Source organism: Amborella trichopoda, chromosome 2 (assembly GCF_054954075.1).
Source record: "Amborella trichopoda isolate Santa Cruz 75 chromosome 2, AtrichopodaSantaCruz75HAP2 v2.0, whole genome shotgun sequence".
Classification (NCBI taxonomy): domain Eukaryota; kingdom Viridiplantae; phylum Streptophyta; class Magnoliopsida; order Amborellales; family Amborellaceae; genus Amborella; species Amborella trichopoda.
Window position 1 is genome coordinate 54,340,515 of NC_142337.1, and position 121,896 is coordinate 54,462,410.

General features: G+C 37.7%; 4 protein-coding genes across 53 annotated transcripts; 1 reads left to right on the forward strand and 3 right to left on the reverse strand.

Moving 5' to 3' along the window:
• The first annotated feature begins 3,697 nt into the window (after nucleotides 1–3,697).
• Nucleotides 3,698–5,434, forward strand: LOC18431443 (uncharacterized). The gene has a single exon (XM_006841568.4). It carries the CDS (start codon nucleotides 3,788–3,790, stop codon nucleotides 4,997–4,999), a length of 1,212 nt encoding a protein of 403 aa, XP_006841631.1. The 5' UTR covers nucleotides 3,698–3,787; the 3' UTR covers nucleotides 5,000–5,434.
• Nucleotides 5,435–10,706: 5,272 nt separating this feature from the next.
• Nucleotides 10,707–41,337, reverse strand: LOC18431442 (uncharacterized). Of its 50 annotated transcripts, none has more exons than XR_016049625.1 (11): nucleotides 41,063–41,337; nucleotides 40,899–40,947; nucleotides 37,432–37,483; nucleotides 22,580–22,665; nucleotides 21,431–22,491; nucleotides 21,114–21,298; nucleotides 15,529–15,698; nucleotides 15,181–15,316; nucleotides 11,933–12,024; nucleotides 11,728–11,851; nucleotides 10,707–11,121 (listed from the first exon to the last, which is right to left on the reverse strand). XR_016049625.1 is itself a non-coding variant. In XM_088858598.1 (11 exons), the coding sequence occupies exons 1-11, from the start codon at nucleotides 41,140–41,142 to the stop codon at nucleotides 11,053–11,055; spliced, it is 2,103 nt and encodes a 700-aa protein (XP_088714724.1). In that variant the 5' UTR covers nucleotides 41,143–41,337; the 3' UTR covers nucleotides 10,707–11,052. The 50 variants fall into 50 exon arrangements, 26 of the variants coding, with proteins under 26 accessions (XP_088714724.1, XP_088714722.1, XP_088714720.1 ...); XR_016049632.1 differs by having other exon boundaries at nucleotides 21,114–21,309; XR_016049631.1 differs by having other exon boundaries at nucleotides 15,529–15,745; nucleotides 21,114–21,309.
• Nucleotides 41,338–53,923: 12,586 nt separating this feature from the next.
• Nucleotides 53,924–57,065, reverse strand: LOC18431441 (putative WRKY transcription factor 48). The gene is made up of 3 exons (XM_006841566.4): nucleotides 56,382–57,065; nucleotides 56,044–56,187; nucleotides 53,924–54,716 (listed from the first exon to the last, which is right to left on the reverse strand). The coding sequence occupies exons 1-3, from the start codon at nucleotides 56,705–56,707 to the stop codon at nucleotides 54,251–54,253; spliced, it is 936 nt and encodes a 311-aa protein (XP_006841629.2). The 5' UTR covers nucleotides 56,708–57,065; the 3' UTR covers nucleotides 53,924–54,250.
• A 16,366-nt stretch (nucleotides 57,066–73,431) lies between these two features.
• PFD3 (prefoldin 3) lies at nucleotides 73,432–104,617 on the reverse strand. The gene is made up of 6 exons (XM_020665397.2): nucleotides 104,466–104,617; nucleotides 98,178–98,235; nucleotides 97,815–97,886; nucleotides 78,359–78,478; nucleotides 78,137–78,238; nucleotides 73,432–73,791 (listed from the first exon to the last, which is right to left on the reverse strand). The coding sequence occupies exons 1-6, from the start codon at nucleotides 104,600–104,602 to the stop codon at nucleotides 73,720–73,722; spliced, it is 561 nt and encodes a 186-aa protein (XP_020521056.1). The 5' UTR covers nucleotides 104,603–104,617; the 3' UTR covers nucleotides 73,432–73,719.
• Nucleotides 104,618–121,896: the final 17,279 nt, after the last annotated feature.

Genomic DNA, 121,896 nt, shown 5'->3' on the forward strand with positions numbered 1-121,896 from the left:
CTTGTATTTTATTTATTACTTTATTTACATTATAAATTATATAATGTATTATTTTTCTCATAGTTGTAAATAAATTTTTTAAATTAGATGATATTATAAGGCATTTTAGATTTGTTCTTATTTGTATAATAAAATAATTATGAAATATAAACCACCAATTTCAATTTCATTATATAATATTATAGTTGTTAGGTTGTGATAATTTTGGATGAGTAAAGAAAATTAATAAATATTTAATACTTTGATATGATTCTAACATCACTTTATATGAAAAATTATTATTTTTTACAATATTATAATACTATATTATAATTATTAATTATACAGACATCCAGACAAAAAAATATATTAGTATTCCCTATTTTTACAAAGTAATGAAAGTACATAATGCATCACTCTTAATTACGTTTAGAAACTAAAATAACATTATTTTTAGAGATTTATACTTAATCTATGATAATTTTATGCTTAACCTTTTAAGTGATAATTTAATGGTTAATAATAGTTCATACAGAGAAAGAACATCCTCATATTCGCATATTGATGCAAAAAAATGAAAGTTCTTAATGGAGTACCTCCATTTCTTATTAGATTCCTAAAAAACAACACTTATAATAAATTTTAATAATTTTTTTGAATTTTTTTAAGGCTAAATCCAATCGATTCAGCTGATTTTCGATCCGAATCGCTAATTCATCAATCCGGATGGGTTTTTAAGATACCCAATCCAGATCTGTTTTTTAAACCACTGGGTTCATGTCACAAAAATCAGAGCCGTGCTTGAAATGCTTATTAGTTGAACCATGGTGACTTGTTGAGCAAGGCTCTCTCACCTATGTACCATCAGTACCTCTCTTTTTCTCTTAGAAAATTGCTGCGGCCTAGACCGCATTACCACTCCAAGATATCAAGCATCCATCTCCAATAAGTGAGGGTGCAGTTTGTATAGAGCCTAGGCTTTAAACAATCAAATTAGAGCCTACCTTAAAATAGTGTCGAGAAATGTGGTTTCAACACTGAAAATCTTTGTGATAGTCTTAAAATATATTTTCATCTTTATTTATAAAGTTTTAAGCTTAAAAAATAGTGCAGATCGACAGATCTATGAAAAGTTGAAAACCTTGAAAATTGATGGTAAAAAAATGCATTACAAAATACATTATTTTCAAAACTTCAAATCCATCCATGCATCTTGATGTCGAGATTATCAATTTGAGGATATTTGGGCATCAAAACAACCTCCTCTAGTGAAATTTTTGAGGTTATATGCTATGAGACCATTTACCATTTTTTGAGATTATATAAACTTTTTACTATGAAACGATCTAGTGAAATTGTTTAGAGCCTTTGCTCTATATAAACTTTTTTTGAGATTATATACTATGAGACCATTACCTTTAGTACAAGGAAGGTACAATCAGTTTTGGCCATTGGATGTGAAATCCAATACGTTGAAATGTGTCACAAACTTTGGCCATTGCATAATCAATTTATATTTTTCATGCTTATGGACATAACTTCTTTGGGGTGAATCACTCTATAATGTGTGATCTTTTGGTGTATACTCTATTTTTCATGCTTGTTTATATTTTATGGTATGTTTGGATGATAATTAACTTTATCAGAAATAGACTATCTTATTTAAATTAATATATTTTGGAAATATTATTTTGTTACCTATTTATTATGTACCTTATATTATATACAATTGATTGCCAACTTAGCCATTTCTGGCTAAAAAAGCACAATTTCCGCAAATTACTTTGAATAGAATAAAAAATTTATGTAATAAAAGATAAAATTATGTGAAAAATTGCATACAAGTTTTAGATAAAGAAAAATATTTGATAGGACTACATCCCTATCAAAATAAATAAAGCCTCATTTTATAAATCATCAAAATTTGCTATTCAAGAATTAGAAAACATTTATATTGATCATCTTGGCTTAAACATTGTGGTTGTGAAAAAAAAAAAAAAAGGATTTCAAGCTCTAAAAATATAGTTATTGTAAGAAATTATCTGGATCACACATTTCGCCCTAAAAATAAGTGTTCGTAGATCCGTAAGATCTGTACCTTTTTTTAAGTTTTGAATTTCATTGTCAGTGTTGGAATTTGATTTTAGAACCATCATAGATATTTCTTTTGTCGAAAGTTCTTTTTGGACAAGGATTTGATGTAAGGCTTTATTTTGATTTCATAAAGCCTAAGCCTTATAGAAACCACATCCTTTCAATAATTTTATGTTGGACACTATCTAACATATAATTCATTATCACTTTTAACAAGTACATCCAAACAACTCTATATTCACTTATTTCTTTTTTGAAAAAGTTTAAATAAAGCTGAGGCTCTAAACAATAAAATTAGAGCCCAACTAAAAAGTTTCATTAGAAGAGGTGGTTTTGATGCCTAAATATCCTCAAATTGATCATCTTGACATCAAGATGCATAGAAATAAGGAAAAAATGGATTTCAAGTTTTGGAAATATTGCATCTTGTAATGTAGTTTTGGAGCGCATTAAAACAACCTCTTCTAGTGACATTTTTGAGGTGGGCTCTAATTTTTGAGGTGGGCTCTAATTTGATTGTCTAGAGCCTCGGCTCTATATAAACTTTTTCCTTATCAAAATATTAAAAAAGTTTATATAAGGTTGCAACATTAAAATGTAGAATTAAAGGTGCATTTCAAAAATCCAATATAGAAGGTTGTTTTGGTGTTGGAAAAACCTCTAACTGATCATTTAAACATTGAGATGTATGAATATAGAAGAAAAAAAAAAAAAAAAATTGAGTTCTAAAAATAATGTATCTTGCAACAAATTATCTAGACCGTTCATTTTCAAGATTATCAAGTGTTTATAGATCTAATTGATTTGAACCACATTTAGAGGCTTATGAATTTTTGACACCAAAATTATATTTATGATAAAATTTGGAGGCGAGCCGGGTTGTTTAAGGTTGCAGCACCCTTATAGAAACCACACCCTTTTAATAATTACATTAAAGAGGATCCTGAATTGTAAAGAAACTTTAGTCGCTTCCAAGTTCCTTCCTCGGGAAGTCGAAATGTGAATATTAGGACAATTCCAAATGAAATATCAACTTATCGATGTGACCCCTGCAACCATTTTAATTTAAATATTAGTATAATGGGTGTGAAATCGTGTCTATCTAGGAACCACAATGCATGCTATGATATATGCTCCTCAAACAGCATAAAACCATAATATATATACATTATCATCATGTAGCAATAAAATTGTTGTTGTTCTTTAAAAAAGAAAAAGAGATTATAAAAAGTAAACTTAACAGTAAAGCAATGAGAGAGGGTTAATGAGGTTATGCCTGAGTTTTCAGACCTTTATTAAAGGGGCGTGGTTTGTAAACAGATGAGGGCCTAAACAATCAATATAAGGTGCACGTCCAAGGATGTTGTTTTAATGCTGGAAATTAATGTGCCTCAAAAACTCAAAATCTTGAAAGTTGATAAATAAATAAAAAAAACTGCAAGATCCATTATTTTGAAGACTTATATCCAATTGTTTTTTCTCTTTTTGCGCATCAAAACAAAACAGTGAATAATATTTTGATCGTTTAGAGGCTCACCCTTATGTAAAAGTTTCTTGCTTTTCTTGATGTTCACAGGGTACACCACTTTACATATAACAAATAAAAAAAATAGAGATTGAACCAATTCCCAAATCTCCATCTCACCAAACCCTCTCTCTTCCCTTCCCTTGCCTTCCCTTTTCTCTGCAACTGTGAGCGCACAACATACCAGAAATGTCGTCTCTGAAGGAAAAGAACGGCGTGTGGGTGCCTCGTACTACCACCCAACAACCTCCTACTCGCCAAACCAGGCACCCCAAAAACCCTAAACCCAACTCCATACCCAAACAAAACCCTAATAATAGTCCCCCTAAACCCCATCACAACAACCCTGCTCCATCCAATCGCCATCAAATTCCTAATCCATCTTCGAATCACCTCAAATCCAAAAACCCACAGAAACCCAGTCGCTCTAAGCACTATCAAAACCCTAATGCATCTGCTAATCACAATTACCCACGAAACCCTAGTCCATCTTCTAACCAGCCAAACTCCAGCAACTCACAAAACCCTAATCCATGGTTTGACCAGCTCGATCCCAACAGCTCAAAAAACCCTAACCCATGGTTTAACCAGCTCGATTCCAACAGCTCACAAAACCCTAATCCATGGTTTGACCAGCTCGATTCCAACAGCTCAAAAAACCCTAATCCATGGTTTGACCACCTTGATTCCAACAGCTCAGAAAACCCTGATACAACTAACCACCATCAAAACCCCAATCCATGGCCTAACCAGCTCGATTCAGGCAACGCACAAAACCCTAATCCCTTTCTATCCAATGAACCCACCATGTTCACTGTGACTTTTGCCGGCCAATCGGTTGAGACCACCATCACAAGCGAGTCTTCAATTGCAGACGAATGGGTTCAGAAAGTCATAGGAAAAAGGAAGAACGATAATGGCTTTTTGGTGGGTTTGGACATAGAATGGAAACCCAACTACGGTAGAGGCCAGGACAACGAGGCTGCATTGCTTCAAATTTGTGTAGAGAGAGAATGCCTCGTACTCCAGCTTCTCTATCTAGACAGCCTGCCTCGTGGCGTGATGAAGTTTCTCTCTCATGCCAATAATTGCTTTGTGGGCGTCGGAATTGCGAATGATTTGGAGAAACTCGAGGATGATTATGGCATGAAGTGTAGAAATCACCTGGAGCTGAGAAAAGTGGCTAGTGAGAAGATGCAGAAGAAAGATGTTTTGAACTGTGGATTGAAGGATCTGGTAAAACAGGTTTTGGGGGTGGAGCTGAACAAATCGAAGAGGATCACGATGAGCGATTGGTCGAGGACGTGCTTGACAGGGTCGCAGATAGAGTATGCTTGCTTGGATGCTTATGTTTGTGGAGAGATGGGCAGGGTTTTGGTGGGTGGGTATCAGTATGAGTGATGGTGGTGGTAAAGGTTAGAGAGAGAGAGTGGGGGAGGTTATGAGAGAGAGGGTCGATTTGTTACCTGGAGTGTGGGAGAAAGGGGATATGGTGTTTGGGTTTACAAATGGAGCTGGAGGGTGTTCTGTTTTCTGTGCTATGAGGTGAAGCCATGGGCGTTTTGTTTCCTGGTTTTAGAGAGAGAGAGATGGTGTGTTTGATTGATGGGGTGGTGACAAATCAGGGAAGTGTCTGATTCAGCATTGTGTTTGTCCATTTCACCCGTTTTTAACTGTTTTTTTGGGATTTTTATTTGAAGCTCTGCTAAACTTGGGTTTCTTTCTTCCTTGTACATTTGCTTGCTTATCTGCGTTTGCTTCTTACATTACCTGCGTTTGCTTCTTGGATTATTGTATGTCTCGTGATCCGCATTTCCAAAGAAAATGAGGTTCCTATATTGCGTTGTGCACATTGGGGTGTTTGATTTCATGGAGTTTTGCAAAGTAGGAGTTGAACATCTCAGTTCCATGTTTATATAAGGTTGCAATGTGAACATAAAAAATCCATCTGAAAAGGTTATTTGATGTTAGAAAACCCTTTAAACATTGAGATGTTATGGATTTAAAAGAAATATTTTGAATTTCAAAATAATGCATCTTGCAACACATTGTTTGGACATATTATTTTCATGTATTTGTAGATCTACTTGATTTGAACCATTTTTTAAATTTAAAATTTTATAATTAGATATAAAAATAGATTCTCATATCTTCCTAAGAACTTTTGAAATCAAAATTACATCATATGATATAATTTGAAGGTACGTCTCGCTTCAATTGTTTGAGGTTGCAGCCTTATACGAACTACACCCCTTCCGATTTGATTTCACCCGAGAAGAGAACCCGCAAGGTGGAAATGCGGCCCTTGAGTGGAAACCTGTCCGCACATCATAAATGATGGAAGGATCCCTTCCGTACCATGGCCAAAGTATCCAGCCGTAAAAAACGTCCTTAGAGGTTTTGGTTTTTTTTTTTTTTTTTTTGGGTAATTCAGTGTTAGTTTGTTTGAGGCACCTCCTAAGGGGTTTTGGTTTTTTTTTTTTTTTTTTTTGGGTAATTCAGTGTTAGTTTGTTTGAGGCACCGATTTAAAAAACGGCGAGTCGAATCGAATTCGTCCGGTTTGACTCGAAATCAAGCGTGCCCGTGCTGGTTCCAACCGAAAATCGGGAACCGCCCGGTTCTAGAGTGGAACCGTCGGTTTCCATCCGGTTCAGCCCGGTTCTAGAGTAGAACCGTCGGTTCCCATCCGATAACCACCGATGGGAAATGCGGCCCTTGAGTGGAAACCTGTCCGTACATCAGAAATGATGGAAGGATGCCTTCAGTACCATGGCCAAAGTATCCGGCCGTAAAAAAAGCCCTAAGGGGTTTTGGGTTTTTTTTTTTTTTTTTGGGTAATTCAGTGTTAGTTTGTTTGAGGCAGTGTTTTAAAAAACGGCGAGTCGAACCGAACTTGCCCGATTCGACTCGAAAACACGCGTGCCCGTGCCTGTTCCAACCTAAAATCGGGAACCCCCCGGTTCTAGAGTGGAACCGTCGGTTCCCATCCGGTTCAGCCCGATTCTAGAGTGGAACCGTCGGTTCCCATACGGTTTAGCCCGGTTCACACATGACACGCACGTGCGAGCATGCCCCACACACACTCACACGTGCATACGGGTATCCGAGCGCACGTGCGAGCGTGCCCCAAACAAGCGCACACGGGTGTCCGAGCGCACGTGCGAGCGTGCCCTATGCACACTCACACGTGCACACGAGTGTTCGAGCGCATGTTCGAACGTGCCCCATGCACACTCATACGCACACACGTGTGTTCGAGCGCACGTGCAAGCGTGCCCCACGCACACTCACACGCTCACACGTGTGTCCACATGCACATGCAAGGTTGCCCTAATATTTTTATACACATTTTATAATTCATATTGCATAAGTATTTATATACCAAATTTGAATACCCATCTTTCGATGTATTATAATTCCCAAACATCATTAAATGAAAACGAAATGTAAATATACTCTATTAATCAGCAGTTTGTAATCACATGTAGTTAGATGGTTTGATGGTTATGATTTTGAATTTTTTACTTAAGGTCCCAAGGTTGAACCCCCTTAGGCATGTGTTGCATTTTTGTTGTGTATATAGTGGTTGGTATAAATATTTTTGTTGTTTTCGAATCCCTTGGGCATGTGTTGCATTTTTGTTTTATATATAGTGGTTGGTATAAATATAAATATTTTTGTTGTGTATATAGTGGTTGGTATAAAAATAAATATTTTTGTAAATAATATAAAAGACATAAAAAAATGAAAAATAAAAAAATTAATTTTTTATATAACCATTAATTTTTGTTGTATATAGTGGTATAATTATTTTTGTAAATAATATGAAAGGTATAAAAAAAATAAAAATAAAAAGTTTATTCTATTTGAAATCTCCATCTTTCTACTAACAATCTCTTTTACTAAATTTATTATAGAAACCTAAAAAAATAAATTTTTCGATAAATTGAAGTATTATTTCCAAAATTTGTACGCATTTTATTAAGTTTTACATTGATAACCAAATCTTTTATTTTATTTATGAATTTCTACATTATAAATCATGTAATGTACTATTTTTCTTACAGTTGTCAATAATACATTTTAAATTAGATAATATTACAAAATATTTTTAATTTGTTATTATTTGTCTAATAAAATAATTATAAAATGTAAACTAATAATTATAATTTCAGTATATAATATTATAATTAGTGAGGTTGTAATAATTTTGGATTATAGTTAGTTAGGCTGTAATAGTTTGGGTTTTTTTAGCGGGTTAGGGTTTTTCACCAAAACGAGATTTTAATGGCCATTCTTTCATTGATTAGTCTACTCTTTATAATAGTCCATATATAATTATATATTTTATCCATGATAATTCTATGATTTTTCTTTTATGTGATGCAAATTTAATAGTTAAAATAAATTTATACAGGGCAAAAACATCTCAATATTCACAAATTGATAAAAAAATGAAAGTTAATAATGTAGTGCCCTCATTTTTTATTGGATTCCTAAAAAACAACATTAATAATAAATTTTAATAATTTTTTCGGATTTTTTTGAAGCTTTAATCCGACCGATTCAACCGATTCCCGATCCGGATCGCCGATTCGCCGATCCGGATCTGGGTCACCGATCCATTTTTTAAATCATTGGTTTGAGGTGATAGTAATGGGAACGGAAACTAGAATGCGGTAACTAGGGTGTGGAGATATTACCATCACCATCCCAGTCCCTTTTTTAAAAAACCGCCCTTGAGGTTTGCATGCAAGATCCATATATTTTTTTATTTTGATCTAGTAACAACTATTTAATTATAATTAAAAAATTGTGTGGAAATGCTTGTGTATGATGCTTACAAAAATTGAGTCATTTTGCCTTCTACAAACTTGTGTTGATATGTATTAATAATTTAAGAAAAAATTTTATATAATGTTGACACCTTAAAATTTAGAAGAACTAATGTGCACCTATAAAATCCTATGAAAAAGGTTGTTTCGATATTAGAAAAATGTCTAATTAATTATCTAGATATCAAGATGTATAGATATGACGAAAAAAAAAAGAGAAGCGATTTCAAGTCCTAACCATAATTCATCTTGCAACACATTATCTAGGCAATCCATTTTCAAGATTTTTATGCATTTGTCGATCAGCTTGATTTGAACCATTTTTATATCTTAAAATTTTATAATTAGAGGTAACAATAAATTCTTACAAATTTCCAACATCAAAATTGGATAGTTTGTAGGTGTACCTTTGAATCTTTAAGGTGCACTTCATGCAATTCACATCTAAAAACTATTCCTGGAAATGCACATGGCCATGGTCCCGAAACTCAAAACTCTTGCGCTTTGTTCCATGAGGTGGTGGTTGTGGCCAGTAGATTGGATTAGATGGTGATGACTAGCACTATCATGTTTTCATAGTCTTAAAGGTTATTTGAGCATTCTAATGTTTCTTTATCGAAATGTGTTCCGAGTGTTATCAAGATAAGAGCGTGCATCAAATTAATGAGAAGTCTGGCCCAATCAAAATTGGTCCTATTGTAGGTCAATGGTTCAATCGGATTTTAAAAAATATTTTTCTTTTTTTAAAAAATAACATTTTAAAATTATATATTATATCTTAACAAAGTTTCCCACTTTGTTTTGGCCGGTCTATCCAGTCGACCAAACTAGTAAAAATCCATAGAAATTGATTTTGACCAGCTTTTTATTAAACTCCATTTTTAATCTTGGACTACACCGGCAAAGCACCAATAAGCAATCGCACTGCCGATTTAATCCAGTCTTGATAACTATAACACATCCAACGAGAATATAGGAGCATGCTTCCTATAGTACCTTCATATCACAGTAATATCAGCATGGGCTAGGTTATGCTCATTCTCTCCCAATGTACGTCAAAATCCTTTTAGATGTCAACAAGAGGTGGTTAGGGTTCATTATTCATCAGCTAGCTCAAAATCCATTGATTCATAAAATATGAGCACACCCAAATCGTCCCTCGTTCGTTGGCATAAGATGGATAGGGTGATGAGTTGATGTGAAGACATTTACGAGGCCTGCCTTTGTTATTTTGGGGAATTTACAGTTCTTTTTTATGTGGGAAAGCATGTGGCGTGTTCAAATTTTCGTTTTTACCTGTCCAACTCGCTTGTTACGACGACCAGGACTGGCCAAATAAAATGGACAACTTTGTTTTTAGATATAGTACATAATTTTAAAATATTACACACATTTTTTTCTTAGCATTTAACAATCTGATTTTTATTAAATCAAATCCCTCACATATGGTAACATGTTTGATATTGATAACACTAATACAACCTCGCCACCTACTAAAAAAAAACAGCCTAACTTCTCCTATTTATAGTTCTCCTATTTATAGTTTGGAAATTTCGACCGAGTTACATGTAAGTACCCCAATATGTTCCAAATTTAGAAACACGCTTTTTCCATTAAAATCTGTAGTTCAAGTTTGGCACACTTCAAACAAGGAGGGGCACTTTCATTTGCCAAAAGATTTCATGCTACCAAGGGAGCATCCCATACATTTACTTGCTCACTCAATCTAGAAGTATTTTTAAAATTCCAATTTTTGAGATGTAACATCTTCGACCCACATGCGAAAAAAAAAATTTCCAAATTGAATTCTCTATGGGCTTAAAAAAAAAAATATCAAGATTGAATGGAAACCATCTCATTTTTTTAAGAGCGAGATCTAATTATTGGAAAACTAAAATTTCTTTTCCTTTATTCTTTATTCTTTTTTCTTTGAATATAATCTATCTAAAGATTTTTTGGTGGTTCCCATCGGACTAAATAAATTTTCCCAAATTAGTCTTCTACCCGAGTGGAGTTAAAGTGTACAATATATGCTCCTATAGGAGCATAGCATATGCGCTCCTTTTATTTTGTGTCAAACTGGTTTGAGACCAATGACAAAACCAACCCCACATTCTGTGGGTATAACCCTAAAAGATTTTTCACTAAAATCCTTTTGCCCCATGTTCTGGGAAGGAATAAGTAGGGGCATTTACATCATCTGAAACAGCCTAAAGGAGCACAATTACCATGACGACCCCACATGTTCTCGGTTCCAAACACAAAACAAGGGTAATTTAAGCTTATTAATATAATACTAGCTGAGAGTACGGGTACTCAAAGTCAAGAATTTTTACAAAGTATACTCTTGTTGGTAAATTACTTAATTAACAGTAAGTTTTTGAGATGGTTAACATTTTCATTAACCAACATTTTCCTAAAGAAGAGAAGCCAAATATACACCATAATTTAGATAGCATACAAAAACTTTCTACAAAAAGAAAAATCTTACAAAACATTTTAGCAGCTACTAGAACCTTAAACGTGACCTTGTAGTGCCAAAAATAGGTTCAATACCTCTCTATTTGAACTTGTTTTCAGGGGCCATGGATAGATGATACATGACGAATATGACTTTTCTATAAGGATGTATCATGGAAGTAGGCTGTGATTCCTTTTAGTTTTCCCTTCACATAGTTCTTCTCCACCTAAAAAACCAAATCAATCAAAAAGTGATCAGGCACAACAATATGATAATGTGAAGTTTGCTACTAGGACTTGTAAAATAAAGCAAGATCCAAAATTAGGCAGTTGATTTCGAGTCTGTAATCTCTCTCACTAGGTTGAGGTTTGACCATTTGAGGCTTTGAACCCATTCTTAACCAATCAAATTGGATAAAAATAATGATCACGATCAGTAAAACCGAAATAGGATCAACTGGCCAATCTAAAACAATCTGCAGTGTGGTCCTCATTCTTGACAGTGTGAGTGCTTCATAAAGTCATGGTTATTCTAGTGAACTAGCATTCAGCACTAGTGCGAAATGTATGGCTGGACAACATGCCATTCTTGTTAGTTAACCTTCTCTCAAAAATACATGGCATTCTTGTTATCACGAAGAATAAGTAAAACTTTTTCATTAAGGAGTAATGGAACCAGCTCACCAATGGGCCATCTGACAAATTATTTGTCACTGCATAGTTAAAAAGTTAATATCCAATAACCAATTAAATACTTCAGCACCCATAATTTCTACCAAGTTTCTGGAATATGTAAATAGATAATATGTCCAGAACAATTAAAGAAAGAATACCTCAACCATCCAGGGAGGGCTGGCTAGCAAGGAGAGCTCTGCCACTTGATTTAGGTCCACATTTCGGGGCAGGAACATGACAACCGTTGACGCAACCACCCTCGCAGTATCAAATAGGAAAGTTCTGTTATGTAATAAAGTTGATTAGAGAGAGGAACTTCAACCGTTAGTTCCAATTCACTGAAAATATTAAAATAAGGCATACCCTCCATAGGGCCTAAGCATGTTGATATCATATTTCTGAACCTTGGCATAGTCTGGACCTCCCCAAGGAGGAGACATGAAAACAACATCTGCCTGCATGTAAAACAAAATACAAATGATTCAGATGTAGTGTCATGAGCAGATTTTACGGTTTCCTCTGTGTGGCAAGCAGAACAAAATAGCAACTTTAGACCTTAGAAGCCAGATTCTTGCTAGGCTAGCACTCCCGATTCCATGTTTGATGATTGCCAGGCAATTCCTATTCCAAATTCAATTCCATTGGAGCTTAAGCCCAAAAATCTGGCTCCTAATAATGTTCATACTATACAGAGAAATCTAAAATCCAAAGCAATATATGAATGAAAGAAAGGGTGGACAATTTATTTCAAACTACACCAATACCACAATTGTTTTTTTTTTTTTTAATAGAGTAGAATTAATGTAGACCAATATATCTCATGAATGTATTCTTATGCTGTAAAGAGCTCCCGGCTTGTAGGAAGACATTTTTTGCGATTCTTATACATATTTTCCTTTACTCTTATACAAACGTTAACATTTTCAAAAAAAAAAAAGGCATATAGGAAACAAATAGTGAAATATTGCCATAGTTATAAATATGATGGAATGGATCCAGCATGAATCAAGAAAGAATAAAAGAGCATCAATGTTACAAAGAAGATCCAAATGCATCAACCACCATTAGTTAAAACATGACTTGTTAAAAGCAGAACAATGCCCCTATAAAATAATATCAGGTTCCAGAATCTGGGACAAAAGATTGAGTGCAGGTGTTTTTACATAAACAGGCACCATATGACAATAAAAGTTGATTGTAGCATCATCAAGTGGTTGTGACACAGGCATATTTAAGAAATATGGAGGTGAGAATAGCATGCAGAAAAGCCTATGACGAAAGGAAAAAAGACCGTAATATCATCATTTAGAGTAACAGCTCCAAACTATGGGTATCCATACCAGATTAGCCACCTAAATTTTTGGATACATGATATTGGGTTCATCGAATCCCCTAGAGCTCAAAATCAAAGATGGTAATCAATAACAAAAGTATCCTTGACGGAGTTGATACACAAAATATTGTAACTGATAAAACCGAAAAATTTCACATTGGCAGTAAATATCTCTACTCTAGTTCCTGTATTTTTGTGGGATCAAGAGGTGTCCATTTAAAGAATTAATGTGCAGCAGTGGCATTGAACTCCCAATTGATTCAACTCAACAAACTATTGATTGGTTACAAGAGAAATCACAGTTCCATCAAATTTTCCAACAAATTTCTATTAAGTGAACAATTTCTTTGTCATTGGAGCCCAAGGTTGACAAAGATCAAATAAGCTTCAAGAGAGCAATCATTAAGGTATTGGCCATATCCTATTGTTGTGAATTTATGTTCATTTCGGGAATGATTGAGAAGTTCCACATAATAACATGAAGATCTGGTTTCTGCACAAAATTCCTTCAGAAACATTCCTGCAAGTATGGGATTAGCCTCAAACTTCATGTATGAGCTTGACATAGTTATGCTTTAGGATAACCTGTCAAGGATATAGAATGCAGACCCTATATGCGTGTAGGATTGCAAGGACATCATCATGTATGAACACCACAAATAGATCACAACACGATGCTAGGATCTGATGAGATTTATGCGAATTAGGAGAGATTCTGATTTGTCTCAAGATTTCCATTGATTCCATAAAACCCTCGAACCCACAACGAGACATCTAATGAGGAAAACCCAGTAAGACCAACAGCGAACTTCTAATGAGGAAAATTCTGAGTTGGAGACTTTCAGCCAAACACCAGATTTTGGTAAACATTAAACCAAGAAAAAAAATTCAAGGTATGCTCCCCTGTTGGATTTTTATTTTTTTTAAATACAAACAACAATGCTATATCTCCAGGTGATCATTCCTAAATTGTACGCCTTCAATCTCTTAAGTTTCTTCCGAAACCCTGATTCATTCCATTTTTTATCAATTTTTTGGCTTGTCATAGAATACAGTCATCCATTAACATCCACGACCAAAACCTATGATGCATTGATACGTTACGGGTAAACTGGATCAAGAGTAATAACAGGATCTTCCACGGAGAGAAGGCCACTGCCAAGGCCTTGCAAGATAAAGTACGAGCTTTGGTAATCTTCTAGGCTAGAAAACACAACTCCTTCAGGCACTTCTCAGACTTGCACCAGGATTGGCAAACTTTGCAGTCATTAAGGCCCACTCGCATCCCTCGGTCATCACTTTAGTGCCCACCTGAACCCGGCCGATCCAAACTCAACTTTGATGGTTGCTCTCTGGGCAACCCAGAACCAGCGGGCAGAGGAGGCATCATCAGAGACAAGGATGCTCAAACTCTTTATTCCTTTTCCAAGTCAATTGGGCATGCGGACTCCAACACAGTAGAGTCGCTTGCATTACTCAAAGGTCTAAGAAATTTCAGCCTTAGCTGGAGCCCAGTTTGGCCATAGAGGGGGCGTACAAAAATGTGATTGCTTGGGTCTTGGGATCCTCTTCCCTTGGTGATTAGCACATACTTTTGACAAAATATCTCACATTTGCAGAACTATGCTTATCCCATGGAGACATATATGGCATGAGGCCAACTCAACCACCGACACCCTCGCCAAGGAAGGAGCAACCAGCACTGAAGGATAGGGAACCTTACAGCAACCTTTTGAGCTTCGCTTCCATTTTTTTTTGTGTATGGTGGTCCTGTATTATTTGGATGTTAGCATTTTTAGGGAGCTAACAGTGCTCTTTGTATCAAGCACCCAGCCCGTGGTTGCATTTTTTTGTACCTGACACCATCTATACTCCTTCCTCTTAATTCAAAAGTTACCAGTTTCCCCAACCAATAAAAAAAACAAACACTATGATGCGCTGATACTTGAACACAATGCATATACATAATGGACAGCAAAGAAAGACGTATGCATTTTAACAAAAAGAAAATATATACAAGGACATATAGTGCACAGTTTGTAGGTGATGCCTTTTAAAACAATAAGTATCTGAACCCCAAAAGCAGTCCACAAAGCCCCAAAGAACCAATTCAATTCTTATTAAGGATCGTTTATAAAACAGCATTCGTGAAATCTAAGCAACAAAACATAAAGATAGGGACGATTCTGTCACATGTTCTCTCACTATTTTTAGTTGCATTAAGTTATTGAGCTGTTAGTTGTTACAGTCAAGGGATTTAAGTCAAAGGATCCAATACCTTCAATGTAGGTGCCAGATGGAAGAAATTTCCCTTTACAAAATCAATATGATCAGCAACACCATAGACCCTTGCATTGTGTTGTGCATAATTAATCTTCTGCGGGTCTATATCTATCCCAATAACATGATTGCCCCTAAAAATAGTACGAGGAAGACAGTTACTTCCAACATAATCTACATATAATAGATTATAAACTATGCTGAAACTTAGAAGTATAAATAAGAGCAGAGTATGGATTCCGCAAAGCATAAGGGACTGCACCACCAAGCTTGAAAAATCTATGCTCGGATAAGAAAATTCAATAATTAAAGCAAAACTAGCGCTCTGATTTGAGGTGACCCTTACTTCCTAGCAAATTGGATCGCATTGCCACCAACTCCAGTAAAACAATCAATTATAGTGCCATGTCCACAGCGTGTGGCATGATGCTTGGCAAGCAGTTCAGGAGTCACCGAAAACCATCCTTCTTTATCTAGTTTCACACCTTCATCAAATCTAGAAAAGAGCTGGTAGCGCTGAAACCAATACTTTTCCACGTTAAGGGCTTGTCCTTTCCCTGTTCCTAGCAATGGTAATTCTGAATCGAGTAGTTTAGTAAGGGTTTCCCAAAGTAGACTCTCCATATATTTGTCAAACATCGAAAAAGAAAACAGACAGCAGAGTAACACAAAAAGGATAACAGAATACCAACCATAAATCAACAGATATCTAAGAACATTGATTCATGTACATGAAGTCCATGCAATGTTGCTTTGACTACTTTAATGAAAATTTCAAAATGGAGGGTGTAGGGGCAACAACTAGTAAACATTCAAAAGAACCGCATAGTTTCCAATGAAATGGTCCACAGCAAATGTTCGAAGACTCCTCAAAGTTGAAGGGAGTCAATTAAACTGATGAGCCAAACAGATGATTTTCCATTCTTGCAAACAACATATACTACATTCCAAGTACACATCGGAAAGTCAAACGGCTTAATTTATTTCTCTCAAAAAAAAAAAAAAAACTCCTTAACTTATTTGTATATCTCACAGGCATTCCTTGCTCTAGTACAAAACAAACTAAGAAAGGGTCATTAGGGCAGGAAGAAGACCCACCAAACAATCGTGTTTTATTATTTACAATACCTACCAACCTACTTCTTAGGCTCAATAGGTCAGATATAAGGGTAAAACAAGGAAAATTTTCTTTTAAAATAGTTTAGCAGTAGTTTAACGACTTCATGCCAGAAGGTTGCACCTAAGTCAAGGGCCAGCCATCACATAAGAGAAGATTATAAACCTCAACCAAGATGACCCAAGGCTTGTTAGAACATACTAAGCTTTGAAATGCAACCCCAAGCCATAAAGTGTATAACTTAGAAACCATGGGTGACATGCTTGCTGCCATTTTGCTAGGGAGACCCATGGATTAGAAATTTCATGGTGATAAACCAGGAGCTTTGCAGGAATTCGATGTCGACAATAGGCAAAGAACCCAAGGGCAGGAACTTATGAAGGGTTCCTTTTTTTTTTTTTTTTTTTTTGAGAATGTTAACTTTTGTATTAAGTAAGAGAAAAGAGTACAGAGAATAACAGCGGGAAGCCCTAACACAAGTGGGGCCCTATACAAAAACCTCACGGGTCCAAAAAATGTGTCCCTCTGAAGGGGCTACCAAAAAATGTTTCTTATGTACAATATAGGAAAATAAGAGCAAAGTAAATGAAATGCAGCTGGGAGAGAACATCAAGCTCAGGTGGGCAAAAGAGAGGGTGAGGAAGCTCCACCTGCTGCAAGTGTGTCTGCATCGGAGTTGGCTTCCAGTTGTATGTGCACACAGAGGGAGGAGATCTCATTAAAAAAGTACTGTAGTCTCCAGCGGCTAAGGCCGGCTCCTGAAGCCCGCACTCAATTACGTTCCTGTTGTCCCCTTCTATGATGAGCGAAGGTTTCCTTCCAGGCTGGGTTGCAAGCTCTAAGGCCTTCAAGGAGTGCAATGACCTCAGCTGCAGTCGAGTCCGTGACAACAATGTGCTTGGACCAGGAGTGCACTGTGTGCCCCATGGAATCTCTAAATAGGCCTCCAACCCCCGACTGTCCTAGGTTGCCTAGAGAGCAGCCCTTGAAGTTCAGTTTGATTTGGTCAGGATTGGGGGATGCCAAAAGGAGGAGCGAGGAACTCTAATGGGGCAGCAAGAGATGAGGGTCTGCCAGAGGTTCCAAGGATATGGATGAGGGAGTCAAGGGTTGTTATCTTGCCTCGGAAGATTCTACAATTTCTATATTTCCATAAGGTCCACAAAAGGGCAGATTGCAGTTCTCTAGAGGAGTAGCCCTGGTTTGGGCCGGGGGGGGGGGAAGCTGCTGAAAAGCATGAGGGATGGATGGAGGGCTGACCCACTGCCAACCAAAAAGGCTCAAGATATCTGTCCAAAGGGCCTGAGCAATGGAAAAGACGAGGGTTAGACTCCTCATTGAGACACATGATGCATCTGTTTGGTAGCTGGAAGCCTCTCTGTTGTAATTGATCCACCATTGGGGCTCTTTCTGAGCACGCTATCCATGTAAACCAAAACCATCTAACTTTAGGAGGGGAGAGGTTTGACCAGGCATGGGCTGAGAGGGAAGGGGACAGAGAGATGGCTTGGGCCTTTATCACCCTGCAGAAAGATGAGACTGTGAAAGTCCCCAAGGGTGTGGGGGCGGCCCTAACTAGAGCGACTTGGCCCTGGCTAGGGACGAAAGGAGAGTGGAAGAAAGACGAGAGGGCAAGGAAGTCGGCTCCCTCATTTTCCATCAACATTCTTCTAAACCTGGGGCTCCATACTCTAGTACCCCTATCGTGTCGAAGTACTCCGCAACTATCGCCCTGTCGGACGCTAGGAGATAAAGATTATGAAACCTTTCCTTAAGTAGGGAATGGCCTATCCATAAGTCCGACCAAAACTGGATCCTGGTGCCATCTTTAGCTCAAAATCGAGAGTGGGCCCTGAAGAGCGCAAGGGTCCAGTTTATAGCTTTCCAAATCCCAGAGGAGTTGTTGAGCCCACCTTCTCAGGAGAGCCAAGCAGAGGCTGGAATGTGATATTTTGACGAAAGCACATCTCTCCAAAGGTGGTTATGGTGGGTGGCGAAGCACAACCACGATTGTCCTAACAGGGCCAAGTTGCAGAGCTTGAGCCTACGGATGCCCAAGCCACCAGCCCAAATGGGCCTATAGACTTTGTCCCAGGAGATGAGGTGGAACTTCTGACCTCCCTCCTCAGACCAGAGGAATTGTTTCATGAGTTGTTCTAAACAGGCACGAACCGATGCAGGCATAAGGAAAAGGGACACTTGGAAAACAAGAATATTTGAAAGAGTACCCTTGATTAGGGTCATGCGGGCCCATAGGAGAGAGAAACCTGCCCTTCCAGACAGCAAGTCGCCGATCGAATTTATCTATCAGATGGCTCCAGAGGCCATGCTTTGACTTTCCCTAGACAGAGGGGGAGACCTAGTTAGGTGGAGGGCATTCGATCAACTTTGTAACCCCAATAGGCTCCCAAAGGTTCCATACATTGGCTATTCAAAGCGACACCCATCATAGAGGATTTATCCATATTAATTAGGAAGCCCATTGCTATTTCAAAACACTTCAAGAAAACCTTCAAGATGTCAACCTGTTGGGTCGAGGCTTCACAGAAAAAGAGTGTCATCCGCATATTGCAGATGTGAAATCACATGCTCGTGGGGCTCCAGAATTAAGCCATTTAATAGGCCAGCATCGTAGAGGCCAGAAATGAACCACTTAAAACACCTCGACCACAATAGCAAACAATTAGGAGGAGGGGGTCTCCCTGCCTCAGTCCCCGAGAAGAGCTGAAGAAGCCTTTGGGGGAGCCATTAAGGAGAATGGAGGAGGCGGAGGATACACACCCTCGATTTGAGAGTCGAAAGATCCCACTAGGAGAGAATAAGAGAAAGGAGGCTCAGCTTTTCTAGCCAGCTTAATTCAAAACGGAAGGGTTTGGGGCCCTGAGGGGGCCGGATGGGTGTTGAGGAAAATAGACCGATGATCGAAAGTAGGTTTAGGTAGCGCTAGGGCATTGGTACCAGGAAAATGGTCATGTCAATCCAAAGAGATAAGGTACCAAACTAGTTTAGAGAGAGAAGGGTTAAGGGAGTGGTTCTACCAAGTGAAGGCCGCCCCTTGAAGAGGAATATCTAGAAGTCGATTCCTAGCCATAAACTCAGAGAAGGAGACCATGACGGGGGAGAAGCTGTGGTTGTTGTTGCGCTCAAATGATCACCTAGTAACATTAAAATCCCCTCCTAGGCACCAAAGAGGGTGTAGGAGAAAGGAGGCCAGATCCAATTCTTGCCAGAAGAGGTCACGACGAGAATTTGCATTTGGTTGTAAACAGCAATGAACTTCCAGTTGAGGCCGTCAAACACTCTGGAGAAAAGGGTCGTTACAAAGAAGGCCCCAATGTTAGAGGAGGAAAGAGCATGGAGGGTTGGGTCCCATACAACCCATATGCCCCTGATGCGCCCACCCTGGCAAGGCAAGCCAACTGCACAGTCTGGAACCCTAGATTTGTTAGATTACGGGAAGTGAGGGTTCGTATAGTTTAGTCTCGACCAACGCTAGAACCACTGGGAGAAAAGAGCGACAAAAGTTGTGGGTGGACCTTCTTTTAAGGGGATCACCCAAGCCCCTCACGTTCCATGTGAGGAGCTTCATGATGCAAAGGGTAAGGACCCTCCTAGAAGGGCGTCTGGGGCTAGTGCTTGAGAGTGCAGCATTGAGGGCCCGAGAGAGGGAGGGGGGGGGAGTCGGTTGTCATAGTTGATGTTGCAAGCCAAGTTTGCGAGCTCCCACTTTCCTTTAGTTCATGTGGTTGGGGCATCACCGAAAACGAAGTTTACTAGAGCTTTCTTTGGACCCTTATACTTGAAGCCCATAACATCCATCACATTGTCAAGATTCCTTGAGCCAGCCCAACTCTTTGACAAATTGGGAGCCCACACAAGAGGGGGAGGTCGAAGAGGAGCTCTCCTCCGGAGGCAAGGATGACAAGGTTAGGTTAGGGGCATCCAGGTTCGCCGTAACAGGGTCTGCGAATGCTGGAGAGCATTGTTGCTGCTAGGTGTGGAGGGGTTCAGCAAGGCTTTATGTTTACCTGACCCAGTCGAGGGGCTGAATTGGGAAGAGGGAGGTGGCGCCCTGGGGGGATGCGGGATGGGGCGATTGGGGGAGGGGAGAAGAACCTGGGATAAGGGTATGGGTGCTGAGGAGGTTGCGGGACCAATCCAACTGGTGAGGGGATAGTAAGGGGCGAATGAGGGGAAGGGGCATTCAAGAAAGGGGGCCTAGGGCTGAAAAGAAGGGGTAGAAAAGAGGGATGATGAGAGGCCATGTAGAAACGATGGTGCTCGCGTCTTATGAAGGGGTATTTTAAAATGGAAGAGTGAATTTATCCAATGTGCAAAAAAAAATTGATCTTAAGTTTCACAACTCTCAGTGGTAATCCCTTTTTGTGGAGCAAAGTAAGATGTTCAAGGAAATAGAAGGGAAATAACGGGGAAGCAAGCTTCTCAGTGGCTTGCAAAGTTCACTACAGCTTCCTTAAGAGGCGATTGGTGCATTACAAATGAAATGGCATAATGTATAAATCGTACTTTTAGAAAAGCCACATGCCAATCTCAAGCCATAAGCACAAGTAGCAAGAGCGTCATGTGGTTCATTATGATCACAGCATGTAATTATGGATGATCAGATAATGGAGAGCTAGAGAAGGCTCAAACAATAGAGGATCAGGTCAAGTTTTGGCTCTGTAAGTTATAACTACAATTGAAAATTCACATTTTCGGCCATCATACAACAGAAAAGTATAATATTAATATTCCAAAGACTAAAGATGGGAAAAAATGTCAGACATGAGGCCTGGCAATAAGACTCCACAAACCTCTGATGGAGTCAATAGAAAAAGATTCTGTTAGAAACCCTGCACCCTTCTTCGTTTTCTTTTTCTTTTTATGAGAAAGCTCCTTCGGCATGTCCAGTTCATCCTCTGGAAGGCTCAGAGATTGCAACTGCAAATCACTGATCCACAAATCTTCAGAACAGGCATCAGAAGGTGTTGCTTGTGAACTGCCATCAAACTGATCATAAGATATAAGTTGTAGAAAGCTTCCCAAGCAAAGACAAACTGACCCTCAGTGGTCAAATCAAAAAAAGAAAAAATAAAAGGAAAAGCATGCATTGTTCTCAAGAGAGAATTACCTGTCAAGCAAAGCAGACAGAGGAACTGGATGCAGGTCTTCCTTGCAAGAATTATTGACCTCCTGGCACATGGAAGAATCCTCAAACATTTTCTTTGGGTCCTGCACTTCCCCATCTGTGCAATCACAAGCATCTTGCAAACTACTTTTCTCAAACCCTTGGTTATCCTTGCAAAAGTTTTCCAAGCCAAAGTTTCTGTCATCTCGATCAACAATCATCTCACTTATATCACATGTGACGCCACAAGATGCCAAATGCTCCACGCCCAGAGGAGGGTACCAAGTTGTCTCGTATGTTTCTATGTTGTAGAAATAATTTCTGTCATAGTAACTGTCCCAAACTGCTCTCCATACACCCAGATCATTAAAATGATCCATACTACAAGTAACATCACCATCTTGGCAGTCATGTTCAATTGATACTGAAGGATCAAGGCAGTCAACAGACTGAGAATTCCACAGCTGTTCGGCCTCTCTTTTGGCATCAATATCATCTACTTCAGCAATGCCATTTACAAAATAGACATCTCCATCCTGTTTATCTTTCTTTTGAAGAAATCCATCCTGTTTACCTTCCACATGTTCTTTGTCTTTTCCATGACAAATGAGCCCATTAGTTCCTAGAATTCTCGTTCCTGATGAAATTTGAATGTGGCATTGAGAAGAGGAATGTGCAACTTGCCCAATATCCTCTGAACTACATGCCAGGGTTGTGTCATGATCCATACCATTACTAGCAATCACCCCATTTATCCCTTTACAAGAAAACTTCTGATCCTCCCCACCATTAACTGATAAGCTCTCACAGATTCCTTCACCATGGAAATTGTGTAAGTTACAACAAATTTCTGCACTATCATACTCATTTCCAGCTATCTTGTCCAGAGACATTGTCGGGAACTCTTCAATGCCATCACTGAAAGAGAGAGGAGAGGCAGTTCCCCCTTCACGACTCATTCTGGAAACTTCCTGCGCATCTTTATGATTGGTATCATCTGATAGTACCTGCCGATGCTTCCTTCTTCCTTTACCTGCTACAGTTTTCTGCTGCAATGCTATAGTCTGGAGGCCATATATAAAAGAAAGATGAGGAAAGAGAGAAACATATGCAAGTAGAATGAAGGAATATGTATAATAAATCCATACTTGCCTCTCTTCTTGCGCTGAATGATAATGGAAGACCTAATGCAATCATCTCTTCAGCAAGTTGTGTATCCTCGGATGAAGCAGTAAAATCTGTTCAGTTCAAGTAAGAACTCAGATACGAATAAACGTACAATGATTCAGTGACCGAACAAGTCCATGACAGAAACAGCAAGAAGGTACTACTCAAGAAAAGGATTGAATTTCAAAGCACGAATTACCAAAAGAAGGTATAATTATTAACCAAAGTCAAAATATTTATTTCTATGTTAAATAATGTGGCTTTCAAAACTACAGCTAATGCTAGCAACTACAAGATCAGAACACCTATATTCACAAATCTCCGTCAAAGTAATATCATGGCTATTTATTCGAGAAAACAACAGATTACACCAAATGTACCTTTGACATCATGTTCCAACATTCTTGAAATGATAGGGAGTTCAAGTAAAAAATATAATATGTGCATATGATGGATTACATTGAGGTATCAACCTCTAGCGATGGAAATTCAGAGATTGAGCCAGTTGATACCCAAGAAGCTATGCTAGCAAACTCATGTTGACTAATCAGGAACTGTTTCACATTGTATAGGTTAACTAGAACCTGAAGTGTTTATTTTAGGATATAGTGAAAAAGGGAAACACGAATAAAAGGGTCTGAACAATAACTTACACAAAGGGACAAAAGGAAACGACACTTCTTAGTATGAGTATACATTGCAGCATCATCATCATCGAATCCTCATCCCAACTATTTGGGATCAGCTACATAAATTTTATTCTGCCATTCTGCTCTAACAAGGGCCATATTGTCAGTAAGACCATATGTCACAATATCTTTTCCCATAAGTTATGCATCTCCTGTTGACATTGTGGGATCTCTCTCTCTCTCTCTCTCTCTCTCTCTCTCTCTCTCTCTCTGCGCAAATCCCTTCCTCTCTTCATACCTGAGACTCTACTCAGCATTTCTCTCCCGTATCTACCCATTTGTTGCCCCTATTCTGATGTAATTTAAAGAATAAGATGGAAAGGAACAGTTGGAAAAAAAAAATATGAAAATAGGAAGGAGGCACAAATGGGAGAGGTCTGGAGAGAGTGAGAGAGAGAAGGTGGGTGCCAACTAGGCCATGGCATGGTCAGGGGGTGATGGGAAGGGTCCCCCACTATCCTATGTGTATATCCTACGTTCTCTTGTTGGGCCTCAGAACCCTAGGAGATCTTTGATAGCTGTTAGTGATAATGCAGTAGCTGAACTGAAAAAGCATCTAGGGTCTACTATAGTTATCTCTTTCGCTAGACCAATCACAGACATTGAGGCCTTCCAGTCCTGGGTGTACAAGACTTGGACGACTACTCCTAGCCTGTTCAGAGCTTTACTGTGTACTAAAATCATTTGCTTCCTTGGAACAAATGATGAAGCCAAAAAAGTTTTGAATCAAAGGTTTTGCAGGTTTGATGTGATTGCTGAAAAAATGGGTTCCTGGCAAGGGATACCTTCTCTCATTAAACCTAGATCTGCTTGGTTTGTGGTGAAAGGGATACTAGTCATCACTTGGTCAATAACAGTATTCAAAGACATTGCTAGTCTATGTGAAAGACTGATAAAGATTGACTGCACATCTACCACATACGCTTCACTTATTCTTCAGGTTGAGAAAAAAGTGATGGATGTTTCATCTCGTGTTCTGAAGGTTGGTAGTTTTGATTTTTATTGACTTTTAAAGAGATTCAGAAGGCTGATGGCAAGGTCTGTCAGATAAACAAGGTATATTCCTCTGTTGATCAGCCTGATAGCGATGGATTATGAAAGGAAGAAAGGCTTTGTGGGCAGCAATGGCCATCCCGAGGAGCAGTACTGCTCTTCTCACAGCATATCAATAAGCAGGGTAAAATCTAGCCGCCATCCTCATCAGGAAACAGATTTCGCGGAAAATTATCACCCAAAAGTGGGTTGTCAAGTATGACGGAAATAAGGTGGTGGCTTCAAATTTCAAAAAGGCTCAACTAGGCCCACAGAAGATCGTACCCCATCATGCGACCCAAATCACGAAAACCAGTCTATATGTAATCAAGACATGTAGAAGGAAAATGTGCTCGCGCCGCTTTCTAAGCCGTGGACATGAACGGCAACCTTGGGGAGAGGGACAAGCGCAATGGTGAAAATAAACAGCCCTACCTTAGTGAAAGCTTCGCCTCCTAATTTTTACAGGAAGAACGTAGAGGAGAAGTGGACGGTGGGCATCGGACGCTCCCAAGGCAGTCGACCACGAAGCTAAGAGAGACACCAAGGGTTGGTCCACGGTTCCACTTCTAGTTTACAATGTAGAAGATGAGAAAGACGAGGGTTTTCCAATACCAAATGTTGTGGGTAATGAGGTATGGGAACTGGGGGACTATCAAGTGGAGCTGCCATCACCGGTGGGCCAGCAAGAGGTTCAAGAAGAGGAGAGTGGTGATGTAGGTGAACAAGAGCTTCTAACTGTCCTGCCTCTTTCCGTTAGTTTTCCAAATGAGCCCTTTTATGGAAGACATGGCGAAGGGGATGAAGATGGGAGCACAAATGGCCTCTGATCATTCATCCGACAGAGGTTGGTCAAGTTATGGATGCAATGAACATCAACTATGGTGATTCGCTGGATATTATTACCGATGCATTACAGAAAGCACATACGGAAGACGTTGCTGCTAAGGCGGGTTGTAGCAGATCAAACAAAGCCAAGAAAAAGGGCCGAGTTCAGAGGGAGCTGGACAACTTGGTAAGCACTATCAACTATGACAAAGAAGATAAGGGTGATCATTATCATAGGGTTATTTGTGAGCCTTATCTCCCTGTGTCTGCTGGTTCTTTCAACGCCACCAAACATAATAAGGGTTATCTTTTTTAATGAAAGTTCTATGTTGGAATGTTAGGGGTCTCAATAGCATTAGGCGTAAGAATGATGTCTTCTTCTTTGTAAAAATGAGAGACCTGATGTTCTAATTTTGCAAGAAACAAAAATGGAGGCCCCGACATTGAACACAGTTAAGGCTATCACGGGTAATAGACCGATGCAATGTGTGGGTTCAGATGCTAATGGTTTGTCTAGGGATTTATGAACTAGTTGGGAAAAACCTTTTTGCATGGTCATGATTTTTTGACAAATGATAGACATGTCTTTGTACGCTTTACTGGCCCTATGGATAATTTTCATTAGTGTCTTACTAATCTGTATAGCCCAAAGAAAGCATATGAGAGGGATCTGTTCCTTGATGATTTGTATGATATCTCTTGTTACTACAATGTTCCTTGGTGCATTGGAGATGATTTTAATATCATTAGATGTCTGAATGAGTCTTCAAAGCCAACCATTTTACTCTTTGCATGAAAAAATTTGATAATTTTATTCACCAGTTTGAGCTTATTGATGCTTTATCAATGGGGGCCAAGTTCACTTAATCAAATACTTCTCCCACTGCTCATGTATTGACCCATTTGGACAAATTCCTTGTGTCCCCCTTGTTTTTTGAATGTTTTCCTAACCTTTCTTCCAAAGCCTTGCCTAGGATTTCTTCAAATCATGTCCCTTTCTGTTTAATGGGTTACCTTTGGGGCCTGCTCCATTTCGGTTTAAATTGGTGTGGTTATCAAATAGAGGCTTGATCAATCTGATTGAGAGTGTTTGGAAAAATTCCGAAGTTGCGGGATGGAAAGGATATCAGTTAACCACTAAGTTGAAAATGATGAAAGAGAAGATTATCCAGTGGAAACATGAATCTCAAGGAATTTTGGATGTGAAAATTCAAGAAAATAAGAGAAGGATGAAGAGATTGACAATATTCAATCCATGAGAGGAGTTCTCACTAGTGCTCCGAGTCTAGAACGTAGCAATCTGTTACATGAGTTGTTTAGGTTGCAAGAAATCCACTGGAGGCAAAGATCTAGAGTGAAGTGGTTAAAGGCGGGGGATAAGAATACCAAATTTTTCCATGCTAAATAGCAGGTATTGACTGTAGCAATCAAAAGGACGTAGAATTGGCCTTGGTTGAACATTTTAAACGATCTTTTGTGGATTTTGTTGTAACGAGATCGTCTTTAAGTAATGTCCCTTTTAAAAGACTACCTCTTGATAATGCAGTATGGTTAGAAAGAGAATTCAAATTGGAGGAAGCCAGGGATGTTGTCTTTGGTCTGGGAGAGATGAGGCACCAGGACGAGATGACTTCCCCATGGCCTTTTTCCAAACATTCTAGGATCTATTGAAGAATGACCTACATAAGATGCTCAAGGAATTCCATTCTAGGCAAAGGATTAATGTCACTATGAATGCCACTTTTATTACATTGATTCCTAAGAAATCAATTATTGAAGAGATTAAAGATATCAGACCTATTAGTCTATTCGGAGGCTCGTATAAAATTATTGCCAAGGTCTTGTCCAATAGATTGCGCCAAAATCATGCACCTAGTTGTTTTGGGACCCCTATCAGTGTTTTTGAAGGATAGGTAGATTATGGATAGTATCTTGGTAGCGCAAGAGTGCAGTCATAGTAGGTTAAAGGATCAAATTCCAAGTATGCTTTGTGAACTTATTTCGAGAAGGCTTATAACAGAGTTGATTGGAGTGTGCTGCATGATAAATTGGGAAGGATGGGTTTCATATCTAAATGGAGGGCATGGATACAAGACTGCCTGTCTTCAACACATTCTTCTCTCCTTACAAATGGTAAATCTTCGTCAATGCTTCAAGAGGTCTAAGGCAAGGTAACCCCCTATCCCCTTTTCTGTATACGATTGTTGCTGAAACCTTTAGTGTTAAGGACTTGAAGTTGGTAATAGGGGCTAATAGTGTCACATATGCAATATGCAAATGACACTACTATTTTTTGTGTCCCTACAAAGAGAGAGGTTAAGAACTTACGGATCTTTCTCAACTGTATGAAAGTAGTAACTGATTTTAAAGTTAACTTGGGGTAAACTAAACTTATTGGTATTGGATTTTCAGAGGATAGAGTATTGAATCTTGCTGGAATATTGCGGTGTGGTGTCGATCAGCTGCCTTGTAAGTACCTAGGGATCCCATTAGTGGCCAGCCACCCTCCAAGATACATCTGGGAACCAGTTATTGAGAGAGTGAACAAAAAACTCGATTGTGGAAATCAAAGACTCTCTCCATGGGGGGTAGGGTGACTTTGATCAAGTCAACTCTATCTAACCTATCGGTGTATTATATGTCTCTTTTTCGTATGCCAAATCAAGTGGCTTGGCAATTGGAGAAAACTACGAGGGATTTCTTGTGGGGTTCTTATGGGAATGATAAAAAACTCCCTCTTGTCAAATGGGATAGTATGTGTGATACTATAAAGAAGGAAGGCTTTTCAAAAATTTAAAGATGATTTATACTAGTCTTTTTATGAAGTGGTGAAGGTACCAATCTCAACATAATGGACTTTGGTGTGATGTGCTCAGAGAAAAGTATGGGGAAGATACTATTATTGGACTGATTAAAAGGCATCGGTCTAAAATCAACTTGTCGATCTAAAACTATGAGGGATTTCTGTAGGCCCAGTCGTAAGCATGTGGGTAAAGGAGATTACACTTCCCTTTGGTGGGATAGATGGATTGGAGAAGTGGCAGTCAGATATGCTTTTCCGAAGGTCTTTTCTAAGGTCTCAAACCCCCCTTGCCTCTGTTCTGGAGGCTGGGGGGGGGGGAAATAGTAACCCTGAATGGTCTTTGAGTTACAAGTGTAGGAGAATGTCAATTATGGGATGAGGTATCATGGTGTAATGTGTCTTTTTAAGGTAAGCCTAAGCGAGGGTTTGAATGTCAAGTGATGCCTCTGCGCCGTCTCCCCCGTCCCCCCCCCTCCTCGTCCTCTCCCTCATCCCCCTCCTCGTTGTTGGAAAGATACCTATGATCTTTACCCCAAACCCTCTCCTCCACCTCTCAGGTCAGTGGCGGCTCGACCTCTATCTTCCTCCCCCTCTCTTTCCAGGGCTTCTTACTCTCAGATTGCAACCTCTCAAAAGCCGGTCACCACCCCCCCCCGCAAACCTTCCCCTGCATTCGCCCAAGATACCTTGTCTTGCAAACATATCTCCCTTCCTTCCCTTTTGTGTTTTTGTCCCTTTTGAGGAATTGGAGAAGTCTAAGCCTAAGCTTCTCGCGTCATTTATAGGAGCCTTCCGACCCGCTCACCAAGACATTAGAGGTATTGAAAAGGCCACGCAGAAACACTGGGGGGAGCCAAACCTCAATTGCAGACCCATTTCCAGTGGTGACATCCTTTTCTCTTTCCCCTTTTATAATAGTGCTCTTCTCGCGCTTCAGGGAACCAACACTTTCTCCTTCCACGGAGCTCGATGTTTTCTTCGGGCCTGGTCACCCTCTGAAGGGTCTTTCAAGAAACAAAGGGTGTAGCTCATCTTTAACCACATCACACTTCATGCGTGAGCGTCTCGCTTTAGGATGCGGGTCTCTCATCTCGATACACTGGATTTCGATTGAATCCCTCCCCCTGGGTTCAATTCGAGTTCTGATGGAATTGTTGGACCTCAGCATCCTTCCCAAAGTTTTGTGGCTTGAGGTTGGTGATCTTTACTACCCCATTTCGATTTCTTGGTCACCGGCATCCCCCCCTTCCCCTCATTTCCTCCATAATGCAGCCCTTGTTGTAGCTTCGGTAGCCCAGCCAGTTCCTTGGACCCTGCTCGCTAAGAAAGCCTGTCTACGCAAGAGGAGACGACAGCCTCCTGATCTGGCCATTGCCAAAAGTCGCCACCTCAACTCCAAGCTCCCGCACTTTTCGACCTCGCCACCCCCTCCCGACAACCCATGTCCAGAGCTGGACCCTTTTGCCCCGGCTACTGAAGCTTCCCCCCCCCCCTTCAGCCGTCGACCCGATAAGGAAACCCGGTGCGTGTCTCCGCCCGTTTAGGGCCTCTCCTCGGACCCGGACCCTTCTTTTTTGAATTTCCCTCCCTCTCTGCCTTTCCCTTCTCTGCAACCGACCTCCCTCCACCCTCTCTCACCTAACGCGTGTCCCCCCCCTGCATTCCCCTCTGCTCCGCTCTCGCCATCTCCTGCCCCTTCAGGCCTCATGTCAGCAGTGGCTCCCTTTAGCCAACCGACACCTCCTAACTCCTCCCTGTTGACGCCGCCTTGCCCTCCTTTTCGGTCCCCTTCACTGCCTCTCTACGTTCAACGGCTATCTCCAGCCCACCTACCCTGTCCTCCTGATGCCCTCTGCCACTTGTCACCTTCTCTTTCCCCCTCCGTCTATGCTTCTCCTTCTCCACTATCATCTCCCCTCCCTTCTAGTGATGTGGCTACACCGCGAACCCTTGATCCCAACCCTTATCTTTGCCTGACAGCGTTGTCTCTCTCTCCTCTTCTGTCAACTGTACCAAGCCTCTTCCTTGTACCCGACCCTACCTCTACTACTGTCTCTTCGTCTTCCCTTGCCTCTCACACGTATCCACCTTCAGCTGCCCCTTCGGTTTCTTGTTGCTCTTGCCTATCTGTCTTTTCGACGCCTCTTGCCATGTCTTCGTTCGTGTACGCCACTCACCTTCAACTGTTCCCCTGTTGACTAAAGTGTTACCGTCTGACGCTCTCCTTTCATTGGTGTCGGCAACGCCCGCCGTTCCCATCCCTTCTAATTTAAACCTCCCTATCCCTTTTATACCTTGGTTGCCGTTGCGTGCCGTCATCGCTGGCCTTGAGCCTCCCAACCTTTCCCCCTCTCTTCTCTTGAGCGTCGCGTGGCTCACTTCTGATGACAACCGAATGCCTTCTTCTATCCTTCCGTCCTTTTCTCCTTTCCCTACCCCCTTCTCTGACTACTGTTCCCTCCAGTTTCCTGGTCGGTCTTCCTATGTTCCTCCCCTCTTCTCCTATGTCCCTCCCCCTTCCTCCTCCTCCCTCCTCTCTTCTAAGCCTCTGCTTTGTGACCCTCCTCCCTCTCTCCTCTTGTCCTCCATGAATTCCTCTCCCCTCAGCTGGGACTTACAGCTTACTCTTCCCTCTCTGGACGACTATCCCTCCCCGGGTTTTGCTCCCCATGTTGTTAAAGTTCAAAGGGTGCACTCCTCCCATCATTGTCTTGTGCCCTTTTACCTTTCTTACCACTCAGTTTCGATTTCCCACTTCCTAGCCTTTCTTCCCCCCCCCCCCCCCCCCCCCCCCCCCCCCCCCCCCCCCCCCCCCCCCCCCCGCCCTCCTCACCCCCCCTGAGCCTTCTCCTCTCCCCCTTTGCCCCCTTCTCTTGGTTTCCCTCCCCTTCTAGGTCTCTTCCGCAATCGGTCTTCCCCCATCTGCCTGAGGTCCCTCTCCTACCCTCTCCTTCTCTTTCATTCTCTTCTTTCTGAGATCCTCCTCTCCTCCCCCCAACCCCTCCCCCCCCCCCAATGATATGCTCCCACCTCTTCCCTCCGATCTTTACCCCCCTCTCTCCCTCCACCCTCCACCCTTTTGCAGGAGGATGACTAGAGTGTTGCTCAACCAGAGGACCTCATCTCTCCTCCCTCGTCATTGGCCGGAGATGGGGGGGTTTGACGTTGATGGGCTCTTTATCCCAGCAGTTGCACCCACAGCGCCCCTCTCTCCCCCCCTCCCCCGGTGGCTTCTGCTCATGAGGGGATCAAAGGGGAAGGGCCTGACCGAGACTTGGAAAGAATGAAGGAGTCGTACCGCATGATGGGGTTCCAATATGATGGCCCTGAAGGTCCATCACACCGTTTCATGCTAGCCGATCCCCAGAGTCGTATGGAGGTGGGTTTCAAAGGAAAGAAGGAGCTTTTGAACCTCTTTTCTTCCTTAGCTGACTAAGGTCCCTCCTCCATTGAAGGGTCCCATCCTTCCCCACTAGACCGCTCTTTAAGGCGTTCACCCGGAATTGCCTCTCTTCTCCACTCTTCCGCTTCCTCATGAAGTTAGTCTCATGGAATATCAAAGGCCTGAGTCATCCTTCGAAAAGGAAGGTCATCAAGGACCTGTCCTCCAAACACTATCCTTCCATCTTAACCATCACTGAAACAAAGAGCCCAGAGCCTTCCCTACTCCAAGTTCGTCAGGTTTGGGGTAGGCGACCTTGCCAGTGGGTAGCTCTACCCGAGGAAGGTGCTTCAGGGGGTATCTAGGTTATTTGGGAACTCGCCGATCATACCCTAAAATCCTCGCATGTAAGGGATTTCTCTGTAACCCTTCTACTATCCAGAATGTCTGATGGCCTGGAATGGAAATTCTCGGCCATTTATGGTCCCTGCTCCTCGGCCTGTAGACCATGGTTTTGGTCCGAGTTCGATTTAGTCGCTTCTCTCGCTCATCCTATCTGGTGTTTGGGTGGGGATTGTAATATCACACGGTGGTCCCACAAACGAAACTCCACCTCCCAAATCTCTCAAGGTATGGTAGAGTTTTCTGATTTTATAACTAGAAACAACCTGCTATATATCCCTCTCCAAGGAAACAGATTTACCTGGTCCAATCCCTCTTCCCAACCTTCACTCTCCAAATTGGATCGGTTTCTGTTTTCCACTGATTGGGAAGAAAAGTTCCCAAGTTCTCACTTTGTGGCCCTGCCTATACCTGTCTCTGACCAATGTCCCATCCTCTTATCTACCTTAGCTGTTAATAGGGGCCCTAAACCATTCAAATTCGAATTGGCCTGGATGGAAGAGAAGTCTCTTTCCTCTCTGATACCTACCTGGTGGAATTCCTTCTCTGCCCAGGTCAATGGTAGAGCAGGATTCAGACTTCAATCGAAAATTCGACTCCTCAAAGCCTCTCTTAAATCCTGGTGATCGTCTGTTTCGAGGAACTTTTCTCATATCAAGTCTGACCTACTTCAGACTGTTCAAGAACTGGATAGCCTTGAAGAATCCCATCCCCTGTCCTCTTCTGAAGCTGAGCTCAAAACCCAAACAAAGCTTAATTATCTCTCCACTCTGAAGAAAGAAGAGATATATTCGCATCAAAGGTCAAGGGTCAACTAGCTAAAAACGAGGGACCACAATACCCGGTTCTTCCACAAGATTGCTAATTGCCGCAGGAGAGACAATACAATCTCAACCACCACAGTTAACAACGTTTATCTTGAACAGCCGGCTGAGATTGAATCAGCAATCATCAACTTCTTCCAGAACCTTTACACTGCCCCTTCCGGACCTAGACCTTTGTTTAGAACGACCTTTCTTCGAAGAGGAAATTCTTATAGCTTTGGATGATCTGGTTAAAGATAAAGCTCTTGGGCCTGATGGGTTCCCTGTGGCCCCTTTTAAGACCTTTTGGGAAACTTTTCGATTGGATTTCTTAAATTTCTTCGTTGAGTTCTTTCAGAGGGGTATTCTCGACAAATCTATCAATGCTACGTTCATTGCTCTGGTTCCTAAGGTCGAAGGGGCTGAGGAACTTAAGGACTTCAGTCCCATAAGTTTGCTCAACTCTACTTATAAAATTCTCTCTAAGGTTCTGGCCTCTAGACTCCAACAAGTTCTTCCATCGGTAATCTCCCCCTCGCATTCGGCTTTTATTAAAAGTAGACAAATCCTTGATGGGGCATTGATAGCTAATGAATGCATTCATTCGAGACACTTGGCGAAAAAAACCTGGTCTCATTTTCAAAATTGACTGGGAAAAGGCCAATGACCATGTCAACTGGTCAGTTCTGAATGAGACTATGGTTCGTATGGGCTTTCGAGACCGGTGGCGAAAATGGATGAGGGGGTGCTTTTCTCACCCTTGCTTCTCAATCCTTATCAATGGTACACCCAAAGGGTACTTCCAGTCTTCAAGAGGCCTGCGACAAGGGGACCCTCTATCCCTTTTCCTTTTCGCTATTTCGGCTGAGGTCTTTAGCTGATCCATAGGTCGGATTTACCAAACTGGCCTACTCTCTGGCTTTACATCCTCAAGAAGAGGGCCCACTGTGTCGCATCTGCAATCTGCAGACGATACCTTGGTTTTCCTCGATGCCTCCCCCTCTAAGGTGGAAAATCTCGGAATTTACCTTAAATGTTTTCAAATGGGCACTGGTTTTAAAGTGAATATGGAGCAATAAAAAATGATGGGTATTGCTCTCACCACCAACCTTATCAGAGACCTCATTCCGGAGTAGGAATGTAAAGTGGAGGACCTACCAACTTCTTACTTGGGCCTTCCCCTAAGCCTCGGAAAACCTAAAAAGAGAAACTGGTCCCATGCCATAGATAAGGTGGACATGTCATAGATAAGGTGGACAGAAGGTTGGCTGGTTGGAAAGGGAGGTACCTATCACAAGCAGGTAGAACCACTCTTATCAAAGCTACCCTAACCAATGCACACAGTATATATGATGTCGCTTTTCAAATGCTGGCCTCGGTGGCCAACCGCCTCGACCATCTCATGAGGAACTTCCTCTGGTCGGGACAAGCAGATAAAACTAAGTTTCATCTTATCTCCTGAGATAAGGTTCTATTACCCAAAAACCAAGGGGGGCTGGGAATTAGAAACTTGAGAAAACATAACCTCACTCTCTTAAGGAAATGGTGGTGGTGTTTGGCCACCCATTTTGAATCCGTTTGGGCTCAGGTACTACGGAATAAGTATAATATTCTAGTGCACTCTTGGATCCCGGAGACCAAACCTTGGTCTAAGGCTTCAGGGGTGTGGAGGTCCTTAACAGCCACACTCGAGCTTTTCAGGAAAAACATTAGGCTTTACCCAAAATTAGGCGCTAGAGTGCAATTCTGGACCGACCTATGGATAGGTCATGCCCCTTTAAGGGAATGCTATCCATCTATGTTCTCAATCGTGGTGAATAGAGAGGCTACTGTAGAGGATGAGTTTAGATTGGAAGAAGGAAGAAGACGATGGCAACCCTCTTTTAGAAGGAACCTTTCAGCGGGGGAATCCAATCAATTCCTCTCACTCTCGTCACTGCTCTACAAAACCTTTATCCCTATCCAGGGAAGGACAAGTTGGTGTGGTCCATGGTTCCCTAAGGGGATTTCACGGTGGCTTCCTTCTACAAAAAGCTCATTCAACCCCCTACTTTCCCTCTCAACCCAACCTCGATTCTTTCTCAGGTTTGACAAACAATTGCGCCTCCTAAGGTGGAAACCTTCAATTGGATCGCAGGTCCAAGCAAGGCTCTCACTGTGGATCACCTACAAAGGAAAGGTATCCTTATTCCTAATAGGTGCATCATGTGCTTGTGCCAAGAGGAATCAAATAACCATTTGTTCCTGCATTGTAATGTGGCCCATGGTTTATGGAGTCTACTTTTACAACTGTTCGGGGTGCAGTGGGTTCTACCTCCAACTGTTAAAGACCTCTTTGCTTTGAACTTGGCCACGCACTGACCGAAGGCGGGCAGAATACTATGGAAAGCAACAGTGGCAGCAACAATTTGGACCATTTGGAAAGAAGGGAATGCCCATATTTTTTATGGACAGGCTTATCCTAGCCCTTCACTCTTTTTTAAGGTTACATCCTTAGTAACCTTTTGGGCGTCTAACCATCTCTGGTTCCACGGTATCCCTAGGGACTCCTTCCTCTCGAATTGGGAGCTTATTCTCCTCCACAATCCGAAGAAAAACAAAGTTAAAGCTGCATGGAAACCCCCTCCCCAAGGAGCAATCAAATTAAATTTTGACAGCTGTTCTTTAGGCAACCCAGGCCACGAAGGGGCAGGAAGGGTTTTCAGAGACCACCTTCAAAACATTCTCTTCTCCTACTCCGAGTATCTCGGCATCTAAGACTCGCAGTTTGCTGAATCTATGGCCCTTCTTAGAGGCTTACAATGTTTTGATCGGTCTTGGGGACAGTCTGTTTCAGTGGAGGGTGACGCTAGAAACATTATCTCTTGGGCTTCCAAGACTGCGTCTCCTCCTTGGTATCTAGTGCCTATTTTTATGAGAATGAGGATCTTTGCAGGGATACGCCAATCTTATGGGCGCATATCTCGAGGACGTCAAACGGGTTCGCCGATCTGCTAGCCAAAGAAGGGGCCATGGCCCATACTGAAGAATAGGCACCACCGCAGTTCGTTTTGGGTCGGGCACCATGCACGCACTCTACTCGATCTACTCTTGGCTCGTTCTACTCGTTCTCCTCTCGGATGGGATCCATTTTTGCTCTACTCGTTTGTTCGTTTTTGGCTTCTTTTTTGTACATCTTCAGATTATTGTGTAAGGGGGTAATTTTATAACCCCATTTTGTATAGGGTCGGATGATCTATGCTTTTTTACCAGAAGTACAGGTTTTAAGGTACTCTTGGTTTAACCTTCATTTCTTGTATCTATCCTTTTAATCAATACAATTGTTAACAGTTATAAAAAAAAAGTATAGGAGAATGTTGAATACTTTTATTAATGAATTTGAGCGACTGATGATGTTGCTTCAATCTGCTCATTGGTGTCCTACCAAAGACGACACTCTCATATGGGACCTCACCAATTTGGGGGATTTTTCAGTGAAATCAATCTACATGATGCTTGATGAGCAACGCGGTAGAGTGGATGAGCCGAATTTGAATAATATGTGGAGGCTGCATATTCCGTTGAAAGTACAAGTCTTTCTTTGGATTGCTTGTCAAGAAAAGTTAGCTACAGTTGACAATCTTCATAAGAGAGGCTTTCTTATTGTGAATGTTTGCATTTCTGCAAAAATAATAATGAATTTGTTGGCCACTTATTTTTTCATTGTCCTTTTATTATTGATGCTATGGGGATCGGAGTAGGCAATTGATATATTTATTTACCCATCTTCATTCTATCTATCTTGGGTGTTCTTCCTCTCCAATGGAGTTCACCGGGCGTCCCAAAGCTTGATACTATACTTTAGAGATCTTTGTGGCCAAGCATCATGTGGAACGTATGGAAGGAGAGGAATAGAAGGATCTTTAAAGGTGTCTCTTTCGAAGCTACTACTCTAAAATCCAACATTTTGGTGTTGGCAGCTGAGTGGATGAAGATTCATAAATATGGAGGGTTGGTGTCTTTCGACCAAGTAATTCTTAACCTTTGGAGGAGTCTAAGATTTCAGTGGCTCCAATTAGAAGGCAAGCTATTTGGCATCCTCCACCGCCAAATTGTATTAAACTAAATTTCAATGGAAGTTCCTTTGGGAACCCAGGTTTGGCTGGTTTTGGTGGACTTATTAGAGATTCCCTTGGAAGGATCTTAACTACCCATTTAGATCCCTGTGGTGTGACCACTGTTAATGAGGCGGAGGCACAGGCAATGCTTCAAGGTGTTATGTTACTTTCAAGAATGGAGGGTCATAAAATTATCGAGGGAGATTCTGCAAACATCATTGCATGGAGTAAAGGAGAAGCTGTGCCTCCTTGGAGGCTACGGCCTCTACTGGACAAAATCAAAGTTTTGTTCTCATTTCTCGGTTGATATTTGTCATTGTTTTCGTGAGCATATGGAGGCATATTCACTTGCAAAAGGGGGTGTCCACCAACAATCTTTAGTGGTCACCGACCTTAGTTAAAAATCACCTTTTCTGTAGTATCTTTTGTCATGGTAAAGTTAAAAAAAAAAATACTAACAGAAGGGAAAAAACAAAGCATCCAATCAGTTTGCATGCACTATCTAAGTAGAACTTGATGTACACCACCACTATTCTGTATCTTTTTCTTCTTTCTTTTTTTGAGAGTGCAATGTCTCTTTTCTGATACAAGATTATTGATAAAAAATAAAGAAAAATAAAAGAAAAACTCAGAAAGCATTCAATCGACTTATTTCGGCATTCAAAGGATAGGAAGAAAGTTCAAACTGTATTTCATTCCTCATTCCAATAATGAAGAGACAAGTGCTTACTGAATATGATTCACAATGAAATAGTAATAAATCATCAACAGGCAAGAGAAAAATGAGGAAGAAGAACTTGCCATTAACAAGATGCTCGACATTCAGCTTAGTAGAAGTTTGTTTGTCTGGAAGCTGCAAGGAGACAAAAGATTGACTAAGGAGGTCACAAAGCATAAGCATGCATGTAATGCATATGCAAAGCAGCTCTACTACAGAAATTCAAAGTACCGAATGGTTAAAATTTTGAGCAGTTCAGGATTTCTTGGGCCCGTTGAGACAAATATGTGAAATTTATGAGACAGGGCCCACCATTACATTTAGCTTTATGCATCCCATAACATTCAAGAACCAAACCAGAGGAAAGATAAAAATTCTGGGGTAACCTACATGTGGAAACATCCCCCTCCAGAAGTGCACATAACATCATCCAACGCTTGATCTTTGTCTTATGTGTGTATTCCATCCAATTCAATTTTTTGTAATTTTAGAATTTTCTGGATCAGTCAAAACAAATTAGTGAATTTTCTGAGTCTGACAGCCCCTCTTATATATTTAACTTTTTCTGCGCCAGACATCCTTCATGTGAGTTTTGTGGCACAAGTTCCATGAAAGCAAGGTTGAAAAGACTCCCAAAGTTTGAATGTGTTTGTGCCACGGATGAGATAGATTTAAAAAATTATTACTGCACTATTTAGTACTTATCCGAATTTGTATACCTTCACAAAATTTGATAGAATAAAATAACAAAAACAAATTAACAGCTCCAAACAGCATAAAATTTTAAGAATCCCTCTTATCATTGGACTGTTTTCCAGAGCAAATCATGGATGACAATGCTCAAATGGCATGTGCAATTCCCAATCGGAAGATCCATATCACTGGTTGTCTACTATGAGGAAGCATCACAATTGTAGATATCGACAGAAATACGGAGAGGATATAATTGTTGAACTGAATCCTACATATCTAGATTTTCAGAACCATAAATAATAGTTAAAAACAATGGGAAAATTCCGGCAAACCTTGCAAGGACAGTTGGTGACCCCATTGGCATAGCTTTGACAACCAGTTCACCAGTATGCCCAGGGTCTCTTGAAGAAAGTTACAAACAGTCAACACTGCCGATTTTTTTCTCTTTTTGATGTTCAACATTTGGTAAAGGATTTTAAGTAAGAGTTATAAGTGACTCCTTGTTTTCAAGAAGAGGGCGACAACTAGATCCTTGTCTAGCAGAAATCCAGCAGTGGAGTCAACTACAAGGCAATGTCCTCCAGAAAAGATGAGAATATAGGTTCAATGACTTTTGGATTGGGTGTTCAACTAACTGGCCTATACCTCTCCAACAGATAATAGAGTGCTATTCATACTGTCTACTGACGGTATGCTTCAAGGGTACAATAAATACATCAATATTAGTTTCCATTTTTATTAGGCGTGGTGGATAGCAATTCAATTTCCTACACCTGTCCCCTACCATGTAAATTGCCTACTTCACCAAGTGCCATTAATCTTGACAACATAAAATCTTGATCATTTTTTTCCTTGAAAGTTGGCATTATATAACATATTCTTACAAAATACAATGATATTTGGTCAAAGGCAGCCCACATGCCGGTTGCTCAGACAGTACAAACAGAAAAAAAGTACTCCCTTCGTGAAGGGAGAGAAAGCAGTGGACAATAGAGCGCAAGAAAAGCTATTTAAAACCCAGAGGTTGAGAAGCAAGATACTGGCTTTGTAAGAAACAGGTAGCAACCTGGGAGGCCGAGGAGAAGTGAATGAAGAAGAAGGGAGAAAAGGAAGGCAAGGAAGGTGAAAAGAGATTTAGATTGGTGAGGATAGATAACTTCCAGAACTGTTAAGCGAAAAGGCGATCACCATCTCATGATAAAAAACTTCAATGACCAGTTTAAACTGGCTAATTTTTAGATCTCCTGGTTTCCAAAATCCCATGCTCGATCAAACACAAGTTCCTAGACTTCCTAGAATTCCAAATAGGTTATCAAACATAACATTCATATGTTCCAGATATCAAAATATCCAGCTTCCAAAAGTTGAGAACTTCTACTTCCCAGATAACTTCTAGTTCCGAATTATCAAACAGACGCTGAATTATCAAACAGACCCTTATAGAGAAGAAGATATCCACTTATAGAGTAGAAGATAGCCACTAATAATGGTTGGCCAAAGAAGCGCATGCATCATAGGTAGGCCCTGTCACTTGGAGGAGTTCATACAAGCCTCTGTTGCATGACCACAAAACACCATTTGACAACCGGAATAAAAGTCAAGGATAGAGAAACCTTAACACATGTGACCATGCAAAAGTTTCTAACGACCCCTAGGATGGCAAAAGACAGGGTTAGAACCACCATTGAGCAAAATTCTTGGTTATTCCTTTCTCATCAACATGAGTGTTAGATTTTTAGGTAAGAAGTTGAAGTATCATTAAGGATGTTGAAGAGTGAATATACTTTATATTGATGCTCATTACCATCCGTAAATTTATTTTGTATTTGTTCCTTTTTTCTTTTCTTTTTTGACCAGATGATTAGTATCTCAGGCCATTACCCTTAAATCCCTTCATTTAGTTTTTGCCTAAATCGTAATCTCATATTTTTCTAGTGTATCAAACTATGGAAGTTTGGGCCTTTGCCTTGGTGTCACTAAGTAACTAAATTTCCGAAATGTTGTTTGCCAAATATCATAATCCTATTCAAGGAATAAATTCAATAAAACTGTAATAATGCTAAAAGGTATTTCCATGAACTTCTGATGGCAAACTATACTAATCAACAAACAAAAGAGCTTCAGAAATAAAAGATAAAAGATTAAGCTAACAATCAAAATTATTGTTATACTCTAGCAATCTGCTAAGAAACCCATAAGTATAGAAAATAAAAAAACACAGACGTTCATAAGACCTGCACTGAAACGCTTCCCAGGACATACAGCCTGTGGCTCTAAACTTTGCAGTATTTTTTACCTTGAAAACTAAAACCGACAGATGTTTATCATTCTAAACTTTGCTTCATCTTTGATCTTGAAACTAATCACTAGAAATATCTTACACCTCCACGAAAACATTCTCACCCCAACAAAGGCCATAACTAGCAGACAATATCCTATCAATAGGGTTTGGGCAAAATGAACTTTTTTGTATCAGGAATCCTAGAACAAACTAATGTTCGTCAATTAAATACAATAAAATGCACATGCGCATCTACGGTCGATTCCACATGGCTAAGCCTTTTTGGAACCGAACTTTTCGACACAGCTTAGCCATTCATAAGCTAATCGGTATTTTCCTAAACCCATATGTTTATCTCTCTTTCTTCCTCTGAAAGAGAGATAAACATATGGGTTTAGGAAAATACCGTTTAGACAAAGATGATGATGGACGAAGTTTTTTTTGGGTAAATAAAAAGGAAAGGGAATGACAAGAAGCAAGCATACAGGAAAAAAGCAGTGAAGGAAAAATAAAAGCAAATGGGAATACAGTGTACAAACTAAAATTCGCTTGAAAAATCAGGTCATGGAACTTTACACTCGCATCATGAACCATTAAATGAGGCAATTCATCCTGTGCGTCATCCCTGTTTTTGAACACACGTTCCATTTTCACACTCGTGTCAATAACAAGAAAGGATGAAAAGAACAGAGAGAAATAGAGCATAGGAGTAGAAGAGCAATAGAGAAAAGAATACTTACTCTAGGAAGACTTCCTTGAGCCTAAAGAGATGACCGAGAGCTCTAATTGCAGGAAGATCCTCTTCAGAGACTGAAGGCATTGGAAGAAGCTATCAAGAAAGAGAAATACAAACCAATAACTCACAGGAGAGAGAGCAAGAGAGAAAGGGAAACAGAGAGAGAGAGAGAGAGAGAGAGAACGATTTTAGGGTTAGGGTTTCGGGAAGGCAGAGGCAAAAGTTGTCCTCCTCCCTCTCAGACCTCACTCCTCCATTTGAGAGCAGAGGTCGGTTCCCGGAATATTTTTTTTTTGTCCTTTTTTTCTCCATTTCGGGGGACAAACGGTTTCAACATGTGCTTTAATCATCACTGTCAATTGAGACAGTGGACGGTGATAATAGATGCTCCTGATTGAGTGGGTCCCTTCTTTTAGATTAACGTTGAGTTCTTTCATTCCACGGTGATAACATTGAGGACTATGGTTTTCTCATAGTAGGCCATGGAAATTGATCCAAGAAACCAGTGTTGCAAAAGTCGGCTCGGCGGTTAGACCGGCGATCCGATCCTATGACGCAATCGGGCGGTTAAGATCCCTAGCTATTCCCGAGTTTATAAAAAGTGTCAAGAATTTTAAAAATAAAATCTAGTATAATATGTTATCTATTTTGAAAAACACTATTATAAAGGTCAGCCGATCAAATTAAATTGAACATAAAAATATTTTATACCATCCAAAACTGGTTCTGTTCCTACCATTTCCCATCCAAATAGCAAATCCTGATTGGAGATCCCTGGGCCTCAACACATTGTTTCAAGGTTTAAAGATTAATGAGAAACAATGTTGAGCGTTAATTAATCAAAAAACGACCATGAAAATTATGTATTAAATAAATATTGTGAAAATCGAGCCATTTATGAAAATATAAAACCATGCAAACAAATATTGAATTTATTCAAAATATGGGAAAAAATCAACAAAAAATTCGTCTAAATTATTCACATAATATTTAAAAGAAGACCAACAAAATTAAAAGTAGTACCTACAAAAAGTAAAATCAATTGAAAATATGAGGCATATTTTCATAAATATAGAGAACCAAGCAAGAGAAAATTGAATTCATTAGAAATCAAGAAACAAATCAACAAAAAAAAGTTACCTTAATCAATCATAATACGAATCTAGTGAACAAAACCTAAAACATTTGAACATAAAATTTATTTATTTAGAATAAAATAAATTTCTTAAAAAACATGAGTCATTTTTTCAAACAATTAGTAAAGTTAAAAAATATCAAAAATTAGAGAAAAACAATCGAAATTCATCCTATCACACTCTAGAACAAAAAGCTCAAAAGATTTCAATATAATAATTTAACAATTTATGATTTTTAAAAATTTGAGTCATTCTTTAAAAATTAGAAAATCGATAAAAAAAACTCGATTCCATCAAAAACTAGGGAAATGATCAACTTAAAATTTATTTAAATCCTAAAAATTAAATACTACCTAAAAAAAACTAACATAATATTTACAATTAAGATTTGACTGTTTTCAAAATTTTCAGAAAAAACCTAAATTGAGACACAATAAATAAATAAATATAAATATTATTAAAAATTATCTACTTCATATCTAATACAATACATACTAAAAAAAAAAAAAATACAATAACTATGTTTACAACGTGAATCATGAATATTTCAAGCAGAAATCCCCTTGATTTGTCACTATAAAATAGACTAATTAAAATAATGATAAGGATTCATGGGGCATGATGGAATTATGATCTAAGGGCTAATCAACCTAAATAGGCCAATTTTCCTTTAGATCGGTAGTAGTGCCAACTTAATCTCCTTGCCCCAAAAAAAGAAAAAATAAAGCTACTACAACATAAACTCTAAAATAAAAATAATTGGAATTAAAAGGAAAAGAAAAAGTAGAACTTACTAACCAAAGGCCAATTGGCCCAAGACAACCGAACCCGAGGTTGTGACCAGTATCAAGGACAACTGAACCCAAGGTTGTCACCATATCAAGAATCAGGTTATTTACATATTTTACCTTCCCTTCTTCTCTTTAAATTTGATTGGTTCTCTTCTTCTCTTTAAATTTGATTGAATTTTATCTAGACTGCAGGTTGTTATTTACATATTTTTCCTTCTCTTCTTCTCTTCTTCTCTTTAAATTTGATTGAATTTTAACAATGAAATTGGCTGGAAATTTCATGATGAAATGTTGGAAAAGAAGTTAATTTTATTAGGACTTAGTAGCCTAGATCAGGTTACAGATAATTTTGAGGGATAAAGGATTAGTGTTAAGGTTTTAGATCTTCAAAACTAAGGTTTGTCTTGGGATTTGGGTGGTTACCGATGATTTTGAAGAATAAAGGATTTGGGTTAAGGTTTTAGATCTTCGAAACTAAGGTTTGTCTTTGGATTTGGGTTTAGAAAACTAGGGTTTTCGATCTAAATCGATTAGGGCTTTCTCTCTTTCGATCAACCAAACTTGATTCCCATATTTTCAATTTTTAAATTTGCATTTCTTAACTTTTTCAATTGGGCCACCAATGAACTTTTTTCAATTAGTCTACCAATGAGCTATGTTGACACGTGGCCTTGAAATTTCCCCCATTGGTGAACTTGACAAACCGCTTGAAATTTCCTCATTGGCGAACTTGACAAAAATTTCCCCATTGGTGAAATTGGTGAACTTGACAAACCGCTTGAAATTTCCCCATTAGTAAACTTGACAAAAAATTTCCCCATTGGTGAACTTGACAAACCGAAAACGTGGCGCTTAATTTTTCTCATAGCAATTTTTATATGCTAAAAAGTAGAACTTAGAAAATAAAATGTATTTTTATATCCCCACATATATTTATTTTGAATTAAAAATTCATATGGCAAAAAAAACAATATATAATGGTGTTGAAAATTTTATTTTTTTGCTTCATTATTTTTCTAAAACATAAACAAGTATTTTTAGAATAAGATTCGATCCATTGGGTTAGGAGCATGCAAATAACTAAGGCACTCCACCTATGCTAAAAACCTATGACCCTCAAACTATCTTCTCAAACCAACCAAATACAAACCATGTCCCACAGTCAATCGCATGAACTCATGATTGGTTCAACAAAGTTGGCCAATATATAGTGGAAACATGAATTTAGCGTGTAGATTACATGTTTCCCACTAAGGACATGTCCTATTCACATGGAGGAGTGCACATTATCATAATACTACAGGGGATCCTGTCTTGGACACATGTATATGTGCTACTTTAAGTTTGCTTTCCATAATTCGGCTATCATGTGTATATGCTTTATAATGGATGTCGAAGAATTGATCATCGCCGTCGCAAGCCACCAACATCACATAAGATACCACCTACTCTTGGCTAAAATCAACATATGCATCTATATAGCATCAACAATGGATTACCCTGCAAATCCTATATGTCTAGGGCTAAAGGCTTTTAGGCTTATTGTCCGGGCCTAGACTACCCAACCCATGTGAGTCAACTAACAAAACAGAAATACCATATGAGTGTTATATGGACTACATCCCACTGGAGTATGTATCTGCTTTAATAATGAGTTTTACATGCTCTCAAGGCTTTTGATTGCCGAAAAGCCCAAATGCTCGGCGCTCGACCGATCAGTTTGATGATGTGAAACTGTACAAGAAAACTGACCCCTGACTGAACCCTCTCTTATACCACTTATCAAATTTTCGAGCTTTAATACGACTTGTTCGAATGTTTTGGGCTATGATACCACTTGTTGGATTTCTTGAAGGGCAATCAAACCCTACACTACATTAGAGAGAGAAACACAAATAACATTTTATTAAGGCATTTATTCTAATTTGTTATAATCATTATACAATCCTTGCCTTCATTAAATACATTACTCATTACCCTCCTTAATAACATTTACTCATTATATTATTGATTATACGCTCTCTCACCACTTCCATATACATCATCCCCAAGACTCTTTTATTACTTTCTCACTCGATGCCCATCACAGTGTTGGGTGAGTGTGGCCATTAGAGGCCATATGAGTACTTGTCATAAACATTTTGATATAATGAAACATGAACTCAGTAGGAGTGTGGTCTTGTATGGATCATACTAAGTAAATAATGTTTACCGATAACGGATTGAGCTTGACGAACTAGACCAGTCGGTTAGAAAAAACCTATGTTACTTAGGCATAAAAAACTATCTAATAAGGGTTCTAATAAGTCATCATTTGATGAGGTCAGAGTATGCCTAAATGGGTGAGCCGAGGGACTGTGTGACCCTTATATGTGCTGATGGCCTTTAGAGACGGGGGCCAAATCCTCATCCGTGAGCCATTACACGATATGCATATATGATAGTCGTTTCGTGAAAGCGAGCCATCTTTCGGGGTGAAGCTTATGTATATGCAAGATATACCCCTATGCGCCATAGGAGCTGTGGTCGCATCAAGTCTAGGTGACTTTGGTATGTCTCTAGGGAAAAACCTGAAATCCACAAATTGAGATTACGACCCCTTGGCTCATCGGCCAGGCTTTGATGACCCACTAATGAGCCCCTACATAGACTGTGGGTCATGAAAATACTTAATCGATTAAATGTGGACCATAGTCTACAGTTGAAGGGGGAGTGCCCAACGTTTATTTATTTAATTCTTAGACCATATGGATCATTTTCCCATCTAATGAATTTAATTATGCTTTTTTTAATGTATATAATTTTTAGAATTATTATTTGAATTTTTCTAGACATCTGGATATTTTATTTATCAAATTTGGATTTATAAAAACAAAGATATTGATTTTAGATTGATTTAATTATTCACATTGGATTTTATGAATTTTTAAAAATCATATAATTTTTAATTTATTTATTTTTTCATGAGAGGCCAAATATGCATATGGGCCCACCATTGCAATATGGGTGGGGCCCATGAGTGCCACGTAAGGTGGCACGCCCCACTCTAAGGAGCTTTCCAATTTTTTGGATCAAGCTTTGACATAAAGAAAAAGGTTTGTGATGTTTTGGAAAGCCTTTGTCTTGAGGTAACTTTGAATGGATTTTTGAAAAGCATGAGAAGGCTTGTGCATTATTTTGGTTTGCACAATATTTTATTTAATTTCTATTGATAGGAAAATAGTTTAAGAAAGGGGAATAAGGGTCTAGCACATTCCATGATGATGATGACCCATCTATGGAATGAGGGTTCAAATCTCTCACCCTATAAGTCACCCAAGATGAATGGTTCATATTCAATCTCTCAAGAAGAAGCAAGCCAAGAAAAACCTTAAAAAACCCTAATATTATTCAAGAACTATAAAAATGGCTTGATCCCTACCCAAATCGCTACACCTTATCTCTTATACCTAATTTCCATCTCTCTCTCTCACATCCCACAAAGGGTACACGCCCCACTTAAAATATCCCTCTCTCTCTTAAAAAAGTTTCCTCTCTCTCAAAAGACCCCCAAAGGGGCATGCCCCGCTCTTTCATCTTTGATATCTCTTTCATGGTGGTTCTCTCAACTCTCTCATGATTTCTCATCTTTCATTAGAGTTTTAGACTATAGGGTTGTGGAAGAAAAGAGAAGCATCTCTCTATCAAACTAGGTTGCTACGGGGATTCACGTAAGTGTTTGATATTTGTGTTAAAAGAGCTCATAGTTCCAGTAGAGGGTTTGGCCTAAACTTGCTTTTCCGGTTTGATATTTTCTGATTTGAGATTAAAGGTTGATCATTGGTCCTGCGCCATCATACGGTGATGACTCGGTGCGGATGTAAGAAGCCCAGCTGAGGTAATCTCCGTCACTCTTTTTTTGTTTCTTACCATATTTATTATTTTCTTTGATTTAAGAAAATTGGTTTAGTGGTATCAAGGATTTTAAGATTTTGGGTTTACTTTTTTTATTTTCTTTGACGCAAGAGTTATTGTAATAAAGACTACTTGTAAATGATATTTGCCAAAAGAAAAGAAAAAGGGCTAAAAAAAAGAAAAATAAATAAAAATATCCCCCCGATAAGATCCTATTAGTCTTTCTTTCTCACACACCTTATGATGTTTTACATCATACTCAATTACACCCTCACTCTCTCGCTACATTCCTCACTTCTCTTTCTTATATCCCATAACTTTCTCTTTTTCCCTATTCCCAAACTCCAATCAGACATCCTATTTACAGTCTACATCCAAAGCCTTAACCATCCAATATGTGGACAATATTGTGCCATATTATATGTGTGTTTACTTCTCATAAGTCCATGAAGTCATCCTTAAGAAAAAGGCCTACGGGTATTGTATATGGTAGGGCCATATATGCTTGTTGCAAGGAGGTCACAATTACTTTTAGTACTTAAATGTAAAATTGGATGACTTAGGATGTATTGTGAAGTTCAAATTTTTTTTTTTTGAATTTTGAGTCCATTCAAATGCATACTCCCAATCACCCGATTAGCAATCTGACTAAAAGTGATTGTGACCTCCTTATACTAAATATAAATAAAGGTCGTTAGTTTATAAAATAATCGCTGATTTGGGCCCATAGCCAAATGATTGTGACAATAACTCCTAAAGCTTCATTTTAATACCCAAAAGATGTATGGGACTTTTCTTTTTCACAGTCAGTCATTTTATCCATGCATGCATAGGAAAGATTTCCCACATTCATAATTAGAAACGTGGAATGAATGTAATCCATCCGATGGCATGTGCCTGGACATGGCACATGCCCATAGTGCGCATGGGCAATTTGTAAGGCCACATGACTTGTCTCAATATTTTTGGGTGGGATGTTGAAGAGAGTTTCATTCTATGCACACATTTTTGTCACTCATAAATGCTTGATAGAACTCTAATCGTGGCGTGAACCACAATGAAAAGGAATTTGACTTGCAAACAAAATTATGAGGAGAGATAGAAAGTGTAGTGATCATGTGGTTGATTCTCTTTTTTCTTTAATGTTGATCATGTATTTTATTCTTATTTCCAGTAAATGAACATTTCAAAGTATTGATTCTAAATTTTGGAGGAGTGATTTCACATTTTACGAGTAAGGGCACATAACGGGGTAGAATGCACGTGAGGCTCGGCTCCTTCTGCTCTTTCTCCTACTTCCCACGCGAGGCATGGATGCAACTGCAGAGTTACGTGCATCGCATGGCAATATGTTGCAACTCGCATTTGGAAGCATGAGAGAGAGAGATTTGGAGGTGGTTATGTGACGACCTAAAACTTTTAGAAAAAAAATTAAATTAAATTAAAAAAATTAATAATAATAATAATAATATTAATGGTGTTAACATAAATAAATAATTAGTTATAGTGTGATGATCTATATAAGTATTATGGTCTTTAGGAACCATCACCACTTTTGTTAACTTTTCCTTTCCTTTAGTGGACGTGGGCTTTAAACACGTTTCATGTGTAATATAATTGTCACACCTCATGTATGAGGTGTAACTTAATAAAATAATATAATAAGGTAGCTTAAGAATTTAAATAGGGGAGGCGATGACTCCCACCCTAGAAAATTTTTGAGATATTTCTCTCTCTAGTCGAAACGCAGTGAGCTCTTTCTCTCTTTAGCCGAATTTTTATCGGAAGCTCCCTCTTAAATATTTTAGGTAAGTGACTTCATTATCTTGAAAAATAATCCGTTCTTTCCAAAAATGAAAAGAAATAATTACTTCTGCTTATTATCATGAATTTTATGGGCGATAAATTTTATGTGCAAGCGACCTCATTATTTTGAAAAATAATCTTTTTAATAAAATTGTGATATTTTATCTCTGTTAGAAATCTTAAATGTTGTAAATTTTTAGAAAAATAAATTTATTTATTTTTCTTGTCTATTGTTAAAAAAATTTAGATATCGTAAAATTATTAGAAATAAATATGATATTCCTGTTTTTAGTAAAATTGCGAGATTTCTTTCTACTGTTTTTGAATATTTAGACATTGTAAATTTCATGTTCAAATGACTGCCTTATTATTTGAAAATTGATAGTTTGCAATTGATTATAGCGTTGTCTGTGAAATGTTTATTTGCGAATTAACATCCCATAAATTGTGATAATTCCATATTCTTGAATTTCTATAAGAGTTTTCTTATACATATTAGATTGGCAATTATGCTAGAATGTCTTTACGAACTACTACCTTTCTAAATTTGAGCCCAAAATATTTGACTGGTTATTTTTGGACTGTTATTGAAAGTGACTGTTATTAATGGTTTCAGTGAAATTTATATTAATAATTTCAGTGATATGTTGAGTACATGATATTGCTGCTTTCGGATGTTTAAAGAGATTTAGAAATACTTTAAGTATGCAAGTGGACTCATCCGGTTCGCCGGTGAGGTATAAGTGGACCTATCTGGTACACCGGTAGGAATTAAATGGACTCATCCGGTATGCCGGTGAAGTATAAGTGGACCTGCAGGAATTAAGTGGACCTATCTGGGAAGTTGATAGGGATTAAGTGGACCCATCAGGACGCTGATGGGGTATATAGGTGACCTCCTTAGGACACCAGTAGGGTAATTTGTAAAATCTTTTGAATTATGCACTGCCGTTAAAATGTTATATGCATTTCAATTATTCGGATTATACTTAATTATGCATTTTTTAAAGTGAAACTGTTAATGCATTTCTGTCAATAGATCTCCTTTTTGAAAATATTGATATCTTTTAACCATGATTATTTTTAGGATTATGATGATCACTTACTGAGTAGCCAAACTCATCAAATTATAGTAAACATTTTTTCAGGATAGCTGCGATTTCATTTTGAGTGCTCGTCAGGATCAACTCTGGAAGATATTGTAGTTGTGGTTAAACTTTCTTTTGTTACTTTGTAAGAATTCGTCACTGTAAATTTGTCATATCAAGAGATGTATATATGTTTTGACTGTCACATCTAAGGAATATCAGTATTGTAAATCTTGGGGCGTGACAGGTTATGAAAAAGAATATTGTGTATGAATGTGAAAAAGAGAATGTAAAAGTGTTTCCATTTATCAAAAGAAGATCATATGATTCTTATAATGCAATTTTTAGGAATTGGGTTTGGGTATGAGTGGTTAGCAGTTACGTCCAGCAATAGTACATCTCATGTTCGATTCCTATCACTGAGCTACCCAGAAAAAAAATTAAAAAAAATAAACTTGTTTGGAGAGTGGCTATTACTCTTTGCTAATAAGCTTCTTCCGAGAATTTTCAAAAGCCTAGTTTTCTCTCACATGGGCCATGGGTTGAAGGCATCATGTAACCCTAAGTAGGGAATAAGGGTGGCATTGGACCCGGACCCAACCTGGGACTTGAGGGGTAGACCCGATTCAGGTCTAGGCATGGGTCCAAAAATCGGAACCGACGGGTCGGCCAAGTGCAAATTTTGGACCCGAACAATATTTGGGTCCCGGTCCAGTATTTTTCAAGTCCCAATATATAAAATATATCTAAATATACTTAAATACATAGATATTTTAATTTTTAGTTAGATTTGATCGGCACTGGATCCTAGTCCCACATCATATTTTCAGGTCTAGGCCCGGCCGGATCCGACTAGTTGCCACCCTTAGTAGGGAAGCACCGGAGAAATAAACCGCTTTTCACGGAAATGGGCAGTTAGGGTTACATTGAATTCTATTTCCTTGGAGCTCAAATGAAGAGAACGTTCCTGTAGTAACGTACGTGTGCTTGCTTCTATATGTCTACATTCGTTTATACAGTTGCATGTGTATGCACATGCATAGATACAGCAATGTACGTTGTTGTTCGTGAAATACACAAACGTGTGTGCATTTTTGTCCAAAAAATATTCATGTATGCATGCAAGATATGCATGGATGCACATAAAACCCTAAAACATCGTGTCATGGTTGCCTGTGTAAGAATTATGCCATGCCAAGAAGTGGAAGCTGTTGGGATTCCTCATATTTCACCGAATCCTATTAGGGTGAATGGCAAGTTCATCCTACTACTATTCCCTTATTATATTAGGAAAAAGTATAGATTGTCCCTCATTCTACTTTCTAGGCATTGCCCCCAACCCCTATATTTTTTTTATGATCATTGATCCCACCTTATGTATGCTTCGTAAATCACACCATAAACCCCAAAACTATTTATTTTTGTAATCACAACTCCCCTCCCAAAAAAATACAAGAAACAAATATCCCTAATAAATGCATATTTTTATGAAGAAAAAAAAAAAAAATCAATCCAGTATGTTAAACTGACTTTATTTTAAAAAATATGTCGGTCCGACACATTGTACAGAAACAACTTCATTTAAATATTGTATCGGGCCGACATATTGTGTTGGAACAACTTTATTTCCCACAATGTACCAGTCATGCATAATACTTCATTTTAAACAATGTGCTAGTCCATTGCGCAGGACCAACTTCATTTTTAAAAATAAAGTTAGTCTGGCATAAATTGTGCCAACGAGACACATTGTTTAAAATAAAGCCAATTTGACATACATTGTGTCGGACTGTCATCATTTTTTTAATAAACAACAGCGGGTGAGAGAAATGTATGTTATAAGGGGGCATTTTTGTCCTAAAAAATACTATTAGATTTGGAGAGCAATTGTAAAAATAAAGAATTTAGAGTTAGCGGTGTGGTTTAGTAGGGCCAAGGGATACCGTAATTTTCCCTGAGGCATTTGGAAAAGCATTTCATGCATATCAAGCATGTCTGGAGGAATGCACTCATTTAAAAACTCGCAGCGTACCCTACTTGTTTCCTTTTCCAATTTCTTCTTGCTACAAAGAAGGTGAGAGCAATAAGTATGAGAGAATTTCCAAGGCCTCATATGAATGGAAAGCATGCCAAGAAGAAAAATATTATGGTGAATGTTGGGGCAAGCATGGCACAATATTACTATTATACGCAAATGATAACGGTAATGAGAAGTTATTCTAGATAAAAGACACCTATACAATAAAGTTTGATACCGTATACTACTTGATCATTTACCTTGGTATAAGGAGGTCACAACCACTCATAGTTTCAGACGTGAAATCCGATAGCTTGAAGTATGCAGCAAAGTTTGAAATTTACCTTTTCCAAATTTGAATCCGGTTTATGGGACACTCTCAGCTGGCAATTTTATATCCATCAAGGCATAGTGAATCTTACGGTTATGTATCAAAGGTAAATAGTCTTATAATGTGCTTCTCCACAAAATATTTAGGGGTCTGTCCCTTTTTTATCGTCTCTCTACAAAAGATGCTGGGAAACGAACTGTTGTGAACGATGTTTCTTATCTTCATAGAGATGTGATGGATGCGTCAATCCTCTTCACTCTTTGGCCACTTCATAACAAAAAAACTTTAACATATTGCAAGAATCCTTCAAACACATGCATAAAGAGATAGTAAGAAACACACCAAAGCTAGTACCAAATGTAAACCTATCTAGAAAATATATATAAAACAAGCTTCACATGACAAGAAACGTTAGAAACCTCCTCTAGGATAAGCTTTATTTCTACTTCTAGCTTAAATCCCAATGAAAATTGATCAAGAGAAGTAGTGTAATCAAGTTTGTCAACAAAACAATGCTCTTTCTGGTAGGTATTAATTCTAACCAAAAATTCAAATGACTTCTCCTATGATATTCTCAAAGTACCACTAGGAATACTCAACTTTTCCGTAAAAATTGATGGCCTTTCTTTCCTTATCTTGAAGACATCAAGGAAAAAAGAGTTCCCCTACTCGAGAAAAAAGCCAACCTACAAATACACTAGGCCCATCCCCATCTATGTGATTGTGACAAGTTTAATGGCCTCCGACTATATATGAACTTGCAAAACAATAACCAAGTATTTTGTATTTGCAATATAGTCTAAACTTACTCAAAATGGAGTGTCATCACCTACTTGTATCCTAGGCCCATCCAAAAAGGAGTGTCATTGCTCAATAGCCACAAAATCACTAGTGTCTGCCCATATTTGCAAAACCTATAGCATGTATTTGCCATAAGTTATTGACCCATCCCCAAAGAAGTGTCAATGTTGAGTCATCCACACAATTGTGACAAATTCCATAAGACCTTGCCACCATATTTCAAACACCAATGACCCATGCAACACGATATTTAATAAATCCATCCTGCCAAGATATTTTTTAGGCTGTTCAGTGGGGATGAGATTTTTTTTACATACAGTAGAAATAGAACTTAAGAGTCAAGACGCCATATTATGGCGACCCACCACCCTAAATACCTATCCTTAAGCCCGTTCCTATCCTGTCAAGAGTTAAAAAGATTTAAGCTAGAACTCATATTTTTGTTACCCTAAGTAAAATATAAGAAGTTCCAAGAAATGATAGGCTCACACTCGCGTATGTAGTGCCCAACCAATTATTTATTGCACTTGTTTGAAAGCTTCCACTTTGCCATGATGGCCTTCAAAATCCACAAGACCCACAATGTTGATGTTTAACTGGTAATGTCCAAATCGGACACGTATTGATAATGAACAAGTAAAGGTCCAATGTAGGTTGCAAAAAAGGGAGTGGAAATCCTAGAATCCCTAATTGCACTACAACGAGAAGCATGCACATTCATTACTCTAGCTAGAGGACATCAAAGTGTATTACTCACTAAAGATAAAAGACAAACTAGTAAGCATTGAATTAGAAAAAGAAGAATTGCAACAATATATATGTCAAGATGCAAAAGCTGCATCCAATATGTCTAAAGAGAATGGAGAAAAACAAAGAGAAAATGTAAAGATTAAAGATAAAAAGAGTAAAACCAAAGGGTTCAAACACTAAATAACTGAATTCAACAAGGAGAACACCTCGAAGATTGATTTTGTAGACGATTAGGCAGGGAAAGGCATGGATTTGTTCTCGAAGTCAAAAGTAATCCACCATTAAATTAGTACTGTCAAGAGAAAATTGCGAAGCCGAGGATCCGATACATACCCAATAGGCTATGTTACATGGGTACATGTAGAGTGCCTGTTCCAAGAAGAAAGAAAAGAGAAAAGAAAGATATAACATAGCCCAAAAAAACCATTCACCCTATGTGCTCAAAGAAAGAAAGAGAGAGCTATAGCATAGCTCAGTAAAAAAGATAGAAAAGAAAGAAAGCTATAACTTTGCTCAAAAAGCTATATAACATATGTGCTGAGAAAAGGGCAACTACCCTACAATAGCCTCGAAAGCCCTCATGTATCTTTCCTCATGTCAGAGGGCACAATATCCTGCAACAGTCCGTGGTCCCTCAACTGGGCCTGTATGTTCTGCGTGGTAGTGGTACCAGAGATGGTAGGATTGCAAAAGCGGCTCAAAATGTTAGGAAAAGGAGATGGAAAAGGGAGAGAAGAGAAGGCCTGGTTCATATAGATGCTAGAGTGAGAAGCTGAAGTATTATTAGGATCTTGAGAGGCTCGTTGCACCATCATTTGCATCGGAAATGCCCCGTAACCGGACTCCAGGGTTGCAGCCATAGACATAGACGATGAAGAGGAAGATCCAGAAGAGGACGGGGCTCCACCTCCTCCACGCAGAGATGCGGGGCTCTGGTGCGTATGCTGGCCCTCGTAGGTCGTGATCACGGTCGATGGGTCCTCGAACGATCGCTCCACCCGCTTCTTCACCCCACATTTCGGGCTAGTGCACCTGTAGTAGCTCCTGTAGGAAAAACAAATAAACTTTATCTTAGTTGAGGAAAACATTTCCAAATTGTTTAATTAGTCTAAATAATAAATGCATATACATTGGCATGTGCAGCATGAAGGATGCCCTAAAACCTTTTTGGTGAATATAATCAAATCATGGATCTTAACCTTACTATTTTTAACTATTTAGCCATTTAAGATAAGGTTAGGCAAGACCATATCACTATGATCCCAATACTGGTAGGCTGTACCATCAATCTACTGTACAAGAAAAGCCCATTAATTACAATTAGTAACATTGGTGGACTGTACCATCAAACCCGTAGTTATAATATATAACAATTTATAACTAAACAAATAGCAACCGTTAATCAAAAGAATGTAGGATAGCAAGGTTTTACATTACCTCACGTATCCATAAGTTCAAATGTGTTATAAAAAAGACCTTATTCTTATGCGCGTTATAATGCATGAGAAAGAGAGAGCCACAAAACAAAAAGAGACGTCCTAAAATGAATTGTTAAGAGTCTAAACCTGATCTCCATTTGATAATCTTACTCAATTTTCATATTCAGAGATCTCCGAAACTCGAATCAATGATTGATAATGTGAGCGAACACAAATTTTGCAGAATTAACATTAAGGGGTATGATTGGGATCGGCTTAATATCCATTATCAGTGACAGAAAACTCAGTTCCAAATGGGACACCGATATAATTCACAAGTGGTTCCTGAGAAAACCCTAAGATCCATGACGAATTGGAGCTCGAATCAATACCCAAAACCATAGGTCTGTATCGTAATACGAAACTAATCTGATGGAGATTGATGGGATTGCATGATAATTCTCAAACACAAAATTAAGAGAGTGAAATTAGAAAGACAAAAGTCTAGATTAACACAAACCCAAAACTCAGTCCTGATAATGCAAACCCTTGGCTCTAATTATAGCCCACTGTTTTGGAAAAATAACCAGAAAAAACCCATGTTAATGAGATTAAAAGGGTCTAGATACTATGCATGAACTGAAAAGAATAATCAGTGTTTTTCTAATACCAAAACAATAAAGAATCCCAGTTTAAGATAAGGTTTTTGAACCACCAATATAGAAGAATCGGAACGCATGACCAGGAAAAGTAATATTAAATTACAAAATTTGTGGACTAAGGATATTTGATCGAACAAAAACAATAAAAACCCACAAATAATATCGGTCAAGCATGCAGCATAACATCACCATATTCAAATGGAAAAAACCCCAAAATTCAAAAAGCAAAAGAATCCAAAGTTTTTCATGAAATGATAGACAGTTTCCTTGTCTTAGGGTTTAAAGTCAGACCTTGGATAAGGGCTATTCTTCACTGCCTTCTGGCCATATTTTCTCCATCTGTAGCCATCTTCCAAGTGATCCACTTCACTCTTTGTCATGAAAGCAACCCTTGGTTCTCTCTGCCTCTTTTGAGTCTTCTTCTTCGGCTTCGAGCTGAAATTCACCCGGAAAATTCATCACAAAGAACCCACAAATACAAAAACCCAAATGTTATTCACAACAAAAACAAAAAGCCAACTGTTACTTATACCACTTAAACACTACTTTCATCCAGGGAAATCACAAAATGTTCATAATAAATAACCACAGAGAAGTGAACATAACAATGATAATAATCACGCGCTTACACTTTCTTAACCTTCTCTTGCTCGTCCTTGATATTTCGTGATGCACCATCATCTTCATTTGCCTCAGTCGAAGAAGAAGAGATCGAGGAGTTGGGGGTCGCAGGGAGGTTACTATTTTCAGGTGGGTCACCGGAATTTAGAGAAGGGATTGGAAATTCCGGCAGCAAAGGGGGTGCAAAGTCCATGAAAGGAGAGGAAAAGTCGTGTATTCCCAATAGCTCAGTGAAGGTTGAGCTTTCAAAGTCTCCTCCAAATGCAGATTCCGACAAAACAGTCGCCGGGTTTCGGCGATTTCCGGCGAGTGGATTGGCTTCTTCTTCTTCCATGGCTGGGAGGGTGAGAAATGGAGAGAGAGAGAGAGAGAGAGAGGCCTATGGGTGCAAAAAAAGGACTGCTCAATTTCTTATTCTTTGCCTTTTTTAAAAAAAAATTATTTTTCTTTTTTGAAAACTGATGATATGTAGGCAGGTTTCCCCATCCTGTATTAAGTAATCAAACCCGGAAAACAGGTTTCCCAATAAAATTAGATTGGATAGTTAGTATTATCACCCATGTTTAGGTGGTGGCATCAACAATGATGGGTGGATTGTCAAACGTTTCGGTGGGCCAAGTGGCCTTCTTTTCGTCATTTTAAATTTGACTGAGGAAACCTGAGATCCACCGACTTTGACCTGGAAGGCCCGGTCAACTGTACGGGGCCTGATGTGTTGCACCGGCATTCGGCGGTGGATAGTACGGATGGTGGGACCACGGTTTGAGTTCAAAAACATGCGTTGCCGGCATTCAATGCGTCGGCCGCTTCCCCGCCTTATCTCTCTCTAAAACCCTCCTGCTTCCTTTCATACCGAGCTTTGACCCGCCTTTCGCACGTGAGCATAACAGAGGCACGTGTGAATGAGGGTGGGAGTATTGGCACGTGTGAAAAGGGTTTGGGGGAGAGAGGTGAGAGGAGGTGGCGTACAAAAGTTGCAGCACCGCCCTTGTAACGTGGGCGCCGGAAGGGAGACACGCATGAAATTCACGCGCTTTCTCCCTCTATCGTATTTACATGCACACGTGCAAGTTTATTTGGCTTCTTTTTCTCTCTCCTTTTCACACGCACAACTACTGTTTATTTGCCTTCTTTTTCTCTCTCCTTTTCACACGCACGAAAACTATTGCCTTTTCTCTTTCTCTCTCTTCAATGCGATTTCGCCCTTTACTCTCTCACGCGTAAAAGTTTGTGCCTTTTGTCTCTTCCTTCTACCCTTTGTCTCTCTCCCTACCCTAACATACATGCACATGCACATCTCCTCTCTCTCTCTCTCTACCCTACCATTAGAGATATCCAGGAGAAGCTACTAGGACAGTTACCAAACTGGAAAGTTTTATCATTTTGAGAACTTTAAATTTTGCCCCATGATTTTTTTGGAGATATATATTGTTGTGCATGAGAGAGAGGGCGATTTATTTAAATATGATGTAAATATACAAATGAAAGACTCGTTTATTTGAATGTACTTTTTGTTTTTTAACAATTTTATTTGAATGAACTTGAGAGGGAATATTGAATATCAGTAATTTACGTGCTTCACATCATCTTTAAGCGGAGGAATACATACATAGAGAGAGAGAAAGCAAAGAGGAACGTATCAGAAGAGGGAAAAAAAAAAAAAACTAAGAGGCAAAACTTGGGCCACTAGGAGAGAGCGGAAGGGTTCTTAAAAGCGAAATTTGGGTCTCAGAGAGAGAAAATAGGAAGAAAAACTTTGAAAAGGGAAAGATGGGGTTTGAGGGAGAGAGAGAGAGAAGAGAGTTGAAAGGGAGGGATTAGGCCTCATTCACTTCCTGAATCAGGGAAAGAGGAATAAAAATATTCCGAAGTTGCAACGACAATTGGCATTACTAACTCCCAAATCAAAGGAGAGAGAGAGAGGGGCAACGGGTGATTGTTAACGAGAGAGAGATTCGACAGGAGTAAGGGGCAAGGGGTGAAAGTTGAAGAGAGAGTGTGGGAGGAGTTTTGTAAAAAAAATGGCAGTAGGGGAGTTTAGAAAATAATCGGTAGGAAGAAAGAAATTGATGGGATGAGGTGCAAGCATCCGAGCAATGTTCGTAAAATCGAATCGGAACAGTTAACTGGACATGGACTCAGAAGCTTCAACTAGACGATTCAACTATGCAAATCCACGGCGGTTAAAAAAGTGTTAAAAAAATATAAAAAATTAAAAATATAATAAAATATGAATGATTATACAAAGGGTGCAGTTGACATACGGATAAAATGTTTTTAGGATTATCTCAAAATCTATTTTTATATCTAATTATAACATTTGAAATTTAAAAATGGTTAGATAGATCTATAAACATATGAAAATCTTGAAAATAGACGGTGTAGATACTATGTTGTAAAATACACTATTTTTTAGACTTAAGATATTTTAATTTTTCATGTCGTACGTCTCGATGTCAAGATGATCAATCAAAAGGTTTTTCACCATTAAAATTACTTTTTCCGATGGATTTTTGATGTGCATATGTAGTTCTATATTATAAGGTTGCAACTTTATATAAACTTTTTTCTTATATAAAACAAATTTAAATTAAGTTCAAAATTAATAAAAAAATATATTTTAAAGATTTGTGTCAAGAAGTATTTTTGAAAAAAAATTTAAATGATAAAATATAAAAATAAATATTAAATGACCAATATATTTTCTAATCTTTGTGATAGTAATAAAAAATATTAAATAATGCATTGCAAAAAAGAGTTTATTTTTAAAATTTTATATAGTTTATTTTAAATACCTGATCGATCACCAAACCAGCCAAAATCAAAACCAGCTAGCTACTATCGAGTTTTGATTTAAAGAGAAAATAAGCGATTAGACTGTCCGACGAGAGAGAGCTACGAGGAGCGAAGGGAGCTTGGCACGTGTGCGGGCCGGTATAGCACGGGCGACCGATCTCCTGACAAGCGGATCACATGCTGACACGGAATCCGCGTCATCATCGCTTCCTCCTCTCTCTCTAACCAGCAACATGTAGGAAGAAACGAAGCGTCAAAAACCTCCTTTTCTTTATTCTTCTCCAGAAAACGACGCCCCGTAATACGCGGAGAGCGTCGGGGGCGTCACGGCCTTGACGCCCCCACTGATCACTCGTTTTCGGGCATTGCACAGACCGCCACGCGTCACCATCTTACCCTTCATTTCCCTCATCCCACGCTCTATTTTCACACGCTCTAGAGCCGGCTCATTCGGCTCGGCTTCGAGAATATCCCATGCTTGCTTGTGACATACGCCTACAGGATCCGGTTTTGAACTTATTTTATTTAACTCCCTTATTTAAAATATTAATTAATTACTTTCAGTTTTATTTTTTAAAAAAATAAAACAAAATTTGTTTTTGAAAAGCAGATATTGTTGACTACGTTGCTTCTTGGATAAGTTTATAGATAGAGACAAAAATATTTATTTATATTGACAAATTCAGCTTTATGAGAGGGCGAAGAATTCCATTCCCGTTCAAAGTCAAGACCCTCAGTCCCCTTCTCTACTTATAATAAAATAATATGTGGATCTCCTTAATTTTTATTGTCTTTCATTGTATAATGGGACTTATGTCTTAAGCTAGGTTATGTCTAATGTCATTTTGTTCCTTGTTTAGGAATACTAGGTAGGAGGAATCTTTGATATATAGGTTAAGATAGGTAATATAGCGAAATTTTATGTTTTTTCATTGATTGTTACTAATATTAGTATTTTTAGATATACACATTATTGATTTCAATTTTAATTATTTGTATTAATATTAGAGTTTTAAGTAATTTTTGTTCATAAATTTTTTGAAAATTATTTTGTTAGCTTTTAAGAAGTACGAGTTGGTTCAAGCGGAAGACCATAAACAGGCAAAAAATAAACACAAAAAGACAGTTGAAAGAAACAAAAAAATATATAAAAATTTATAGCCTCACTAAAAGTACGAAACTTGATATTTAGACGACCCCAAATAGTAAAAAAAAAGCTATGAGTTGATGATGATGGTTTGGTTTGGTCTACTTTTATCCCAACCAACTTAGGTTTTCAACAAGATTTTTAGGATTTTGAGTATTATTAAGAACCCTAAACTTGCACTGGGTTGAGAAGTGTACTGACTTTTGTATTGTTAGCCTACGAAGTTGAAATGTTGACCAGCTTAGGGTTAGGTGCTCTAACTCTAGATTCTTGGCTACTTTTTTAATATATTGTACGATTTTTTTGTGCTTTATTTAATTAATTCACCGGGCCGCAATAATGGGTTGATGAATCATGTAATCTAGAAGGAATAATTGTTCTAACAAACAATCAAACACATAGTAGAAGTCATAGGAGGGAGATGGGGAAGAAGTCTTCTATGAAGCTTGTGGCCCAACTATTTTTTGAGTGATTCCTTTTTCATTTTCTTTACATGACATGGAGTATACTATATTAAATACCAAGATAGGAAATAAATAAATAAAAAAGAGCACAAATGGAAATGAAATTGAACTCTCGAAGAAAATCGACGTAGCACACATATTTATATATTCATTGTCATCATCATCAAAGTCTTTCCATTTTATATATTGCATTAAGCCGTATTTGTTTTTGAAAGAAATCCCTGATGGAGACATTGCATGAATTTTGATGATATCAGTGAAATTTCCATGTTCTTTTACAGTGCAATGATGCATCATCTCTTCACTTCTGTTTTCTATTTGATTTTTGTCTTTGCCTACGCATAAAATTTAACCTTTTCTTCTTTTTTTACTCTCTTTATCGATTGTGATGTTACATTGGAATATAGAGATCCGAATGCCCATTCAAAGCATATATGCATCACGTTCAAGCCTGAAAAACCTTCTAGAAACTCTACAAATGAAAACCAAATAGTTTATTTGTGAATTCAAATCAAAAGATGAAGATTTATTCATAGTTTAATATAAGAGAGAAGGGGGGGGGGGGGGGGGGGGGGGGTTGGGGTTTATGAGACCTGTGGTGAACAGGTTTAGACCGTTCATGAGTGACAAGGCTTAAGTCAAGGTGGGCACTTGATCAAAGTCAAAGTCAATAGGCTGAAACCCAAGTGTGAAAAGAAGGTTGAAGTCAATTTGCAAACAGCTTTATTAATGAATAGGACAAACCCACCCTCGTAAGATGAACTCTTTTGGCATTTATAGATTACAATATTCATAATGCCCTTCCAATTAGATGCACAAACCCTAAAGTATAAGTTCTTTGATTGGAGATGGATCCAAGGACGTGCTAACCAATCTCCCTCTCTCTCTCTCTCTAACTACTCTCTCTCTTTCTCTTTCTCTGTCTCCCATATCTATCATTTATTGATCACAAAGAGAAAACACACACATCATAGAAACCCTGAAATTGAAATGAGGGAGAGGGAGAGGGAGAGGGAGAGGGTAGAGTTATGTCGTTTTCAATATGGGCAGGAGCAGTTGTGTCTTTTCCCTACAGTCAGGCCATTTTTAAATATTGTTGAAACTGGTTTGGTCCATTTTTATAAGGTAAATGTCTATCATGTACCCCACATTATGTGACTCACTTCCCCATTCTTATGCTCTAAAGTATATATAATTAAGACACTCATAAGTGGGAGGGCTGATGAAAAACCATCTTTGGCTTAGATGGGTAAAGAAAACTGAAAAGTGAAAAAGCAAATCAACGAATGCAAGCAAAAAAACGGATGCGCATTAGCACAACAGCTTTTGCACTAGTTGTTGCATGTTGCAAGATGTCAGATGAGCACTCATTGATTTGTGACCTTGAAAAGTGCGATGGGCGAAAAATATCTTTTTGCTCCTTATGTATGAGCCATGTAATGGTCAATTGTACACTTGGTGACTAGCCGCATAATACATGGATGTGTGGTTGCTATGTGCCTTGGTTCAAAGTTCAAAGTTCAAACAACCACACTAGGGCTCATGGGGCTGAGGATTTCTCCAATCCTTATCATACGTGGTCTTGATTTCTGGGGAGGGAAAGTATAAATGATCCATATGGTCATATTAACATCATGACCACTAGGTTGTCACCATCTCATAGATAGGTTGGATGGTGATGGAAGGAGAGAGTCTCACCAAAAGATTCATTAATTCTTTGGTACATCCCTCTCTCCATCACCATTCAACTCATCGGTTGGACTGTGATAGTCCACATGGTCATGTTGTTATCATTCATGTTGTTCATATTATAGTATCCCTTGGGAAAGTGCACAATACGAGTTTTGGAGGACACCAATTGGAGTAATCTGAGTATTGAGTGAGCATCTCCGGATCTTCAAAAGAACTTAGTGATCTGGACCAATCAGATTCAGGATTCAACGGCCCAAGTGGGACCCACCCTGCTTGTTTTTGTTCTTTTGACCACCACATATGATGTGATGTTTAAACATAGCCAAAAGATTATAAGTTGCCATTGGATAAAGTCATATTAGATGCCCTAATCTCAGGTAAAACCCTACTAGAAATATCTTTAGGACCCAATATGCCAAGGACTTTAGCAGGGTAAAGAGTTCTAAGATTGAACAGAGATGGTCCGACTTTCGGAAGACTCGGATTTAACTGTTCAATGATTGGAATCCAATTTGCTTTTATGAAAATACTCATCCAATAATTCTAAAGTGGATTGCGAAATTTTATATTGAGTAAGTTCTCCAAGCCTTTTGCTCAATGAAGCGGATGCTCAATGTGCCATACCGATATATGCACACTATATGTGTTCTTCGGCTTGGCATTAGCATAAATAAAATCTTTTTCCATTTAATAGATATTTTTTTTGTAGAAAGCAATATCGTTTATGCTAGACCTACTTTAGTTGGATCATGAGAGATACTTTTTTAGTTGCTGAGTAACTTAGGCCTAATTTGTTGTATTTAATTTCGCACTTGATATCCTTGGGGTAATCTCACCATAATCTCCCTTTTTTTTTTTTGGACTGAAGGTACTACAGTTTACTAAAACTCAATAAAAGTACAAGCAAAGAAAAAACAGGAACACCAAATTACAACTCATCTTAGCATACCCCCTGTTTGGCAAGAGCATCAGTCCCCTCGTTAAGCTTCCGGTATATATGCGAAAAGGGCACATCCACTCTCATACAAATATCTTGTATCTCAAACATCAACACCCTTATATTCCAAGGAATTTTTCTGCTCATTTTTGCACCATCACCACATTACCTATCCTCAATAATATTCAACCCTAAATGCATAACATGAGCTAAGGTAGCCAAGACAATCCCCAAACCATTCTGATCACTCGTATTACCCTCATCAAACTCATTAACTTCCTTATCAAAAGATTTGTCATATAGAAAATTGACATCTAATACACATGAAGATTGGATAATATCGATTTAAGCGATGCTATTCTCCCTCCTAGAGAATGGAATTTCGCCTTCCAATGATCAAGTTTGACATGATTTTGCACATCTTATCATTCGGGGAAAAAAGAAAAAAAAGAACAGAGATTTATTCAGTCTAAACTCCATAATCTGGTATTTGTAGTTAATTTTAGGAGCTATTTTTCTGTGAAGTACCAATAGCATTATTATTGAATTTGTATGAGGTGTAGATTGATAACACATTTGAGGTTACATCTCAACAAGTCCTGTTATTAATAAAACCGGCAGGTTTAGTGGGTTTCTACATCATGGCAAACCTACCTTTGAATGTCAAAGAAGAAAGGGAGAAAAAGAGAGAGAAAAATGTAAGATATGTTATTTGGAGTCTATTTTTCGTAGCTAGTAAGTTTTGGATCAACTTTTTGGACCAGGATTCTTTTCACGCAAAAAAGTAAGATTCGATTAACTAAATTTGACAAATAGAATGGAAATAATATGTAGTCCGTGCCCTTTGTTCCTCCAAAAAGGAAATTTCGTCTCCTCACGTTTCCATCTCAAAGTTATTCCTTTCTTTTACAACTTTAGAAGCCTTTTCAGGGCAACTTGTGGAGCCTCTTGTCCTCCTTATACAGACTAAAGTGCATCCATCTGTCTCACATGCTCATGCTCGCACTCGCACTTGCACCCATATCAAGCTCATCAACTCCCAAATATTAGAAATAATGAGGAAGGGCTCCCATCACTTTTTGGTTAAAATCAGGCCAATATTTCTCATGGAAGGGTAGCCAGATGGAGTGACCCAGGCCACAACAGAAAAATCCCCACCCACTAAATTTGGACCGAGGGCTGGGCCCGGGCTTGAAATCTGGGCCTATTTTGCAGGCTAGGTTCGGCCCGCTAGGGTCATGAAGCAACCTTTGTTTTTTTTCTTTTGTTCAATCTATAAGATCCTTGCAGGATCAAAACATTCCAATTAACATAACGGGTTACCTTCTCAAAATATATTTTTTAAAAAATATCTAAATTGCTCGTATCGATGGTTGGGAACCCAAATAAGCAGGGGTACTTTAATAGTTTTATTTAAAACGCCTCAACCAAATGACAATAGTACCTATTCATTCTCTATAAAATTATTGAAATGCCCATACTTGATTAAGATTCTCAATTTAACGAAGGGCAATTCAAGTATCTTTTTTGTAGGTATGAGAGTTAAATAAAATTTAAAATAATCATTCTAATATTAATTGGGATTTTTTTTTACCCCTTAATGTTTGTGAGGGATTTTGACGCCTATTTTGCCCTTCTCTACTAGTAGGGCTAGACTGGGCCACCAGGCCAAATAGTAGGGCCTTCCAGGTCCAGGCTGCCTCTACGGTCTGGGCTTGGGCTTATCCTCCCCCAGCTCAGGCCTAGGCAATCACTACCCTTATAATAGATATGTGTGGGAAATGGGTCAAGTCAACTTGTGGACCGAGCAAGTCATCCCAACATGGTCCGGTTTTGAACCAAGACAATGGACCCAATGGATCAGGTTGGAGTTACTTGACCTAGACCCAACCTGGGTCCGGTCTTGATCCAATTAGGACCCTATCGGGTCAGGTCGGATCCAAGTAAGCCAATCCAACCCAGCCTATACCGACCCGGCCCAATATTTATAAGTACAAAAGTACATATAAATCTATAATAACATGTATTATAACATACATAACATATATTTTGATATTCTTTTATTTTTAGACCCGAATCCAACCTGGCTTAATTAATTAGGCCCAGATCCAATTGACTTGGAGCCAACCTAGGTCTGAGTCCAACACAAACATAGCTGAGTTGGATACTGGTCCAGGTCAACCAGGAACCGACCAGACCCACTCCCAGCCCTAATAAGAGAGTGCATTAATCTCTTCCATCCAGCCATCCCCAATCAAGCGTAGGAAATATTTTAGCGTAGCAAAACTCATCAACGCATTAAAGTTTAACGAATTTCTTGGAAGTCCCCCTCCCGTGCCTAACCAAGGTCAATTGATGTATGGTAAAGACTCGCATTCACGTGTATTTTCGAGAAGCTATTTACCTTTTGTATAGGGTGCTCACAATTAATTTTGATCATTGGATGGCTGTATTTATTTTATTGATCAAGCTCAAAGTTCGAAAAAAGGTTTTTCGAATTTTGTGATATACCCAAGCTATCAAACTTCACGTCAGATGGTTATAAGTAATTGTAACCTCCCTGTACCAAAGGTAAATGGTCTAATTGTATACAATCCAAAAAGTTTATATAAGGCCTCTACGCACTACGTCCTATACTCAATTTCTACCAAAGGTAGGTGCCCCCTCCCTATTGACTCACCTAAAAAAGACAAATTTTTTTTTGATAAGGTGCATTCAAAAAAATCCACTAGTGAAGGTTTTCCTATGCTGTAGAACCTTCAAATCGATCACCTCAACCTCAAGATTCATAGATATGAAAAAAAAAAAAAGTTTTTAGTTCTAAAGATAGTTCATCTTCTAACACATTACCTGAACTGTCTATTTTCAAGATTTTTAAGTGTTCATAGATTTGTTTGATGGTCACCATTTCTAGAACTTTAAATTTCATAATTGGGGGTAGCAATAAAATTTCATATCATTACAAGACTTTGCAGGGCCGAAATTATATTTTTCATTTTCGGCATAGTTTTGAGGTGCACTTTGCTTCAATAGTATGTTGACACCTTATACAAACATCGCCCTTTAATTAAAATATTTTTCCAATTTTTTCACTTAAAAGTCATTAATGGTATTTTTGTATCTGTTTAATTTTTTTATATAACATATATATATATTTTAAGTTCTATTTTCTAAACAAGCTAAATAACCTGATAGAAATATCTAGGAAAATTTACAAAAGATATTGTTTTTCAGAATTCAAAAAATAGCACCATATATTTCATATTTCATATTTCATATTTCATATTTCATATTTCATATTTCATATTTCATATTAGGGTTATGTTAGAGTGCTCACACTATGAAGTAATTCATCATTGTACTCAACAATTTTAGACACTTCTATACCTTTGTTTTGTACATGGATCATTTTTTTTAATAAGGGTATTGTTGGTCATTAAGACAGTATGACATCATCTACATGGGGTGTGATGTCATCCATATAAAGCATTAAATGTTACTAGTGTGCTTCATGTGGGTGATGTCATACTCAAGTTGATGACGTCATACCCTCCTAATGACTGAATATACCTTTATTAAAAAAACATTTCATGTACAAAACAAAGGTACAAAAGTATCTAAATTGTTGGGTACAATAATAAATTACTCCATAGTGTGAGCACCTTAACATGGGGCAAGCTTTTTATGCTTTTCTTACAGCATAAAACTTATATATTTCCTCTTATCCAACCATCCATTCTGAATGGAGGGCTAAGATTGTCCCAATCACAATGTCACGTCTCTACACTATTTTATTTTTAATATTTTTTATAGACTATTTTGACACCAAATTTTGGACATCCAATCCTTTATTAAACTCTCACTAGCGAAAAATATAAAAAAAATATATTTTCAATAAAATAAAATGATTAAAATACCCTTGGAAATTTCAAGGGGTATTTTGGTCATTACATTTTATCAAAAAATTATTTTTTAATATTTTTTATAGGTGCGACCCAATGAGAATATGGCACGTGCCTAATTTTATATTCATACAATTTGTATATAAACAAATTAAAAATAAAATAATTTGAGACGTGGGAACTAAGATCAAACGGTGAGTGGCTCTCTTGATCAAAATTGGATGGCTGGATGATAGGGGAAGCATAGATCTTCAATGCTGTAGGGGAAGTATAGAAACCTTTCCCCCCTAATATAACCCTTCATATTATACACTCAAGTCTCATATCTATTAATTTTATAATTTTTGATGCCGGATTAAGCTCAAATTTATTATATCTATGTTTCTCATCATCACATCTTGTGCAAAATAATATAAAATAAATAAAATTATCAAAATACCCCTGAATGCTGTAGGGGTATTTCGGTCATTATTATTATTATTATTATTATTATTTATAGGAGTTCAATAGTGAGAAGTATGGACATACTACATTTGAGCGTAATAAAGTATATAGAAAAAGAGATAAAAAATATAGTTTATTCTCTCAAAATTAAGACTTAGAATAAAAAATATGAAATATATAAAAAAAATTTTAAATATAAAAAAAGAATATGGAATTTGTGGTCATAATAAAAAAAACAAGATTTAATCCCTTTCTATATTTTTCTTTTAGTTTTCTCTTCTGGCTTGCTTGTATGTCTTCTCTATAACACATTTTCTTTTCATTTTTTTATCAGGTCTAGGTCTAGGATAAAATTTAAGTTATAGATTTTTAAAGAGAAATGGATATGATTCCTTTTTTGTGGCTATCACTGGATGGAAATCACAAATTAAATAGATCTTTGTTCCTTATAAATATATAGATGTGCAACCTTCACATGCATAATGATTTCTTGACCAAATAGCAAATAAGTATGTTTTTTAGAAAGGAAACCAAACCTTTTTTTTTTTTTTTGGTAATTCAACATGGGAATACAAGCTCCCACTTATTTTTTAAATAATTAGTGGTTTTTTGAAGTGTTAGTGAGAATAAAAGCCACAACGGGCAACTGAGGTATGTGAACATGTTCAAGGCTTCCCCATAGAATCAAACTTCTAAAAAAGAAACACATGCATTATTAAGATGGACAGTCAAATCTAACCAACACAAAAAAGAAGGCAGACATCATTAAGGTTGAGCATTATAAAAAGAGAAATATTCGAGTTCAGCTACTACACCTAAGAACTTGCACAAAAACCATGGAGGCTAGGACATCTAGATGGAACATGAGAGCATTCACATTGGTAGTGCTTTTGTTTCATGGGGCCCCGTTACTTTTTTCCTCTTTTGGTTTAATAAGATGAGTTCGATTCACAACCTCAAGGCAACAATATAAGCCTTCAATTTGAGCTGGGGTCCACACCCTTTGTTTGGCCTTATTTTTTAACATGGTTTCCTTTTGTAGATATTCATACATTGTACCGCTTTCTTGTCATGTGTCCTACTCTGTGCTTGTAAATGACCTAAGATATTTCAAGTCTTAATCAAACTGAGTGGTTATAATGCAACGATTAGCATCATAATTGACGCTTGATTATCTCTCTCTCTCTTATGTATGTTGAAACAAAATAACTCAGGGTGAGGTTTCCCTTGTCAATTTTAAACAATTGAAGTAGGGAAAAGTTTATATATTACCAAGGCTCTAAACAATCAAATTCTAGCCTACCTCAAAAATTTCATTAGAAGATGTTGTTTTGATGTTTAAATATCCTCAAATTGATCATCTCGACATCAAGATGCATGGACATGAAAAACCAAAAAATAGATTTTAAGTTTTGAAAACAGTGTATTTTATAATGCATTTTTTGACCATCAATTTTCAAGATTTCATAGATCTCTCAATCTACACTATTTTTAAAGCTTTAAACTTTATAACTAAAGATGAAAATATATTTTAAGGCTATCAAAAAGATTTCCAGCATTGAAACCACATTTCTCGATACTATTTGAAGATAGGCTCTAATTTGAATGTTTAGAGCCTAGGCTCTATACAAACCCATTAAATTAAGGCATTCTAAATTTTGTCAAAAGATATAGTTTTGATGCCATAAATCTGTATGATGCCCTAAAAATCTATTTCTAGTGCTATTAATGACATTTAAAGCTAAAAAAAATAGTGTGAATCAAGCGGATCTATAAACATTAAAAAATCTTGAAAATATATAGCTTAAATAGTATATTACAAGATGTATTATTTTTAACTTTTTTCGAGAGATTTTTTATGTGAATCTTATTTCTAAAAGACGAGTGATACCTTATATAAAACTTTATCTTTTCTATTAACTAATATAACTACCTTTTTTGGAATGCGTACAGTATTCCTTTTTTTTCTTAATGCATTTCTAAGAAGATAAATCTAATCATAATAAATTTTTGTAGTAAATTTTTTAAAAGAATTTGATATTCATACTATAAGTGAACATACGAAAGAATTACATCGAACTTGTAAACTTTAAGACAGTTATTAAGAAGGAATAGATTCCTATATATAACGTATTTAAGTTGGGGCTTCTTCATCTTAATATCTAACAAAACGCCCCTCAAATCTGTCCTTAATAGATCGTTTAGTAGCATCTCCTTTCCTTTGTTCCAATAAATATGTACAATTTTATCTATTAGGAAAGGACAAGGTTTATATAAGGTTGCACCTTAAAATACAGAATTAAAGATGACACCTCAAAATCCATTGGAAAAGGATGTTTTAATGTTAAAAACCCTCTAATTAATCATCTCAACATCGACATGTATGAATATGAAAAAAAAAAAAAAAAATTTGAGTCCCACAAATAGTGCATCTCGCAACACATTATCTAGACTGTCTATTTTCAAGATTTTCATATGTTTATAGATCTACTTGATGTTAACCATTTTTAGAGTTTAAAATTTTATAATGAGATATGAAAATAGATTTTGAAATAATCCTAAGATTTTTTTATACTAAAATTACATGTTACTATAAAATTTGCAAGTGCGCCTTAATTGGATTGTTTAAGATTGCAACCTTATAGAAACCACACCCATTAGGAAATTTATGTGTCTTAGGATTAAACCAAGAATAACGCTATAAATGTTTTTAAAAATGATTAATATGTGATATTATTATCTGGTCAAAATTATCCAACCTTTGATCGAGCTCCTAGATATCTCCAAGTATATAGATGTGTATTATTCGTTTATCAACATTACTTTATGTTACTACCTCTCCAAATCATCGTTAGCATCATAATCGTTTTTTTCCAACGTTCTTCAGGAAGCCATGCAAAAAGGTGGCCAATGGTCCGGGCTGGGCCACGGGCTTTTGGGCCAGGTCTGGTATTCGATCCATTTTCGGGTCTCCCGCTGGGCAAGAGAAGCCTGTTTGTTTTCGGGCCCTAACCATAGCGGCCTGCTTGAAAGCCCGAAATTATAAGGCCCCTCTATAAACCGTAAAAATCCCCCTCTCTCAAAACCCAAAAGGACTTCTCTTTCTCAATCTAAAGTTTAAACTCTCTGCCCACCTGTTCGGGTCCAAGAGCCCAATATTACATGCCCCTCTCTAAACGGTTACAGCCCCCCTCTCTCTCTCTCTCTCTCTAAAAACCCAAAAGTCCCTTTTTTCTGTCCCTAAACCCTAACCCACCTAAGCCCCCCTTTCCTTCCCTTAACCAGCGTTTGCAAAATCGGCTGGCCCAACTCAAAACCGGTTGGTCAAAGTAGAACAGGGCACTAGCCAATCTAGTTTTGGCCGGCTTAGGTGGTCCTGCCGGATATTTTAAAAAAAAAAATCTCAAAAATATGGGATTTGTTTGTAACATGTGTTTGAATATTTTTTTATCATTTTGGTAAAGACTAGAAAGTGTTTTGGCAATTAAATACTTATTTTCACATTTTCCCATTTTTTTAGAAAATCTTAAAAATACCTTTGGGCACAAATCATCATCATCATAGCTTTTCCCAATTAACTGGGGTTGGCTACATGAATCGTCGCCCACCATTTTTCTCTATTAAAGGTCATACCTTCAGTAAGGCAATAAGCCCCCATATTTTTTCTAACTACTTCCAACCACGTCTTTTTAGGCCTACCCCTTGCCTTTTTAAATCCTTCTACTCGAATTAACTTGTACCTCCTAACAATTGTTGTATTAGGTCTGTGCCATATATGGCCGGCTCACTTAAGTCTACTTTATCTCATCTTGTCACCTATTGGGCCGCACCTAGATTTTTTTGAAAATGAACTCTATCCCTTATTGTCTTGTCACTCATCTATTTTAAATATCCTCATCTCCGTTATACTCATTCTATAGGTATATTGTTTTTTGTCTGCTCAACATTTTGCCTCATAGAGTAAAGCTGGTCTCACAGGTATCCTATAGAACTTGACCTTTAACTTCATTAGTATGCGGCGATCACATAAAATTCCAGTTGCACATCTCTGCTTTGCCCACCCAGCTCTAATTCTATGTGCGAGATTTTCTTCAATATCTCCATTTTCCAAAATTATTGACCCAAAATCCATGGGCACAAATCAAATTCTTTCACTACTTTTCAACTTCATTCGGATGTGTTTTGTTTAATTATGCTTTAAATATATTTTTCATATATTTTTTATATTTTTTGTATTTTTTAATTATTATTTTTACACGTTTTGAACCGTCTAGGGCCACGCCAGTTAGGCCAGTTGAACCGGCAGATTTACTGGTTATTCAAACCCAGCCCTGTTGAACACTGCTCTTAACACTTTTGAATCTAGGGTTCAAGAACCGCAAAAACAATGGAAACAATGGTTCTCTGTAAAACCCATGAGAATGTCTCTATATAAAAACCCAAAATCTCTGTCTCCCAGAAGAAAGGTGGTCGGGTTTTGGCTCTTTGGGTTGGCAACTTGGCGTATTTGGTTGGGGATAGAGACAGAAAGGTCGGGGTGTTATGGCATCGAGGATTTGAGGTGGGGTTGTAGGGAGATGAAGGGTCATACAGGTAGGGTGGGGATATCGAGATGGGTTCTCATCAAATTAAATGGGACCATATTCTATTTCTCCAAATTTTGAGAAGAAAGCTTTGAGCTTTCCAGCTGACGCATCGGATGATTTTGATGGAGTTTACTTTAGTTTTTGTTCTGCCTTGTTTTTTGATGGAGTTTACTTTTCCATATCTTCGACTTCTTATCTGATTTATTATTGGACTTGCCAGTTCTTGGCAATGGAGGATGGATTTTAGAGAGATGGTGGACTTTAACATAGAGATGTAGAGAGATGGGGATTTCTCCATATTGGTGGCTGTCTTCTTCTAGGGCTTGGCCATGGATAGTTCGAAGAGGAGAGTCAGAGCGAGAACAATGGGGAGTTTTGGGGAGAGATGAGAAGAATGTTAGAGAGAGAATGGGATTTTTAGAAACAAAGTATAAGATGAGAGAGTTAAGCAGGTTTAGGCATTGCCACCTATGAAACAAAATAGTAAGTGCAGCACTTTAGACACCTTATGCCTAAACTTGTCTTCCACTGAAAAAGATCCAGTTTGGACACCAGGTATCAGAACTAGGGTTATTTTCATCTAAAACTAGGGTAGGGTTATTTTGTGGTGAAAATTTTTAGAAGTACAGCCTTTGCACAATATATATAGGATTTGCGAGCCTTTCTTTGCTATAAAGCTCCCTTTCGTACCAGTAAGTATGTTTTCATGGAAAATCATTTCATGCGAGCTAGACCACATTTCTACAATGTGACCCAAGTATAAAGCATCTTTTTTAAAGATGGATGCAAATAGGTGGTCCATATAAAAACAATTGAAACTAACGGTCTCAATGTTTTCTTAATAGAATTATTATTTCTAATTTTCAAAATATATTTATTTTTTCATATTTATGATCACTGTTATAAATTAGAAAAATTAAGTAAAAAATCAATCTCAAAAATAGATTTCTAAGGACTCATAGAAATCGTGTCCTGTTTTCATACATGTATCTAATCACTGCTCACGTCATTACATGCTTCATATGATTTGGCAGCATGTTTGGCATAATTCTCGCATTATTTGATGTTGGTTTATCAACAGGAACACAAATAAATCAATACATACATGAAATTACCAAATAAGGGGTTAACGGAGCAAATATCTTACACTCAAAGAGTGACTCAAATCAAGTAAACCTAAGTTAATACACGAGCAAAAGAGAACACAACTTTCTATCACAAGATTCCCTAGTGCAGGTGCCTAACTAAAGTAATAACTCAAAAGTACTCTTGATCTATGAGTTATTTAAGGGAACAATAAAATAAAATAAAATAAAATACAATAAATAAATCTAACTTCTGCAAACTGCACGCATAAATACTCAGCTTCAAGTAAGTCTCAAGTAGCTTGTGCAGCTTGCCGACTCCTGCGTTGATGAACATCCCAGTTGTACACCCGAGCAATTGTGACCTGTTATCAGCAAGATGCGAACAATATTATGGCACCACATCGAATCAGTTCTATAATGCTTCAACCGAAATTTTAAAGCAAGAACGTGCCCATGATTCTCATGAAGACAAATATAACAATGCCTACATGAATGGATATGCTTCACATCTAGCAAACAACAACAAAAAGCAACAAGATAAATGGTGGGTAGGGGATGTCAGTTGTGATTTTTGTTTCCCAATTCAATTAAGGACAACCCAGATTTATAGGGCACTCACCCAGTAAGAATATCAGAACTATACAGACAAAATCTTGATAAATTCTAATTCTTTTTTTGGTGGTTTAACCAATTTATTATAATTGGAGAAGTAATCTAACAGTAGAAAGTGGTTTGTTTGGTCTAAACTTTTCTGCATTAGGAATTGCACTGTTTCAGAACATCTTGGGAAAAATAAAACAAGGAATTCTTTCCCTACAAATTTCATAGGGCCAGTTTGGATGTACTCGTTATCATTAATAATTCACTATTTCAATAAAATTAATTTTGATAATAAATTATTTGTTATCTGGCAGTGTCCATCATAAAGTTATCTTAAGATAAACATGTAGGCACTTCTATATATAAGTTTACTTTTTTGGAACACTTTTTTTACTTCATTCAAAATAATTCATTGAAAGTACATGTTTTTAGAAAAAAAAATTGCTAAAAATAACTGGAAATCACTAAAAAAATTAAATAATTAAATGATATTATCCACAATAAAAGGCACATATTAAGATAAGCACTAAACAACTAACAAAAAGATATTACAGAGTATATTATTTTTAGATAAGACAGTATAGTCCAAATAAAACTGTTATCCAAACACAAGAAACTTGTCCCAAAAATATTAGATGACCCACTTGAGTATGTTTTCATAAACCAGTGCATTGCACTTCTCTGATAATATGCATTTCCAACATAGTTTATGGAGGCGAGTAATCAGATCACAAAATACCCATGAACCTTATGACTCCCATGATAGCGCTACAACTTGCAGCACACAAGGCTATAGCTCAGCTCTCAGATGTAACATAAAGGAAAAATAGTTCTGCTTTGATTTCTAATACTCCCTCTCAAAACATAACTAGACTCAACACACTCCCCCCTAGCACGTAGCTTCCTAAGGACTGAAGAAACATGAGCTCATCATCATAGTTGCACAGGTAACCCACGAGAAATAAGGATTCATCACCATATAGTTGAACATAGCATGCCACCAAGGAGGCCAGCTTGTTGCCACTTTGCCCTGTGTCCAACATCATTACTGTATACCAGCCATTGAAAACTTGCTGAGGCGGTTTGGAATTGCCTAAGCAGATTGGGATGGGGGTCTCCACTCCAAACACCGGAAGTCACCCCTGGAGCATTGGAGCTGGCATATTTACTGTGTTCAACCAGTCAGTGCCTGTATAAGAGTACTCTAGAGATTCCCAACTCTAGGAACTCGGCCGAGTCCAAAAGTTTCCCCCTCATTGGCCGGGTTTTGTCAGCCTGAATATCTGAACCCTATTTCTTTGATTTCGGGCTCATTAGGGGGAGGGTGCGTCAGCGCCAAAGGTTTACCTCAAGGCACGTTGCCAATAAGGTGGGTCATGCTCCTAGCTGATTAGGAGTACAAGTTTTATGGATAGGGAACACACATTGAGGGGTGAATATCCCAAGGTAGGCTTCCTCTGCCCACTCAATCCACTGATTCCATGCTGCTTTCCTAGGCTTGAAGTGAACCTATCTTCCACGCCAATTGTTGATCTCAAGGCACATTGCCAATATGGTGGGTCACGGTCCTAGCTGATTAAGAGTACAGGTTTTATGGAAAGGGAACACACATTGAGGGGTGAATATCACAAGGTAGGCTTCCTCTGCCCACTCAACTTACTGATTGCATGCTGCTTTCTAGGCTTGAAGTGAACCTATCTTACATTTCTAAGCCTTCGTCAGAGTAAGATGAACATCAAGAAAGCTACAACCAAACAATAAGGGAAAGCGTAATGAAGGCAATAATGAAGTTGTTGCACAATGTTATCCCTTTCAACACAGCCAACAACAGGCATTATGCACCCATGATCTCAATCATTGCTAATGCAAGGCCTAGAGTCAAAAAGACAAGGGCCCCACCAATATGAGCTTAGTGGGCCATGCTTCAATGCAGAGGTGATTGAGGTAGGTCAGTTCATTGATGACTATATGCAGACATGGAAGAAAACATGGGTCACAATCATGCCTTATGGTTGGAGTGAAGGGGATAACTTTTCATAATTTTTCGGTGCATTCCTCATGTGGGATAGTGCACCATAGCAGTGTAGATGCCACAGGAGCAATGAAAGTTGTGAAGCTATTGTGGAAATTGTTTGATGGTGGTGACGCAAGTTGGTGAGGAATATGTAGTTGAGTTTATAATTGATAAAATGAAAAACTACATAATGCAAAGAAGGAACTCATGAAATTGAGGAATAATTTGACGTAGACCCCTTTCTCTCAAAAAAAACTTGATGAGAAACACCTATGCAACCCATTGCATTGAAATTGAGCTAAAGGTTTCAAAAAACGGTCTGCCCGGCTCCTAGGCGCCCAAGAGACCTCAGGCCGCACGCCTAGGCCTAGGTGCCCCATTCTGGGTGGCTTTACCTGGGCAGGCGCCTAGGGCCGTGGACCTTTCATTAATTTTTAAAGATGCCCAAAATGGCAAAGGGGATAATTTTGACCCCAAAAAGGCTTAAATAGAAAATGGGGGTTATTTTCGACCCCCCAAAATTAAAGTACACTTCCATAAGCCCTATAGCTAAGTATAGTTCCATAAACCCTAAATCTCTTACCTTTACTTATTTCTGAGAATCAAAAGTATTTTTTGTGGTTTGAAGAAACATTCTAAACTTTTCTTTTCTCATTAGAATTATTTTTAGGGTACCATTGGCATGTTATTATGGAACATGGAGTGTTGGAGACTATTACTAATACATAGACTAAACTTTTTTAAACAAATTTGTGATTTGAATTTTGAAATTTTGAACAGGTTTATTCTTAACATGCGATATGTTTGTATTGAAAAAGTATGTTACAATACATTCAAATGCAACAAATTATGGAATTGACACAAATATATGCATATATGTGCGTTTGGACAACAACAACACCACACACCCATGTGCAAGTGCAAACGCATACATGCACATGCACACTCACACTCACACGCACACGTGCACATGCACATGCACACGCACATACATACACACACATACACAAAAAGTCTTAAAAACGCCTATAGGCGAATTGCTATAGTGTTTTGCCCCTGTCATGAACATGCTATGTCCGTGACGGTTTCGCCTAAAAACCACCACGGACCTATGGGAGCCATGGTGGTTCTCGTACAATTTTTGTGTGAAAAAAATCCTGCCTCTTTAATCCACGCTGTCTGAAAAAATTGGGCAGCGCCAGGCCCATGAGCGAAAATACTGTTCATTTTCGCCCATAGGCATTCTGTCGTCTCTTCCATATATATATATATATATATATATATATATATATATATATATATATATATATATATATATATATATATATATATATATATATATATATAATTTGTACTACAGGGTGCCTAAGGTTCTGGGTGCCAGGCCGGCCGCCTAACGCTTTTTTAAACCTTGGAAGACATTGACGAGCACAAGAGCAAGAAACAAGCTGTAGACAAGGGGAAGATTATCCTGAAGTTTACATACACAACCACTCAGCTTTGATGAGGCAGTACACAAATGGGAGGGAGATTGTTAGGTCTCGCATCACATGCTTTTTCTACCTCATTCTTGCCTATGCAATCCATTTTGAGGCTGTGATCAAGACCCAAGAAGAAAAGTAAAAATTTAAAAGTTTAGATGGCCCTCCCAAACATTGAGAAAGGGGTTGTTTTTTTTTTTTTGATGTTGTACATTGAGAAAGGGTTATGAACAATAACAAAGTAAAACAGAAAGAAATCACTACATAACCCAATACAACCCCCACCACACACACAGACCCACCCCCCCCCCCCCCCCCCCCCGGCGGGGCTGCCCCAAGGAAATGGAAACCAAAACCAAGTGAGAATCATATCAGATGCAGAAAGCATGACAAATATTCCCCCCTAACTGTTAGAACAGCATACAACACAGGCACGCACACACAAACATCACATACACAAGTATGCCAGTGCCCATGTGTGTGCATTGAAATGCACAGGCATGGTGTGATATGTTTGTCATTGTGCACTGGCAAACTCAGATCAATGGAAGGTTTAGCCCCAAAAAAAATACAAAAATGTAAAAAATTTAAAAGACGAAGAAGAAAGCATACCTGTGTTATTGTTACTTGATCTCTCAAAAACTGCAAATCTTCAATGAGGACTTCTAAACTGGCTTTAGCATTTTCCAAGTTTTTCTTCAAGAGGGCATTAGCCTGCAAAATCAAATCCAAACATGCACAGCAGTTTATGGTCATTCTAGATTTAGAAAGCTCAATGTATAAGAGAACAGGAACATATGCAAAAGATTCATGTTGAAAGCATGAAACACCAACCTCGTCACAAGAATACTCTAGCATTACATTTGCCCCCAACCATAAGCACACAGAGTCTGTCTCGTCAATACAAGCTCGTGAATATATGCCCTCAGAAACTTCAAAATCGGTTATTAGTGCCTGTTCCAATATTATAACGCCAGTGGTTACTAACAAATTTAATATTTTGAAAGCTGCAGCATACTTGAAAGAAAAAGATAGAACCTAACAAATCCAGTCATCAAACTCCCACATAAGATGCATATGCTTTCTTAGAACTCAAGGTAAGTCCATGAAAGCACAGACCTTGGTACAAGTAACAGATCCCAGCACTGATAGAGTGACGATTGAATATGGGTCATAAATAAGGCCAAAGCATTGATAGGAGCTGTTTTATTTCGAATCTCATCTCATCGCATGGAACTTGCACCCAAATCTTTCATTACTCCAACACGTAGCTTATGTGGAATTTATGGCTTATTCGAAAATTTCTCACCACCCGATTTAACATCAAGAGATGTTTGATAAGAAAATTTTGTATTTATTCCCAAATGCAATTGGGCTCCCAAATTGAATTTTTTACATCACTACTCCAAGTCATTTTGCAAAATATTCAGTTTGGCTCTCTCACTATCTCTCCCCACAACCACCACAATTACCGACTGCAACCACCACCACAACTCCACCACCATCACCGCCTAGCCACCACCATTACATCACCCACTCAGCCACCATCACCAACACTGTTGTTGGGTTTTTGTGGCCATTTAAAAGCCTTACGAGAGCATATAATGAATTTTATGATAGTGGAACAATAAACTCTAGTGGGCGTATGGCCCAAGAGGGGCCGAAGTCGGCAATTCTGATGCCAAGACTCAAACTAGGCTTGACGAGCCGTGTTGAGTTATAAAACCTTATGATACTTGGGCATATAGCATAACCGAGACGGGTTACCCCTTGATGCAGTCAGAGAGATGCCCAGGATAATTAGCCAACGGACTTTGTGACTCTTGTGTGTGATTGATAGGCCTGAAGGAGCAAAGGCCAAATCCTCATCATGACCATCACACAACATGTATATATGATAGTTGTATTGAAAAGTGAATACCATTGAAGGTGTCGCATGTACATGTGCAAGAGATAGCCCCCATGCACCAATTGCGACATGTGTGCGCCGGTCTGTGTGACTTGGGCTTGTCCCTAGGGAAAATCTGTAGTCTATAGACTAGGATTGTGTTTTTTCATTACCTATTGGCTGGCTTTGGTAGTCAAATATTGAACCCTTGTGATAGACTGTGGGTCATGGGAACTATTGGGCTAGTTTGAGAAAGCGAGTGTAGAACATAGTCACTAATAGAGATGGACATAGTCACTAACGAAGTTGGATCCGATTCCCATCAAATTAATTTAGAAATAATTAATTTTGTTATAAATTATTTTTTAGAATATTAAAATAATTTTTATAAGTTTCTAGATATTATTCTTTTATCAAAATTGAATTTAAATAAGCTTAAACTGGATTTTACGGTATTTAAATATTTAGAGAAGAAAATAAATTATTTATTCTTTTATCAAAATTGAATTTAAATAAGCTAGAACTGGACTTTATGGTATTTAAATATTCAGAGAAGAAAATAAATTATTTATTCTTTTCTAAAAATCATTTTAATAATACTAAAATAATTAATTTGTATGGGGGCCCATTGTACACTATGGGCCCCCCATTCTAGCCCACAATTGATGGGGTGTGGGGCCCACTATGTCCTCATAATTGGGACACCCCACTCCTTTCACTCTTCTATTTTATGTTGGCTTGTATCATAAGCTATGCATTGATTAGAAATGAGCAATGTTAAAAAATGTGGATTGGGGAGTTTTTCTCACCCTCAAAGCCACGATTTTTGTTTTGGGGGTTTAGAATACCTCCCAAAACACTTTTTCCCCCTCTTAGGGGGGAAAAATGACATTTTTTTTACCCTCATTGAGGGTTTTTTCGCCCTTCTGCAAACTGTCACTGGGCGGCGCCTAGGCGGGCGCCCAGAGATAAGCTGCATAATTCAACTGCCCAGACAGCACTTAAGCATTTTTTGAAATTTTTCGCCTAGGCGGTTGGGCGGCCAAATTTTCGAACGCTGGAAATAAGATACAAAAGTTTCGAAAAGCGCTAACTAATTTTCAAAAGTAGCATGTGTAGAGATTGATTAAAATTAAAAGGAAAGTACAATATATTATCTCTACACTAAATATTTGATGAAATTAGGTTAAAGAAGATGAGGGATAAGGTTATAGCACCTTCCGTTAAATCATTATGGATGATCTATAGATTGTATGACTACCACATATCACCTATGATCAATGGTCTAGATGGAATCTCCATAGTGAAGGTTAAACTCTAGAAACCCTAACCCTAGCCTCACTTTTATAAAATATCTCAATGGTTGGACATCTCTACACCACAATTTCCTAGAGCTCTCTCTCACTCAGCAAAGGTGGCACACCACCCCCTCTAGAACTCTCTCACATCTCTCATATCCTCTAAGAAAAGAAAGGGGCATGACCCATTGATACAAGCATAGATGGGGCACGCTCCACATCCATTGAAGGGTTTTAGCCCAAGCTTCTCAAGTTTGTGAGATTCAAGAAAGACCTAGATCTCGTGCGCCATCGGTGGAGGAGACCCGGTGTATGGTGTACAAAGTCCATTAGAGGTAATCTTTTGACACCTTTGATATATTGCTTTCTTATGTTTTCTTGTTCCCAAACTCAAGTTGATGTAATCTTTTATTATGTAATGAAGAGTTTTAAAAGTGGCAGCAAGTGAGAATCCATTTTGAGTTTTTATTTGTTTATTTGAGTTCTTATTGTAATCATTGGACTTATTAAGTGTTCTAGTCAGTTTTGAAAAATAAAAATTTAAAACTATACAGACCGTGCTAGTTCACATCATCCACTTTCAATTGTTGCCCTTGCCTCAACCTCCAACACCACTGTTGTCGCCACTAGTCACCACTACTACTAAAATTGCACAGCCACTATGCCACCACCTCATCCCCAAGCTGCCACCACCTCATCGCCAAGCTGCCACCACCACCATCATCGTACCACTATCGCCACCACTCCACCACAACCTACCCACCACCACCATCCGACCACTGCCATCATCACCAGAGCCCCACCACAACCACCACCACCACAAGAAGTCTACAAGCTCCAACACAACCAGCACCACAACCTCCAACACAACCAGCACCACAACCACCAACACCACCACTGCCATGCTACCACCACCACCACATAATACCACTTTATAATTCAAATTGTAACAATCATAGAGGCAAATGACAATTGACCAAATTGCCATTGGGTAAATTGCAAATTGAAAGAAACACTATTTGACAAAATTGTCATCAAATAATCCCTATATGTGTTTTTTTTTTTTTTTGACAAGGTCACATAGGAATGGAACTTGAGATATCGGGCTATGAAAACCTCGCATTTACCGCCATGATCCAAGCACGTTTCCTTAAATAATCCCCATATGTTTCAAAGATACATAGTGCAGAACTCAACCATTTATGTTATAAGCAACTAAACGTTTAATCTGAGCATTTGTAGCAAAACTTATGCCCATAACGCTCATACTTGTGGAAAAGGGGAAGGACGTTATATAATGGACTCAACATTTAAGAAATGGGAACCTATACTATATGTTGGAAATATGGTCTATCAAGGCCTAAATTCTAGTGGTCTCTCATTTAGTGGGAGCAATTGAGAGATTGAAATCTTGGCATCTTGCAGAATGGAGCCCAGATTCTTTTACCCCGAGTACGCACGAGGCATCAAGAGTTCACGTGTTGAGAAAGCAATTTCTCAAAGAGGTGTGAGGGTCACCTCCTAGTCAGGATTTTATAGGTTAGCCTCATGTTTAACTGCAATCGGTCAGGGCTTGAAAAATCTAAACGAGAAAAATAGAACCCGAGTACTTATTGAGCATTCGCCCTGTATGGAATGGTCAAGACTTATGGGACATAAGTCCATATCCTGACTGCATTTTCATTTCGTACGGGAAGCCACTCTTCCAAATGCATTATCCGAGTTTGGAAGAGCCAGTACACATGTGCTTTGAGAGGACTCCTATAATTGAGTTAGATCATTTCCCATAGGGGTACACCTGTAATCCATTGAGAGCAGAATGATCGGAAGTTCTGGCTCAGCGGCTTTGATATGGCCAATTATGTGTCTCTGCTTTAGACTGTGAAACATAGGTCTATTGACTATGGAACATAGGCCTATTGTGTCGATCTAAGACTCGATGGAACATCATTGGAGACTAGACCAATGGAGTACACCAATACCTATAGTTATTAAACTGAGATCTCACTATACCTTTTGTCTGATTTTATAATGATGAGAAAAACCTAATAATTGCTCAAAAATACTTTAAATATTTATTGTGAATTTTAGAGAATTTTTTGGAATTTTATTTGCTAAAAAAATGAGGTTTTTCAAATTGTTTGACTCAAATTCCACTTTAGTCCTAATCTGTTAGTGCCATGTGGCGTCCAAGTGGCCATAGGGCTGCCACATGGCAACCCACGCCTCACTCTAGGATCACCGCGCAGCTGGGCGCTAATCCCTAAGAGGGGGACCAAATTGGCAATTGGTTGCCTGTTTTATAAGGGGTTGTGTTATAGTATCTTGTTACATATTGTTATATTTTGTTATATAATGTTATAACTTAAAGCCCATTTTTTATCACATGTCTTAATTAACTCACACATGGGTCATGCATGGCATGTGTGAAGTTTAATTAATTTATTTATTGGATATTAAAGAAAAAATGCATTTTCAAACTTGAGTTGAAAAATATCTTCACACATGTGTGAAGGGGACATTATCTTTAAATTAATTGGCTTGAAATTTTAGATAATAAAGTGATTGGCTATGATAAAGTAGAATATCTTTACATGTGTGAGCTTTGCCAATTACTTCTTTGCCCTTTAGACTTTGTGGTTATCTACTCTAATACATTATTAAAAAAACTAAAGGTATTTTTGTAAGGGCATATTGGATACAATTGGAACAAAAACATAAACATAGGCCAAAGAAAAATGGTAAAGTGGCATAACTTAAGGTTCGGGTGTGTGATAATGGTGTGAAATCCCATCCCTTCATCCTAGTGGCTGGATAGGAATGGGTGGCTAGGTACATTAGCCTCTCATGTGCCTTTGGATTAGTGCATCAAGGGTGTTGATTGGATCCAAGGTTACACCCATGTTATAAAAGCACATCATGAGATCTCAAACCCTAACTATCTCTAAACTGTTGAACTATTTCGGGAATTTCGTGCCCCCCCCCCCCCCCCCCCCCCCCCCCCCCTTTTTCTAACGTTTTGTGAGAGAAAATTGAATAGAGAGATTTTAGAGTTCCATTAATGGTGATCTTGATGGTGGTCCTCTTTTCTTATGCTTAAGTCCATAGTGTGCATTTATCAAGGTAAACTCCATTGAATTTTCTTTTCTCATAAGATCATTTTCTTGACATCTATAGTTGCTGGAGTTTTAAATTTATAAAAGTTTCATTGATCTTAGAATCCATTTGATCATCTTTTATCATGCTTATCCATAGTGTGGTCCTTCATGAGTTATAGCCCATATGCATGAGAATTCATGATCATGCATAGTAATTTCCAGAACTTTTTCATCACGTTTTTACCTATGGGGGTTCATAATCTTTTCATACAAGACTGTTTTGCGAGGAACCACCATGTGTAGTTTGGCCACAACTCTCTTGTTCTTTATCCGATTAGATTCAAACATTTGAAATTCTGTTTTGGATGATAATGCCAGTGTGTTGATATCTTAAGAAGTGATTTTAAGGTGTGTAATTGTTTCCCATTTGGATTACACATTCTTGTGAGATTGAACCACTTTTGTACAATTCAAAGGGACAAAATTAAGTCCTTATAGGGCTTGATTGCATGGCCCCGGCACAAGGGGTTCAAAACATGGCTTCCCTATTTTAATTGGGCATTCTAATTCCCTGTTTAGTCGATTTTATTCCTTAGAATTTTGTTTAGATTAGTTGCATGTTGTAATTAAGCTTTGGGACATAGTTTAAGTAATTTGTGCTATGAAAGTGTAATTCACAAGGTTAGGTATTGATTTTAGAAAAATTAAAACAACTTTTATTACATACACTGAGATGGCCACTTTACATACGTCATCTAATATTTTATTCATCATTACAACACAATATGACACAAAAACAAAGATGATGCCCTTGGACCTAGTCGTTGTCACGTTCTCAGACACATCTACCCAAGACTGAAACAAAACAACAGGAAAACATACCTCTGAGAGTTGTGCAGAATTACCTCCAAAGACTTGGTTCACCCCACACCAGATCACCTTAGATCAATCGCGACATTACTCAGGCAAATTCCTTTTATGCAAACTCGAAAAAACTACTCAAGAGATGTGGCAATCCAAAAAAAGATTTCATTATTCTCCCTCTCAAGGATTGGGCTTTTCTTTGTCATCTAGGGTCTTCTCTTTCTGGTGCACAAGCACCAGCTGAAGATCTCTATTTTCCTTTTTCTCGAGAACCTCTTTGGGTCCTCTTCCCATGTGCAACAGCCCATGAGAATCCCCTTCCTATGATCTTTGGCCCATAGAGAACACCTTTTCTCTATTGCGTTTGTGTGACAGTTTGCAAGAACCTTGTTCTCCTTTTGACACCTCAACCAGCCCATAAAGAACACACTTCTCAACCTCGAAACTGTAGTAGCCTTAAGGTGGATAGCCCTCTGAGAAGACCTCCTTTGTCTTCTCTCACCTAAATGGGGTGGAAATTGTCTTTCACATTTGTGGATGCCTTGAAGTACCCCCTTCATTACATGCAAGGCCCATTAGAAGTTCGTCCATCTTCTTCCTTCCATGCTGAAAACCCTCTTTCCCAATCTCTACCAAGGTTAAATTACTCAACCTGGCTAGGTACACAGCCCTTGCCTGAGCTGAGTAACTCGAGCAGTTCTGAGTGGACTTGTCTGAGTCCTACCCAAGCTAAAAATTTCCTTAAAAAGCTGAGAAGATAAGCGTGGGTTGGACAAGAGAGAGAAACCTAAGTAATAGTACTTGGGCGGCCTCGGCAATTTCTAGAGGCTCAGTAACTCGTTTGTGTCCGAGTGCCAAGATTCAAAACACTGGTCTCTACCACGTGCTCAGTGTTGCAACTAAAGAACATACGTTCTTAGGAAGAGCCTTTGTCTTCCTCTTCAGCATGCATGCCGAAGAGGCATTGCGCCATTGACGGGCAACCCAACTAGGACATAGTTTCAACATCTGAGTTTCAACATCTGCTTGACACCTTTCTCCTCTCCTTGGTGATGGCTTGAAACCCTAGGGACCCTTGTCTTCAACGTCTCACCCTCATAATCCTCTCACACAAATATCTCATGCGTATCAAGAGTGGGTCAAGGTCCTTATATGGACTTTGTTCATAAGTTAAGAGTTTGAATGGTATGGACTTTACCTTCGATTTGCAGATCTGTGGGGTGAGTGAGGCCTTTAATATCATTCATCCTTAAACCCGCCATCATGATCTAAGGGTAAAGGTCAAACCATTTTCCCTAGTTGCTTTATCTCGCACTCTTTCAAACTCTAATCCACATTGGATTATATTCTTCTCCAATTCTACTAAGGTTTAGAGAATCTTTCCAAGCTTTATTGTTTCGTATAAAGAGTCATTCCTTTCTTAAAAAGAATTTCCAGCTACCTTATGTAAATCTGGAGAGGATCTTGAAAGATATCGGTGTTGGTCATTGGGGTTAGAGATAACAGGAGATGTCTCAAATTGCAGTTACACAGTGGTGGCACACACTAATCCATTAATATCTCACAAAATACAAATAGTTTTGATCAGAAATTTTGTTTATATAAATTAGATTTCATGTAATTTCAGTGTTCAAAATTTCACTAATATCCAATTTACCGTCGTCAGAAACCAGATCATCTAAGTTCCCTATTTTCTGCTGCTTATGAAACACTATCACAACAAATAACTCTGAGCATTGTTTCAAAAAGAGGCCCGCATAGCGCCTAAGCCAGCTAGGGGGCCTAGGAGCATCGCCCAGAACTAGGGGGCTGCCCTGGGCGGGGCGTCCCTCGAAGGCCAACTAGGCGCCTAACACCACGCTTAGGCGAGTGCCTAGCGCCCAATCCTGAGCGGCCTGCGCCCCACAGTTTTTGTCTTTTTAAGACCTAAATTAGGGGAATATGGGGTTTAGGTTATTGTGCGAACTAAACAGCTTTGTTTATCTTTAGGGTGGAAAAAAAAAAAAAACCACTTTTTTACATTTCTAAGAGATTGATCGGGTATTTCAAAATTTGAAAAATCGATTCAAACATCGTCTTTTTTGTTTGGATTTGATTTCGATGATTTTTTAAGCTTATTAGAGGGTTTTTGGGAAGTATTTGAGATTGGGAAACATCTCAAATATTGAAAATTGAAGATCGAGCAAAAAGGTTATTTAAAAAATCTTCATATTTGAGATTTTATTTGTTATTTCAATGCCTTCTTCGGTTCTTCTGGAAGTGGTGATCCGGGTTTAAAGTATGGTTATAACCTAAATCCAAATGACAAAAATCGTATCAGATGTAACTATTGCGAAAAAGATACTAATGGGGGTTGAAATAAGATCAAAAAATACCTTGCTAGTATTAGGGGGAATGTTGCCCCTTGTAAAAATGTTCTTGAAGCTATAAGAGGAGATTAAGCAATATATGAGTTTGGTAAAACACAAACAGAAACAAAAGCCTTGTCATTTGGATAAATCTATTTTTTGTTTCCGGGTTGGAAGTATGGTTATGACCCGAAACCAAATGATAAAAATTGTATAAAGTGTAATTTTTTTGAAAAAGATACTAATGGGGGTATTAACTAATTCAACAAGCATCTAGCTAGTATTAAAAGGAATGCTGCTTCTTGTAAAAAGGTTCTTAAAGCTATTAGGGATGAGATCATACAATATTTGAATTTAGTAAAACCAGAAAAGGAAGAAAATGAGCCTGGTTATATGGAAATATCTTATCCAAGTTATTCTAGAAGTGGTGATCCAAGTTGAAAGTGGTGATCCAGGTTGGAAATATAGTCATAACCCGAATCTAAATGATAGAAATTGTATAAGGTGCAATTATTGTGGAAAAGCTATTAATGGGAGTATTTACCAGTTCAAGAAACACCTTGTCGGTGTTAAGGGGGATATTGCCCCATGTAAAAATGTTCCTGAGGCTACCAGGGAGGAGATTAAGCAATATTTGAGTTCAGTGAAACTCAAAAAGCAAGAAAATGGTGAAAAGGCACTAGGTAGAACAGCTAAGACTCTTAGGGCCTCATCTAGACAGAGTAAGAGGGGGGGTAGAAGAAGAAGAGAAAGAAGCAGATTCTGAAAAAACAGAGGAGGACAAGCGTTATATTGAAGAGGGCGATGATTCTGATGATGGTGACCTTGAATTTGATGCATGTGATGAGACTTACCCTACTTTTTTTTATTATGACTGAAGACACTTGACTCTTGGTGTCGAGTCTTAGACTATATATTTTCTTTTATCTTATTTTCTAGTTTTTAGTATCTACTCTTATGTGTATGCTTATCTGGTTGTCACTATATGAAAATATGGATTATGGAGAGTATAGAGTATGGTCTATGGAGTATGGATTATGGATTGTGCCTGAATTTCTAATTTACTGATGGGTGCGGTTTCTATAAGGTTGCAACCTTAAACAATCCAATTAAGGCGCACCTTAAAATTTTATCATAACATGTAATTTTGTTGTAAAAAATTCTTAGTAAATCTATTTTCACACCTAATTAGAAAATTTTAAATTCCAAAAATAGTGAAAATTAAGTAGATCTATAAATATATGAAAATATTGAAAATGGATGGTCTAGATAATGTGTTGCAAGATGCACTATTTCTGGAACTCAAAAACTTTTTTTTTTCATATTCTTACATCTCGATGTCGAGATGATCGATTAGAGTGTTTTTTCAACATTAAAACAACATTTCCGATAGATTTTTGAGGTGCACCTGTGATTCTACATTTTAAGGTTGCAACCTTATATAAACTTTTCCCTTTACTGATTACTATTATATTTTATTTTTGTTTGTGTTAGTAATATATTTATTACAAATATACAATGGTTTGGAACTTTTTGAATTATGGGATTTTTAATATTTTATGATGTATACTCCTATTCACCTGCTCCCCTACCCCTTGCCCCTCTTCTTCAACCTAGGTCCTAGGCCACCCAGGTTCTGGGTGGGCACCTAAGCACTGGACGACCAGGATCCCCCTGGCCACCTAGGTGCCACCCAAAGTTCTTCGAAACAGTGACTCTAAGTTTTAGAGTGAGAAACCGGCATAGTGTGCTTGTGGCAGCCAGGAGTCCTTCAAGGGTCTCAAGCCCACAAAGCGGGAGATTCAAGGCAGAGCCTATCTATACTCCCTCTCAATCCAATTGTTAACTGAATATGGCGATCGAGAGTTCCTAGGGCAGAACCCAAGCTCCAACCCTCCTTGGAATGAGTCCTGCAACTCATAAAGGTTTCACCATGCCACCATATAACTTCCGAGAGGTCCTTATCCTTCCTTGTTAGACATGGATGCAAGTGGTCCTCGTTGCTTCTCTCAAGAGACATGTGGCCTCCCTTAGCTTCATGCAAGTGACACTTGTACAACATTACATACCTCTTTTAATACTAACAATCATTGACTTTGTTGCCTAATGGGATAACCAATTTTGGACCAACCACTTTTTACATAGATCTTTTCTTCTTTTAAGAACTAAAAGGTGGAGGAACTCAATACTTGCATTTGGGAATTGAAAGTGCCTTTTTTGCAGGTAGTTAATTGGAAGTGCCTTTTGATTTCGGAATAGCAGCCTTAAGAGGAGGGAGTGGCCTTATGTGCAAAATTGCACTTATTTGTGCATCCAAACAGTAGGTTAATTATCTCTCTCCAGGTGGAAGGTGGGAGTCTCTACTGGACAAGGTATCACCAGTAGAAAGTAAAAGTTCTAAAGAGCCTTTCATCCCAGTCAGAGCATTCCTAATGTTGTTTGGATACATATCTAAGCATCAAAATGGTATCTTAAGTCCCACCACTAGAGGTCGGAGCTCCTTCCCACAGTGAAACCCGCCTATTAAATAAACAACGCTTGTTTGTGCTTCCAATCATGGGTACCACTCTAGCAGATCTGCTCTTGCTAGAGTGGTGGTAACCAGCTCAGGAGGAGTAAAGTTTTTTTGAGAAAGGTTGACTTTTATAATTAAATGGTAAAAATACATTTGGCTATAACCTAAAGACGACACTCTCACAAGTTGGGTGCTCAGACAAACAGAAGTAATAAGAGGAGGAGATAGAGGGAGAGGTAAGAAGTAGAATAAAAAGAATAAAAAGATATACATCAATAGAAGAGAAAAGAAAGATCGGAGTTCAACAGACTCCCAAAAGGTTCCCATTCCAGGTGTTGCAACGACCGGCGAGCTTTAAATAGCCTTCATAAACTGACTTTGTTGCTGCAAGCTTAGCGGCCGACATCCTTACTGGCTTCCTCTGCTAGGAGAAGTAGCAGCTCGTCGGGAGAGATAAGCAGAGGTAAAAAGGTGGTGTTGGTGAAGTTATAGGGATGTGAAGGCAAGATAGAGAATAAACCGAGCTATGGTGGAACAAAAAGGGAGCTCCGGCTACTTGTGAGGGGCAATACCACAGATCTACCACACCTGAAAAGCCTTTGAAACTAATAGGGGTCCTTATTTTTCCCCCTATTGTTTTCAAGTTCTATTTTCCCCTCTTTTGCTCCGTCACCTCTGTTTCCTATCTATCTTGGTTTTTCCCAAAAAAACCATCACACCTCTTTTTCGACTATCAAAGGAGGAACCTCCAAAAGCGAGATGTAGTCTCAGGTCGGCTATTGAGAGGTGAAAGAAGAATAAAGATAAAAAGAGGAGAGAGAAGAGAGAAGAGAACGGGGAGAGATGAGAGCGAAGGAGGTGGCTTCAGTAGCGAAGTGCAGTCTCTGGTCAACTGCTAGAGGAAAGAAGAGAAGAAGGGAGAGAAAAGACGAGAGGAGAGAAGAGAAGAAAGGAGAGAGGGGAGAGAAAATACAGAAAGTACACAGAGAAAGGAGTAACAGAGAGAATGCAGAGGAGAGAGAAGGTGAATCAAGAGAGAATGTGCATCGAGCAGCGGAATAGATTTATAGAAAGGGGGCAAAAAATAGAGATATGTTGGAAAGAGGGGTTTGATTGATAGGAGATGTGTGAGGTTTTAAGGGATTTGGTGTATTTGGGTGCAACGAGAAATGGGGTCTGGGTATAGAGAAGGTGGAGAAGGTTGGTTGAAGAGAGGGCAGAAAGAAGGTTAGAGAGAGAGAGGGTATAGGAGAGATAGAGAAGTTAGGTTTGAGTGGGGCTATGGGTGTAGAAAAGCTTACCTTGTTAAGAGACTTCCTGCTGAAAAGGCCCAGACGAAGAATGGATTGCTGAAAAGGCTGAGACTGTGATATAATGAGAATTCCCAGTCTCTGCTAGAGCTCTTCTGCCAAGGCTAAAGGTATGAAATAGCACTGCCAAAGCTTATAGAAGAGGTGATGTGCAGGCAGGAGCAAAGGTTATCACTGGAAAGTTATCTGCATTTTCCATGCAACCAAATGAAGTCATACGAAGTACTCCCGCGGTCCCACATCTAAGGCCATCACTTTCTACTCGTAAGAATGACCACTTGTTGGAAAGCTATCAATGAGCTCTACAATGTCTACACTATTTAAGGTGGTTTTGCCATCAGAAAAGCAGGACAAGCCCTCTAAAATTTGATAAATGTTCTTATAACTTCAGTGTGAGATAAAATTCCAAACAATTCACACAACCTTACATCTCTATGGTGACTGCCACTACAAATTATTCCATGATTTCCCATGAACCACATCAAATGAAAGTTGTATTTAACACAAGGAAAAGGTGTGTTTTTTAAGGATCTCAAGTCTTGGTTACCCGGACTCTCACCAAGGCTCACATGCATCTTGTTTTCAGCCAAGGTATTACAAAGGCTTACCCAAGGCTTCTAACAAGCCATGCTCAACGGTCAAGGAAAAAATCATCCTCTCGTTGGCTGTAGGTGACTGCTTTTCCATGTTCAAAGACATGAGGATCATTGGTCTTCCCCCAGCCTAAGCAAGTCAATAAGGACATAGTGTCCAGCTTACTATTGGCTGGAAAATCAGTCTTATAGAGCCACCGGGCACAAGCCCTGATCTCAAGTGCGTCCAATCATGCAAGGCCTTGGCTATTCCTCAGAATATACCAACAATTGAAGGGTAGTTAGGAGAATCCAGAAAACTCAACATAATCCAAAACATATTTCGAACATCTACCAAATTGAAATTTAAGATCCTTAGACTGTGACGTGGAGGACCTTAAACTTTTCCTCAACCAGTCCCAAGCCCGGATAAAGGAGGTGGGTTGTGCTAGGTAGGCGGCCAACGTAAAACTTTGTCAAAAATTTCCATGAATTCTGAATCTGTGAATATGGAATCTTGATTCCAAAGCTTCCAAGAACCGAGATTCCTAAACTAAATTGAATCGCATTTCGAGAAACTTGGAAACGTGATTCCTTTCTTTCAAAATCGAGTTTCGTCCTAGGAAACGCGGAATAGAGATTCCGAAACGGAATCGCTACCGCAGTGGGCGATTCGGGTAACTATAGTTAACCCTCCACATTATGCAATATGTTGACACGTGGAGCCCATGGCTAGTGGGCCCATGCGATCCACTTGGATCTAGTGTGAACATATGTGTGCCAATTGCGTCCACAGGTGTCCCAATGCCCAAAATCACATCTAGATTCTCTTTTGTTTTCTTAAAACAACAAATGAATAGTTCTAAAAATCCCTAAAAAGGCAAAAACATTATTCCAAAAAGATCCTATGCTCCTTACAAAACAAAAAAAACATACAAGTTTCAAGTGACTCTTTTGAGAAAATTAAAAACAATTTAATTCTCTCTAAAACCTCTTTGAAATATGACGAGAAAACTCTGAAAGAGTGGGTACATTGTGGGATGGTACATCAACTTATAACTAGGCACTCCACATTAGCTAACCCTGCAATCACATTCTACCTCTCGAACTAACCCAACAGAGACCATAATCCATCTACCTCTATACAAGGGCTCATGATTGGCCTATCAAAGTCAGCCACAATGCAAATGCATTACAAGGTTGTCTTGGATTTCAGATGTCCCCCCCAAGACAAGTCACTAAGACATGAACACCACATAAGTGAGGGGGTCCTCAAGATATGCAGAATACATACCTCATTGGTTCTAGCTCAAAAGGAGGCGGCCATCATGGGTGCATACCATACAGGTTGTGCCTCGAGGCAATGGCTTTTGACTTCATAGGCCTCCAACTGTCACCTAGGAATACATACTCCTCTTGGCTCTTTGATGACCGCGACTCTTGTACATCAGGCACTAAGACTCTGTCGAGCCCCAAGGTCTAAGTGTATCTGACCTTAATCAATCTAGGCCTAGTCCTTACACCAAGTGGAGTCCATGACACTCCGAAATTAACGCTTTTTTCATCGATAGAGCCCCTTTGTCCTTAATGGATCAATCCTCATCCCCACGCAAAACTAGGGTGTGCCTTTGTTACTATTGGAAAATTCGCCCACTCAACTACCTAGACGGCCAGATGGCCTAAGCGGGTGGGGGTGGGAACATGCATAAAGGCGGGCCAGCCCAGCGCCCGGGCTGGCAGCCGAGGCGGGATGTCTAGGCGGCCCACAAAAAATTATAGAGGGGCAAAAATGCCCCTCAATTCGGGGCATTTTCAGTTTTTTTGCCCACAATTCTTTTGAATTAAGACCATGGGCGGTCATTTTAACCCACAAACCCCTTGGAGAACCAATTTCAAGCCAAAAACACTCAAATCTGGAGTTGTTTTGAGAAATCCAAGATCAAACGAAAACATGAAATTCTCGATTTCTTGCGAAATTGAAAAGCTTTTGCACTCAATCTTTTGGGGCTTGAAGGGGTTGTGCAAAGAGGTTTTGGCAACCGAAACTCACCCTTTTGAAACTTGAAGGAATCTGTTTTAGAGGTTAGAGATTTTCAAGTTTTGGATTTGGGTTTTATGAGCAATTATATATGTCATAAGATATTTATACATATTATTTTTTTTGTTTTTTGTTTGTGATATTTGTAATTTATTTCATCTTTAGAATGTGGAATAGTATGTTTTTCATGTGGTTTAACTTTGTTTACAAATTTGGATTAGGATTTCATCATCATCAACAAAGCCTTTTCCCAATTAATTGGGGTCGGCTACACGAATCCTGGTATGGTATTATGCTCTATTAAGGACCCATACCCTTAGTGAAGCCATAAGTCACCATATCTTTTCTCACTACTTCCAACCATGTCCTTTTGAGTGTACCCTTTGCCCTTTTGAGCCTTCCACTTCAACTAACTCGGACCTCCTAACAGGTGTTGTACTAGGTTTGTGCCACATATGGCCAGCCCACCTAAATCTACTTTCCCTCGTCTTATCACCTATTGGTGCCACACCTAAATTCTCTCGAATGTATTTATTTTGAATTTTATCCCTTCTTATCTTGCCAGTTATCCATCTCAACATCCTCATCTCAGCTACACTCATTCTATAGGTATTTTTTTTTTTACCGTCCAACATTCCGCCCCATAAAGTAAAGCTGGTCTCACAGCTGTCCTATACAATTTTTCCTTCATCGTCATTAGTATGCGGCGATCACGTAAAACTCCGGCTGCAAATCTCCATTTCGCCCACCCAGTTTTAATTCTATGTGTGACATCTTCCTCAATCTCTCCATTTTCTTGGATTATTGACCCAAGATATTGGAAGTGCTCTCTTTTTGGTATTTCTTGGTTGTCAATCTTAACTACTTCCTCGTCTCTACTATTATTTTTAAATTTGCATTCCATATAGCCTATTTGTCCGTCTAATTTTAAAACCTTTAGATTCTGAGCATCCTTCCAAAATTCATTGTGTTGATGCCGTTTCGGGTCTCATCAAACAAAACTATGTCATCTACAAACAACGTGCACCACGATACCTCATCTTGTTGGTGCATAGTTAAGTCATCCATATCTAATGCTAACCCCTAATGTAGACATATTGTCATTGAAAATTCACTTGTCTCTCCACTAGTTGTCTCTCACCAAGTCGATGTAGTGTTTAGAGACTGCTTTCTTTTCCAACACCCACCAAATCAAATCCCTAAGAACTCTATCATAAGCTTTCTCTATATCAATAAAGACCATGTGGAGGTCTTTTCCCTTCACTCTAAAGCTTTTAGGATTTGAAACCCAAAACTCATTAAATATAAACCAAATAAAACCCAATTCTTTCTTCAACTTGTCTGTTCATTATATTTGTGTTAATTGTGAATTTTCCAACTTTAGTATATTGATTTGTATAGTTTGGTTGTGTTTGAAGTTTTTAACCTTTCTACTTCAACTTTGGATTAGGATTTGAAATCCAAAGTTCAATAACCTTAAACCAAAATAAACCAAATTCTACTAGCCCCCCTTGTGTTGGGCTACTTGCCTAGTATTGGGGCTCTCAGCGCAGCAAATACATCCTCATCCTCCTCTACTCCACAAATATCAATTGTCTTGAGGAGATCAGCTTGTTTCTTGCGACACATAAGGAAGCATGAGAATCATATGGTATCACAATAATGACAGATTTATGGAGTGATGGAAAGACCCGCAGTATTATGAACTTTGTGGTTAATTGTCCCTTAGGGACAGTGTTCCTTAGCTTTATAATGCATCTGATAAGATTCATAATGCAGAATTCATTTCTAAAACTGTCGATAAGGTTGAGATGAGGTGGGAGAAGAGTATGTAGTTCAAGTAGTCACGTAGTTGGTGGCAGCGAACTGCAGACCATTTATTTATGAGTAAGAGACCCCATATTTTTTAGACACTGTGCAGCACATTGTATTGACCTCATGCTTGAGACCTTTGCAAAGAAGAGCACAATTGGAAATAACCCCATCAAAGCAAAGAAAGTATCAGTGTTCATATCATAGTTACAATCATAGCTAGGTAAATCGATTTATATCTTTCAAATTACAATCATAGCTATTTTACAAATTCTAAGTAGTGAGTTACTAACTTAGTATATACTCTTTATGCTTATGTAAATAGGTATTGGCCCTCATGAAGAAATACACAAAGAAGAGGGAGTTGGTGAGGCCTGGGGCTACAAGATTTGCCACTGCATTTCTTGCCTCCAATCTATTTTGAGCCAAAAATCCAAGTTCAAGAAAATGTTTGTTTCAGAGAGTGGACCCAAAGAGAGTGGGCCAAAATGTCTAAGGGTAAGGAGACTACAAAAATTGTTATGGATGAAAGATTTTGGAGTGGAGTTAATAACCCCTTCTTGTGGTGGGCCCATTAGTGCAAGTGTTGAGAATGGTGGATGGAGAAAAGGAACCACCCATGGGTCATACTTATGAGGCAATGGAGATGGCTAGAGAGGAGATAAAAAATAAATTTGGACAATGATGAAGAAAAGTATGCCCAATTCTTGAAAATGATGGATGACAAGTGGGATAAACAGTTGCAGAGGCCCTTGCATCTAACAGTGTGCGTGCATATTTCTATGCTGACCCACATATGTGGACTCAGAGTTGCTTCATGCAAGCAATTAATGAGCGCACCATGAGACTCATAAAAGACCGAGATGTACAGATAGATTCTCAGCTGAACTAGAAAAGTATAGGTTAACTGTAGGAACACTTAGCTCAGAATTGGCAGTTAGGCAAAGGGCAAAGATTCCTTTAGGTATGTCCTAACAATTTAATTATTAAAAGTATTCTCTAATATATGTTCAAGATTTCTTTAAGTCATGTTCTCTTTATGTTTTGTGCCTACTGTCTAGCTTCATGTTGACCAAAAGGACATGGTTCGAAGTAGTGAGAACAGATATAGAAAACTTATGGCCTCATTGAGGGTATGACCCTTGATAAAGCAGAATGGCGGACCAAGATTCGTGCAGTCAACCCCAAATAGTTGGAAAAAGGCTCTGATGATGATCATCATCATCATGTCTAGCTTGGGCAAATCATGGTAGATCAGCCCATTACCTATAGCAGATGGCTACTCGCATTCTTTATTTAACTTGTAGCTCATCTGGTTGCAAACATAACTTCAACACATTTAAGATGGTGGATACTACATAGCAGATAGACTTTTGAGTTTTGACATGAACTTTGCACTCTTTGTCATAATGTATTATATTTATGGACACATTTCAAATTATTAAATATTTCACAGGTGCATACAAAGAAGAGGAATAGGCACAAGCAGAAAAATATGAATAACGTGGTGTATGTGATATTCAACTGAAAGCTGAAAGAGTGTTACTTAGAGAGACATATTTGACCCCATTGTGCTGGAGAACATGGATGATACCAGTGAGTGGGTAGTAGATAAAGATAAAGATAATGATGAAGAAGTCCTCCCTGGAGAGGGATTAACCTGGAGCCAAGCTCAAAGGCAGGTTCACCCCAAAGCCCTTCACGACTCACTAAATCACAAACAAAAGGGAAGAGGACCATGAGAATAATTGAGGAGGAAAAGGCGGGTTCAGAGGAGATCAAGGAAGATGAGCAGTATTTGGAGGAAGGGGATGACTCCGATGATGATGTCCTAGCATCATCATCAGCTTCAGATGTATCAGGTGGTGGAAGGGGCCTTGATATGGCTAGTTATGATTATTCATATATCTCAATTTCCTTTATGAGTTCATCACGCTCGTTTGAAACATTGGATGCTTTTTGTGCAAGAGTTGAAACTTTAATGTTTTATATGAGTTGTGGTGGTTCTATATACGCTTTTCTTTAGTGCTTAACTATTTGATACAATTTATGATTCACAAATATATAAGTTTAGGTTTCTTTTCTTTTTTTTTTATTTAAGTTTTAAATTAGGTATTTTAATTCATATCCAGGGGTGTTAGGTATTTAACCATACACTATAAAAAAAAACGACAATTTGGCGCCTGTCTCTGGGTGCTCGCCTAGGCGGCTTAGATCCCCCATCACCTAGGTGCCGCCTAGCGCGTTTTCCAACATTGGCTCTATATCACACCAATAACATGAGAGCCCGACGTAGAGCAATGCAAGAGTTATGGCCTTTAAAGCCCACAAAACCCAATATATATGGAAAGAGAGAGAGAGAGAGAGAGAGAGAGAGAGAGTGCAAGAGAGAGACCATAATAGGGTACTATCACCGGCCATCATTTCATTGGATGGTAATGATCTCCCAAGAGACAAGTTTCCATTGTCCAATAGACCAGATGATAATTTCTCTCAAGAAACAACTGATTGAAAGAAATCCACAATAAGATATGAGCATAATCGCACCTCACCAGTACCCTGCTTGGCTTGTAATGTAAAAACAATATCTAAGCATTTCTTGATGTCAGGAATCTTTGCCTGTGACCAACAAAGAAAAGAAACAAACGTCAAACAAGTATTTTGTTCTTGATAATTAACTATATGGAATTGTCAAATGATTGTGCTTCATATAAGTAGAAAAAGCATATCAAGATGATGTAGCAATACAAGTGAAAACTTTACAACTCAATTAAACACATGCAGAAAGATTTCTAATATGGCAACTAAGAAGTATAACTATAAAACAATTCATTTATCCATCAAAAGCTTCACTAAACGAGTGAGCTTTCTTGTAGTGCTAGAAGATAACAAATGTGGAGTATCAAGCACCTGAAGATCCCTCTGTTGAGCAAGAAGTTTCATTTCTGCTACCTTGTATTGTTGAAGCCTACAAAGATCAAGCCTCGCATGTAAGTGCCTATATAAAACAATATCTGCAATTGCAACTTCAACTCCTACATTTGTTGTCATTGATACGATAGTTGTTGTCGTTGTTGTTGTGTGTGTGCATACGCATCTCCAAGAAACTTTAAATGCATCTACAATAAAAAGGGTTTGACAACACTCCACTAAAAGTCAAACAATTTTTATTTTTTTTGGGTTAGAAGGAAACTTTTAAAATGCCTTCTAACATTAATAGAGTTTAACACCAGTGGTTGAAAATTCAATGACCCAACTGAGAATCGCCACAATTGGCTCAGAATTAGGTGGTGCCCTAGTTCCGGATGGTCCCGAACAAGGGAATCACCAAGGATATCTAGGACCAAGTGGTTCACTATAGTGAAGAACTCAGTTTACTGTGAGAGTCAGGCAATTACCAAGTCTTGGGCAACTTTTTTTCTTTTTTCAAGTTCGTTCTTTTTTTGCCATTAGGTTGAGTCGCCCAGATTCGGCAAGCCGACTTGGGAATAGGCAATCCCACTTGGATCGGTAAGTGCCCTACCCATACCCCCGCTTCTAGTTTTTCAAATATTTTCTAATACCACTCCTTACAAAAGGTCAGTTTCTTGTTTGCCATACCTTGAGACAAGCTAGACACATTATGGTGACGACTGTTCTACAACTTTATTATACCAAAACCAATGTCCAAAAATTCGGCTGCCCAAGGCGTCCTTGCTCCTGAGCGCCTGCCTAGGCGACCAAGGCGCAGCCTAGGCGACCAAGGCGCAGCCTAGGCGGTCGCCTCAAGCCAGGTGCTTTGGAATAAGGCCGATTAATGGGGTAATATCCCTTGAGCTTCCAATTCTAAGAGTAATGTTCACAGTAAAAGGGCGAAAATTCAAGTGAACAAGGTTCAATCTTATATGTGTTGGGATAAGGAAACTACGAATAAACACATGTACTGTCAAAAATATCAATAAACAAATGAATACTTACACATGTGCTCTCAACAATAATATGACTTCGATGTGTTGGGCAAGGGAACTATGAGTAAATAAATAAATACCTCAATGTGTGCAGTTGTTTATAAAAATATTAGAATGGTATTGTAGCCCCTACAGAAAATCCCATGTAGAAGTTTGTTTCTACATGTGTAAGTGGTTGGACATAGATGGACATCTACGGCAGTTGTTTATAAAAATATCAATAAAAACATAGATTAAAAGTGTGCTTTCAAAATTTCTACACATGTAAGTTTTTGGACATGGATGGACACATAAGGCAGTTGTTTATAAAAATATTAATCAATATATAGACACCTGTCCATCTAAGGCACTTGTTTATAAAAATATTAATAAAGACATAGACACTTACAAGTGTGCTCTCAAAATTTCTATAAGTGTAAGTTGTTGGACATCGATGGACATTTAAGGCAATTGTTAACAAAAATATTAATAAACACATAGACACTTGTCCATTTGAGGCAGCTGTTTATAAAAATATCAATAAACACATAGACACAAGTGTGCTGTCAAGATTTCTACACGTGTAATTATTCCCTAATTATTTATATCATTTATCTTATTATCTATAATTATCTAAGAAGATAGATAATACTTGTTGAGTTCAAGTCTAAAGTTCCAAGTGGGCTCGCCACAAAACTTAGCCAAATCCAAGCCTTGAAACTATGTTAAAATGAGGGAACCAAGAAGGCATGGATATTCTGGCAGCTTAACTGACACTTATCCATCAAAGTAATTTAGGTTTATGGTGACAACATGAAAAAACCAAATTCTTTTTGTCAAATGCTAGGGCATAAAATACTTGCCATGAGAACAACTCGATTTTGATCCAACAGCATATGGTGGACACCGATTCTAGGCAAAGATGTGTCTTTAGACTTCATAATTGAAGAATTGAAACTCCAAACCAAATTTGACCAGAGAACACACAAGACAACCTCAAACCAAGAAAAATTTCAAAAGATATGCAAGGGTCCTGGATTTGACTCCGGATTTTTTATAAGCAACCTTTTGATTTACACTCTCCCACAATTTGGTAGTGAGAAACCTCCGACTGACTTCAAATCTCAAGCTACATAGTAACAAGACAAAACCAAACACAAATATACCCATAGGGCTAATGATTCTTGTTTACCCAGCATAATTAAGGCAAGGGATCTCTGCAACTTTCCTTGGCCCCCAATAGCATTGAGGATTTAGGAAAAGCCCAAATTCTCTCCTACTCGTGGGTAATCCTCAAGCATCTTAGCCTCTAACCTTCTTCCTAAACGCAATACTTTGATCAAGCTTACAACCTCCACGAGGATAGGTTGGATTGGGCCAATTCTCACCCTAGCAAGCTCTCTAGGTTGGGGACTCAAGGAGGTTGGGATGAAAATTCACCCAAGCCTACAATTCTCTCTCTAAACCTTTAATCAAATGTCCAATTAATAATCAACCCCTCAAAATGGCCAAGGGGTCGGGAACAGTTCCCAAATTTCTCATTGGAGGTCGTGATTCCCATTCAGAAGCCCGATTCAACGATTCCGACTAAGAATCTTCACGGAACTTTGTTTCCGTGAAGTCCAAAATCTTGATTCCTTATGTTAGGAATCTCGATTCCAACACTTATAGAATCTCGTTTCCAATACTTATTGATTCTTAATTCCAGAATTGGTGAATCTAGGGGTGGCAATGGAACCAGATCTGGACCCGGCTAGGGAGCCGAGGACCCGTATGGGTCCAAAAATTTCACCCAGAAGGTCGGATCCAGGTCCAAATCTTGGATCCGAACACTATTCGCGTCAGGGTCCATGTGGACTCGACCCAAATAGTATTAATATTTAAACAATATTTAATATGTAATATTTTAATAAAATTTAAATAAATATAACCATAAATTTTTAGATATAATATTTAAATAATACATGTATATATTTAACATAATATTTGAATATATTTAAATTATATTTTTTTTTATTTGTGGGTTGGGTCCGGGTCTGGGTCCCATAAATTTTGTTCGGGGTCCAAACCGAACCCGACCCATTGCCACCCCCAGATGAATCTCGATTCTATACTCGTTGAAACTGGTTTCCACATTTACCAGAAATTTACCGCTTCCCTCTTTTCTTTTTTGCTTTTTTCTGAGATGCTTAGAAGTTTTGAAGGCATCAAACTTCTCGAGCTAGACACTCAATCTCAAGCTAGAAGGTGTATTCATATTTTTTCGCATGAAATGACCAATAGAAACCAAAGTGATGGTCATTCTCTAGTTAATTCTTTAAGTATGCACATATTGATCCGATGGCGAGATTGCAACTTCAATATATTAGAAATAATGTAATACAAATAATATAAACATACATGTATAGAAATGTCTGTCAATGAATGGCATTGAGACATGTATTGTTTACCTCTTAGTTCCCACTCAATTCCAAAGATGTTGGAATCTCGATTCTATAAATGAAGGAATCTCGATTTCATATTGGTCGATTCCAACTAGGTCGAAAACTCAATTCCAATGAGCTTAGAATTTCGAACCATCTTTGTAGGGATCTCAATTCTATTTTGGATGAATCTCAAGTCTTAAAAATACGAATTTCATCCCCCATGATTCCTCTTGTACAGATGTCGGTTCCAAAAACAATAATCTTCCAGCCGCGGCAGTTCCATGCTTCCGATTCCTAAATCGATTGGGTTTCCAAATCGCTTCGGGTAACTATGGGGTGGGGTATTTACAGAATTGGGGATGAAATTAGAGGTTTGCCCCTTTTTTGTATCTTAGCGGCAAGTCAGTCATGGGTTTAAGGCCAAAACATCACCCATTTGACATTGGAACATATGCCCTACTTCCATCATCAATTTTCCTTCCCATTTTAGCTCAATCACTATGGTTCTTGTACCAATTTTGCTCCACAGATCAACGGGAACTTGAGTTCAGAATCATTTGGCACAAATCTCACCAAAAAACTCCACATATTCATGAAGTTATAGATAAACTTCAGCAGGTCCTATTTTCGCCTCCAATAGGCTTCAATTTGTTCTTAAGCCTTGGGGCCAATGCTGCCATGAGCTATGTAAATTTGTGAAGGATTGAGTGAAGACTATATCTGCCAATTTTTTTCAGCTCAAAATACCTTATGGTTTCAAAGAAATTGAAGAGAGAAGGCATGGGGTAGTGCAGCCTGCTACAAGCCAATGCCCCTTTGTAATCTTTGCTTTGGTATTAAACCACTTTGATATTTAAATGAGTTTGTAGAAAGTGAATGAGGAACATTCCCTCCAATTTCAGTTCATTTCACCATGGGATTTGAGGGAAATCAACGGAACAAAGCTCTGGGATCATTGCAGCCTGGGGCAGTGCTCCTATTTGGAATTTGTGGTGTCAATGTAGCCACAATCAGTGTGGCACATTTCCTAGCGTCAGTGCAGCCAGTTAGGACCTCGGCATGGCCAGTTTTGTGACTCTCAGGAAATGGGTCAATTGATATCAAAAGGCCCCAAATTTAGGGTGATGAACCAAGGACACCCTAGATTAAACTTCCACCCATTTCGGGCTCATTCTGACTTCTCCATACCAAGGTTTCAAAAAACGCTTGGCAGCCTGCCTGGCGCCCAGCCCCTAGGCGGGCGCCCAGAACCTCGGGCGCCAGGTAATTTAAAAAAAACGAAAAACGCCTAGCCTGCCGGCCCAGGTACATCCGCCCGTGTAGGGCCGCCTGGGTCTAGGAAGGCGGATTTTTGGTCCATGCCGCCTAGGCGCCAGGCAGACCGTTTTTTAAAACAATGTTCCAAACTGGGGTATTGACCAGATTTACCCTTATGATCCAAACGACAGTTAGGTGTAGTCCAGTGACCTAGATAGCTTGATTTTTGCAAAGATGTCCCTCTTGGCTCATCTTTTAGTATCCTCTGAATTTTGCCTCATTCCAAGGCTGTTTCGAGGCCTTACAGAGGGCACTTAGCCTAGCTTGAGTTAGGGAGTTTAATTTCAAGTTATACTTAAGTTAGGACTTTTTAGTCAAAAGTTATTTGTATGGACAAATATTGTCCAAAACAATAAATTTTCAATATAAATAGGGGTGTGGATGGGCTGGAGAGGCATTCACGCATTCCCCTTTTCAGAAAAAAAGAAACACTTTTTCTTGGAAAAAAAAGAAGCCTAAAATTGAGCCCTACGTGGGAGGAAGCAATAAGGTTTTTCCAAAATTACATGTATCAGGGTGTTTTCTTGCTGATTTCTATTGTTTCTTTAAGTTCTCTACATCAACCTTGCCGAGGCCGAGTTACTCAGCTGAGTTCAAGTACACTAGGACAAGTCTTCAAACATTGATAGAGAGAGAAGAAAAGAACAGGAAAAAAAAGTAAATAATAAGACTAGAATAGAGAAGGAAATGTGAAAACTCAAAGGAAGATAAAAGGTCTAGACCCTAGTTGATATGGCTAACAATTGAAAGAAAAGGGAATGCAAAAAAAAAAAATGCAAGATGTTGTGAGAAACAAATGCGCCATGCAAAAAAGGAAACAACAAAAGAAACCCAACAGAAAAATTAAGAAACCAATCACTTGACAACAGGACAAAACAATTTTCAATGCATATAATTATTGATAAATATGTAAATATGTAAGGAAAAACACAAAACAAAAACAGTTTTATCCACCTCAATGTCAAGAAGGCACCACAACCACGATGTAAGTACCATGCCTGCAGCCTTGTAGTTATGTTTAGCATATTGAAGGATTGGGTAGCTCCACAATACCATTAAACAAAATAGGAAAGGAATAAAGCACAAAACAATGACAAACTTAACAAGAATGAAACAAATATATTAAGCAAACATTACGTTCGAATCACCTAACATAAAAATGTAAACCCAGAAAAGAATCAGATAACTGGAAACCTCTAAGCACCTCAAATAAAAGGACACATGTATTCAAGAATAACAGGCTACAAAATAGGAGATCACAATGAGTGTTAAACAAAATACATAAAAAAAACCAGACTTAATCCAACGAGATGAAAAACCAATATGCCATTCTAGGTTCCCAATAGTTTATTAGGCATGCATCAGAAAAGAGCATGTGATCCACGATACCATGGAACACCAAAACCCTGATTTTCAAATTCGAATGCTGACATAGAAACCCATAGTAAAAACTCTCCCAAAATCATGAAAAGAAGGAAAAGGAACAACAAGTACATAATGATGGTAAATAAGATAATTAAAGAACTGACCTTTCTTGAAGAAATCCTAGGGCTGAGTTGGCATCGAAACCAGATTGGGTGAGAAAGGTGTGCACATCTTCAACGAATGAAGCAGCAGGTATTCCCCTTCTCTCTGTTTCTGTTGGAGATGAAAATGAAGTCGCCATGGCCCTCCCTCTCTCGAGGAACCAGCACGACACTGAATGGTTTTAAAAGGAAGACATCGAAATTTAAGAGCCCCTTATTCGGGTCAAAATATCTTTGTTACCCTTGAGCGGGAGGAGGGAATTCTTCCATTGGTTCGAACTGCGAAATCGCTTGCATGCAAAATTCAAGGTTCTAAATTTTGGAATGGTATACCACGCGACCACTTATTCACAATTACTACTAGTCATTAAATATTAAATTTGATGGTTTGGGATGTGTTATTGGAGTTATTTTTTTGAATTTTAAGTCCAATCAATGACATGTTTGTAATCGTACAATTTGAGATATGAGAGACAAGAGTGATTTTGATCTCTTTATATTAAAAATAAAAAAAAATTGTTTAATACGGGCCCGAACTACATTTCTACATAAGCGGTCTAGAAGTATAAAGCATCCACCTTAAAGATGGATGCAAATAAGTGGTCCATCTAAAACAATTGAAACTAACGGTCCAAATGTTTTGTTAATAAAACTATTATTTCTAGTTCTTTTAAATTAATTCATTTTTTCTTTGTCCAAAAATTAATTCATTTTTCTATATTTCACGATCTCCATGTTGGAGATTAGGTGTCCTTAAAAATTAAGTCTAAAAATCCATCTCAAAAATATATTTATTAAAGGCCGCATTTCTACGTGCGCAAGCTTGACCCGCATGCTAACCGCGTCCAAAAGCAAATGGTCTCTTTGCATACTTTTACTTAAAATTTGGGAGAGAATCTTCAAAAATTATATTAAGGCTATTTGTTTCACCCCAACTTTTAAATATATATTCTTTTAATTCTAATGAACATTCACAAAAAAAACTCAAAACATAACTCGAAAAATAATTTTTTAGCTTAATTAACCATTTTTGTATCTAAGCTTTAAAAACATTATTTTCTTTTCTAAATTGTTTAAATAGATGTATTATCATTAAATTAACAATTGTAAAAAAATAAACATTGATTTTGAATTCTTAAAGGTGTAGATCTTGAAATTCACCAAATTGATGATCTAGATTCATTATTGGAGGAGACTCATTTTGACAATATCTAGGGTACAAATTGAATTTTATTTTTGTGAGAATTATTATTGGCATGAAAAGAGTGTCTGCAAAATTTTAGGAATCATATACAAATTGCTTTATGATTATTTGAATTTTGAGTTTGGAGACACTTAGACCTAGCCCTTCAAAAATTGGATGGTCTCGATTCAATCTTGTGGACACTAGTTTTTTCTAGTACATTGAGAGTTTATTTGAGATTTTTATTAACTGAGATTAGTCTATGGCTTGTAGATATTACATCCGCAAAATTTTGAGATCTAAAAAGTATATGAGATCTAAAAAGTATCCTTTAGCATGTATTTTGCTCGAAGGAGTAAATGAATAGTACACTCCTACCGGAGTAGGAAGTCTTTTTGGATAAATGAAAAGCAACCAATATATAGTTATGTTAAGGTGCTTAAACATGGAGTAATTTATCATTGTACTCAACAAAATTTAGACATTTTTATACTCTTATTTTGTACATAAGGTATTTTTTTAATAAGGATATTTTTTATCATTAAGATGGATGTGACGTTATCTATATAAAGTATGACATCACCCATGGCCACACTAAAAAAAAAGCTCTATGTATAAAACAAGGGCATATATGTGTCCAAATTTTGTTGAATATAATAATAAATTACTCCATAGTGTGAGCACCCTAACATAACCCTATAAAATAATTTATTATTTTACTTAACAAAATTTGAACACATATATACCCTTGTTTGGTATATGAAGCTTTTTCTAGAATGACATTTTTGGTAATTAAGAGGGGTATAATGTCATCTGCATAAGGTGTAACATTACTCACATAAAACATTAAATGAAACTAGTGTGCTTCATATAGGTAATGTCACACTCATATGGGTGATGTCATATCCCTCTTAATGACTAAAAATATCCATATTAAAAAAATCCTTGTACAAAACAAGGGTATAAAAGTGTCAAAAATTATTGAGTGCAATGATAAATTACTCTATTTGAAGGTAAGCTCTAATTTGATTATTTAGAACCTAGGCTTTGTACAAACTGCACTCTAACATATTATAATTAGATATATATACATATATATATATATATATTATTTTCACCTCACCCTACAAAATCTCTTTCTTCCTGTTGCACAACAAGCTCCCTCGTAAATCTTATTCATTCAGAACTAATTCCAAGCCATTCAAATCCCCCTCCCCCTCTTAAATCTCATTCATTTAGTGCTAATCCAAGCCATTCAAATGCCCCCCGCCCCCTCTTCTCTTATTTGCTCAAAATGTGAATGATCAGGAAGCGTAAAAAGCAAAGGTACACAAATTGATGATGAAAGTTCATCATCCCTTTTGAGGAATACCTCTGTATGATGGATTACATATACATAGTGAATAATACAAGTTCATCATCCCTTAAAGGATTACCTCTGTATAATGGATTACATATACATAGTAAATAATATGATTCATAAAGAAGAAACAATACATCTCGCCTATAAGACATTAGATGACTTCTCTAATCTCCAGCTACTACTAGGTTTCTTTCACTTTTTACTCTTCTTCACATGGAATTTGTCTATCATCTTTGTTTTTAGGAAAATTGTTTCGTGCGGGCTGGACTGCATGACTACATATGTGGTCCAAAAAGTGTAAAGCATCTATTTTAAAGATGGATGCAAGTAGGTATTCTATCTAGAAACAATGGAATCTAACGGTTCAAATGTTTTCTTACTATAATTATTATTTCTAGTTTTTAAAATTTATTTATTTTTTCGTATACATGATCTCCATGTTAGAGATTACATGTCTTTAAAAATCAAGTCCAAACATCCATTTCAAAAATAGATTTATTAATAGTCCCGCATTTCTACATATGCGGGTTTGGCCGCATAGAAACCCGGTCCTTGTTTTTATTGATCGGCCTATCTGGGCATATCTCTCTTACCTCTCCCTGCGTGTCTCTCGAATTCACTTCATCATTCCTTTTATGTAATGTCTAACTTTGACATCATGGATGTTATCCATAAACATCACCTAATAGCGGATTATGCAACATTAACCTCTGCTATTAACTTTTCCATATTGTCAAAACATTAACCCAACACTAAGTTGCAGACTATTTTTAAGTTGATGAATTATCGAGTCGAATTTGCTAATTCAGTGTCGCATCGGTCGATGCCGGACACTATAGAAATATCTTTAAAATGTGTCAAAGATAGATTTACCAAGGGCTGCACTGAACAATTATGGACTACCCTTGATATAAGCTCTATATGAGCATGAGCCAAGGTTTGATGATTGCCAAAGGGTTGACATGAGCTTTGTATTGAAATAGGAGTCAATGTATAGCAACAATAATGAGCATGAGCCTCCTCGGATACACATCGCTCTTGATAAAAGCTTTGTAGAAGCATGAGTCATATTAGAGATTGATCTTATCAGCCATAAGTTTTATTTGTAAATTACATATTGAATTTTTACTTAAATATTAGATTGTGATAAATTTTTGAAACCGTAATCCATAAATTGCAAAGTAGATTATTGATATTGTTCAGGACCCTAATTTATAGATTTACTACAATTTTTTGAAACCCTAATCTTACATACTATTTATTTTAATTTTCCAAAAGCCTTATTTGTAGATTACTTGAAAAATACATGATATATTACACTAATTTCTCAAATCCTAATATACATATTAGTTGCTATAAGTTTTTGAAACTATAATCTATAAATTGGACGCAATTCTCCCTACTTATTGAAGAAGGGTTGTAGCCATTCTACTCTATTTGGACGGCGTAGATTTTGTGCACATTTTAAGAGGGAAACCAGGTCGTTTTGGTGCTTTTCCTTTCCCCATCACATAGATCCCTTCACACACAGTGCTGGTAACAAAATTCAAAGAGAAGCCTAGAGATGCCATGAAAGAATATACAAATAAACCTAACCTATGTCAAAGGAAAGTGTAATATTGTCTACTAGGTTAATATGGAAAGTATATATTGTAAAACAAGATATTGTACCTATACGTACTGATTACAATATACAACTTCCATATTAACCTAATAGACAATATAGATTTTCCTTTCACAACCTATAGCTCTACAATGTTAAATTTAAAAGGTTTCGAAAACCCTAGTTTTCCTCCCAAGTATCCTAGGGTTTTCCTCCCAAGTATCCTAGGTCATTAGCTTTATGGATGAAACCAGTGGTATCGTCCATGAAAACCTAAATTTCTCTCAGAAGGTTTCTATCACAACACTATTGAAATTAGTGGTGAGGAAAATCCAAAAATACTAGTGGTTTTTTTTTAGAAAAATCACATGGTGATGAAAACCCGATGAAGCTAATTATTCTAAAAATAATAAAAAAATCCCACCTCTAATTATGAATAAAAAATTGAAGTTCTATGTACCGTTGATATCAATATTGAGAAGCATCATCCTGTGTTCTCAAAATTTCAAAGTAACTTTGATATCAATATTGAGAAGCATCATCATGTGCTCTCAATTTTTCAAAGTAGCTTAAAATGGTCTTTAGAGTCAAATCTAGATGAGATGAATCACACACTTAGGGTGTGTTTGATAACTGGACGTTAGGGAGGAAGAAGGAACTTCCCCATTACTGTAAGTTTCGTATTTGATGCACGGAACTTATACAAAAAGTTCCATCTAAAATGATGGAACTTAAACTAGGAACTTGGTTCCTCAAACCCTATTCTGCCTCCCTCCTTATTTTATATTTATATTGGTAATTTATATTTTGTATTTATATTTATATTATATTATAATATTTTATTTTATATATTATATATAATATAAATATATATTAATAAAATAAATATAAAATACACTATATTATATATTATATTACGTTATATATAATATATATTTTATATTTTATTGTTTTATTATATAATATATTTTATTTATGTAATATATATTTACAATATTATATATAATAAACATATATATTAATAAGATAAATATATATAATATACTATATTATGTTATATATATTATATAGTTATAACTAAATTATTAACATATTTGTATTATATAGTATATATATTTATGTAATATGATATATTTCATTATATAATATATAATATATAATATGTTTATATATATAATATATGCTATATACTATATATTTATGTATATAATATATTATTTATGTATATAGTGTATTTTATATTTATATTATATATATTGTATATTATATACAATATATATAATAGATATTTATGCAATATAAGATATTTTATTATATATATTAAAAACAAATATAAAATACACTATATTATATATTATAGTATGTTATAAATATTATATATTTATATTCAAATTATTACCATATATTTGTTTTATATTATTATATAATATATATTCATTTAATATAATATAATATATTACATGATATAAAATATAATATATTTTGTTGTATAAATTTTATGTATGTAATAGATATTTACAAAATAATATATACTATAATGTTTTATGTCTAATATAAAAATAATATTTAAATAAACATGACTTTATATTTCGACAGGTTGTCAAACACACACTCGAAACTTCCTTAAATAACTTCTTTCTTCCTAGCAAAGAAGAACTTACAATTTTCAGGAGACATTTACCTTCCAGTTATCAAGCATACCCTTAGTGAATAATTCGTTGCAAGAGTAATGATGATCCTCATATTTGAGCGAGAATTCGAATGGGTTTTTCAAAAGGGTTAACCAGTAGTCTGAACTCTAAATATTTTTTACAAAAATTAGATTATTATAATATTTGAAACCTTAATTTTTAGATTAATGAAAACCAATCATTAGATCACTAAAAGTTTTTGAAATCCTAATTTGCATATAATAGATTGGATTACTGTAATTCTCGAAACTAATTTACATAATATTGTAAATTATATTGTTATGTAATTTACTATATTTTGTGTTTAACTAGATTGTTGTAATTCATGTATAATTAGATTACCATAAACTACAGTAAAATCTAAATTAAAGTAATTCATGTTTAACTAGATTACCACAACATACAATTGTTCATATTTAGTTAGATCAGCCAATTCATATTTTCCACGATTGGAGGGATCACAAAGTTAATATTACACAAAATTTGAGCCACTAAGTACTCGGAATTAGTACGAACAAAGCTAAAAAGACAACCTTTGAGAAATAAGAAACACCAACCGCTTAAATAGCAGTCAAATCCTTCAGGTTGAGCAAATCTGATTTCTTCATAAACCCTTTGGAAATTTCTTATTTTCGATTGCTTTTCGGTTTTGATAATACTTGATGTAAAGAGTTTCTCCCACGATGTTGTCAATCAGGATTGCTTCTCAAAGGATTGCCAATAGAACTATGTCTTGTCAGCTTCTTTCTGGTTCTCAAAGCTTTGATCAGTTTGATTATGCTAGTTGGGCTCAATTGTGCCGCTAGAATATTAGGATTTTTGAGAAATTATATTATCAAGTTGTATGATTTGACTTTATGAGACAGTATATTATCATTAATTATATTACTAATAATTGAGCAATTGAGCAAGCATTTTATGAGAAAATAAGAGAATTTGTTAATCATGTCTTCATGTTTACAAGAGTATACACAAGTGATTTAAAAAACGCCAGGTCGGTAGGAATCACCCGGTCCGACCCAAAAATCGGTAACCCCATTCCGGTTCTGCATATATATATAGAAAAACAGTGGAGTCAAGAAAGGAACCGGCCATTCCGTATAGTAAAACGACACTTCTCTACAGTAAAATAGTGATCCAGACTGCTGATTTACCAATTCAGACTAGTTTTTGGCTGGTTCACTATTTTTTCACGTGTTTTTTTTTTTGCAGGTGTTTTCTCTACACAGTAAAATGACAATTTAGACTGCTGATTCACCGATCAGGACCGATTCTTGAGGTGCCACATCTGATCACCTATTCGTTTTTTAAATAATTGGTATACACTATTATTATGGACATGTTATGATTTAAAAATAAAAATAAAAACAGTTTTTTGATAATGAAAACAAATATTTTAAAAGCAACACAGCAGAAAACTTCAATCATTGTTTTCTGAACCATCCATCTTCACTGGTAGGGCTATGAGCCTAGTATTTGGTGAGCATTTATGTTGGGGTGTGTACGCTGGAATTTGAACGTAGACCCTAGTGTTGTGGCCTTACACCCTAACTACCAATCAAAGAGACTGAACCCTTGAAAAGAATGGTGTTTTGCAATCTAATACCTTCATTGAAGGGTACATATCCCTAATTTGGTGGCTTTTTTACTTTTGTTATGCCCTAACCAAATGTCAACCTGTTTTCTTTGTTTTCTATTGTACTTTCTTCCCTTTTCTTTATGATTTTAATATGATTTGTCGTGCTATGGTTTGGTTTTTGGATTTAATACTTCAACCTATTCTAGATAGGCTTGTGATATGGATTAGTTAGGGTTTTGGAGTAACTAATTCATTGATGGGTTCATGCCTAATCCTAGCTTAACTATAAAATATACAAATATGATAGCTTTATGTACTATTCATGTTGTGTATCGTGGATAGAACCTTCCAAGCTGGTGTATGTCTTGCAACAACCAATCAATTATGAACCACTAAGACCTCTTTGCCTTTTTTTATTATTTTTTTTAAGAGGTCGACGCGCATTAAATTGTAGAATTAAGGGGCACCTTAAAATCTCTCTAAAAAGGCTGTTTTGTTGATGAAAAAACATATGATTGATCATCATGGAAAATATATGGATATGGAGAAAAGAAAGATTTTTCAAATGTCAAAATAGTACATCTTGCGATATTATCTGAAAAATCCATTTTCATGATGTTTATATATTTATAAATCGGCTTGATTTGAACCACTTTTTTACTTTAAAATTTTGCAACTAGAGAAAAAAATAGAATCTCGTGCCATCTTAAGAATTTTCACCCCAAAATTACATCTTATGACAAAATTTGAAAATGCATCTTTTTTTTTTTTTTTTCGCAAAGTCAAGATGAGGAATAACATATGTGGCTGCAACATTGATCACCTTCTGAATCAGCTGGGTTTGAAATGGGAATAAGTTTTTGGAAAATTGTTTCACGTGGGCTGGACTGCATTCCGACATATGCGGTCCAGAAGTATAAGGCATTCATCATCTTATGCAAGTAAGTGGTCCATCAAAAAACAATAGAAACTAATTGTTCAAATGTTTTCTTAATAAAATTATTATTTCTAATTTTTTAAATTTATTTATTTTTGTATATTCATGATCTCCATGTTCGAGATTACATGTCATTAAAAATTAAGTCCAAAAGTCCATCTGGAAAATAGATTTTCAAGAGGTGCCGCATTTCTACGTGTATGGGTCTCGCTGCATGCTAACCGTGTCCTATGTGTTTTTTTTTTTTTAAATGTCTTCAATAAGAGCATTACAAATTTCAATCAAAGAAATATACCCTTTTAGGCCCTAGATGTGAAAAACAATGGTTGGTGATTACTCAACTAAATGGAAAAATGTGATGGCCAATCTTGGGAGTGTGATTTATGGTGCTAAAAAATGTCTTGCTCTTATTGTTTACAATCCTAATTTGAAATACGAGAGGGGAAAGGTTTCTATGCTTTCCCTATAGTATAGAAGTTCTATCCTCCCTCTACCATCCAGCCGTCCAATTTTGACCAAGAGAGCCATTCACCATTTGATCTTAGATCCGATGTCTCAAAGTATTTTATTTTTAGTTTTTTTTATACAGATTGTATGAATATGAAATTTGGTACGTGTCATCTTTTCATTGGGGCGCACCTATAAAAAATATTAAAAATAATTTTTCGATAAAATATAATGACCAAAATACCCCTTGAAATTTTCAAATGTATTTTGGTCATTTTATTTTATGGAAAATATTTGTTTTATATCTTTCTCTAGTGTGAGTTTAATAGAGGAACGGACGTCCAAAATTTGGTGTCAAAATAGTTTATAAAATAAAAAATAAAAATAAAATAGTATAGAGACGTGACATTGTGATTGGGGCAATCTGAACCCTCCATTCAGAATGGACGGTTGGATAAAGGGGAAGATAGAACTTCTATGCTTCATGAGAAAAACATAAAAGAGAGAATATTTAAAGGAAAAAGTTTATATAAAGTCAAGGCTCTAAACAATCAAATTAGAACCCACCTCAAAAATTTCACTAGGAAGGTTGTTTTGATGCCCAAATATCTTCAAATTGATCATCTCGAAATCAAGATGCATGGACATGAGAAAAAATTAATTTCAAGCTTTAGCGATAGTACACCTCGTAACATATTTTTGGACCGTCAATTTTCAAGATTTTCATAGATCTATTTAATCTACACTATTTTTAAAGCTTTAAATTTTATAATTAAAAATAGAAATATAATTTAAGGCTATCACAAAGATTTTCAATATTGAGACCACATTTCTCGATACTATTTGAAGGTGTGCTTTATTTTGATTGTTCAGAGTCTCAGCTCTATACAAACCGCACCCATATTTAAAATAAAAAGCTTGAGAGAGAGAAACAGAGAGAGGTAACTTATGAAGCACACACCTAAGGTTTCTTTTGCTTGTTTTTTTTCACTTTTTTCCTGTGAATATTAACGTGTTTTCCTTTCCTTGTTTTTATGGTAAATTATTGTTTACGATCCTAATTTGAAATATGAGAGAGAGAGAAGTGAGAATTCCATTAGAGAGAGAGAGGGGTGAGAATTCGAATTCCATTAGAGAGAGAGAGAAGGGTGAGAATTCCATTCTATTGAAGGGCCTAATCAAATCAGATTTCCTCATCTGGAGCTGAGAATCCCATTCTCTCGAAAGGTCTAATCAAATAAGATACAAATAAATCAATTTCCTCATCTGGTTCACACTCATTTATCAAATTAAATCAAATCAAATCAAATAGGCTAATCCAGAAGTTATTTGCCTTGCAAGCAAGACAATATGCACCTGCCCAACCAAGAGAGAAGGAAAAAAAAAAAAAAAAAACAAGGAAAAAGAATGTACATAATGTGGATTTACATTGACACTTCACTCTCACCCACTCCTAAGTTGGATGAATCAGAGAAGAAATCAACCATAATTTGCATAACCTTGACCTGCATTTGCAAACAGGTAATATAGTCTGCTGTCTCCCTAAAGAGACCATCCAAAGCCTCTGATTCACCATTGGGAACAAGCTTCTTCAAGGCCTCCACCCTTCTTCCAACCCCATCAACACACCTCTTCCTCTTCTTACTCAATGACCTTGCCTTTCTCTCCCTACCCAAAACACCATTCATCCTCCCACTTCTCCTATATTGAATTCTCAAAGCCCTCTTCCAAGAATAACCATATGGAGAGTGGGAGAGGGCCCTAAGTTGTAGGGTCTTGGTACCCTTCAAGCTAAGAGATGGAAGTAGGGATTGTATGTCTATTCCCATAACTTTTTTGAGCTTTTGGAGAAGAAAGAACCACTTGTTTTGGATCCCAAGAAATTTTTCTATTGCCTCTTCACAAGGACAACTCAAATGTCTTTGGATGGGGTTTCTATCACTTGGAGGTTGAGAGAGGAGGCTTTTAAATGGTTTTGCAAACCCTAGAGAAGCCTTGAAGGATAACCCTAAACATTATTGTTTATATTTCTTTGTTTTTGGACAGCAAAGCAAGCCCCCCTCCTCCAATTTAATCGTGTTTCCAAGAGTGTGGGATTCATGAATAGAGAGAGAGAGGAGAGGGGCTAACATGGGGTGGGCTTTGGGCAATTCTGATAATGCACATGCACTCACATGATTCCTTAAAACCTACCAACCTAACAAATAGCTTTTTCTCCCTTTCACACCACTTGCTTTCTCCTTTCTCATATAACACCCTGGATTATTCCTCATTCCCTACAAATACAATGCACCCAATGTGCTTGTAGGGGGGTCCTGTACCCTCAATACAGCTAAGCTAATAACATGTGTCACTAGGTGGAGGTGGGTCTCTTCTGATGTTTCCCTACAAGAAACCCTAGGGATTTCTAATCCAAAACATTGTTGATGAGACCCTTTGTCAATGTGAAACACAAGGGAGCCTTAAAATCTTAATGTTGGGATAAGGTGGGCAATTTTCCTTTGATGTTCATTGAACCTAAGGATTTCAATGTCCCCTAATCTTATTTATATTAATGGTTATAGATAGGAAGGGGGCTTATGTACTTGCAAACTCTTTGTGTCGGTTACCATAACAGGAAGAGGGGGACCAATGCAAACCATCACTTCTATAAATTCTAATGAATATTTTCCCTGTGAGACTTCTTAGGCTTCAAATAGCTTACAGTTTAGGGAAATTAGGCACCATTTTTGTATGATTGAGTGGGCACATCATCACGTGGTTATTGTCTTGGCCCCTCTCTATTATAGTCGATGTGTGGATAGAATTGAAGGAAAAATCGGGCGGTCTAACCGGTAACCGCCTGTTAGATCGGAATCGGTTTCGGTCGGTTTTGGTGACCGGTTGGGTATTTTTACTTTTAAAAGAAATTATATAAAATCTCAAAAAATAAGGGATTTTACTTGCAATGTATTTTTCAATGTTTTTCATCATTATGGCAAATATTGGAAATTGTTTTGGCCATTAATACTTATTTTTACATCTTTTTATAGAAAATTTCAAAATTACACCTGAGCACAAATCGATTTTTTAAAATCCATTTTTTCATTAATTTGCTTTGTTTAATCATTCTTTAAATATATTTTTCATATTTTATTAGATTTGTTTGTATTTTTCTAACACTTTTTGACCGCCCAGGACTTGTTTGGTTAGAACGGTTGAACTGACTGGTTTATCAATTAGGCTGGTTGAACCGCTTCCAGGTCTATGTCTGGTTAACCATTTTGGTTCAATTTTTCCTACATTGGTGGAGAGAGAAGGTATGTCCTCTAATAACCGTGTTTACATGAGTAATCTGCACCTAGAAAAAGTATAGCATCCTAGCATTAGGGTTTCAGACAATAGTTAGCACTTAGCACCTTCAACCATCCTATCTGAGTTGTTGGTCCACTAAAATGCCTATCAAGAAAATATGACGAACTTTGAGTGGAGGAATGACCGATGGTGACCACATATTTGATGGCCCGCGATATACTAGGGAACTGCAATATTCTAGGGGAACTCTGTGATCTAGCATTGTCTTTTTGGTATAGTAATGAATTATAGTTACAAAGACCCACCGAACTGGTGATTCAATTAGTCGAACCATCGAGTGGTGCTTTGCCCGGTTTGGTTCAAAGTAAAATAGACTTGGTTAATAATCAATTAAAAACAGTACTTGATCGATTTTGGCTGGTCCAACAAATTAATTTTGACCGATTTAACCAGCTATACAATTTATGAACAATTTTTTATATACATATTTCATACTACGAGTTCAACTAAGTGCTAAATCGATTCCGACTGGACTAGACTATTGGGTTTATGTGGCCTTTAAACGTCTTATGAGAGCTTGTATGAGCATTTTATATAGTGAAACATAAACTTAGTGGGAGTGTGGTCATCTTGTGGACCATACTAGGCAAACGTAAGTTGTCGATACTCAGACTAAGCTCGACGTGTTAGGCCAGTCGAGTTTGGAAAAACCCAAGATACCTGGGCATAGTTATCTATCGAGAAAGGTTTAGTGGGTTAGCCCTTGATAAGGTCGGAATATAGTCAGATGAGAGCTGAGAGACTATGTGGTCATTATGTGTGATGAATAGCCTTTATAGACAGGGCTAAAACCTCATCGTCATATCATCACACTACATGTACATAGATAGTCGTTTTGAGATTCGCCAATGAGGGTGAAACGTGTATATATACGAGAGATTACCCCTATGCACCATAGTGTCATGGTTGCATCATGGTCTGGAGGATCATGATTTTTTGTCTATAGAGGAGAACCTGAAATCCATAAATTGGGATTACGTCTCCTAGTCTACTAGCTGACTTTAGTGGTCCAATCTTGAGCCCCTACAGTAGACTGTGGGACTGCTAGGTCAGTTTGAGAAAGCTAGGTGGATCATGGCTGCAGTTGAAGGTGGAGTGCTCCCATATTTTGATAAATTCCTAGATCTAATGGATTCGATTCCAATTAAAATTAATTAGTTTTAATTAATGATTTTTAGAATATTTATTTGAATTTTTGTGAATCTTCTGATATTTTATTTTTGTTATTTGGATTTATAAACTAGATAAATTAATTTTTCAATGCTTTAAATAAAATATAATATTTAAAAATTTTAAATACAAAATAAAATATTTTCTAAAATTATATGAGATTTTCCATAAATATGGGGGTCAATTTAGAACATGTGGGATTGGGTGGGGCCCGTGCCCACCAAAGGGTGGCACTCCCCACCTATAAGGACTCACTTGTATTCTTTTTGGGTATAGCCAATTGGATATTTGAAATATATAAAGTATATTTTCTTTATTTAAAGATTTAATGGGAATAGATCTAGTAAATTGAGGATAAGGCTCTGGCTCAAATCTTTCATCCCACAAGTCTCATTAAATCGACAGTCAAGATTTGACCTTATGAATTAAGTCAAACCCCAAGGCATAGAAAGTCTATAAAAAGAGGCTCTCCCACCTTATGAAATCTTTACACCTATTTTCTCCTCTCTCTAATGGTTTATCTCCCTCTCAAAGATATCTCTATAGGTGGCATGCCCCACCTAGGGCTTCAAGATCTCTCCCAAGTTTTTCTAAAGGAAGCACGCTCCAACCAAAATCTCTCTCAACCCAAGAGGCACGCTCAAGTAATATCTGGCCAACTCTCTCAACCTAAGGGGTATGCCGAAGTAATCTCTTTAGCCAGGGGGCATACTCAAGTCATCTCTCTCGTTTCTAAGTGGCACACCTAAGCCAATGTTAGCTTGTAGTGGTTTGATTTTTGGGTAGCAAAGAAGTCAAATGCTATGTGGACGACCTGGTAGTCAAATCAAATAGCAGGGGAAATCACATAACAAGTCTCAGAAGAGTCTTCATGAGGCTTCGCCTCCACCAGCTCAAACTGAATCCCTTGAAGTGCACCTTTGGTGTGTGATCAGGGAGGCTCCTGAGATTCATTGTTCGATACAAAGGCTTGGAAATCGAATCCATCAAGATCAAAGCCATCCGAGAGATGCCTCCGCTAAGAAATCGATAGTCCTGGTCAAAAAGAAACATGGGCAGATCAGGGTGTGCATTGACTTTCAAGACTTGAACGCGGTCTGCCCTAAAGATGACTTTCCGCTTCCCTTTATAAAATTACTGATTGACTCCACCACCAACTGTCAGGCATTCTCCTTCATGGATGGCTACGCTGGCTATAACCAAGTAAGAATGGCTCCGGAGGAGGAGGAATCCATAGCCTTCTTGACACCCAAAGGTGTCTTCTACTACACAATGATGCCCTTCGGCCTAAAAAATGCAGGGGCCACTTAGGAGAGGATCTCCTTGCTAGTAGATATCTCCCTCTCTCTTTGATCTATCTCTCATCTATTGAAAGATTAAGCCAAAGGGGCTTAAGCAAGACTAATGCATTGAGGCTTTAGGTAGTTGATTCTAAATTGAGATCCATAGCTCTAAAGATAAAGTCAAAGGGGCTTGAGCAAGACTAAGGCATTGAGGTCTTAGGTAGTTGGTTTTAGATCGAGATCCATATACCGTCGAAAATTTTTTATCATATGTAGGAGAATCAAGAGACCGATCATAGATCCCGAGCACCATTGGAAGGAAGAGACTTGGTGTGGGGTGTGCAGGGTGTACTAAGCTCGGTTGAGGTAATATCTTGTAATTTTAATTTTTTAAATCTTTATTTGTGATTTGATCTTCTCTTCCCATAAATCAATGAGTTAAGGTTTTGATTTAAGGAATTGTATTCAATAGTGGTAGCAAGTGAGAATCATGTTTTTTTTTTCTTTTATTTATTTATTTCAAGAGTTATTTGTTTGTAATTGAATATTGTGAGTGGTCTTGCCGGTGTAAGAATAAAAAAAATAAGAAAAAATTTAATTTATATACACCGTGCTTGATCACATAGTCTAACTTTTATAGATCCCTGATTCTATTCCAATCCTAATAACACTAAATGAAACAACCTGAACATCCGTTGCTGACATCAAAGGATGGAAAAGTGGTAGTAAATTACTTGAAACCCAAAAGCTGGTATGGTACACAAACCTTTACATATTAGTATCCAGGCCACAACCTTAATGTACCACGTGCCAGATGTCTCCATATTTTTTGCTCTTCATGCACCTTGAGACGTACACTTCCACATAGTATGTTTGGAGGTTTATGGCTCTTGATCCCTTTGTTGTGTTAGGCAATACATAGAATTTGATTCTTTAGACATTTCAATATCATTGATTGTACTATGCCTTGACAGAAATTAAAAAAACGAAAAAAGGGCTCTTGTCAGAATCAAAAGTTACCAAAAGCGCCAACATTGGCTCACATCTATTAAGTCATACTCCTTCCTTTTCTGGTGCAACATTTTACTCCTGCCTAAAAGTTTTGTCCTCTTATTTTGAGTTGTCCTCTCTCTCTCTCTCTTTGTAAAATTCTCAGTGGAGATGAGTGTAATGCTAAGGACATGACCATGTGGTTTATGATCGCCAGATCAACCGTTTGGGGTGATATAGGTAGCATATGGGCTTTAGGCTGGGCCTATTTCAAACCAGGTTTGGACCACATGTTAAGACCTGCAGGCTAGGCCTAGTAGGTCCAAATTTGTTTTTTTTGTTGCCTAAAAATTCTTTAATTCATGTTAACATATTTTTTTCCTCATATTTATATGGAAACTTGCTTCATGAGTCGGGAGACGCATTCTTACATTTATGCCCCCCAAGCATAAAGCATCCATCTTAAAAATGGATTGCAAACGGGTGTTCCATCTAAAAATAGTAGAAACTAACGGTAAATGGTTTCTTCATAAAATTATTATTTTTAAATTTTAAATTTTATTTATTATTTCCTACTCATGATCTCCATGTTAGAGATCATGTGTCCCTAGGGTCTAAAATTCCATCTCAAAAATGAATTTTTATGAGGGGACTTGTTTCTACATGGACTTACATAAACCTTGTACTATTTATCTAAGGCCCGGCCAGGCCCAGCCCAATTTTTTGTGCCAAGGTTCGGGCTACATTATCGTGATTTCAGCCAGGCCGAGACAAGGCCTATCTTGCATGATTTCGGGCTGGGTTTGGACCAGGGCTGGTCTGGATTGAACCCAACCCTTTAATAGCCAGGATGCATGAATCAATCGTTGACTTCTTTGTTGGAGCCACTTCCTCATTGACTCTCCAACCCACTAATGGGACGGTGATAACGTTACATGGTTATTCAAGGTGATAGTTTTAATGGATAACATTACATAGTTATTCAAGAACTAGTCTTAAGCCAACTTTATTAATGAAATGAGGCTTTTATTTAAGGGATGTGGTTTGTATAAGGCTGAGGCTCTAAACAATCAAAGTAAGAAACACCTTCAAATGGTGTCGAAAGACGTTGTTTCAGTACTAGAAATATTTATGATGACCTGGAAATTTATTTTTATATCTAATTATAAAATTTAAAGTTTGAAAAATAACATAGATCGAGTAGGTCTATGAACACTTGAAAATCTTTAAAATTGACGGTCTAGAAAATGCATTACAAGATGCACTATTTATGAGACAAGAAATCTAGTTTTTCTCTTATCTATATATCTTGAGGTCGAGGTGATTGATTTGAGGATTTTTAGGCATCAAAACAACCTTTTTGTAAATTTTTGATGTGTTCGTTAATTTGATTATTTAGGGCCTCACCCTTAGATACATTTTTTCTTTATTTAAGTATAAAATAAAAGTGTATACTTTTTGTACAACATGGTCATAATCACCCCTAGCCATTTGATTCAAAATTGGCTGACTAAGAGGCGTACCTTTTTTATTGCCCTCAAAGTCAATGGAAAAATTTCTTTAACATTGCGATATGCCCTTAGCCTAACGAGTTCTTGTCTAATGGCTAGGGATGATGATAATATTCTTATATCAAAGACAGACGGCCTTGCATACAAATAGCTTGTGTAAATCTTTTTATTATATTTATTTTATCAATTTGATTGTTGGTATCTTCATTTGGGATTCAAGTTCTACTAGTATGCAATACCATTACTTTGAAATTGTAGTGCGTTTTAGTTTTTTGGGAAAAGTTTATATAGAGCTGAGGCTCTAAACAATCAAATTCGAGCCT

Bases quoted from the DNA above. Each gene is read 5' to 3' on its own strand.
- PFD3 (XM_020665397.2), bottom strand. From the start codon at position 104,602: ATGGCGACTTCATTTTCATCTCCAACAGAAACAGAGAGAAGGGGAATA. The intron at 98,236-104,465 runs GTCAGTTCTTTA...TGATCTTTGTAG, and splicing joins CTAGGATTTCTTCAAGAAAG to GCTTCAACAATACAAGGTAG. The intron at 78,239-78,358 runs GTTGGTGTTTCA...TTGATTTTGCAG, and splicing joins TAGAGTATTCTTGTGACGAG to GCTAATGCCCTCTTGAAGAA.
- LOC18431443 (XM_006841568.4), top strand. From the start codon at position 3,788: ATGTCGTCTCTGAAGGAAAAGAACGGCGTGTGGGTGCCTCGTACTACC.
- LOC18431441 (XM_006841566.4), bottom strand. From the start codon at position 56,707: ATGGAAGAAGAAGAAGCCAATCCACTCGCCGGAAATCGCCGAAACCCG. The intron at 56,188-56,381 runs GTAAGCGCGTGA...GGTGAATTTCAG, and splicing joins CAAGAGAAGGTTAAGAAAGT to CTCGAAGCCGAAGAAGAAGA. The intron at 54,717-56,043 runs GTCTGACTTTAA...TTTTTCCTACAG, and splicing joins AAGAATAGCCCTTATCCAAG to GAGCTACTACAGGTGCACTA.
- LOC18431442 (XM_020665464.2), bottom strand. From the start codon at position 41,142: ATGCCTTCAGTCTCTGAAGAGGATCTTCCTGCAATTAGAGCTCTCGGT. The intron at 15,317-15,528 runs GTAAGGGTCACC...TACTATTTTTAG, and splicing joins GCGATCCAATTTGCTAGGAA to GGGCAATCATGTTATTGGGA. The intron at 11,122-11,727 runs GTATTCTTTCTT...TTGGTTTTTTAG, and splicing joins GCCCTCCCTGGATGGTTGAG to GTGGAGAAGAACTATGTGAA.